We start from the raw sequence: 117,607 nt of genomic DNA, 5'->3' as shown, positions 1-117,607 counted from the left end.
CAACATATGGCACTCAGCACTGCCAAACACATTCTGATTCGACTTCAGCACTTATCCTGTGTACTTTGAGCGGCGCTTGCGCCCTTTCTTGCAGTGCTCGCTCGATCTCTTCTTGTGTTTCCACGTTCTTTTTCGGTGAGCCCTTTCCAACGACGATATCTGAGCCGGCATCTCAGCCATCGTTGTCACTTCTGACACTGTTAACGGGTGATAACGCTCAACCAATCCGGTCACCCGCTTGTTCATGTCACGACATTTGGCCTGGCTGGCCGACTCCGTCACCTTTACACTGTCGGTCAGTTGAGGTCGTGCCGACGTACGTCCGGCTGCCCAGCACGTGAATTCATTCAACTCGATCATCTTCGCATTCGCTGTCTCTTGCGCGGCGGCTTCACCTTGAGCTCTAGTGAGATCCGTCACGGGCGGCTCCTCCCCTGTATCTCGCGGTCGCTGGGTTGGCGAGGACTCTATCTTAGGGACTTCTCCCAAACATTCCGGATCATTCGGTCCGCGCGCCCCGTCGATGTTTCCGATGACAAGGTCGTACAGGGGGGTCATCATGCATAAAGCAGTAACCTTCCCGCTGAAGTACGGGGTTTCCACCTCAATCTCTGCTTCGGGAAGCATCCGAACTGTACGGTCAATTAAGCAAACCGGTTTCGTTTTGCCAGTCAACTCACTTTTCCGTACCAAATTTCTCCGCACGATAACCATGGAGCTGCCGGTATCTCTTAACACTGTAACCTTTTTGTCCGCAACTTTTCCAGGCAGCGTTGGCATTCCCTTCGAAACACCGGTTGGCTGTTTTGCCATTACCGCACCCACAATAGGAATTTTCTCCCCACTTTTCAACTCTACGAATCCATCTGTGACGGCCTTATCATCGGATTTCGGTGCTGCTAGCACACAGGACACCTGGTGAGTTTGACTCGCTCCGTTTCGACATGCGTCTGCTTTGTGCCCAGTCTGACCACACTTGAAACATTTTACAACCGTAAGGCTCGTAAAGATCGTTCGACAGTTTTTCGCGCGATGACCCAGTCGGTTACACAGAAAACATCGCGGTATGCTCTCTGGTACACGCTTCTTTTCTTCGGGAGCCAATTTCTTCGACTCCTCGGGACAATCCTTCTTGACCTTGGCCAAATTAGTGCCACCTTGCGCTTCCAAGAATTGATCAGCCAATTCAAGCATTCCTTCAAGTGACTCAGCCTTCCTCTCTTTCAACTACAGCGACAGGCTTGGGTGGCAACTAGTAAGAAATTGTTCTCTAATTAGGAGCTCTCTAAGTTCATCGTACTCCTGCGCTGTCCCTGAAAGTTCAATCCATCTGTCGAAATAATGGCAAAGTCGGGCGGCATACTGCGTAGCCGTCTCACCATCAGCTGGCTTTCCTGTCCGAAATCTGTCCCGGAATCCTTCTACAGTAAACCTAAATCGCTTCAGCAAAGCAGCTTTCACCTTTGCATAGTTGGCTGCATCGGTCGGCGTCAGCCTACCGTACACACTGAGCGCTTCACCACTCAAGCAAGTACTCAAAGCAGTTGCCCATTGATGTTCCGGCCAATTCTGGCTCCTCGCAATCGTCTCAAATCGGTGAAGGTACGCGTCAAGGTCGTCCTTCCTTTCATCAAACGCGACGAGCAGCTTGCTTGGGTTCAAGCGGAAGCCATGATCTTCCCGTTCGCTGCTTTCAACTCTAGGTTGGACGGGAGTTTCACTTCGCTGTTGCAAACGGAGCCGTTCGAGTTCCATCTCGTGCTGCCGTTCCCTTTCCTCTCTTTCTTCTTTCAGCTGTCGCTCCCTCGCATCTCTTTCTTCTCTCGCCCTTTCGGCTGCCAACTTTTCTCTCTCCAGCTCCAATTTCAATTGCTGCTCTCTTTCTTCTCTCAGCTGTCGCTCTTTTGCCTCTCTTTCTTCTTTGAGCTGTCGCTCCTTTGCTTCTCTTTCTTCTCTCGCCCTTTCAGCTGCCAACCTCTCTCGTTCCAACTCAGCTGCTTTTTCTTCCTTGGCTCTCTCAGCTGCCAACCTCTCTCTCTCCAACTCAGCTTCTTTTTCCGCTTTGGCTCTTTCAACAGCCAGCCTTTCTTTTTCCAACTCAGCTGCCTTTTCTTCTTTGGCCCTCTCTTTTTCTTCTTTTTCCTTCTGGGTGACCCACTTCCGTAGTTCGGCGCCAGAAAGACCCATCTTCACACCAAGAGTGACTAACTTTTCGAGATCCATTTTGTCTCGCAAGTCGCAAATAAAACCTTGCCGCGTGCAAAAAGTATCTGCCTAAATCAGTCTATCGGAACACTCCCCTGCACTCGTTACCGAGAACACTGAACAACACACCAAATCGTTCCGATAGCACTATCAACACTCGAGGCTCTTTCTCACTACTTTGGACACACTGTGCACCAAAAGGTCCTGTGTCGCGGACGCCAGATTAATTGTCACACATGTCCCGTTTATTAGGGAGGCAATCGCCGGGCTAATTCCAAGGGTCGAAGTATCGGCCCCCCGAACCGCACCACGAAAGCGTGGACAATTTAGAAGTGGTCCTTCTTGGCGCGCCAGCGGACGCCAGCTGTGGTCCAAAGAACAAGTCAGAGCCGAGAGTTGATAAACAAACAAAATTATATTCTCATTAACGGCAGATCAAAAACAATACACACGTATGCACACTCCACAATAGTTACATACAATACGTCACCAATCAAACAGCGTACTACACAGTACAATCAGCCACACTCAAAACAACGGACATAGACAACGAACGATACGCTCTACAATGCAGTCGCATGCATTGAACAACCAAGACACTTAAAGACTAAAGAGATAGAAACCTATCCAGTCCAAAGTTCTTGGAACAAAAGTCTGGATGATACTCTTCCGAGAATCACTCACTCAAAGTCCAGCGTTGTTGTCGTTCCGCGCCCTCGAAGTTTCTCTTCCAGGAAACCTCGCGCCTTCAATTGGCCACTCTTCAAGCTTCAACTTCTTCGCCGGAAACACGTCGGCTTCACACACGCAGCTGTTGCCACGCGTCTTCGCTCGATAGCGGTAAACACACGCTCTTGCCTGTAGCTCGAGCCTTCACCCCTCAGGTGGAAATCCTCTTCATCTCCTGCTTCGTCCCTACCGACAAACCTTCGCCGACTACACGGCGGGATCCCTTCGCACTCTGGCGCAACTTCCGTCTTCTCCTGATCTCTCATCTCCGCTGCTCGGTTAAATACCTTCCGCGCGACATTCCAGAAGGTTCTCATCATTTCGTCGGCGCGATACGCAGCGAAGGCTGGGAAGAGGGCAAGACGGTTGGAACGCCCTCCGCGGCAGATGACTCAGCTCGGTATGACCACGCCTATTTCCATCTGGAACTTTCCAGCGCTTGCTCGACCCCCGTTGTGGGGTGAGGAGGTTCGTCGGCGAAGCCACGCTTCCGAGAGGAGAGCGCGCGCCCCGGGGAGGCTTGGATGTTTGTTTTCTTTTTTTTCTTTTGACCTCGCGGCGTCTATTTCGCGCGTTATTGCAAGAATTTCGCGGCGCGCCCATTTTTAGCGCTCGTTCTGTGACATCATCTGTGGCTCATGCATCCTCATCGTTGTCACGTAGCATCATCATCTTGGTTTGTTCATCTCAGCTGTCGGCTGCCGGTTCTTCGGGCCTAATAAAGGTCTTCCAAACCAAGACTTCATACGTGGTGGAGCGTGCTGTTGGATCCCCCGTCATCCTCTCGACCACTCTACCCCCTGGAGCTACGTTCAGGTCGCCGCTTGGGCCAGGTGTCCGGAAATATGTCGCACGAAGAAGAGGTCGGTGCTGCAGCCGTTCCCACTCCGCCACCGCGTGCCGCGCCTTTTCGCGCCATTAAAAGCCTCCAGCGTGAGCCCCATCTCTTCGCTGGTATGCGCGGGGAAGATGTGGAGGAATGGTGGACGATTTCGAACGTGTCTGCGCTGCTAACCGGTGGGATAACACCTACAAACTCGCTTACGTGTCATTCTACCTCACGGGTGTCAAGAAGACGTGGTTCCTCAACCACTTCATCGGCATCCCCGACTGGTCAGCCTTCAAAGATCAGCTTCGCCATGTCTTTGGTACACCGGCTGTCCGTTCAGCTCTCGCGACTCGGAAACAGCACATCGGGGAGTCGTATACTTCCTACATCGAGGATGTCCTTTCACTTTGCCGCCGGGTTGACACCCCAATGACAGAGTCAGACAAGGTACGCCAGCTTCTTAAGGGGATTGGACCCGTCGCATTCAATGCCCTTGCAATCCAGAATCCGGCTACCGTTGCTGACGTTGCGACAACCTGTCAGCCCCTCGAATAACTTGAGTCGATGCGCCTACAACCGGACAGTGACGCGGCCCGTATTACGGCAGATCCAAACCTACGAGACACAATAAGGGTGATAATACGCGAAGAATTAGAATCAATGGGATTCACACTACCTTCAGTGTCTCCCATTCAGTCTTCTTCAACGTCATTGCGGGATATCATCAGGGAGGAGCTCACGTCCATGACCCATATGGCCCACCTGCAGCCCACTGTCGCTCGTACTCTCCCATCGTTCTCGCATGCCGTCACCGCACCATCAGGCACCGTCAGCTCGACGTCGCCACCACGACCGTACGCGTCGGTTGCTGCCGCACCTCCCAGAAGCTTTCCCACGAGCTTTCCATCACCACCGCCTGGGCCATCATCTGTCCCTCTCACTGCTCTCTCTCCCGGTGCATCTAACACAAGCTACTACCCTCCTTATCGATCGACACGCCCCACGTGCTATTATTGCGGCTATCGTGGTCACATTTCACGCTTTTGCCGCAAGCGCCAGCAAGATGAGCGCCGAGGGTACGACATACGCGAACGAGACTATACCGCAGGAGCCTTGTACCAGGGCCGTCGTTATTCGTCACCGCCGCGTCGGTCTCCATCTCCGCCAGCATCCGGTGAACTGCGCAGTAGTCATCGATCAACCAGACGCCGTTCACCATCGCCCTACCGTCGCTCCTCTTCTCCTCTTCAGCCTGCTTCCCTCGCTTCTGATCGGCGTCCGGAAAACTAAGCGATGCAGTTTTTGGAGGACAAACTGCATTCCAACACAGTACTCCAATTCCTCCAGCGCGCCCTTACATTATGATTGCAGTCTCAGTTGAGGGAGTGGACGTTGATGCTTTGGTGGACACTGGGGCTGGGTTTTCAATTATTCGTGCTGATTTGTGTACCCGTCTTCGAAAAGTCACGACGCCTTATGATGGACCAACACTGGTTACAGCCCAGGGAACAATGATTCGCCCTTCCGCTCTCTGTACGGCCCGTGTGCTTATCGACGACATTCTTCATCACATACAATTCGCTGTGCTATCCCCGTGGTCCCACGAACTCATTTTAGGCTGGGACTTTCTTTCGTCTGCTTCCGCGGCGATTTTTTGTGCACAACGTGTCGTCCATCTTACAGACACAGACCACTTGCTTTTTGACGAAACCTACTGGCCACTTCGACTAATCGCTGCTGTAGACATCGAGTTACCCTCGAACTAACATCAGTTAGTGACAGTTTTGTCCAACGACGTCGACTCTGGTGACATTTTGGTCACTCCATCGCCCCGTTGCCTTAATAAAGGCATAGCTCTCGCATCAGGTGTGGCTCGCTTCAACAATGGATCAGCTGTCCTCGCTGCTACGAACACCACACCAGATAAAATTTTACTGCCGCGGGGCACTACTGTCGCCTGCGTTGCCAATCTGGAGCCTGTGTGCGTCGTGCCTCTTACCCCTGTGTCCTCTAAAGGCCATCCTGGAGATCATGCTGCTTCCTCGGCCTTTACAGCAGCCATCAACCAGGACTTGACAGACTCGCAGAAGCAGCAGCTGCTTGATTTGTTGCAAAAGCATGCAAACTCTTTTGACGTTCATTCATCCAGCCTGGGTCAGACAACTGCTACAGCACATCGTATTCAGACCGACGGAACATCCATTGTGCATCGTCGTCCGTACCGCGTCTCCCTAGCCGAACGAAAAATCATTGAGGAAAACGTAGACGATATGCTGCAACGGGAGATAATCCGACCCTCAACCAGTCCTTGGTCGTCTGCAGTGGTTCTGGTGCGTAAAAAAGACGGTTCCGTACGATTTTGCGTCGATTACCGAGCACTCAAAAAGATCACTAGGAAGGACGTATACCCCATGCCACGTATCGACGACGCCCTCGATTCCTTACAAGGTGCTGAATTCTTTTCGAGCCTCGACTTGCGTGCCGACTATTGGCAAATCCCCATGCACGAAGATGACAAAGAAAAAACTGCGTTTGCAACCCCGGACGGCCTATACGAATTCAATGTTATGCCGTTTGGTCTATGCAATGCGCCCGCAACTTTTGAGCGCTAGATTGACACCGTGCTGCGTGGCCTGAAATGGAAGACTTGCCTATGTTACCTCGATGACATTGTTGTCTTTTCATCAACGTTTTCTCAACATCTGCAACGCGTGGACGAGGTCTTGACTTGCCTTGTGGGTGCTGGTCTTCAAATTAACACCAAGAAGTGCCATTTCACCAGCAGATCTATCAAGGTCCTCGGTCATGTTGTGAGCAAGGACGGAATTTGTCCAAAAACTGAGAAAACTGCTGCGGTGCTTCGCTTCCCTCGCCCTGACAAGCCGAAAGATTTGCGAAGTTTCCTTGGTCTCGCCTCTTACTTTCGGCGATTCATACAAAACTTTGCCTCCATAGCCGCACCACTCCATAAGCTACTTGCTGCTGGTACGCCCTTTCAGTGGTCTCAGGAATGTGAATCGGCTTTCGACAGGTTGAAGAGTGCCCTCACGACAGATCCTGTATTTTCTCGTTTTCACGATGGTGCACCGACCTCCCTCCATACAGACGCTAGCGGCCACGGTTTAGGAGCCGTGCTCCTGCAGTGCGACAACTCTTTGCAAGAGCGAGTCGTTGCATACGCCAGCCGCGTCCTCTCCGCAGCCGAGAGGAACTACACGATCACCGAGAAGGAGTGCCTCGCCATCGTTTGGTCAGTGCAAAAATTTCGTCCCTATCTTCACGGCCGCCATTTCACCATTGTGACCGACCACCATGCTTTATGTTGGCTTTCGACACTCAAGAACTTGTCGGGACGCCTCGGCCGCTGGATTCTACGCCTACAAGAGTATGATTTTGACATCGTATACAAGTGTGGCAGAAAGCATAGCGATGCCGATGCTCTCTCTCGCTGCCCACTACCAGCGGCTCCCCTCAGCGTTTCCGCAATCACTTTGCACAACACACCCTTGGAGTCCACGTCTACGGCGGTTTCCTCTCTCGCCTCTATGGACCAGCTGCCTTCGGACGACACGCACGATTTTTCTTCTCGACAGCTGGCTGACCCATACTGTCGACGTATTATAGGCTACCTCACTGGCAGTTCCCGTCCACCTAATGCGAGGCTCCGTCGCCAACTCTCGCAGTTTAAGCTGGACAACTCGGTACTGTACCGCAAAATTTACCATCCTGACGGTCAGCGCTGGGTTCCCGTTCTACCCCGATCGCTTCGATCCGAAGTCCTCAGAGCACTTCATGACCATCCAACGGCTGGTCACCTTGATTATCACAAAACCCACGATCGCCTTCGAAGTCGGTTTTATTGGCCAGGTATTACCACTAGTGTAGCTCGGTACCTTGGGTCCTGCACTACCTGCCAATGTAGAAAACTACCCACATCTGCTCCAGCCGGTACACTACAGCCTCTTCCGTGCCCAGCCACGCCATTCGAAGTTGTAGGCATCGATCTTTATGGCCCCCTTCCAGTCAGTGCTGCTGGAAACCGATGGATAGTAACAGCCGTTGACCATTTGACGCGCTACGCCGAGACAGCATCCGTCACTACCGGTTCAGCTTCTGAAATTGCCGATTTCATCCTCCGAGCCATTATACTGCGTCATGGTGCTCCACGTGTATTGCTCAGTGACCGTGGAAGGGCCTTCCTTTCACAACTAGTGAACGAACTTCTTTGCGCCTCTGGCACAACTCACAAGACTGCCTCTAGTTATGATCCCCAAACTAACGGCCTCACTGAGCGATTCCACCACACTCTTGCTGACATTATCGCCGCCTACATTCAACCAGACCACAAGAACTGCGATGTAGTCCTACCATTCGTAACTTTCGCCTACAATACGGCTATTCGGCGGACAACCGGCTACTCCCCATTTTACCTAGTTTATGGACGCTCCCCTACTTCTCTCCTCGACGTCTCTTCCTTTACCTGCCATGTGGATTCATCGCCATCCTCTCCAGAGGAATACGTTTTACGGCTCGCTGAGAGCCGCCAACGTGCTCGTATAAACACTGAAGCCCGACAGCAAGACAGAAAGCTGGTTTATGATGAATCGCATCGTGCTGTATTCTTTCAACCTGGAGACGAAGTGCTCCTTTTGACGCCTATTCGCACACCAGGTTTGTGCGACAAATTCCAGCCACGGTTTATCGGGCCGTACACAGTTCTTGAAGAAACTTCACCAGTAAATTATCGCGTGACGCCACTTGTAGCCCCAGCAGATCGCCGTTATCGAACTACTGAGGTCGTCCATGTCTCCCGTATGAAGCCCTTCATGCGACGTTCTTTGTCCCCTTGACTTGCCGCGGCCAGGCTGGCCGCTTTTACGTGGGGGGAATTAGTGTGGGCATTTAGTATACCAATCCTCTTCATCTGTACATTATCATCATTATCATCTGTGGCTCATGCATCCTCATCGTTGTCACGTAGCATCATCTTGGTTCGTTCATCTCAGCTGTCGGCTGCCGGTTCTTCGGGCCTAATAAACGTCTTCCAAACTAAGACTTCATAATACATACATACATACATACATACATACATACATACATACATACATACATACATACATACATACATACATACATACATACATACATACATACATACATACATACATACATACATACATACATACATACATACATACATACATACATGCATGCATGCATGCATACATACATACATACATACATACATACATACATACATACATACATACATACATACATACATACATACATACATACATACATACATACATACATACATACATACATACATACATACATACATACATGCCCCATCGCGTTGGTCTAGTGGCAAAGGTACTCAGCTGCTAACCCGCAGGTCACGGGATCGAATCCCGGCTGCAGCGGCTGCATTTCCGCCTCCCGTGTGCTCAGGTTTGGATGTACGTTAAAGAACCCCACGTGGTCTAAATTTCAGGAGCCCTCTACTACAGCGTCTATCATAATCCAATGGTGGCTTTGGGACGTTAAACCCCTCATATCCATCAATCAATTACATACATACATACATACATACATACATACATACATACATACATACATACATACATACATACATACATACATACATACATACATACATACATACATACATACATACATACATACATACATACATACATACATACATACATACATACATACATACATACATACATACATACATACATAAAGTGATTTTTCTTTGTGAGAAAATGCTTCGCATTTATGGGACACTGAAGTCAAACAACAATTTACGTCAGAGGAAAAGTTCAATATATGACAACATCTAAAACGACAATACTATCAACAGCGCCCTACTTACCGAGAAATTAAGGTAAATGCACAAGAACACAAGCGCAGCAGTAGGACAATTTCAAAATGATCCCAATGACATCAGACGGACCACCTACACTAGTAATCAATCTAACTCACTAACTGAAGAACCTTCTGTGCATCGAGAGGCGCAGTAAAATGCTGCTTGTTCGTTTCTGTTTGATTCGCGGAAAAAAAAATAACCACCGGACGTGGGCATAGAGTTTCCCAATATACACTAGAGGGAACTCTGGCGCTAGTGTATATGGGAGCTGCAATGCACAGCGCTTCAGCGAGCATGGGAATTATGGGTAGTTCACACATTTGTCTTAACTTCGTACTTCTGGCCTGCTCTTGGCTCCGTGTGTGTTCGTGTGGCTTGAAGCTGTTTTCTCACGAAACAAAAATCAGCAAATGTTCAGCGATTGCGCTTCACCACCCTATTTTTTTTCGAATTACCCGTCCAAATTGGGTCACGAAGTTCAAAAAGGTTGAATCTTTCTTTCAAAACAAAATCGAGACACAGCAATAAACGAAGCCGTAAGTACGATTCGCCACCCCCAAGTACGAAGACTAGGCAAATGTGTGAGCTACCGATCATTCCCATGGTCACTGAACGATCGCAGCGCCAGAGTGCCCTCTAGTTAATTTCGAGGAACTCTATGACAATGGGGAATCGCGCGAGTGGTTCAAAAATTCAATTTTCACGTTGTTACGCGGGACATGTTGTGCCATCTAGCAGTGCCCAGTTGAAACAAAAACGTCTGCAATCTCGAAGCTTATGACGGAAAATTGATCAATGGCCGTTGTTGCTGCTGTCGCTCCCGCTGCATTCGGCTGCAGCTACTAGCGCAGTAAAGCCGGGCCACGTCGTGCACGGCAACAGTGACGTTAGTCGGTCCGGCCGGTCCGCTTCTTGAGGCGGCTAATTTTAAGTGCGCTAACCCAATGCGGACCACTAAAATGTTATCTCATTTCAAAATAGGCCCTTCCTTGGCACAAAAGTAGCACTACGAGTTTTTTGGACCACCATTTCAACAATCAAAATCGACTTAATAGTTTACTTTAGTGTCACTTTAAGTATGTGCACTGTGTATGGGTTGCCCATCGCGCAGTGAAGTGACACAGGTGTATAGCATCGAAGATACGCGAGGATGTTTGTAAGGCCGCATATGGTTGCGCCCTAAAGAGGCCGGCGCGTTCCCTTTTACGGGAAAGAGGGCACTGCTATTTCGCTCGCAGACGGTGGCTACTCGGCCAATTCTTCTGCGTCGCGCGCTTATGGAGAGAGTGATTTTGCGCCAAGGAATGAACTGCGAGGTCGCGGAATGCTGAGAAAGGTCGGATTTTGGAGCGGAGACCAGTGTCGCGCACCTCCCGGTGCATTTGTGTGCGATGCGGACAGTTGTATCGGCTGCATGTGATGGCGCCACGGGGGCAGTCGCGTGCCGCCACCCCTCCTCTGGCGTGGGGTCTGAGCCACGGCCGCGGCGGTCTTGTTTTCAAGTTCAGGGAAGACGCCACGTCCGGTCAGGAGACAGACCACCCTTGGTGGGTCCGAAGCACGGGCGGAGCTGTTGGAGGGCATCTGCCAGCGGCGGTGCACGCTGAAGAGGCAAGACCCCGTTTCGCGTTGTCTCGTCCCTTTTGCTGGCTAACGACGTCGTTGAAGAGCGGATAGTGTGAGCGATAAATCGCGCACGCGTGACATCCGCTACTGACACTGTTTGCGACCACTGGTGGCTGAGAAAGAAGGAAAGCCGTTGTTTTTCTTGGCAGTTTGGCTTTCCGTCTTGGTCCTGCCCAGTGGGCTGTATCCAACGAATATTTTCGCTTTAATTGGCCACCGCGGTGAAGGGTGGGCTAAAATACGGCCACGTCCCATTTGCTCCGCTACGCGCTAAGCGCGTCCTGCAGGACTGAAATAAAGTTTTTTCATTCCATTCCCATTTCCATTGTTCTTTGCACTAGATATTGATGTGCACGATTGTGTCTGGGCAGTCTGGGCTGAAATCAGTGGTGCTGATAGATCGGCGAGGCTCCGTACCATGTACGTAGATCTAGCCTGGGCTGCAATCAGAACGCTGGTAGACCAGTAAAGCTAGAGGCACATACAATTTAGAACAGTCTGGGCTGTAACTTTCGTTAAAGGTAGAAGAGTGAGACTCTACGTCTTTCTGTGTTTGTCTTTGTATCTTTTAAGCTCAGTTGTATATAATATTTTCCGTTCCCATAAACGAAGTCGTCCATTCAACCTCCACTACTACCTGCGTTTGAGGTCATCATCGCTGCCGATCATCGTCCAAGATCTACGTGATCGACGAATAACCAACAAGAACTTTACTAGGTTTATGTACGGACGTCGACAAATATACACAGCGAAATCGCTTGTACGGTACTGGAAGCTCGAGCACGGCTCTTCAGTGGGCGAGGTCGGACAGGCTGACCTGGATGTCGGCGACGTGGATGTTGTGGTGAGTGGTCACCGTGCCCGTGAGGCAGTAGATGGCGTGGACGAGATGAACGCCCGACGACACCATGGCGATTATCTGCAAACCAGAAATGACGCCACCAAGGAAGCTCGTAAAAGGAGTCTCGCGGACGACTCGGTCAATATCTAACACGCTTGTCCTTTTTGGTCAGTTTCGTGTCACGAGATATGTTTTTGCATGTTAAAAAGCAAGTCAATACAAAAAGAAGCATCATGGGAGTGTCTTGACTTCTTTGTGGAGGTACTTGTAAGCGCCAAACAAACAAAATACAAATGAACTTGACAGGTTTGAGAGTACGTCGAACCTCAGTTTGTAGGGAGCACTCGTCGTGTTTAGTCCTTGTGTATTTGTAGTGTTTTTTCGCTTCAGAGTACCCTCGATATAGAAGCCAAGACACACACGATGTCTTTTGTGTCGTGACTTCTCTTATGTATTCGTGTTTAGATAGCGTCTGTTGAATACCTAACAACTTAACTTTCTGCTCTATTTCCAAGATAAATTTCTATCGTTTATCTCTTATTCTATTTTTATTTTTCGATATTTTTATTTTCATTTTTCGAGGTGGAAAGTGCACTGTTGAAAGGCATAGAAGATGGCTATAAACTAGCCTGAATCGAGTACACTTGATATAGCAAGAAAGAGTGTCACGTTACGTACCCCTGCGATGATACCTCCGGCGCACTCGAATATGCTTAGGCGAAGGCTGATGACGCTGCAGAGGCCGGGGCCGAAGTAAAAGAACATGGCCATGAAGTGGAAGGAGACGTACTGCGCGCACGGAGAGGTACGTGTCAGCCACTGTGGCAGTCGTGGTCACCTTTCGCTCAAGAAGTTTAGATTATGTTCAGTACGTATCAAGTTCCATTACAATACACAGCGCTTAATGTACAAAAATTGCATGAGACAAGAACAAGAGCGTGAGCTGCTGCGAACCATGTTCATCGCCAGGATGGTGCAAAAAGGGCACGGGATCCCCTCAAGGTCACAAGCACTTGCTCCCTACCTTATCCACAACAACAGTCATCGCCTTCCCCTCCCTCCCCCCGTGCGATGTAAAATTGGTTTGCACCCCTCAAGATGAGATCTTGAGGACAGTCGTGATGCCAACGGTTGTTTTATTGTGCATTAACATATATAAATAGACAGTAAGAAAAAGAAGGAGGCTAACCAGAGAAAGAGGACTTACGCATTTGGGTGTGACGATGACATTAGACCTATAGATACTTCTTATTATCGTTAGAGATATCGAAATTTCTTGTCAGGTAGGGTGAGCGAAGGGGCAATGACAAACTCAGCGCCTTCGCACATCACCGTGTAGTGTACGTTTCAAAATGCGCACGTACTTGTTCTTGTGTCATGCGTTCCGTGTACACTAATCGCTGTATATTCTAATGAATCCTTACCGACGAGCTCGCCTCAACACTTTCTTTAGTGGCCAACTCCGGCGATTTTTCAACCATGTCCGGGTAATGGTGCTTCGATATATGTTCCTGAGACACTCTCGTCACGTGCCCGATAGCTGATATTCTCAGCAAACATGAAAATATTTTATTGCGATAGCAATTATATGGACACTCTCGGCTTGATTTTGCCACCAGCGTCGGCTTCGTCGTCGCCATCATTCATTTCTTCTAGTTTTCTATTTCTATTTCTTCAATTTTCATACTTCTATGTCTTTTATTTTTATTTCTGGCGTCAACAAGAAATAAAAATATTCCTGACAAGGACTCAGGCGCACGAAATCGAAAGTCCGACCTCTTGCTAGAAAGTGCGGGGCGTTAGCCACTGATGCACGAAGGAGCACCTCTTCAAAGGTTGAAACGGCAAGCTCTTTATACCTACCACTTACCGCTGGTGATGGGCATCTCGGGGGTAGAGGGAAGGGGGGGCTATCGTGTTTTAGCGTTACCAGCGGGAGGGCGCAATGAGCGCGCGTCGCCATGTCACGACGCGGCGGAGTGCGCTCTCACTTCACAAGTGTATTTTGGCCCGTGAAGAGGGGGCAGTGGATGCTCACGCGTGCGCTCGCATATCTGGCAGTTGGGTCAATCGTACGCCTTGGCTTTCACGAGAACAATTCTGTTGTAGTTACCGGGCGCACAAAGGTCACTGCACTCGTTGCACAGGTTCCGTTTGCGAAAAGGGCGCGCTTTTCAGGCACAGTGAAGTAATAACTGAGACCCTTATTCGCGTTCATCTGTACCTGTGAGTACCTTTCGTGCGTCATTTGTGCGTGAGAAACGTGGGGCACGTTTTGATCTGCTTGTTATACTTCGCATGACCTTACAATTTGTTGCTATCACGTTCATTGCTTCGCCTTTGCGGCAAAGCTGTGACTTTTTAATAAGCGAAAATGCGCAATAGCGAAACCGAGAGAAGACCGAGCACACTGTCTACGTATGAGTTACTATTTGGTATGGACCGGAAGTCGAACAATGCTTCTCCCACCGGTGCGGAGTACGAAAAACTATCAAAGTCAGGTCGAGCAGGCACTCAGACTAAATGTAAGTGCGCCCAGCGTCAGCTAACATGTCTGACGGGACATTCGGGTGGCCGTTTGTGAGTGCTCTGACCGTGTTTGAAAGTGGGAATTCAGCAGTATAGTTCTTAGTTGATATTTCATGTACATTTTCAGAGCCTCCGGAGCACTGAAAAACGACCGGTCGAATGTACCATGCAACTGACAGTGTCTCGGAGCTATCGGGCAGTGGTGATCACTCGGACGTACATGACTCACGCCAAAAATAATCGAAACACACGCGTGCTATTTTTCTCGGTAACCAGATGCCCCGCCTGGTCACACTGATCCACTTCTCACGAAGAGCACTGTCACTTGTAAAGCCCGGATAGCAAAATTTTCTGCGCCTTGTGCGAGTGGTTTGTACAGTCCACAACACAATAACAATTACCACATGAAGCAGAAAATCGCGCGCCAAACCAGCGAAGCATTGGCGTCACTGCATCACTTCCGTTGACTAGCCAAACATGACGTCACCCAGAGAGTGTTGCCAATTATTCTGGCAAGTCAGGTGAGCGTATCGAGGCCATCTTTGAAATTTATTTGCGAACAATAAACGCATCTCTCAAGCTTGTATTATGGCATAAATGACGAAAATGTGCTAAAAAACGTACCCAGTGAGTTTTATTGCAATCCACAGACCTCAAAAATTCACCAGAGTGAGCCATTAAGTCACGTATTAACCTTCCCATAAGACCCAGTCAGGAAAGAAACTTTTCATATATACATACGGTTTGCTTGCGTGTGTGTACCGAAGAATCTCTAGCGATCGCACGACGTATACTCAGCGTAGGTCTGCATGATCATTCAGCTTACCCTGAGAAGTGCACTGTCTTCACAATATTCAAAGGGAATAAAGTTTCAATAAATCTATTCCCTCGTGGTGTATATGGGCATGCTACAATAGAATGAGAGTCAACAACTTCTTACCGGGTAGACACATATAATAGATAGTTAAAAGAAGGTTTATGGCCATTCATTAAAATGGGCATAATTTTTTCCCTTTTTTGTATATCATATCGCTCAAGTATGATGCTTTCGCAATTGTTTACTTTTTCTAAAAGGCTGCAATTATTTATTTTTGTTACAATTCGATTGATTGATTGATTGATTGATTGATTGATTGATTGATTGATTGATTGATTGATTGATTGGTTGATTGATTGATTGATTGATTGATTGATTGATTGATTTGCAAGCAGCACTACAGACGGGATGGTAAGAGAACGTAAGACAGGGCGCGTTTCTGCCCCCGTCCCGTGCCTCGAGGTATTTGTTCCCGTCTTAATGATGTACCAAGTAGCCCAGTTCAGGTGCACTCTTACAGTTCATTCATTTTTAAAAGTTGTTGCTACGGGATCAAAAGAAAAATGTTCCTTGGGCGTTGGCAAGAAATTATCGAACAGCCAGTATGAAGACGTTTCTATTCAAGGTTGCTGACCCGTTGCCGCCAGACGGTTGCTAAAGTCCGTAAAGGAGGATGTATATAGTTCGCAGGTGTTGTTTTGATTGTTGGTACGTTTTAGCAACAACTGGTTTCTGACCTTCAAATGAACGTTACAATAAATATTTGTACGGGTGAAAGCAAGATGATAGGTGTAATCTTACGAGACAGTAAGAAAGCGCTGTGGGTCATATAGCTGAGATCAAAGAGCAAAAAAAAAATAATATAGGCTGGACAAATAGCACGCAGGCAGGATAACCGCTGGTCATTAAGGGTCGCTGACTGGATTTAAGCATAAGGGAAACGCGTAAATAGGAGACCGAAAATTAGGTCGGAAGATGAGATTAAGAAGTTTGCAGGCATAACATGGCAGCGGAGAGCACAAGTCTCGGTTCATTGGCGTAACATGGGAGAGGAAATTTGCCCTGCAGTAGGCGTAGTTATGCTCATGATAATGATGACAATTATGACAACGATGACGACTTACATTACACATATTGAAGCATACGAAATGTACACGCTTACAATGCACATCTGAAATACCATCAACGTGAAGTTTTTAAGATGACTCATTTTAGCATAACGTGATTCGTTTATCGTTGGTGGAGAATTATGCAGACCCTAGCAGACGTCGACAAAATCCGTGACGTCACGGTGTTTCGAAGTGTTCTCGCTAGCTGTATTTGCCTCTAAAGCGTATTCTGGCTTATCAAGACTCTTCTCGCTCAAGAGGATTGCTTGTGGTGTGAATAAATGGGTTTTGTAAAAGAGTCATTTTTTTATACCATGAAAACCATTTTTTCCTGTGATATCCTTCTAATGGCAACACGTGGACATTTGTGAGCGAGAACATTCGCAGTCTGGTGCTCTCGGTGTACCTTTACAGCAGTTGTATTGACTTCGGGGGTGTTTCTTTAGTGAATCCTACAGTATACCTAGGCATTACACAGCCGACGTTAATGGTACCTCCGCTGTGCATGTGTAAAGTGAAAGAAAATCCGCCTCGGCGGTGCAGTAGACCGCGAATGTCACGAGGTCGATCACAGCCGGTGGTCGCATTTCGATGGAGGGGAAATGCAAGATTCCCGTGCACTGTGCGATGTAAACACACGCTAAACGACCCCAGATTGCAGAAATTTCCGGAGTCTCGTGTCATGTTGTGCTTTTGGCTTGTTAATCACCACACATTATTGAATGCGAAGCATCTATTAGCAAACTTCGGCGACTTTGCACGTATCTATCTATCTATCTATCTATCTGTCTATCTATCTATCTATCTATCTATCTATCTATCTATCTAGCCCCCTACGACTTTTACCTCTCCTGGCCGTTTCGATAGTGGTATTGATACAAAACTTGGTATAGCATAACATGACTGTATGAAAAACATATTTGGCTAGCCGCAACATGAAACTCATAACATGTATGTCATGAATGTCATGATTTACATTTCATAGTCCTGCAGCTCTTGCGGTGGTTTCGTTCACATGACATGTTGCAAAACTGGTATGGTATGACAAAATTGCATGGCAAACACTAGCAACAAACCCTAACATGAAAATCGGGACGTGCGTGTCATGTAGCAACATGACTACATGCCACGCTCATGATGCGCTCTCGGCCGTTTCGCTAGCATGCCATATTCCAGATTCGGTATTACAGTACGTCAATGGATGACGTGGGTATGTGACTGATGCAAACATGATAATCATGAGATGCGTGTCATGTGAGAACATGCCACAGTCAATGCGCCAATACATTTCGACGCGACGCGGTGCGCGAGCTGACCGGCGTTCATTTCTTCGGGTCGCGCCGGCGTTGCCACGCCAGGCAGCGGTCATGCCATATGCACCAGAACACAGCAAGCTCAGTGCGTGCTGCCATATTGAAAAGCGCGTCATGCCATCTGTTTCAAGCATGGCGAAGCGACACCTATACACTGCCACGCGAGCAGACGCTCCGCAAATCAAACGCGAAACGGCACATACCAAGTCCGGCTGTAAGGATGTTTCGCGCTGTTCCTCTCCTGGAATTGTGTGCTGATTTTGTGTGAAACGTCGAGGAGACCTTCCTAAACAGTCCGGAATGTCTACGGCACGTGCATTACAGACTTCAGAAGCAACTTTATTAGGTACTTACTATTGCGATTGAAAGAAACGCGAACAGCAGAAAGCGTTGATTTCGACCCAGTCGCACTGCGGCGTGCTTTGGCTGTGGCAAGGCAGAATTTGTGCTGTAAGTCGGCGTCAACGTAGCGCTAGAGTCTCGCTCTAATTTACGCTCATCTACTGCGTGTGTTTATTATTTGCCACTCATGCCGAGCACTCAGAACACACATGCGTTGCGAAAGTACCAACCAGAACAAGATTTTAAAATGCTATGTAGACGCCAACCGAAAGCACGGATTCGCCTAGTGAGTCAAGACATGCCGCAGTTCGACACAGTCGAAAGCTATGCTTTTCGTGCCGCTCACGTCTCTTTGCATCGCTATAGTACGCCGTTACAATTGTATGCGTAAGCGGTGCTTGCATCCACGCGTGAGTCATAATATATCCGATTACTGGCATACAGCCTGCGAAAAAGTACGGCATTGATTTGGTGCCGCATACTTTTTTTTTTTTTTATTGGCGCTAGTATGCCCTACGGCATCAGTTAAATAAAAAGGAAAAGTTTTGTTTCCTGTATGAAGGCCAGGAGTTGTCGATGCAGTGGACCGTGCGTCCAGCGCGTCAAGTCAGGTGGTCGGCCGGGGTGGTGGTGAAGGCCGCGTAGGTGGCGAGTGCGAGCCTGGTGAAGGCCCGGGCAGGTTCCTGGTGCCGCATACTATACAGGCATACTGCACGCAAAACGCTGCTGTAAAGTGGGACAACTGGCGTCTTGCTTCAGTAAACGCAATAATTATACTTACTCGTACACCTCTACTGGACGTAGTTTTTCCTGCCGATTGCGATTATATCCACTGGCGGCGAAGCACTGTGTTTTTCGTTGCGGGTGGAAATCTGTGCAATCAGGACACACCACACCGGCGCGATTGCCGCATCATGTTGAGATCTTCACAAACCGTGCTTAGTAATATCTTACTCTTTCTCTGGTTGTTTTCCATCTGAATTTGGCGCAGTGGCACCCCAGATGACATCTTATAAGCTAGCGCAGCGTGAACAGGCGCTTTTGTCACATTTTAAAGCCCCAGAGCCACTGCTTGCCATGCTAGCGAGGCACACCTTGGCAGTTCACAGCAATATATGGCATCTCTGAGAGAGAGAGTATACCGCTGAAGTCGCATGAGTGTAAGATTGGCGTGTTCTCGTGTATACTCGCCGGCGCGCGCCGCGCTGCGTTGATTGACGCACGCGCGTTTCAGCGCGTCCGGCGTCCCTCCGTCACGAAAGGAGGGAGACGCAGTGTTGTCTGGGTAATGCATCGGCGCGAAATGCAGCTTGTCGCATTTCGCGCCGGCTGCCGTCGGGCCGCGCCAACGGACGCTGGTCGCGCCGGTCGCGCCTTGCGTCAGACTATAGAGTGCTCGCGTTTTGCTATCGTAGCGTCGCTGTGCCCAGCGTGCGCGCGCATCAACGCTACATTGGAGTATATTGGGCCCTTCATGATGCGCTCGCGGCCGTTTTGCTAGCTCAACATATACCAAATTTGGTGTTACGTGACGTCGATGGATAATCATGACACGGAAGTCATTTACAGCATCATTTACTTCCACCTCGTAACATTGTGTTCATTTCAAAGTGACTTATCAACATTTCTCATTTGTGCTTCACATATCATCGATTCCCACTGTACGTGGGATCTGCCAATTTTTTATTTGGGTTGAAGAATGTTCATGAAAGATGAGTCTTTTCATCCACGGGTTTGTACTTTGCACAGCACGTAGGCGTAAAGAATCAATCAATTCATTTTCTTTTGATGGGAGGAGTACAGGACTAAAAGCTCAAGAGCTTGACGAGGTCCCGGCCCCGTTACAAGTCGGCAAAGCAGCAGTAATGACAGACAATCATGTATAAAAAACCAAATGAACTTACACGTATAGCATCGCATAAAGTAACACAATGTTTATGAAACGAAGCGTTGAAAATAGGAAGATAATAGTTGAAATGTATAGTCATGAAGTTGCATCAGTGTTTTAAGTGACAGTTTTGTTTAGAATAAGAACCAAATCTTCGCGGGTTAAGAAGTTTATTCGTCGAACAGTTCTCCGGGTCGGTACAGTCCAGTGAGTCAGTGAACTCTTTTATTTATCGAAAGAGGGAGGCATGTGGAAGGCTAAGCCAACCGTCACCCCCGGAAGCTTTTCAGGCCTGCGCGTCACGTGACGTGACGTCGACGACGTCACATTACGCCGGCCGCCCTTCGCTGGGTGGCTGCGCCAGCCGCGAGCGCTTGCCGCGCGCGCCCTTCACGCCTACTGACTCAGGTGAGGTTCCTTGACACCATGTCCGCACGATTTATCAAGGTATCCATTGATTGTATGGTTTAACGCGCCGACGCAACGCAGGTGATGAAGCGCGCCGTAGGGGAGGGCTCAGGATCAAGTTTTACTACCTGGAAATCTTTATTGTGTGCCGAAATCTCGTACACACGGGCGTTTTTGCTTTTCGCCTCCATCAGAAATGCGGCCGCCGCAGCCGGGTATCGAAACCGCGCCCTAATGCTCAGCAGCGCAACGCCTTAGCCACTGAGCCACCGCAGCGGGGGAACTTATCAAGGTATCAAGAAATAATGAATATCGGGAATGGAATAATGCATATTTATTTATCACAGCCAGACGCCGTCTGTACAAATATCACAGTGCGCATTGTTCTCGGTCCAGGCAGACGACAGGCAACACAAGATGTTGCCCTTAATGCTGAAAATATGCCAAAAGTACAAAACACAACATCTTGCCACATAAAACTCAGAAAACAAAACAGATTGTAACAGCAAAAACATCCCCGAGCATTGGAACAGAAAAAGCACACTTTTATTTAAATTGTAGGTTAGAGGAAAACATACCATTCGTTTATCATAGTAGCAGTAGCAACACAAGGTATCAGGTTCAAACACTTGCCAAAAAATACAATACATAAGAACACTGGTGACTAAATTGTGGTCCACAGCATGATAAATGACAGAAAGAAAATTAATTGTACTGCCACAGGTAGGTGCATGTCCTAGCGAAAAAATCAAACAAAAATCTAAGAAAAAACAAATCACAGAGCACAACATGTCTGTACACAGAGTGCGCAAGGAAAGTGTACAAAGCTCAGGTACCAAAAAGGACTGTACAACTGCTACAGTAGGCACCGAGGCAGTTCGAGTTAAAAAAAATAAAAAAAGGGTACAGCACTTTTAAAAGCTAACAACTTGTAAAGAGATACAAAACTGGAAACAGGGCTCATTTTACATAAGGCAGAAGTATACCAAGGAAATCAAGTCATGACTATGCAATCAAATACACTCAGTGCAGTTTCACAAGAATAAATGTGAAGAGAAAGACGCGACGCTTGGAAAATTACTTTCCAAGAAAAATTCGGGCCTTTTTATTTTTCGCCTTCTGATCTTTTTCAATGCGTAAAAACCTTACAGGTTTTCACCCTGTAAGGTTTTTACCGGAAGAATGTGCGCCACCTCCTTGAATGCGCTCAGCAAACTTTGTATCATAAACACGAGCACCGATGTGGCCGCTTCGTTGGAGTTAACTGCTGCACCACATATGTTCCCACCTTTGTAATCTAAACAAGGTTTGATATGAATCTCGTCAAGCATCAGCGTCACAGTGTGTTCATGTGGCTGCAGATGTTTGAATCTCTGAGACACATACTGAAGGAAAGTGTCGTCAGAAGAATCAACTTGTGGGCACATTTGAATAGACGAGCACACATTTCTAATAGTGCTTGGGTGGGGCAAAGTTAGTGTACCTGTGCTTCTCAGGAACTTGTAGGCATGTGGTGATATTGTACGCAAGATGCATGCAAAGACCATCACCTGTGCACTATACTGAATGCGCTTTGCAGAAAGGAGTAGTAGCTGCTCCTTCATAAAGTTCACCGTCTCTTTCTTGCCTTCATCAATGCTGGCTTCCAATTTGTCCAGAAGGGAATGTATTGCTTGAGCCAGGTGGCGATAAGTGCAGCGCTCCTCAGACAGCATCGACAGGTTGTTCAAAATTTCCAACAAGGAACTTACTTTTTGAACTGAGTCTGGTACAACAGCGCTACCAAGGTTCTTGATTGGTGAACCTTGATAGCAGGCAAAGACTTCAAGGTTTGCAAACACGGTCAATGACGCATTCAAACAAGGTTCACGATAGTCGATAATGTTCAAAAACATGGAGCACTCTTCTTTATGAATCACAGTCCACTTCGGAGACACTGACACCCCTTGCAGGCGAGCCCTTAGTTCTTCGAGGGACGAAAACCGGTCTCGTTCTTGCTCCGCTTCATATGACGCCAGCGACTCTTCTATAGCACGGGCGAGTTGGGAGGCTTCTTGTCGGCTCCTGTTGGCGTCAGGGGTTTCTCTCGTGCTCTGGTCTCGTACTGATAGGTAGGACGGACAGCCGGGAAATACCGTTGGGACAGATCCAGGACGCAACCGTGGTACTGCGAGTGCAACTTCAATAACTCTCCCTGTCCTTGGATCCGTGTACGATGTCGTCTTCTCGATGCATGAAGCGTCGAAATGATCCGCGCACACCTGCACAAACGCTTCAAGAACGTCTGAGACGCCACTTCTCAAAAGAAAAAAAAATGCGCTCCCGTTTGGATGACCGTGTTTACAGTCCGTGTAGCTAAAACAAAGTCTACCTACGCTTCGCAAGCATCTAAATAAAAGCGCTGCGCTAAGCGGTACAAGCAACATGAAAGGAAACACGGGAGCGTAATGTCACCGCACTCCACGAAGCGCTTCCACCGAGAGCTTGCAAGAATGGACGACACCACGGCACTGTTAGTGAACAAAGCGCAGCTGACCATCCTTGCTGCGAACGTGCCTTTCTGGGCGATTCTCATCAACTGCTGGCGTCAGCGCTTCGCGAGGCCCGGCGGCCAGACGCTCAAGTATTTCCCATCATAGGTGATTTCTACCCGAACAAGCAACGACAAGCTAAGAACAGGAGCATCTCAAATTCTTACCTTAGTGCACGAAGTCGGCACGAAGTCCTTCCTAGGAATGGCGTGTAGCCATTGTTTGAGAGCGTCGGCGTCTTTAGGGAAGGAAAACACTTGTATCTTCTTTCCTGTTTTGTAGTTGCTGGTGCATCCGGGTACACAACACTTATTCGGCATCGTCGCGTCACTCCAGCATCGCGCACGGAAACGAAATTGCCGCAAAACAACAACGGAAAGCAATAAACGTGAAACACCGCCAACACCACGCCGCCGAACTGACCCGCGCCGCCCGCGCTGCGCTCGCTGCGGCTTCCCCGAGAGTCGGCCGGGCGGAACTGACGTCAGATTGCTGGGCGCAGGCCTGAAAAGACTTTCCGAGGGTGACGAGCCAACTAGGCTGCCAGGACGAGCCTATCGGTCACGTCTTGCACTCGTTCACGTCTTGCGGCCCACAGATGGGCAAGGCGGGAGTCCATTGCTGGAGTCGATTGCGGGATGGTCCTTTGTGGTAGTGATTGAAGCGGGGACCGCGTCGAAATCCTCTAGCAGCTGATCGGTCCATGTTGAAAGGTCCTCAATGTTGAGGGCAGCAGAGTGCAACCGGTGTTCTCGGAACGCGTCTCAATCTGTGTGGCGGGTTGTGTGTGGGCGTGGCTTGCAGAGGAACGTGTTCACTTAAATTGTGAGAACACAGTGGTCACTGCCTAGGGAATGATGCGTGTTGGACCAGCGCGCGTTTTGCACACTACGGCAGAAGCTCAGGTCCGGGGTTGTGTCGCGGCACTGTTGCCGATGCGAGTTGGCTGTGTGCGATCAGTGAGCAGGGAAAAGGTGAGGTCATGAGCGAGCTGCCACAGCCTCCTTCCGGGACCATCGGTCTTAAGGTAACCCCAGTCCGGATGCCTAACGTTGAAGTCGCCGAGAATAAGAAGGGGTAATTTGGCTGCTCTCGCTGCAGCGGCACGAATCAGGGCAATGAGCGATGCTTCGTCAGTGGCACGAGGGGTGTTGTACACATTGAGAATGAAAAGTGCGGGCTGCTCGCATCGCTCAGGTAGTACCTTGAGAAAAACGTGGTGGAGTGCAGGGAAGGTCGGATCGGCTCGATTGACAATGAGTGTCCACCGGGTGAAGATGGCCTTGACGGGGTGGGGCGTAGGATCATGAGCTACTTGGTTGTGGGCAACGTAACCGGAGAGGAAAACGTTCGCGTGAGTTTCCTGTAGTGCGATGATATCTGGAGAGGCTGAGGGGTCTATTTGTAGAAGGTGGAGAAAGAGGTGGTTACGCTTGTGACGAAAAGCACGGCAATTCTACTGCCAAATGGTGACGACGGATGGGTCAGCCATTTTTGAGAGCGGATGACATTCTCTAGGCTTATGACGGCGAGGATCGGGCTGTCAAACTATAGGTGGTGCGGACATAGAGTGTTGGCTTGGCTTGGATGTTTTCGAGCACGGTAGTTGGCAGGGTGTCAACTCTTGATTGAAGAGATTGGAAAGACATGGCGGGGGAATAGGCGGCAAAGTCTGTGCGCAGAGAATTGAGAGCTTTGCGTTGTGCAGTGAGAAGCTGGTGGACGGAGGTAAAGCGGCTTTCCAACCGTTTTTCAAGTACCACCAGGGCCGTCTTGATAGCTATCTGCATCTCTTTGGAGAGGTGGAGAGATGTAAAAGGAACGTTCGGTCTGCGGAACTTGCTAGTGCATCCTTCAGGGGTCTGCACGTCCATGTCGGAGGACGAATCGATGGCGGTGGCAAGAGAGGACGGCATCGTGATCGCTGATTCCAGCTTCTCTTCAAGTGCGTGCAGTTGCACTTGGAAGGAATCAATTAGTTATTTCTCAGCCACAATTTGGGCGTTTCGTGCAGTGACCTGCTGTTGGAGTTAGGCGTTTGCTTGCTGCAGTGCAACGACCTGTGGCTCCAAGGGTGAGCCGGGGGCGCCGCGGGCCGATGTCAAATGCGTGGAATGAGAGGTAGGTTTAGGCACCGCTTGTACGAGGAGCGAAAAAGCAGGGACCGACTTCAGGGGTGGAACTGATGAGGGTCCAAATGCCGCTTGCTGGGACGAGTGCGTGGCTGCTGGGGGTGCAGCAGATTGTTTTGCCGAGTAGTGAGTGTCAAGTACCGGGGCCTTCGGGCGCTGAGGGCACTGCAAGTAGCAGTGTTTACAATTAGAACTGTGCGTGTAGTGATTCCCGTTGCAGACGATGCAGCGAGGGATACAGGTTAGTGGCAATCCTTCGGGCGATGGGGGGTGAGCACCACCGCAGCGATGACACAGCTGGTGCCAAAATTTGGGGCATACATCGGTCCGGTGGCCGGTCGAGCGGCAATTGCAGCACGCTTCCACCTTATGGCGAGACGGAACGAGGCGAAGTTGAACACCATGCTATAAAATCCACCGGGGTTATTCCGGGTCTATAAGGGTAACCAAGATGTGAGGGGACTTGGCTATGCGGCGGCCTCACACGACAGAAAGGGTAGGATTGCTTGCTTGGAGGTCGTCAAGGATGGCTTGGTCAGTGAAGTCATCGAAGGCGTGGTAAAGTATGCCCCTGAAGGCATTGTCTGGCGGGGGGGGGGGGGGTGTAGAGGTGGACGATGAAAGTGTTACCGGACACCGTGAAGGAGGTGATGCGGAGGCTTGAGCACGAACCAAGTCTGCGACGCTGAGCGTAAAAGTGCTGTTGACCGGGTGGATCCGCACCGTGTCGCGAGATGCGAGCGGGATATATTGCAGGCATGCTGTTTGCAGCAAGGCGGCGCACAAGTCCCAAGGCTGGAGCGTAAGTTCTACAGGGCTTTTTGTGCAGCAACGACACGAATCATGTCAGCCGAGAGGCGAGGCAGCGGAGTGCGGTGACGGTGCTGTGCAGGCGAGGTATACCTGCTCGCTTCGAAGGGGGCGATGATGACGGCTGGAAAGTTGGCGTAGTGACTGGCTTAATGTGGCGGCTGCGGCAAGGCGCAGGGCTGCTCGGCGTTGCTCTTGGGCGCGGAGGCCTAACGACTGCCAGGATTTGTCCGATAATTCTTCGGCGGTAGCTTCCTGTCTTTCGATAGCGTACTCCATAGCGGTAGACAGCTATGACATAGGTGACGAGGCAGCGGTGGGCGGCCGAGCGGTCACCCGTCGTCGATGAGCTGGCGTGCGGGCGGCCGTACTTGATCTAAGGCTGACAGGCCGATCTCAGTGTGCGGCGTGGTCAAGCACTTTCGAAAGCTCTCCCTGGCCACGCCGGGCGAGTTTCGCAATAAAGCTTGTATCGAAATAATCCAGACTATGTGCTTCGGCCACCCGTGAAGAAATTATCTAGATAGGGTCGAAAAAAAAACGGCGTGAAGGCCAAAAATTGGCGGAGCCGAAGTGAGGTGCGACTGCTGCAGATGATCGGTGACGCGATCTGTCGGGTACAGTCCCAACTTCTTAGTGCCTGGTGAGACGAACACTTGGGCTTACGTTAATTTTAGCAATAATAATCGTGTTATTGGTCCCATGCTTAACGAACCCTTTATAACACATCAGCCTGCCATTGTACAAAGAGAAAACAGGAAAATTATCCTATTTTGGAAAAAGAACCTTTGTAGAGGATACACAGTATACAGAAGCAGTGTTTTGTTTGGCTCTTTTTGTAGTAAGTACAGCTGGCGCAAAATCGCCACTCCAGTAGTGCACCACACTATGCTACCGTACTGTAACAAAGATAATAGCAGGCCATTTTATATTATAATTTTTACCTTCGAAGGAAAAATATATCACATGCGTGCAAGGGCACCCATTGACCGATGACACCTGAGAGTGTTGACTATCAACATGTACATTCCACGTAAAGTGCCGTGAAAAGTATACTCCAAGGATACTAGCGCAATCAACCATATCTATCTGCTGAGAGCCCAGAAATCTTATTTGTCAAGGTTTTTTTTTATGCGTATACAAAATAACTTCTGTTTTCGAAGGATTTAGTTTTAATAAATTCGCCTAAGCCCAGAAATTTATGACAGACAGTGTTTTATTAGTCATTACTTTTATCTCTGTTTCCAAGCTCCCTGTATTAAAAACTATCATGTCGTCGGCGTGAGAGACAAATGTAGCGTTATCTGTGCAGTGTTCCAGGTCATTTATGGTAATTAAAAATAAAAGGGGCCCTTAAATACTTCCTTGTGACACAAAACAACGACCAGCATATTCTTGCAGTTATTTCATTGTTGGCGTCTATGAATTGTATCTTGTCTGAAAGATAAGATTTCAGAAGAGCATGTGCAGTCCCACGCACACCACAATTTTTTTCTAATTTGCTGGGAAGGTTGGAATGATTAATCCGGTCAAATGCCTTTGAAAAATGGACGTATATGGCTAATGCAATGTCTTAATGACTAAATGCATCTGTAATTGTTTGTTATGAGTCAAGAGGGCTTTTTCAATAGAGCGATGCTTCCCGAACTCATGTTGAAAATCGTGAAACAAGTTGTGGTGATTAAAAAAATTATAATATTGTCACGTGCGTCCCGCTAAAAAGACGAAGGCGACAGCGCATACGCGCATCTGCACGCTTTTATGCAGAACGCAAGAACGAGAAAGATGAGGAACTCTCTCTCACGCGGTTAACAAAAAGACCGACCCGCTGCTGTTTTCTCAGCTTCTTCGAGTACGACCTCTCTCTTGACGTCGCGACAATATCATATGCATTATTTTGCGATGACTTTTGGAAACACTGGGTATATTGAAATAGGCCGATAATTGTTTATTTTCCCTTCATCACCGTGCTTGTAGACTGGAACAACGCGTGAGATCTGTGTTTGTTTGTAAATACACCTGTAGATATTATCAAATTATAAATATGGGTAACAACATGGCATAAATTAAGAAGCACACATTTTACGGGGCGAATGTGGATACCAACGGCGTCCAAGGTCCAGGGAGCGGTTGTTACCAATATTACTGAAACAATAAAGAGCTTCTACTGGGGTACTTGGGACAAGAAATAGGGTGTCACTGAACGCGTTTGCAGGCAGGAACTGAGCATAGCTGTTAAGGCCATCAATAACATTTAACCGAGGTTTCAATAAAAATATCGCATTAAAAGCAATCAGTGTCACATATCCTGAAAGTTGTTGCCCATTCGGAATCAAAACATTTGAAATAACTGAAAGTGAATTAGGCTTTAAAAAGCGTTTATTTGAACCAGACTTTATCACTTCTTTGATTGGCCGAGTCACTGAACATTGCTATGAAATAAGCACCCTTTGCAGCCCTAAGCTGATTTGTCAAACTATTGCGATATTTCTTGAATTTGCTTAAGGGGGCTGGATCTCTTGATTTCACTAATTTGGCATACAGGGCACGTTTGCGCTTAGCCATATCAAGAAGCTTAGGCATTAGCCAAGGTTTTTGCGCCTTGGATACCCGTGTCAATTTTTTTTCTTTGGCAAATTTTCATGGTGAAAAGTTTTGAAAGTGCTAATAAAAGCAGTGCATGCAAAGTCACTATGTTTCACTTGGTAAACGCTATGCCATGCCTCTTTGGCAATGACGTGGTAGATTGAATAACATTTTTTTTAGTTTTACTAGCCATAGCGTGGATACAGTTTATTAGGAATATAGCACCTAGGTGGTGACTAATGTCAGTGTACACGACGTCGGCCTCTAACAAGTCGATGTTAATGTTTGAGATGAATACATCTAAAAGGAATGCGCCATCAATAGTCACGCGTGTTACAGAAGATATCGTGTTTGAAAAATCATAAGTCATTATGCGTGAATGGAATTCTCTTTGTAGTAGACACGATGAAAGCATGTTTATATTGACGCCCCCACGTAAGACCTAGTTGATTATCCCTTCTAATAAATAACTGAAAAGCTCTTCAAGGTATACAAGAAATCGGGTTGCATCTCCAGATGGTGGTCTGTACATGACGGAGAACATGTTGCTACGGCTCTGCATAGTTAATACCCAATAATCAGGAGTTATATCCGTGAATTCATCCGCAACCTCGGCCAAGATATCGTATTGGAGAGAAAGCACAATACCACCACCTCGCTTATCACGAAGATTACGGAAGAACGATTGATAGCCAGGAAGCTGAAGCATGTACGATGTGGGCGTTAATCAAGTTTCAGTCAATATTATAACTGAAGACGGTATTCCGAAAGTGTCGAGCAGCAAGCTGAAATCGTCTATTTTATTTGGCAGTGAAAGAACATTTTAATGAAAAAAAGCCAATTCTGGCTTTTTAGCTGACACTAATTGTTTTCTTCTGGAAGACACGTAATTCATTATCAAGCCAAGTCAGACTTGGTTAGACCCCATCAGCGAATTTCGGACAGGTCTCCTGTGCATCTAATGACACACAACCGGTTGTCCTCTGTTTCTCTATCAAGCCAAGTCAGACTTGGTTAGACCCCATCAGCGAATTTCGGACAGGTCTCCTGTGCTTCTAATGACACACAACCGGTTGTCCTCTGTTTCTCTCACCTTGATTCGACAACCATCAGTCCAAAGGGACTTCAATTTTGAAGGCGAAGCTCCTTGGGGTGTGGGACTGTCCTTCCTCTGATATTGTATGTAGCCACCTGTAGTTTTATAAAGTGCTCACCCTATAGTTCTTGGCAAACTGCCTGCTACTTAATCCTTGCAAATATCCCACTACACCCCATCACCGATCCACCACTTCAGCGACCATAAAGCCAATACTGTTGAGAAGTAGCCAATATGAAATGGAAGATGGTCGGGTACTTGTATCCTGGTGCTCGTTTAAAAAACCATAGATTTTCCCACTGTGTCCATCCCTTGTTTCCACGTGACCGCCTATAGTTACACCTTTAAAAACTGCCCACTAATTTGTCTTCGCATACCTTCCGCTACGCCCCATCACCGATCCATCACTTCACCGACCATAAAGCCGTTATATGAAGGGGGAACGGAAGCGACGTATAGCTACTACTTACCAATAATAACTTTTTGTATAAACGTATACAGTGTTTATCACGTCTTTGAAGATGTGGTGGGCGATTTTCGCGGATGGTTCAGAGTTTAGCGATGAAACCCTCCAATGCTTCGCCCCACTCATCGTTATTCACTCCGTGGATATGCTGTGATTTCTTATTTCTTTCTTCACAGCTAATGCTCGCGCAGAAAGGCGGTTGTTGTCGGGCGTCAAGTGTTCATTGATTGATATAGATTAGAACGGTTGGGGTCTGTGGGAGATCAAGGTCTGTCGTAGTTTACCTAGCTCTTCTTATGAAGTCAGCCATCTTCGTTCTCACGCAAAATTGGGCTAAGTTTTTGTCTTTCTTGGCGTGTACACGGTGAATGACGTCAATGTCTGTATAGAGGTCACTGGACACCCTATCTTGTCTCCGACTTTTCGCAAGATGGGTTTGCAGTACCACCGTTGCAGCCAAGGTATGTACCCTTGATCTCAATGTTGTTGATACGGGAGTATTGCTCCGAATCCGCAAGCCTTCTTGCTAGGTCCTCGTTTTCTTTTCCCAAAGCATTGTTGTCCGAGGCTAACGTTTCCTGATCTTGTTTCATTCTTTTCGTACAGGTATAGTTGAACATATCAAGGCTTTGTGCATTTCTACATACAACCTCTCTTCGAAGTGCATCAACCTCACACACGACCATTCTGCATTCGTGACCATGGTTCGCGAAAATGCACCTGATTGGCAGCAGCAGGTATGGCAAATATGAACAGTGCAAAGTTTCACTTCAATTAAAACTAACTGACGTAGTGGAATGCGTGGGTTTTAGCGACAGACACCCATTTCCAAAGCCGCTGCTGCCAAGCGATGTGAAAATACCGATTCCTCAGACAGAATTATTCCAAGCTGAATGAATTATTCGTCTTATCATTGTGTGGTCTGCAAATTAAAATCCAGAATCCGTAATATAAGGGGTGAGGCCCTTATAGGGTATCAGTTTGTCGGCATTCATGTGATCATCACGGTCCACCATAAACGAGTTTGTGCCACGAAAATTCTTTACATCTTAGTGCTCGCCGCCGGACCGTATTTTGCATACTATGAGTTAAAGGTTCTCTCTTTACTGCTTAAAACAGCATGCGCGGTTGAGCAGATTCCCGACGAAATTTATCGAGGCACTCAAGTTTCTTGTCTAAAACCAATATTGATGAGAGCTAACAGATTGAGGCCAAGAAAAGCAGAAAGGATGTTATTAAAAATAGTTGCAATGTAAATATTAAGAAATAAGGGAGAGCGATGTGGCAAAACCTAATAACATCTGGGGTTTCACGTCCCGAAACTGCGATATGATTATGAGAGACGCCGTACTGGAGGACTCCAGAAATTTCGATCATCTGGTGTTTTCCACCTTGTACTGACATCGCACACTACACGGGCATCTACCATTTCGCGTCCATCGTTAATGCGACCGCCACGGCCAACATCGAACCCTCAACCAGCCGAGAAACATAACCACAACCATAACTAGGGGGTAGTTGGTGTAGTTCTAACACCCCCCCGAAATTTTTTCATGCTTAAACTTCGCGGGTGACATTAAAATATTTACACGCTTTTACATCGACCACCAGTTGCCCAAGTTAACAGCTCTACTCGTGAACACCCCCGATAAAAATAAACTCCCGGGTACGGCTCTGACCATAACCACTGTTCCACTGCGGCGGACGCAAGGAACCCCCCTTCCCCCGGTGAGGAACCCACAGCAGGCATACGGTCATAGGGAAGCTTCGCTCACGTAGAAAGAGCTGGCTATGCTGGTGGTGACGACTGGCGAGAAGAGGCCGCACAGCAAGAAGTGGACGCCCTGCACGGCCATGGCAAACGCCACGGTAGCCATGCAGCGAAGCGTCGAGTCGCCGCCCGCCAGCACGTGCACCACGAGGAACACCGAGGTGGCCAGCACCTGCGGCCAGAAGTCAGCACAACACAGCATCAGTCCCTTTGCCTTAGCCTTACACGATATAGCACTTCACACAGACGAGTTCAATCGGGTCGAAAGTTGGATGCTTCGAACTAAACGCTCGTGAAGCCTGAGCAGGCAGAGCGCGCTATATCAACTGCAAGTTAAGGCTGGTGCACACCGGCGACTAGTCGCGGTCGCGCGACCATTTGCGACTGGTCGCAAGCAGTCGCGAACGGTCGCAAACGGTCGCAAAGCGACTGTTTTGGCCAGTCGCTTCCTGACCGATTTTTTGGTCGCGCGACTGCAGTCGCAAAACACTTTAACGAATCAGCGAAGACCAGAAGTGACGTCAGCCTTTGTTTACATCCGGCCACTTCGTATGTTATTTTTTTTCTCGTTGCGCTTGCCTACTGCCGTGAGGTACGAACGGCACGTACGTTCCTCCGTGGATTTTTCCTCGCATCAGGCGAATGCCACCACGGCCAGCTTTAAGTGCTCGGCCGAGCTCCTCATCGACGCGATTAAAATGTACCCATATCTGTATGACAAGCGGCACCCTTTTTTTAAAGATCGGACAAAGAAGGACCGGGCTTGGGCAGAGATCGGAAGCATGTTCGGCATGTCGAGTAAGTACCGAGATTTTTTGTTTCAGTAGCTATATAAGCAAGAACAGGTGTGTACTGCATGGCTGGCGTTGCCAATGAATGAACAATGAAAATATTGGTATTTGTACTGCAAGGTTTTAGTTTGCATGAGATGTATTGACTGTGATGTATGCGAGCGCAGTTGTGTGCACGTTTGTTCTCGCGACTTTCCGAGTTTAACATCGAAATCGACATGGCAGAACATTGTATAGCTGATAATAAAGCTCAAACGTTCGAAATACTGCTCGCAGTTGCCAACTCACCAAGCGCATGCTCCTTGCTGTGTTTGTACGTCATCGTCTGGCCAAGGGAATGTGTGCTTTTGTGAACGTGCGGCATTTGCAATGCATAATATCTAGTGCGCGGTGAGGGAGGGGGGAGGGTGTTACGCTTTAATTCTGCCTATGCATTGCAGTTGTGCTGTTTTAAAAAAGAATGCAAAGTAGCTTCTGCTTTGAGCGCATTTTGGGCACCCCATAGAGGAGCGTATAATTAAGACATACAAAACATGTTTAGCAGCACTCTCAAATGTCCGGATTTGGGAGTCAGACATGCTGTTGATGCCAAATGACATGCAATCGTAAAAAAAAAAGATATGGTAGTGTTCTAGGGGCTGGGCGAACACTGAAGGAAAGCACAGATGGGGGAATTTATTCCTCTGTAATGTGGCCCATATCTAATCCTCATTTCTTCACAACTGTTGCTTTCCTCTCCTGTGTTTTTGTCTATTGGTGCCTTTATATTTCGATTATTCCTTTATTCCCAGAGGTTATATCTCTCCGCTTCCAACTGTGCTTCGTTTTTGTTTTTCTTTGTTCCTATATTTTAAAGTCAATTTTTCATGTCTGCTTCTATGTGTGGGTATGTTTTCATGTTTTGGTCCCTTTATTTTCTTATAATTTCCTTCCTCTCGCTCTCTCTATGTTACACTTTGAGTCATATACTATGTTTGTTGCATTTCTTTCTCTCAAAAACTGTCATCTTGCTCTAGTTAGTTTCATCCTTCTTTTCAAGTTATTTAACATGTTTGCTTTTGTTTGACAACAATCGCTCCCGCTGTACACGACAGTTTCGCTTGGCCGATACCAATGGTATATACTCACCTGTAAAGTTTTGCACAATGCAGTAATGCTTAGAAAGTTTCACTCTGAAGGTGATAAAGACATCATGTGCTAGTTCATGAAATAGACTTTTTGCAAGTGAACTTCAATTGCCGACAGTATAAACAGCCTCTTTGTTACAATAGCTTGGCAGACATGCTTACCTTCAAGAAACAGTGTACATAACTCTTTGCGCAACTAATCATTGCGTCAGCCGTGATGTCGTGCACATGTAGGTGGACGGTACAGTTGGTATGTCAGTGTTCGTCAGCGCTTGTGTTGTTTGAAGTTGAAGTTGAAGTTTATTGTGACATCATGAAAATACAAGTGACATGGCTCATAAGTATTACAGAAGGAGGTCCCGAAGTAAACACTGTCAGGGGAACCTCCTTGCGATAATGTGTGGAATGGAATACAGGGCAGGCAAATGTCGAGCAAAAGAAAAGCATATTCAAAACGCGGAAAGCGAAAAAAACACAAGAAAAAACAAAGATAATTCAAAAGCATGAAATGCAGCAATAGTACAGAAACCTATACATTAGTACACTCTGAGACAAATCTACGCGAATTCTAAGTTAACGAGGCGTAAAACAATTGACAATTGCCAAAACACAGTTGCTAAAAGAATGAAAAAGACAAATGAAAATGAAACAAAGAAAAACACATATGAGTTAAGAAAACGTGAAAAATAGTACCATGAAATGTTAGCAAAGATGCTGAAGTAAATGTTTCTTTAATTGGGCTTTAAATGATGCCATATTGCGGCACATTTTAATGGACGTAGGTAGTGAATTCCAGAGGTAAGTACCAGAAAACAAAGCTGTCTGGTTACCATAGTTTGAGTGCACCACCGGCAAGAGTAAACTATGTTGTAAGAAAAATCTGGCCGAATTTGGATTTATAAGATAACGGGATGGAATACTGTTTATTTCAATATCATGCTGACGCGCGCGAAATATGACCATACATAATTTCAGAGATATTGAATGATGGGTAGGGAGAATGCCGAGATTATTGTGAATAGGCGTAGCGGAGTCATTCCAGTGACTAAAAATTATAATCCTCAAAGTTTTACACTGTAAAGGAGTAATATTGGACAGATGAGTCCTATAGGCGTTTCCCCAGGAAGAACAACAGTATGTCAGGTGACTATGAATGAAGGCGAAGTATAGTGAGCGAAGAATGTCCAAAGGGAAGTAAGTGCGGGTTTTAATCACAACTTGAATTCCAAAAGAAATTTTGGACGAAATAGCGGCAATGTGCTTATCAAACTTCAGGTGAGAATCAATTGTGTTCCTTAGCTTTCATCTCGTTTTCGCGCTGCTTTCAACACAGCACTGAAATCGGTAATTCGACAATATTTAGGCTGCTCAAGAGGTTACCTAATGATGCAGCTGCACTAAACGTGAAAGTTGTCGTAAGTGCGAAGTAGTGGTGCGCCTGCCCTTCGGCGACTGTGGCGTTCATACAGCGCAGCATGTCGGGCGTCCGAAGCAGCCGAGTGAACACCCATTTGCGATGCGCAGGCGTGCTCTCCCCTCCTTTTCCTCGTCATCACACTTGCTTTGCTTTCCCACCTCTTTACATATAGCTGTGCAGGTCTTTACTCTCGCCATACGTTTTTGCCTCCTCCTCACCAGATGTCCTCACCATCACTCCCACCCTTCCTGGTACACACCCTTGACGACACCCTGTTTCTTCCATCGATGTGCCTTAATAGCATCGGTAGGCAAGAAGAGCTTTAGAAAATGGCCTGCTGATTTTCTACTCTTTCCTTTTCTTATTTGGCGAAATATATTCAAATAAGTGTTATTTTGAGCTACATAAAAATAACAGATTTTTTTAGCTTTACACACGTTCCTTTTATCTGAAAAACTGAAGAGACTTTCTTTACCTTTGAAAAAAATTTGAGAACGTGCTTTCAGTTTCGAAGTTAGGATCTGGTAAATAAGGTGACCGAAAGTTGTTTTTTTTTTTGGGGGGGGGGGGGGGCTACAACGCTTGTGACCTTGAAACCGTCTATAGTGACAAACCCTGCACTCACTTAGGGCTAGCAGACAAGAAAGTCAAGTAAGGTATAGTGAGCGTTATTTATTATGTAAATGCGAAGAAAGAAAAACGGACAAAAAGGTAAGTTGCCGCCACAAGGACCGAACTTTCGACCATTGCACAACGCGTATAGTGCTTGATGATCTTTAAGAGAGCTAACGCGTATTATTAAGTAAAGTTATAGATGCGATAAGTGAGAAATGACTGAAGATGCCATCATTCCTGTGCAAATTTTTTTATGTCCAATTGACTCTATTAGCGGGCTCAGGTTGATTTGTCTAAATCCTTTCCGAGAAAGTCTTCACTAAATGTTTGCTGTCTTTTCACTTTTACCGGCTCCACGCGTTTCATTGCTTGATCATTCAAAGCGTGCAGTCTCTGTGCGTGTCTGTTTCTGGGCCGACGTCATACTTCAAAGGCGGGAGTGCGCCGCTCCTGTTCTAGGTGTTTCTACGAGGCACTTCTTTGATTAACCGTCACGGCATAAGGGCTTTTGAAGTAAATGCTGAACGTGCGACATAGCAGTTCCTCCAGACGTCCAGCAGTGTAGTTGAAAATCCGGCATACCCTGAAGTTGGTACGAAGATCAACATGCCTTCCACGGGCTCTAGAGCGCAAGTTCTCTGTGCTTTTCGATTCTGAGTTGGCCTTGCTTACGGATTTGTTTACGAATTCAAGAAGTGCCCAGAGGTGGAGTCGGTATCGTCTAAGCTTGGACGTCTTCCCTTTTCTCTTCGAACACCAGTATCTGCCGAGTTTCACAAGCTCCTGAACCTCAACATCATAGAAAGGGTTGACGCTTCAGATTGGGTTTCTCCTATTGTCAGATTATGTGTCGACCTTCGTGAGTCAAATATGGTCATTTTCCGTATCCTTCCGAATAAAGGGGTTTCTATTTCATGCTTCAAACACTGCTTGTCGCTCTTCACACACTGTTCGCTTTTCAGACACTGCGTTGTAAAATTAGCGCAATGGTGGCCAAACTTCAAGTTAGCGAAATCTGGTTGACAACGAACAGTCTTTCTTGTCAATCTCTCTCCCTCTTTCCCCCCTCTCTCGTTCTCTCTCTCTCTCTCTATCTTGCGAAGCTCATACGCGAACACGTGTTCCGTTTCAGCATTATAAAATGGTGTTCAGCGTCATCATAGACGGCGGGTGGTGTCAGCAGCGTGTTAGCCATGCGTTTACTGTTATGCCTGCGAGTCCACACCGAACGTCCATGCCTCGGGAAAAAGGCAATCTGTGTCAAGGCCAGCACGCGAGCTCGCCTGACGCGAACAACTCAACGGCTTCATCACCCGGTGGCGCCTGTCTGTCCCGCAACGCACAGCGAGCCCGCTCAGCCCAAGAGCCCGTTGAAGCAACCGGCGTCTTCCTGTCTGACGAGTCTTACGCAATGCGTGGCGACGTCACTCGTCCTTGGCTGCAACCACGCGCAGCGGCTCCGAATTCGATGAGAATGACGCGGCCCAGCGGCGACCCCATTGGAGGATTCTGACCTCACCGCCAGCGGCGCTTCTGGTTGGACATTTGGTTTCTCAAAGAATCCACCCGGTGCATATAAAAAAAGCCCTGCGGCGCGTCGCCAGCAGTAGTAGACCTATGTGTCAGAGAAGAGAGCTCGGCTCTTCGGGTCTCTAAGCTGTCGGCCCCAGTGCCGAGTTTGTAATGCCTCTGTATACATGCTGTACATAAATTTTGTTTAACCCTTTCGGCCCTGGCGGTGTCAATTGACACCACCGCACAAATTTTCCCCTAGTATCTCGGAAACGTAACTAATACAGCTCATTCTCGGGGGCATAGTTCTTCAATGATCCCCACTGCAAATGACACCAATATTGTGCCATGTTTGTGGAGGTAGCAGCCACAAAGAAGAAGAAGCGTGACCGAGGTCTTCCGTGAAGCCGAGGCGCGTAAGTTGAGGCGGGTAAGCGCCATTTTCCGGACGTCATACCGAAGCTGTTTCAGTGGGTATTAAGCTGAAAAGTGAGACATTGGTTTCCATTTTGTGTGCACCATTGATTGGCAGAAAAAAATAAGCCACTTTTTTCATTTCCCAATCACAGGGCCCTAATTACCTAATTTGATGCCACGTTAATTAATCCGAAAATGCTTGTACCAGTGGCTCAATTTTTTGTTTATGATCTTCTGGGGTCCTAACTACGAGAAAAACACGCACAAAAAGTGTATCAGACCAAAATAAAAAATTCAGGGCTGAAAGGGTTAACTCACCGTCGTCTCATCCGCTCGTCTATCACCTCTGCGCAGAAGCAGTCGCGGGCTGAGAAACCTACGCTACCAAACGGCTGGTGACCTTCCCGGCGGAGTTCGAAGCAGTGGCGCCTTCGGGACCGTGCTGGCGTCGCCGTCTTTCGTAACAGTCGTGGCAGCGGCAGATTCGTGGCGCCCTTCGTAACGTCGTCGGAGGCGCGCTTCGTAACAGTGGTTGGCAGCTGCGTGATCGGCCGGCGTCAGCGACATCGATGCGGTGAGTGCCTGCCCTATCGGAAAAATTGCCATGGTTGATACTGGAAAACATGGTGGGAGTAGTGGAAATAATGGTGGGCATGGTGGAAATAATAGTGGGCATGGTGGAAATTATGATGGCTATGGTGGGACGTAGTGGAAAATATGGTGGTTACGCTGGGACATACTGGGTGGTATGGTGTACAGATGATGGGTAAAGTGGAAATGATGGTGGAAAGCAGAGGCTAGATAGTGGGCAATAATGGGACACTCTGCCCACCATTGTGATAATGCTGGGAAGCCCTAAGCATATGGTGGGTGGTGCTTATTATGGTGGGCTACATGGTGTACCAAGTTGAGAAACTCTTCCCACCATTGCGATAATGCTGGGAAGCACTAAGCAGATGATGGGTGCTGCTTGTTATGGTGGGCCACATGGTGTACTAAGCTGAGAAGCTCTGCCCACCATCGCGATAATGCTGGGAAGCAGTAAGCAGATGATGGGTGGGCTTATAATGGCGTGCAATTTAAATAGTGTACAAAGCTGGGATCTGTACACTACATGTTCTACCACCATGATTTCCCCCAAAGGTTAGGCCTACTGACCGAGCCCGTACAATTGTGTTATCCGTGCTTCCGGGTTTTAGAATACATGATTACGACGATTAAGTATGACAATATAGCGCAGCCATATGGCATCAATTAACCTAAATGAAGCATTTTTCATTGTGTATGGTGTCAACTCAAGAATCAACAAACATCGTTGCGACGCGATTAAAGCACTCCCAGAGAACGTAATTAAGTGTCTTCTCACCGACAGCCGCCGGTCACACTCGCCGGCACTTCTCTAGCTTTTGTACGAGAACTCAGACGTGGCAATTCGTGTGCTTGGTGAACCAATATGATAGCGTAATGTTTCCGGCACACTGTATTCGTTTTGGCCAAGCCGTTATGTAGTTGTTGCTTTAGCGAAAGAGCTACAGCATTGCGCTGGCGCGACCACCCTCTACATTGCGCGAAAAGCATCCCAATACTCAATCAAATAAATTAGGCGGGCGTATCTATGGAATGAGCCTAGAAGCGTCATAAAGCGTGAACAGATGTCGCCCTTTAGAACGAGCGCGAAACGGATATTAAACTTGGCAGACCCCGCCGGTAAACTATCGCTGCTCCCCAGTCCACTTGGTTTTTTTTTTTTCTTGAAGTTGTGAATTGCAAAAAATAGCACTAGTGTCATTAACATAGTGGCAATCGTTACAGGCCGCAGTTGCTTGTGTTTAATAAATGTGCAATATTTAGTAGCAGGTGTACATCTTGTCTATGTTGTGTACACGACAAACATAACCAAGTTGAACCTTACGTTTGTATGGCAACTAAGTATTTAACACGCAAGCAACGTCATGCTGGTGTGGCGCAGTCATTCTGCTTCTGGTCACCGACGCGTGCGGACGCAGGATGGCAGGCTCCTCAAGAGCTGTTACAGCGGCCGACGCTGGCCGCGGTTTCTCGTGCACATCGCTTCCCAAGGACTACCGTTTAATTCTGCCACCACTGCCCACAGGAGAAGGACTCAGACGCACGTTGGTTGTGCACTGCGACATCGCAGCGCGTCCGTACGGGATTAATGACTTCCGAAAGCCGCTCAAGGAACTAGGCATCATTCAAGAGGTAAGCGGCATAGGAGCGTATCAGATGTCGCACGTCTGGCTTCTTAACATGAAGACAGATGAAGCCAAGAAGATAGTTCTGGACGCTGGCCTACTCTCCGTGAAAGACCGGCCCTGCGTCGTCGTCGACCCAGAAAGGCAAGAGGTGCGTCTCAAGTTGCATTGGGTAGCCTTTGACGTCAGCGCAGAGACTGTACGGCGTGCTTTCCGGGAGTACGGTGAAGTGAAAGAAGTTATCAGCGACAAGTGGAGAGACGAATACTTCGAAGGAGTTGAGTCAACCACAAGATTCGTTCGGCTACTACTTAAAGAAGGCGTTACTACGGATCGCATACCCCACCAGATGCGTCTCGGAAGCGGCATGGCACTGGTGGTCGTGCCAGGAAGAGCGCCGCTGTGCCTGCGTTGCCGGAACACGGGACACATTCGTCGCGACTGCAGGGTGCCCAGGTGCGCTGGTTGTCGCGCTTTTGGGCATGAGCAGGCGGACTGTACTCGTTCCTATGCCAGTGCAGCAAGTCGGGCAACAAATGCCGACCACAGTGAATTGCTCATGGATGAAGAGGAAGCAGAGAGGGCCGCGGCGTCGAAGGCAGGAGAGGAGGCGTCTCATGCAGTGGCGACCAGCGAGGAAAAGACGGAGACACCTAAGCAAGACACAGGCACAGATGAAAATACGGTTGTGGGCACTCCAACGCAACGGCGTTCGACTCAAATGGAAACCCAGCACAAGGCTGAACCAGTCATCGGGTCCGACGCTACTTCGGACATGGATACAGTTGAAGCTACGCCAGTAAAGCGCCGCCTGAATGAGGGAGACGCGGCGTCCCAGCAGCGTCTGACCCAGGAAGATCAAGGGCAGTGGCGAGTGGCTGGCTCCAAAAAGTCTCGGGGTGCTGGCCGCCTGCGTTCGTTGTCGCTTTCACGCGGCGGCGACGGGACGACGCCTTGAGCGTCGGCCGGACAGTTGTTTAGGTGTTGGTAAGGTAAGCGTCTTTCGCTCGGCTTTCTCTCATCACGATGGCGACGATTAGATTGGCGACGCTAAATGTACGTGGGCTTTCTGCCAAACGGCGGCAAAACCAGCTTTACCGCCTGATTATAGAACAAGATCTGGACATCGTCGCTGTACAGGAAACTAAAGTAGAGAGTGAAGAGCACGCTGAGCGAATGGTGCAGCCTTTCACGAGAGTGTTTGATGTGTGCGTTTGTCACGCGGTAGGTGCGTCTGCAGGTTGCCTCTTGTTAATTCGGCAGAGCCTTAATGCGAAAGTGGAGTCTGTAACTACCTGCGAGGCGGGTCGTTTTATTATATGTGATTTATCCCTACCAAGAGAAAAATGGAGAGTAATCTGTGTGTACGCACCCACTGTGATTCAAGATCGAAAGGAGTTTTTTGAAAAACGTGATGTGTATTTAAAATGTGAACGTAAACTAATTTTGGCTGGGGATTTCAACTGCGTTTGTTCGAGTATATATAAATCAAGTTCCAGGCCATGCAGAGATTTAAGCACTGCCGTTCTAATGGATATGGTGGCGAAAGCTCAGCTAGAGGACGTGGGTGAATGTCTTTGCAGTGGAAAAGGGGTTATGTTTACCCACTTTCAGCGTTCAAGCCATGCTAGACTTGACAGAGTATATGTGTCTTCCGAAATCATTCCTTCGTGCCATGATTACAGTTACACCTGTTACGTTTAGTGATCATTGTTTGGTTTCATTCTCAATGGGTAAACATAAAAGGAATAACAAACATTTCTCTTGGGACCTCTGGAAATTTAATGTGAAGCTACTAAAGGATGAAGAGTTTAATCGGATTTTTCTAGAGGGCATAGAAGACTTAGCAAATAGAACACTTGAATCCTGGGGACATAAGTGGGAAATACTTAAACAGACCATTAAACTGAAAGCACTTGAGAGAGCCAGTATCCTGAGACATGCTGAAAAAGAACTTGAAGTGCGTTTGCGTGAAAACTTGCAACAGTTAGTAGCGGATGAATGTACTCAGGCCGGAACATTTTCAGAGGAGATAAACATAACTAAACAGAAGCTAGAGTTGATAGACCAAGAACGTTATCGTGGAGCATTGATTCGAGCTCGAGCAGAAAACTTGGTAGCGGGAGAAATGCCAACAAAACGAGCTCTTGGAGCTGAGAAGAGACATGCCTGTAAGAATGAAATAAGAGAAATAGAATATAAAGGAACAAGGTGCCATACGAAAGAAGCAATAGCCGGTGCTTTTTCCGAATATTACAAAGAGTTATTCACACCAACCAGTGTACACGCAGAACGTTTTAATAGCGATTTCATTTCATTAATGCCAAGACTTGATGACGAAAGAAAGAAAATTTTAGAATTGCCTATAACAGAGCGAGAAGTTGAAAAAGCAATTGATAAGTTAAACAATGGTAAGTCTCCAGGACCAGATGGCCTTAGTGCTGCAGTGTACAAGGAATTCAAACACGTAGTTTCACCTATTTTGAGGGAGGTATTTAACGAGGCTTTTAAGTGTAAACAACTTCCACCATCGTTTTTGTCAGCCCACACGGTCTTAATACCTAAAACAGAAGATCCCACGAAGTTAAGAAGTGTTACTGCATATAGACCAATTAGCCTAACTAATGTTGACTATAAAATATTGATGAAAATATTGGCCAGAAGACTCTAGACAGTTATGACAAAACTGATTGGGCCCCACCAAACTTGTGGCATAAAGGGAAGGAAAATAATGACCAACATAAACATAGCACGATCAATCCTAGAAAGTTGTGACGTTATGCATCTCAATGTTGCCATGCTTCAAATTGACCTCGAAAAGGCATTTGATCGCGTGCCGCACGACGTGCTCCTTTCATTACTTGATCACATTAACGTAGGGAGTTTGATTAGCGAAGGAGTGCGCATGGCTTACACTGGATGCACGACGAGATTGGTATTAAATAAAACTGCTGGTGAGCGTATACCTGTGCTGCGGTCAGTGAGACAGAGGTGTCCACTATCGCCCCTGCTTTTTGCTATTTTCATTGAACCTTTCTGCTTAAGTGTAATTAATAACCCTGCAATAAGCGGCTTTAAACTGCATGAAGCTGAGGTTAGCCTCCTCGCATACGCAGACGACATTGCAGTTTTCTGTACAAATTATGAGAGTATAATGCATGCTGTAAATGCCGTGAAAACTTTTTGCCAGGCGAGTGGTAGTGCCGTGAACTGGGATAAGTGCCTTGGCTTTTGGCATGGGGAATGGGACGTCACGCCAAGAGTATTTCTAAACATTAAATGGCAGGAAACACCAGTGAAGTATTTAGGAGTGCCGCTGGAGTTCTATCATGACAGTGAACCGTATTGGAAAAAAGAAACACAGGCATTGCGCAATGATGTAGAAAAATGGAAAGGTTGGGGTATTTCGATATTCGCACGGGCCACAACATGCAACTTGTTTCTGGTGAGCAAGCTGTGGTACGTAATGCAGGTTTTGCACTGCAGTAGAATAAGTGTACAGAAAATACACAGAGTATTTGCAATTTTCATATGGAGCTCTGTATGGGAAAGATCAAGCCGCACAAACCTTTTCAGAAAAGTTAGAGATGGTGGACTCGGATTAGTTCATTTGTACATAAGACAACTTGTCAATCGTTTCCTTTTTCTGCGTGATGTGGATGACCCCTTTTTGAGAACTGTTATACAACTACTGTTGTCTAGAGTGCTGCCGGGATTTCTCGTATCATCATCAAATATGCAAGGACCAATACAAGGGTATTTAAAAGAAGTTGTTTCGTCTTTCCGCTTTTTGTCAGTAAGATTTTCGTTAGAGTATCTGGCTGAAGTACCACGTAAATAATTGTATAGAGACCTTGTCGATGTTTTACTGCCTGTTCCATTGTACCGTCAGCTATATTGTGCAGGCCCAGGACAGGATGTTCTGAAACGTGTTAAAAGAATGCTTGTAGCGCCAGGGGTCAAAACTTTTTTCTTTAAATTACATACTGGTACCTTACCAGTTAAAACGTGGTTGCAGGATAAGGGAATATTCGTGCCATGGAGCACAAATTGCCACTTGTGTAATAAACCGGAAACAATTGAACACGTGTTTATAGATTGCTGGAGCGGGGTCTTTTTCTGGGATATACTGCAAAGAACCTTGAAAAAAGAATTACCGTTAAGTCCACATGGCATCCGTTTTCTTTCGGTTAAAAACGAGGCAGGTGTACCTTATGATCTTATCATGCTTCTGGGCCTGCACAGTATATGGAAAACCCGATGTGCCTTTGAAAACGCGGATGTAGAAGTGCTAGCTGTGCGCCAATATTTTTGCAAATCTGTGTGCCATTTTCTTGAAATGCTGAAAAGCCAAGAGGATGTGCCAGACTGGATTGGGTGCATTGAGCGATTGTTATGAATGCCCAAGTATTGATTAATAGTCAGCCAAGAGCTGACGGTACCTCAATGAATTCTCTGGGTGTATTTTGTGACGCACTTGAATATGGACCAATATGTAAATATGTAAAATGTGAACAGTCATGATTTGCAAGGCAATAAAGAAAAAAAAAGCTGGTGTGGCGCAGTGGTTAGCGTCTTTGAATGGGAATCCGCAGGTTGCACGTTCGATCCTCCGTGGCGCCTTTTTTTTTGTTTACGGGACGGGTGTTTTTTTATACCGTTTTTATAGAATTCTTTTTTATTTTTTGTGGCAGCTCGTCACGGTGATTCCGACGTCACTTCACGCTCAAGTGTTGCCGGCACTGCAGCACCCACCATACCCACCATGCGCCATGGTGGGCGTTTCCCACCATTCACCCACTACATTAATCCACTATAATGGTGGGTGGTGGTTTCCACCATGCCCACCATTCGTTTTTTTCCGATAGGGTGATGTTTTCCCCTCAGTTCACCAGACTACTCAAGCACAGGTTATAGGAGTTTAGAGAAGAGCTGTGTGAAGCATTAGAGTGAGCTTTGATCGTTTCAAGCAAAGTCGAAGTAATTTGAAACCAAAGTTAATGTGGACGGGGTAAACACGGGAGTCTTAAAAATTGCTTGCGCGTCTTGCTTGTAGACCTATAGTGGATCTGGCAAGTAAATTCTTAACTGGGGCAAACAGCAAGAGGCTGTAAACGATAGAGAACCTTGAAGTGAAGGAACTCATCGAAGTTTGTGAGGAACTTGGCATTACTTTGGGCCGTGCGAAACGAAAGCAGGTGATCCTTGAGATCATGAAGGATGAAGGAGTGTCGGCTGAGGAAGTCGATGAGGCCTGGGTGGATATCAAAGCACGCCGCGAGGAGGCTGAAAGGCGAGAAGCTCGCGAACGTGAAGAAGCTGAAAGGCGAGAATGCCGTGAGGAGGCCTAAAGACAGGAGCGCCTTGAGTTGAAACGAATAGAATCGGCAATCCTACAGTGTTCGCAGGTGCCTAGCGTAGCTTCTGCGACAGCTCAGGTCAGCGGTCAGAGAATTCGCGACCAACTGCCACCGTTCGTAGTAGGCGAGGACATGGCGAAGTATCTCGTCAAGTTTGAACACGTCTGTGAGCGAAATGCTTTGGAGCGGTCTCTTTGGGCGCAGAACTTGTTAGCTCTTCTTCCCGACGAAGTGTCCGACGCGATAACTTGCTTGTCGAGGGAAGCGTTTGAGAGCTATGACGAGGTTAAGTAAGTGCTCTTGGGACGTTATAAGTTGTCACCCGAGGCTTTCAGGCAAAGGTTCCGGTATGCTTAAAAGGGGAATGAGTCACCCATTGACTTCGCGTTTCGTCTTAAAGCCGATTTAATTTAATGGCTCAAGGACGAAGGTGTTTATGACGATCGCGATGAAGTGGTAGAATGCATTGCATTGGAGCAATTCTGCCAATGCATCGAGGAGAATATCAAGCTTTGGCTGCACGACAAACTTGGTTAAGTACAGCTAAACAAGGCAGCAGAGTTAGCTGAGGAGTATTATACTCGCCGAAAGTTGCATAGCAGGGCAGTGCGCGTTGAAAAGGATGAAAGGAAAGAGGGCTTTTCAAAGAAACCTGGTCAACGGAAACCCGCTCCGCACCGTAATTTCAAGAAGAACCCGTCTTTTACGAAGGACACTGTAGGGGAAGGGCAAACGGAAGCGGACAAATCGAGCGAGGTTTCTAAACAACGCACTGATACCACACGGGCGTTTAAATCACGGAAGCCGCTAATCTGCTACAACTGCAAAAAGGAAGGGCACATCGCGATAAACTGTAAGCAAAGGTTCTTTTGCAACAATACGAGAATCGGAAAAGACCTTGCGGTTGTTAGAGCCGTATCTCCAAGAAATTAGTGTGAATGGGAAAACGTGTCGAGCACTTCGAGACTCAGCAGCAACCATGGACGTTGTCCATCCTTCATTGGTGTCTCCGGATGACTTTACAGGAGAATGCACGTGGATCAGGCAAGTCGCCGAGAAGCAGAGTGCTTGCTTACCAATCGCTACGGTTGTCATTGAAGGCCCGTTCAGTAAGCTTCGCACCGAAGCGGCTGTGTCTGCCGCGCTTCCCGATCGTTTTCCTTATCTTTACTCAAACAACTCAGAGCAGCTTCTCAAAGAGCAGGGTAAATTGTTCTTCCACAACTTAGCGTACATGGCCCTCACGCGATCGCAAGCGCGGAAGCTTTCGCAGGAGCTTGATCTTGTTCAATGTGGTGAACCATCAAGTGACCTTGGCGGCGAGTCGACGGAACCTCAGAGAGGAAATTCTCCGTGTGAGTCATGTGAGCAATCACTCGAGCGGCCCGTCAACGAAGCGACTGGCGCGGTTTCCGTAGCAGGGGGAGACGACATGGCGCCATTGAGTCAGAGCGAGAGGGGTGCAACGCTCTCGCCTGTAGCGGAAAGTTGGAGTAAGCTGTCGAGGGTTGATCGAGAAACGCTCATTCGAGAACAGCGTGAGGACCTCTCGATTAAAACGCTAATGGACAGCGTAAACTTGAGAAAAAAGAAAAAGAATGTTTCTTTTTTTTTTTTTTGAGAAAGCAGGACTTCTGTATCGGAGCTACACAAATGCGCAAGGTCGCAAGTATGAGCAGCTCTTGGTGCCACAAAAGTATCGTCGCCAACTATTGGAACTGGCGCATTAAAACGCATGGGCAGGGCATCTCGGCACAAAAAAGACCAAGGCTAGAGTTTCCCTCGAGTTTTATTGGCCGAAATGCTGGAAGTATATCGAAGACTTTGTACGCTCATGCGACACTTGTCAGAGAGCGGGGAAATCCACGGACAAGTGGAAGGCACCCATGAAGCTTGTGTCAATTATCACAGAACCTTTTCGGCACCTAGTAATTGATATCGTCGGGTCACTGCCAGAGTCAAGGCAAGGTTGTCGGTACATCCTGATGGCTCTCTGTGTAGCCACAAAATTTCCGGAAGCGATATCACTTAAGGAGCTCAATTCCCCTCATGTCGTGAATGCACTGCTATCTATATTTGCACGCGTCGGATTTCCTTCTGAAATCCAATGCGACAATGGTAGTGTCTTCACCAGCTGCCTTACCTCTACCTTTATAGATAAATGTGGAATAAAAGTAGTGCACAGCTCGATCCATCACCCGAAATCTAATCCGGTAGAGTGTATGCATTCCGTTCTGAAACGGATACTGAGAGCTCTCTGCTACGAGCACAAATGCGACTGGGAAGCGTGTATTCCTCCCGCTATGTTCGCTTTGAGATCAGCTCCTCATGAGAGCACTGGTTTTAGCCCTGCAGAGCTTGTGTATGGCAGGAGTTTGAGAACACCATTGCGAATGCTACGTGAGTCCTGGGAGCGATTCGATGAGGACCCTAATGTAGTTGCGTATGCTCTAGACCTCTTTCAGAGGCTTGTAAAAACGAAAGATCTTGTGGAAGGCCACATGAAGGCTGCACAAGCGTTGTCGAAGGAGTACTACGACGAATCGGCGAAGAAGCACGCTTTTGTAGTAGGAAGTCAGGTAATGCTGCTGCGGCCGTCCAAAAATAACAAGCTTGAGGTTCATTGGGAAGGGCCCGCCAAAGTAATATTGAAGCTTTCTGATACCAATTATGAAGTGAAATTAGGAAGGCGGCCGAACAAAATTTACCACAGTAACTTGATGAAACCATACGTTCAACGTCAAGCGGTCGTAAATCTGCTTTTGAATGCTTCAGGGGAAGAGGGAGCAGAAATTTTGACCACTAGTGATGTAATCGAAAGGGGATCGGAGGTAATCTTGAAGCAGTTGAACCTAGAGCCTAGGTAAAGTGAAGTCCAGAAGGAGGACCTGAGAAGGAATGTTTCTTTTTATGGGAAATCTGGACTCCCATGTTGTAGTTACACAGATGTGCAACGTCGCAAGTACGAGCAGCCCTTAGTACCGCATAGGTATCGTCGCCTTAAAGTGGCCGGTTACTGGGGTGGAGCTTGATACTCCGACAGCACAACTTTGACGTTCGCTACAAAAAAGGAAAACTAAACGCTAATGCAGACGAATTGAGCCGTGCGTTTAGTTAGTACCTTCTCCACCTTTCCGTTTCTCGCTGGCGATTCGGCGCAAATTTTTGTCCTCATCATGGCCTTAGCTGAGCGCTCTCGTCCAGAGTGAGCTCAAGGAGCCAACTTTATGTTTTATTCTATTTCGTTACGTTGTTGTACGTGTAAAAATTTGAGTTCTCATTTTAAGAGTCTTGTGTCCCACATGTGCCTCTTGATGTAGAGGGAACGAAATTCCGATATACACGTAGCTAGGTATATGTCATACTATACTTTGTCTGGTGTTCTGTCGGGTGACCGAGGGCACTTGCTTGTGTCGTGTGTTGTCTGTTGTCGATCCGTTCTTGACAAGTTGAAGAACCATCGACAAATGCTGAGACCAAAGATCGTCAGAAGAGACGAGCGAAGCTGGCCGGCAAGTTGTGGCGACAAGCCAGTGGAGCTGGGATCCGTCCTTAATAATGGAATGTGTTCCCGGAATGGGGTCTGGAGCTGCATTCTCCCCATGGCCCTGGAGGCGAACCTGGAGGGACCTGGCGAACGAGTGCGCCTGACATTCCGAGCCACGTGGAAGCAGCTCGTCTTTCCGGCTCATTGTCTGGTGGTGGGGGTGCCGTTATGCCTGCCGAGTCCACACCGAACGTCCATGCTTCGGGAAAAAGGCAATCTGTGTCAAGGCCAGCACGCGAGCCCGCCTGACGCGAACAACTCAACGGCGTCATCACGCGGCGGCGCCTTTCTGTCGCGCATGCACAGCGAGCAACCTCAGCCCACGAGCCTGTTGCAGCAATAGGCGTCTTCCTGTCTGGCGAGTCTTACGCAATGCGTGGCGACGTCACTCGTCCTTGGCTGCAACCACGCGCAGCGGCTCCGGATTTGATGAGAATGACGCGGACCAGCGACGAGCCCATTGGAGGATTCTGACCTGCGGCGCTTCTGGTTGTACATTTGGTTACTCAAAGTATCCACCCGGTGCATATAAAAAAGCCCTGCGGCGCGTCGCGAGCAGTAGACCTATGTGTCAGAGAAGAGAGCTCGGCTCTTCGGGTCTCTAAGCTGTCGGCCCCAATGCCGAGTTTGTAATGCCTCTGTATACATGCTGTACATAAATTTTGTTTAACTCACCGTCGTCTCATCCGCTCGTCTATCAGCTCTGCGCAGAAGCAGTCGCGAGCTGAGAAACCTACGCTACCATACGGCTGGTGACCTTCCCGGTGGAGTTCGAACCAGTGGCACCTTCGGGACCGTGTTGGCGTCGCCGTCTTTCGTAACAGTGGTGGCAGCGGCAAGATTCGTGGCGCCCTTCGTAACGTCGTCGGAGGCGCGCTTCGTAACATTACCTACGTGCGCGCAACTTGGTCGCTCGGTGCTTCCGCGGTCGCTCCACGCAATGGGACTTCAATGCATTGCTCTAACTCAGTGGCGGGTCGAAGGCAGATGCGTGTATCGGCCAACACGATATAATACCGTAGCTCGTAAATAATGGTTAATCTATAGGATTACTAATTCATTTGCAAACAATAAAAAATGGCTACGAAAAGCACCAGAATAGATCAAAAGTAATGATTGATTGATATGTGGGGTTTAACGTCCCAAAATCGCCATATCACTATGAGAGACGCCGTAGTGGAGGGCTCCGGAAATTTCAACCACCTGGGGTTCTTTAACGTGCACCCAAATATAGATCAAAAGTGCAAGAAAATAGATCATAGAGCGAATCAGCAATTTTTGTCATCATGCGGGGCCATCATAGAGCCTGTCTGGCGCTACGAAGTCACCCATGGCAACCCTGACGTCGATCTACCTCGTAACACTTGGCTTATGGGAAAAAAATAATAATGTGGCAGAAACTCCGCTGACTGCTTCACATGAAGTCAATTCTCACAATGCCAGGCACCTGCTGAATTACTTTTTACAAACCCAACTTCTATTCAGGAGCTTAATTAAGGTTCCCACATTGATAACACAACAAAAATTTCATAAAGGATGAAGGCCGAATGTGATACGAAATATTAAAATTACTGAAAAGTGGCCGAGTTGGTAGGAATTCTTCATGGTATAACTTAGCCGCACACAGAAAAGACGAAAGAAGGGAAGCTCGTCTTCATGTCTTTGTTCTGTGCTCGCTATAATCATCACATAGGCATAACATAATGCTGAACAGGGAATGTCTAGCCATAGTTTCAACAGGATTTGTCTTCGTCAGCCAGAAAAAATGCGTAGTAGCTTCCCCTACAAAGAAAAGTCCTATTTTCGAAACACTGCCATGGCTTTCGTTGACACGCCCTGTTCAGCGGTTTAACAGCAAACACTGACGCACACAGCCACTCGTAAAGCTGCGCGTTTCAGTGCCGTACCACTTCGACGACGTTGAATAGGCCGTTCCAGGTGATGACGTAGTCACTGTTGACCTCTATCTCTGACAGCGACCTGTTCCCGTGCAGAAAGTCGCTCAACACTTCGTTGATTGTCTGGTTTGGGCTCAGCGGGATGTCGGGAAGCTGGGCCATTTCGGTACGAAGCACAGGAACGCGACTTCCGGGAAAACGGCGCGTTTCGATGGAGATGTCGGGTCAAACTGCCCACTAGACCTTCTTGATGGCGACGGTACTGATGATGATAGATGGCGCTGAGGTGATCATCATCTTCAGCGCTCGGATGTAGTAGAGGTAGAAGTAGATAAACTTTGATATATACTCGAAAAATAGTAATGAAATTGATATTGCGAAAAAATGTAAGAATAAATGCAAGAATTTATTCGGGTCAGGTAAACTCAGGTGTCTCGTTAGCTCAAAATTTCACACCTTCGTTAGTTCCTTATATTAATATTTTTTCTCGCTTTCTTGTTCTTTATTATTTTTTTTTCTTTTGTTTGTACATTTGTAGTAATAGATTGGTAAACAACCATAATTATATGGTGGTTTTGGGACGTTATACCCCACATATCTATCTTCATGTAGTTATCAATCATATAGGTTCCAACAAGCCTTCTTGGCCAATCCCCCAGACTCGGTATGTGCCAGAGTCGACAGGCCACCCACATTCTTGTGGCATACACCCACTGTCAGTCATTAGCAGTGAAGAAAAGACACAAAGTGATGGTAATAGTAGGACATTGTCATTTGTGAGTGGCGTCTCGTAGAAGCTTCCTCATTCGACTGCTGCCACGGTAAGGTTTCCAATGAGTGTGGTTGCCTGCCTTTCTCAAAGATAATTTATCCTTTTTCTGAAGGCAAATATTTTAGATGCCACATCGAATACGAAAAGCAAGTGGCGGCGGTGACATAAAGAAAATATTCAAATAATAATCATGTAATGATACCACCATGACGTCACAAATTTCTTGGGGGTCAAGTCGTCCGCACGACTGTGATGACGACTTGTTTTGTTTGTTGTTTTTCTTTATTTCTTCCTTCCTTTCTTTCTTTATTTGAAAATATGGCGCCCGCTCTCTGGGGTATTCACCAAGAAAGCGTGGAGAACTTTTTTTGTGAGCATCACACTATGCTTTTTAATGAACTTTTATTAAGCTACAACTAAAGCAAGCAGTATGTGCACGCGTTTTCTTTTTCTTTTCTTTTTCAGCGCTGCACGGAAAGAAGACATGACTATGCCATTTTTTACAAGTGTCGAATGTAAGAAGAATGATTGAGATTTTGCGATATGAGAGCCGGAGACTGGTTGAAGATTTTAATGATTGTCCAGTTCGCCTGGATCCCAATGTCTTCTCAATGTCAAGTGCTTTCGTGAGTGGTGCAGACAGGCGAATTTGGTGACTGAGGCTTTGTGGAACGACATATGTCGAAACCTGCCGAAGAAAACAGAGGTGCCCGAAGGAAGCCTTCTAATTCTAGCAGATTCAACGGTGGATAAGCGACATCAAGAAGTTCTCAAGTTGGGACCAAAGTTATGCGTTTGAGAAAAACAGAAGAAACTGGGTGTGGTGAAGTGTGTGGACGCAGTGGCCAAGGCTGAAGTGAGCGGTACATTTAAGACTAATGTAGACAAGGCTGCCAATTAAGTATTTGGTCGATGAAAAACTTCGTGTTGTGCAAGCAGACAAAGAAGGCTTTCTTCTGGTTTTACGAAATTGTTATTTAGATGAAGCGTTCCAGACAGTGAGGAAGTGATTGAAGAAACGTGATGCAGATGTTGAAAACGTAAAAAAACAAGGTGGTAGATCTACTAAAAGAGAGCAACCAAGATAAGCTCGTATTAGAAGAAAAAAAACTCATACGGATCAAAATTCAACATATTTTTTCACTGCTAAAACCCACAAGGAAGGCATTCCTTTTAAGCCAATTGTGTCGTGGAGAGGGTCTTCCAGGTTCTTGTATTGGGATTCCTGCAGAAAATGTTGAGTTCCTTGGTAGTAAAAGATCCGTTCGTTTTGGACAACTATGACTGCCTTGTTAACTTTTGGGCATTCGACAGTGGCGGATTCAGAGAGGGTGTACCGTAGGGGCGACCGCCCCTCCCAAGCGTGTGTCAGCTCCCCCCCCCCCCACCTCTCTTTAGTGCTTGTCATCCACTTCCTATCACCAATTAGAACATTGAGTATACATTATAGAGCATACTTTAACAGTATTAAATGCGAAGCATTTCTTAGCGAACTTTCGCGACTTTGAGCGTATCTATCTATCTATCTATCTATCTATCTATCTATCTATCTATCTATCTATCTATCTATCTATTTAGCCGCTAACGTTTGGGCGCTCTCGTGGTCACCCCCTTAATGTTACGTGAACCAAAATTAGCGTGTGAGGGTAAGATGGTTTGACGAATATGATGCGCTGGTCAAGACATGAATAATATCCCAATCCCGTCGCGTACGTCGTCAAGCACTTCCCGCCAGACAGTGGCACAAACCCAGGGGTGGGTATGTACCGCTGGTATGCCGGTATGTGCCACGGGTAATTGACACTGAGTATGTACCCAGGAACGACGAGAACACACATGGACAATTTTAACGCGCGAGCGTCAAGAAATACCCGATATTAGTAGCGTCGAGCCGACGAATGCCAAGAATAAATGTCAGGGTTTCAGCTAGAATCGAACCCAAGCACTCTGCGTGGCAATGAAGCATTTTACCATAGAGCTACGCCAGGTCTCGGAACTACTTTTCAAATAGACGTCAGTCTTCGTAAAACATCAATAGTGGTTGCAGTGCTGTCTATACTGAATTTTATGAAAATTACATATGTGCTCCTTTGATAGAGCCGTCACGTCGAGTTAACGTCAATTGTGGTTAGTTGCCATATGCGCTGAAGTTGATTTATGTAGAAGTGTTCAGGGCTACCACCCTCGCGAGCATCAGTGCTTCATATTCGCTTCTGGTGTTTCTAATACGCATGTTTCAGGTGGCATCGCGCAAGTACAAACAACTGGTTATGTAACCATCGACAACTCTTCAATTTATGTCTGTGCGTGCTTCATTTGTACCTATATTAAGCGTCATTTCGTGACGTGTAGCTCAATAAAAAAATTGCAACGTGGCCACCTTACCTCCAAATGCTTCGCATAGCATTTATTCCCAGGTGCGTGGGATCTGCCGAATTTTTTTATGCCATGACGGTGTTCTCGTACTAAAAAAAAAAAACAAAATGGTCAGGGCACCCCTCCTTTCGGCGTTGTCTGAAGCGACAGCCCCCTCGCCCCCCTTCCCCCCCTGAAACGAGTCGCTGGACCAGCCCCTGGCACCAGATAGTATCAGTGGTTGCCACTGTTGGTTCAGTATAAACATTAAGGCCCTTTTACTCCTTGCCGCAACGACCCTCTATTCGCTGTGTTAATGATTACATTGCAAAGGCGAACGAATAAGCTGCCTTCCGCATCACGTGTGAGATAACAGTGAAATCTCTCCTAAACTTTTGAATTTTTTTTTTTACAGAACAGACATGTAGGATCACGTGATGACACGTACGTAAAGGCAAAGGGTGCGTGCACTGGATCTAGAATTATTTGCTGGAAAGCGTCGAGAGAGAGCTGTAAAATTTAGGAGGGGCTGCTTTTTAATTTCTAAGTACGTATAAGTGGTGTTGGTTTTTTTGCGATCGCTAAGCTAGAGCAGCTTCCTCTCCTTCCTCCGGAGTACAGGGTTGGGTTGGGAGTCGAAGAAGTGGGTGGCTGCAGGATTATAAGCTACAGCTACTGCACGGTCTGGATCTCGCGCGGAATCTACCCAGCGCACATCATCTTAAGTGCCATACTACTCGTGAAGCGTTTCTGGTCGCGCTACGCGAAGAAAGTAATGGTATTCTGGGTGAATATTCCTGGGGAGAGGTTTGGTGACAAGTGCAGAGCGCATGTCACGAGCGAGCGAGGCTAATTCTGTAGTTTGTGCGAGTACGCGGGTTCAAATGCTACCCGTAGTAGCATTTGAGGGGGGGGGGGGGGGGAGTTAAGGGCTGCTTTGGTAGTCATGCGGATTAGAGCGTTGATCTTACCTTTATCCGTACAGAATAAGGTCTAGTAAGGAGAAGCATATAGAAAATACTACAAAGCACAAATGCATGTACACGCATTTGTGCATGTAAAAGCAGAGAACCTCATGTAGCACCTTAAAGTTGTGTGCTTCGTCTAGACTTGCGCTGGAACATGAAACCCTTCTAAAATGGTGGATATACTGTTAGTGCTTTCAGAGCAATGCTTTTTTTTTTCTCCGTGTCCTGTACAGGCCGAGAATTCGGAGTGTAGGGTCTACTGTACGGGAGTGTTATGCAAACAGTGATGAGGGCAGTATAGGGACGCGGTGCGCTTGGATTGTGATAGTGATGAGGGCAGTGTAGTGATTGTGAAGAGTGCTGACTTTGTGGGGAACATTTAAGGCCGAACCGTATGAGCAGTACCATCCGAGCGTAGTCAAAACCATTATATCGTCGGCGTTAAGTGCCTCTCCCAAGTGCGGAATGCGGCTGAGAAATTTCGCCAAGGGGTTCAGGATGATATTAAATATGTGGCCGATTCCTCTGTTTGTGAGTTCGTATAACACGAAAGTGAAAGTTGTCACGGAGGCAGTTGAGTGTGCTTTCTGCATTGCTTCGCCGAAGGAATGAATGATACAACAAATTGTAATGTCACACGAAGAAACGCAAGCAGCTCGAAACTCGCGGCGCGCAGCTCAAGCAGGAGCACGCACCAAATGAGCATACACGGGGCAAGCGCGGACTAACAACTGTCGCAGTTCGACATTTACAAAGCGCTGTTCTAACAGAAAGACGCACGTAACCAACGCACAGGTACACACAGGACGAGCGCAAACAAATGTCACAGTTCTTACTTCATCGTATGTAAGCAGCGTGCTCCTTTCGTAAACGCAGCCACAGCAGCAAGCGAAGTGACATTCGTGCTCTCTGGAATCAAGAGTCTGATATGCGCGCACGCAGGAGAGACCATGCCCCGCGAGAGTTCCTGTATATGATACATTTATAAAGTAACTCTACCGAACGCGCACCCTTCGAGCCATCACGCTGCAGGTGACGAAAACATGCTGGAAGTTGCGGAGCTCTGAGTATAGCCAAATGGTGTATATAAATAGCTTGCCGTTAGCGGACTTGACATTGGACGTTTCGTGGCATAGTGGCTTTGCGCCGCGTTCTACAGAACGAGAAGTTGCAAGTACTTTATTGACGTCTTTTCGAGCCTTTTTTAACACGAAAGTATTTCATGCTGGGGTCCACCACGGCGCCGCTGACGTGCTTCCGTCACGGATATGACGTTGATAAGTATATAACAGGTTTCAAACAAAAAAAGATGGAAAAGTTCCGTCTTGGGGCATACAACCGGCCACCTCCCAATCTGCAGCGCGCGACGCTAACCAATCGGCCATGGAGCAAACGCTGTTAGTACTTTTAACAGCAAACGATTTAATACACCATGCACCATTTGGCGGTCCTCCTCGGATCTCTGTCTCTGAAGCTTGTTTTCGTCATCAGTAGCGAAATGGCGCAACTGGTTCAGGTAGGGCGCGCTCTAAAGGTCGCCGTCTCGCGTTTCGATCCACCGAGCATGGTATCTCCGGCGCGCGCGCTTATCTCGTGATTTGGGAGGGCACCAAGGTCACTTCGCTCGCTGCCACGGCCCCGTCTACGAAAGTAGCACGCTGCTCCTACACGCATAATTATGGCAATTGTTTGCGCTCGTCCTGTGTACCCTTGAGCGTTCGTTTCGTGCGTCTTTGAGCAGGGCGCTTTAAGAGTAGAGTAACAGTTGCCATTCTGCACACGTCTTTTGTGTGCTCATTACGTAGGGTGCATTCTGCTTGAGGTGCGCGCTGCAAGTTGTGAGCTGCTTGTCGTTCTTCGCGCGACTTTGCAATTTGTTGCTGTAACATTCATTCCTCCGCCTCTGTGGCGAAACAATGCACCATAAAACGCTCAACTACTTCTGTGAAGACATGTTTCACCTTCATGTTGTTCAGATTCCTTGAAAGGATCAGCCACATATTTTTTTAGATCGCGCAGATAACGTTGGGTACTTAAGCGGATGTATTTTCAAAAATAAACCAGTTCAATTGCGCTCCTCTGCAAGTACCCCTGCCTTCGTCTTTCTTTCGTGCCAAGTGGCTAAAAGATGAATTCGTTCCAACTAGGCCAGCTATTAGTTATGCTCGAATTCATCCAATGTTTTCAGGTAGCATGCTATTGACGCCCCCTGCCCCATTCTGTTCACTGCTCCAGCCCTTATTGGACCTAAGTTCGCGACTGCCCGACGCTAGTTTCGAGACCCCCGACAGAGAAAATATGATCTGAAGGTATATTTTATTGCTTTGTACTTCATATGTATACGATTACAGCGACGCAGACGACAAAAAATCCATGCATCTCTCTTAAGTGAACCATGAGGAGGGGGCTAAGCTGGGTCTTAAGTCCGTGTTGTCTACGTTGAACTGACCAACTAGCAAAAGGATGAATCAGAACTGGAAAACATAAGGAAATCATAACTGATTTACTTATGTTTATTGTTCAACCTTTTCGTGTGTTTCACATTACGGTATGTTACCTGTGCATTGTCTCGTATAATGTAATCGTGATATTCGGCCACCGGTGAAGCCTCACCCCTAAGGTGCTTTGCCCCCCAAAATGCGCCAAGTGAATATAATTGCTACTGCAAAAGAAAAAAAAGGACGCACTTATGTTTGACATTTTTTTTATTACTTTGCGGAAAGCCCACAAATTTTCCACAAACGTTAGGATCAAAATAAGGAAAGAGCTTGAGGAGGGTGCAGAGGTTGGAGTGCAAGAAGTACCTTCCTCGGCACCTGGGGAAGAGGATACGAAATGGGGAGAGAGCGAGAAGTTCTGAAAGATGAAACATGCATGCCAACACAAGTTCGATGCCAGCACTTCAGTCTGCAGACTGCTGGACTAAACAGACCACAAGCACATTGGCTGTTATTTTAGTCCAAGATAGTAGTATCACAGAGGTTCGGAGTCATTTACTCCTCATTCAAGCCTTCTGATTTAGCCTCACTATGACCACAGCTAGTAGCAAGCTGTAAAGCAGTAGGTAATCAGGACAGCATATACAAACGATTACCGATGTGATGGCATCTAGCATCGATGCATACACATCACGTGCGGCAATTTCTGCGCTGTGACAGGCACAGATAGTGTCACACAAAGCAGATATGCCTGGCATGTAGTTAGGTCACGCTAAAGACATGATTGTTATGGTTATGTGGATGCATCCAGGCTAGATAATTCTGCATTTAATCATACTTCTCATAAACATTTAAGATCAGAAGCAATGAAGCAAGGGAAAAAAACACGAAGGCACACGCTTTGGCCTCAACAAGCAGTCTTATTTAAGCACCTGCGCATTCGACCACCTCTAACTGCTTTTTCCTTTTCTGCCTTGATACAAACAATTACACACGCCAAATTAAAAGAATGCAAACTATGTACAGATGCACAATCATATGCTACATAAGTAACATTAACTAAAGACAATGTAAATAAAAAATAACTTTTACTTCTTTCTTACCAACTAGACACCTTTCTAGTTAATGTAAAGCAACAACAAAAAATATACTTTCCCAGTGAACTTCCAGACGGAAAAAATTAAAAACAAAAGAATATAAATTGAAAAAGTAACAAGTAAAACAATCAACAATAAACCTTCCTTGCAATAGGCCAGTTCCCACTTAGTAAGAAAACGGCCCAGCCAATTGTGAGGTTCGAAAATAGAAATAAATATACCAACAACCTATAATAACAGTCACCGGCAGTATTGTCACAAGTGCTTAAATAAAGCTGCTCGTCTGGCACTTTTTTAAACTGTGCACATTTTTGGACTTGGGAAATAACTGGAAAAATTTAAAAAACAAAGCCGTGAAACAGCCCTTATAAAAACATAGAAATACAACAACCTATACACGTCCCCTTGCCATAAAAAAATTAATTAGCAAAACCAGAAACAGGCTATTAGTAACCATTAACAAAGAAAACATAAAAGCCTGCTGCTTTGTTAGCCACAAAAGCACGGTGCTTCTTCGATGCCATGGATAAGGAACATGTACTGCTGCACAGCAGAGCAATGTAGTAAGGCCATGCTTTGTAAAGCTACCGCCAGAAGAATGCACATACAATTCTTGTACTTGTAACTACATGCCTGTTGCATGCAATATGGTTGCTGCTTATGTAAGCATAGAGTACATGCCTATGCTGGTGCCTTCTGTGGTGGTTCAGCAGTTCTGGTGCCCGAGTAGTGATTTGACGGTTGCAGGGTCAAATCCTGGATTAGAGGACCGCACTTCGATAGAGGCTCCTGTGCTTAGGTTTAGATTCACGTCAAAGAATCCCAGGAAACCTAAAGTTTCTGGAGTTCTCCATTGTGGCGTCTTAAAATAATGGCATGATTTCGGGATGTAAAACCCCAGCAATTGTTATTGTGCCAGTTCTCATGTGGCTAATCCCCAGCCAGTGCAGGTTCCTGCAATAACGTTATGAAGATCTTGCTGGCATATCTGAGAGCACTGCAGAGAGCAGTTTGTGACAAGGTGTGTACCAAGGAAACTGAAATCGAACGGCAGCATGATAAGAAGCATACTACAGCATGAACTCTGCCTACTTCCAAGGAATGCTGCTTCGCATTTGGACAGAGAAGAAGCGACTCGAAGCTAACTTGCTTGAACAAGGCATCTGAAAATGAAGCGTGTCTCCTGAACGCTTACCATAAAAACCATAACCAAAAACGTTAAAGAACTGAAAAACATTAGACATTGGAGATGTGTACGGCAAACATGATGACTGTGATGTGTAGTATGAAAAAATTTCAGTCTTCGATACCAATCGATCAAAATATAAATGGTTTTTTACCTCCATTCATACAGGTGCTCTCGATCAGATTCGCTCGATGCAGACATGATCCGGCTGTCGGGAGACATGGCTGCGCATTTTGCCGGAAAAAAACGGCGTGCGAGTGAAATATAGCAGATAGCACTTAATGTCAGCCCCTTGGCCCTATTCAGTCACACTGCTGTTCCGTTATTACTAAATTACACTACCACACACAGGTTTTATATCTCTCAGCAGAAAGATTTTAAAATCTTCACCAAAATCTTTTGGTATCCACACCCCTTCAAATGCAAACAGGATGAACCAGAAAACCAGAGATGCAAATGCAACATGGGTTAACAAATGTGACTGCCTTAGCAGAATTCATGCACAAGATTGTACTAGAATAACACCATGGCATCGAAGCAGCGTGGCAACGTAGCATATTCAAAGCGACAAGCTTTAGTGATTTTGCACAAAAGAATGGAGTAACACACAGCAAACATAAGAAGCGTTTGAGATGCAGAGCTGATTAAGCGATGTCACTGTGGTCGTGAAGCTGAAAATTACTTCCAAACTTGTCACAATGGTAGATTGGGTTAGTTGATCATGATGGTTGGAAATATGAGCGTGATACGTAAGCAGGGACAGCTAAGACACGGACAAAAGCTTACGTTTTAAACGGCACTTAGTTTTAAGCAGTACAAACATCAGACAACGAAAAATCATACATATCCCCACGGTAATTAGTCTGAAAACCTCAAACCCAGCAAATTCGAAGCCATAAAAATACACACAAATCAAAAACGGGGAGTGACATAAAAACATTAATAACATACACTTTATATAACCTTAACCAGCAGACCTCTTGACTGTCTCCCCAAGACAGCCAGCCACAATAAAAAAGTGCAACATCCACAACCACTTATAACGAGAACGTGCAGACAGCAGAAAAGCAATAAGATAAACGAAGATTCCCGATTAACACAAGCTATTATATGCCACACAAAACGACAACACAACTTTACACAAACTCACGACACAACTTTGGTGCTCGTCACATTCTTCCGACGTTAGCTAGGACATGGACACTGAAATTACAAAAAGGTAAAACAAAACAAGCAGATTTATTTATAACAGTAGTGAAGTCCACTACCAAACTCACGTTTCAAAGAAAAACTTGTTTGATACAAGATGTATTGATGAAATAAATTACTATAGCCAGAGCTGTTATATTTACAATTCAGAATCTCAGGCATTGGCAATTGTGCAAATTACAGCAGCAAAGTAGCTGTTGCGGTGCAGAAAAACAATCACTCGTGTGGATAAATTATGAATCCACCACAATGCAGCTGGTGCTACACAACTGAAACTTACACAGGTGTCTCAAGCGCCCGTTCCTCGACCAAGACGCAATAGGTCACGCTGGCACACATCTCGTGCACACAAATCCGTTCCTTAAACTGCCAAACTGAGCCGCGGAGGATGCGTTCGACATTTTTCTCTTCTCTGTAATAAACTACTGCGGCAAAGTTGCGAAAAAGCGAGACAACACGAGTAGCGTTCTTCACGCTGAACCGGACATCATCTCCACAATTTGGAGTTCTGAGGCATTTGAAGAATCCAGTCATTGCGAACAAAGAGCTCATGATCAAACACACTGTATAAAAATCACCACTTCCTGTATCGGTGGGGCACTTTGCACAGTGTACAATAAACACGTAGATCTAACTACATACATATACATCTGAGTCGTGTGAGAGTGTCTGAACTATAGGATGCAAGATGCTACACACATTTCTACTCGAGTTGTGAAACAAGAGTGCACTCGTTTTCACAACTCTAGTCACCAGTGTACAGCACATACAGGTCACTATGCCCGCCATGAAGCGATGTACAGTTTCAACGAGGGGCAAGCTTTCTTTCACTGGACGTAAACCCCACGGCATTACTAGGTTCCGAGTTCGCTCCACCCAAACTTAGCAGACCAATGAGATTTTAAACACTTGAAAACTGCTGTGCTGAACTAAGTCAAAGGTTTTTGAGCACCACTGCGTAACTCGCAGCAACCTCTGCATAACTCATAGCAAGTAGTAATTAATGATGCACAATGACAAAGCGTGCGAACATCTACAAGCTGAATATGAAACACCGTAAGAAAAAAACAAGGCCCCAATAATCAATGCTAAGAAGTTTTATGAGATCGATTTGCCGAGACATTTCAGAAAAGATAAGACACTTCACACACTTTTTCTTCCCGGCATTTTCTTCACCCCGAACACTACATTTCTCAGTCGCAGCAAATATGAGACACTATGCAGCAATCACCACAAAAATAGCCTTACTTTGATACAGCATACTTAATGCTTACTACTATAGCCGAGATTTAGAGCAGTATACAATGTATTCTTAACAGCATCACATCAGCAAAAACGCAGAGCTTTGTATAGAGCATCTGTGACGTCCTACTCACATGCAGTGTGCAAAACACGGCATTATTATGTGTACAAAGTATTTTTTTGTAGCTTTATTCACCTTATTCTGCGTTGATTTGTGCTTTTTCTAATCAGTGTGTATAACAAGCTCCACCGACCAATTTATTCGGTAAAAAATACAAAGTAACACAGCACTGAAACTTACTCACTGCCCTCGGCTCTTTTCGATATTTTTATTTTTAATGACGTGACGAAATGAACCCTCAACAGACAGGGAAGCTTAGGAATCTAACATAACATTGTATATGATGGTTCTTCAAGTGAAAATGCAATAACTTCAGGGATAAACTGTGACGATTAATCAACACACGAGAAAAATTCCCAACTCAACAGTAAGCACAGTGGCAATTTCGCTGCAAAGATAAAGACACACATTGATGAAAGGGTTGCAAGTCAAAAGATTGGGCGTGGAAATACAGACATAAATGAGAACTTAGGACAATACAAATACTGCATGTTGACCCGACATCGAGTGTCCATGTTTGCATGTCCCACCTTTCAAACACGATGCCCAAAGCATACACCATATAAGGTTTGGTAGATCGTATTGCGGGAGATTGAAGAGCCTGTATGTATCCCTTAGAATATGTGATGTTGATGGCCTCGCACTCTTACCACTGCAAACTTGGAACAAAATTTCTTAAGCCTAACATGAACGCACAAACACTTTCTAGAAAAAATCTATATGCGACTTATTCACCTCGGACATTATTATATAAGACTGACTTTTCAAATACAGCCAGCAGGTTAAACCACAAAAAATTACTAAACGCAATGTGCCGAAAAAAAAAAGAAAAGCTGGCAACATTTTCTAAGGCCTCCTTCTTGAATACAAAAAGAAATACGTTCTTCAATTCATAAAGAATTAGTGTGTGTTATTGCACAAATGACGTATTTAACACTATACGGGCAATGAAAAAATGTACAAGCACAACAGAAGGCACTTTAAAGATGACCCTAACACAAAGCACTTCACTAGCAAGTGCCGTGATATTAAATATGAATTTAACTAGAGTCACCTGATAAAGAAAATAAGCTCATACCCTTAAGCAGCAGTTTTGAGTTTCGAAACAGCCTTTTCCCGAAAAATCACATCTTGTAGAAAAAAAGGGGGGCGGGACACTCACACCTCCATGCAGTCAAAGATCATGTTTCACATGCAACTATTGAAAAATATTTGACTGAAACATTGGAAAAAGTCGGTCTTGCTATTGAAAACAATTTCATTTTTACTGTAAACAAAAAAGTTTTCAAATCTATGGAAAAATTTCTGAATTTTCTTGACAGAAAATTCATTCAAAGAAATTATTTTGTCTCTGTTCCCAAACAAAGAGTGGGAGATGTGTCACTGCTTCTATCACTGAAAAGCAATTTAAGTTTGGAGTTAGACTTCCATTCACCAAAACAACTGGCTGTTCCAGTACCACGTATGTAGAAGCAAACAGCTTGCCCATTACTAGTATTTAAAGACATTTACAGGAGTTGCGGACCTCACCATGAGACGAGGGTCATACGTACAGAAGAAAGTTCGAAGCTACACGCTGAAATGTGCTTGAATCATAAGCTCTGGCTCTTGAGGTACTATGAGACAGTCATGCACAACAAAAGTTCTAGCTTACAGAAAGGAAGCCATTTGAATCGAAAAGTGTAGTTGTGTGCACGAGGCTCTGGTGCGATATTTACACAGAGAAAAGCATACTTTTCCCTGCGACAATAGTGCCTGGTTTGAGGTCTTCAGTTACGTTCCGTGAAACCAGGAGGCGACTTAACGAAAACGATGTTTGACAGCAGCAATTTGCGAACTTATAGGTGGAACGAAGTGTTGCAGAAGCCCTTCCCTCGAAAGGGTTGTGACCCCAAAGTTACGGCTGTAAATAGCAATTTAGCTAGTCTCACGGGACGAAAAAGAACTGGCTCATCCTACAAACACAGATGCTACCTTCATCCATCACAAAATACAATTTTGCTAAGGTTACACATTAACTGCTGATAACTGTGGTTATGCACAAATGAAACCAATGCAAAAGAGCACACAGTCGAACACTTCTCATGAGCTATAACTTAATGTCATTTGTAATGGTATTTAGTACGAGCAAGTCAAAAGGCTAATGCCATGAAAGATGGTGGAAATGATGCGATGTGTGTGATTTGCAGGCCTCAACCTGCAACAAAACAACAGAAGTTACTAGTCCTACGTAGCACAGACATCGGATATTAGCCACTGCTACGCTTGTTGGCCAAGCACACAATACTCCCAATGTCACTGACAAGATATATGACAGTTTAATCCTGTCACGCCGTGAGTTTGTAAGCATCACACAAGCATTCAAGAGCAAATAATAAGTTGTAAAAAAGATGGCTAAGGAATTTATTTATTTACAGGTATATATTAACTATGGATATATGGATATGTATTAAACAATCTGTTTACTTCCCAATACACTCACATCAGACACAAGAATGGAAGCTGGTGCTGTCATCAGTGCAGTTGAACCACAGAGCCATGGGTGTTGCTTTCTTGTGATTTTTTTTTCCATAATTCCTTTGAGATAAACTGTTGTAAACATTTCACTTCTACTGATGTAATGCCCACACAGTCTGTCAATGAAGAAACAGTCACAGCGTAATGAACTCTAACTTCAGTGGCTACTGGACAGGTTATGGAAGAGAGTCAAACCCTTGAAATGGCAATGTGCCAATCAAAATAAAAAATAAAACAGTCTTGTTTTGGACAACTCCTTAGGCAAAATTTTAACAAAGCAGTCAAGGATAGCATGCTGTAAAGCATGTGACAGACTCTTCATAGAAATACAGGTCATTTCTTTGGCATCTTGGTCAAAACACAAGGTGGACTTGGGAATAGTCAACACGAAACATGGGCAACTACTAAGAAATCATAAAGGATTCCTCAGTGCTATCAGCATGACAAAGCGCTATTCTAATCATCTGCTTTTACAGCAATGCAAAGCTTCACCAAGCCACTAATGAATGCTATTTTAAGCAAGGTCGCACAAATGCCACTAGCAGGTTTTGCCACGTAAGCCTTTGCCTGGATGTGTGCTGTAGCACGAAAACAAGACCTTGCGAACAATTTGCATTAAGTGCGACACTTGACCAAGAGCTCACAGGAGAGGAACTAATATTTAATCAAGGGCATAAGCAATGGAATGAATAGAAACATGAGTAGTAGACATGGCTGATGTACTATGTTGCACAGAGTCGAGCACCATGTCATAACCCAGGCTAATCCAGAATTGTGGACAGAAAAAAAAAATAATGAAGAAAGAGGTTTCTTAGGCCTAAGATTTTCGACATGTCACACGTCCACTAAAGACCTTACCAGTACGAGAATATTTGCAGTAAGTTCTTTGAGTATGCCATTCATTCCATGCTGATGGGATTCAACTGCACTAGTTCATAGTGGCACCAGCTTCAAGATATCAATAACGACACAAAAAGACGTGGTTCTTGACAAACACCACCATCAAAATTAAAGTGCAAAATAGTGTGCTCGCTTAACAAACAAGCAAAAGTGTATTACGCACACACAAATAAAAAATTCAGCTTCGCAGAAGCACCTCTCCGTGTGACAGTCTGTGGATTGTTAAGAAACAGTAAGAATTCACGACAGAGTTCCGCGCTGTGGCTAAATTTCTACAAAGAGTGCACCTGGCCAAGGCGTCGAAGTTGCGCACAGCTCGCTAAATTCTGCGGCACACTGCGCAAAACTGGAAGACTTCACAAGAAGCATCATGAAAATATAATAAGCGCACCACAGCCTTACACAAAAGGAAGGCAACAGGAAAAAACTTTCCCACACAAGCGAAATACTTCAACATTACATGCTGTGCATACTGACAAGATAGCCCATCTGACGGAGAACTACAACAACTAACCCGAGCAATGACACAGGCCTACCAAAAAAGAGGCGATTCGGTTTCACGACCTGACAAGGAATTGGCTTTTTTTTTTTCATAGTTTATCTTGATAACCACACTCCTTGTGATTTGCTGTTGCTTACCAGAATCACTGCCTCAACACATGTACGTCAAGCCATCTTCTGTATTTATATGCTTCCTCTTTGAATAACACTTCCGTTTAATGTCACTTGCTTTGTTTTTTTTTTGTCTTCTTCTCATCTAAGTGAGCGGTGCACTTAATTAATTTGCCATGACACACATGAATCAACTGTATATTTCTTTGCTTCTCCACAAAAAGGCGAACGGGTGCACGAGCACCCGACCAAAGGCCGTCACTTGGATCAGGCGTCGAAGTTGCGCACGACACGCTGGATCCGGCGCCGGCACACGGGGCACGGCTGCTTAAGCCTCTGCAGCTGCAACGCACACTTGTAACAACTGAGGCGGTGACTAGTCCGGCCATGCACCAGAATGCCACACTTGGGGCGGGCATTGCAGATGGTGCACAGCTCGGCTGCAATGTGGAATGCTACCGTGTCACCGTCCCGCTTGTCCGAGCTACAACCGGGCTGCGACCAGTTATTTGGCTGTTCCTGGCTTTCACAGGTTGTCGCCATGCCAAAGCTGCTTCCATCTTCACAGTCATCAGTGGGCTGTTTGCGTTAAGAAAACGTCGAATGATCAGAATACTCTATAGTTTCACACTGAGCTCAAACCTCATTACAACAAAGTTTTTACAAGTTCATTATACAAGTTCATTTAAAACAACTTCATTATACAGTTAAGCCTGCTTATAACAAACCTCCATAAAACAAATTCTTTGATCTATTGAAGTGCTGGTCGCAGCCTATCGAGGGCCTCGAAACGACGTTTACGCATTTGCTTTTTGTGCGCTTGTATTCAAAGGGAGGAGCCAGATAAGGTGGAGAATTCGAACACGAAATTCTCTTTCCCACGAGCCCAAGATCGCCTTGCTTGGTTGCGCCGTCACAGAGCAATAATTTTTTTAAAAACGCATTCCTTTTTTAGATTACCTTTAACTTTTTAGATTAACTTCAACTTTTGCCACCTCTGCTGGCACAATGACTGGTTTTCAGTGAAAATATTACGAAATTGAATAGAAACAATGCTACAGAAACTGAAAATTAGATATCCAAAAAATTCATTTTCTTGCCTTTATTTTTTGCGATTTGATCCCTGCATCCCTTCTTAATTTCATCTGCCCACATAACTTTCTGTTTTCCTTTCACACGTTTGCCTTCTGCCGGAATGCAGTCAGTTACCCTCAATTACCAGCGGCTATCATGCCTAAGCACTACGTGCCTGGCCAATGCCCAGTTCTTCATTTCGACTATGAAATAAGGACATTGTAGTGCCACTGTTGAGTGCTGTTCATCTTTTTCTAACAGTACACGTACAGTGACAGCGTGAAGCCAAAAGAGGACACAATGCATGAATGCAAGCACCGATCGTGTCACCCCACCAAGCAGTTCCAACGCGCACTAGCCCCACTCAGAAAATTTTCCGCAGCAATGTGCGGAGCCCCGAACCATCAGGCGGCATCGGAAGAAATGGAAATGCCATGCTGCATGGCTGCATTCAGAACTCCGACAGTTCCACATGCACCTTTCATCTTCCACTGTACTCGTTCACTCAGGGCGACACATATCAACACCCAAGGTACAAACAGGCACCTAATAGGTGCGCTCTAAACTGTAGCAGTCACCCAGACACCCCAACCTTAGCACCCTTCCATTTTAACAAAATACTAGGCTTGAGCGAATATTCAAATGCTTGAAATATTCGAACAAATATTAAAGTATTCAAGTTCGCTAGAATTTGAAAATAAATCATTGAAAATTTCAAAGTATTCACAACGAACTAATAAGTGTATATTAGCTTCCATATAGCCCCTGTAAAGGTGGTTTTATTGCAGTGGATGGGTGCGAAGCCGTAAAAGTACCTGTTCAAGTGTATTAAGATGGGACTCAGCTTAATTCGTATGTAACTTCCAGTGAAAGTGGTTTCACAGCGGAAAAGGAATGCTAAGCCATGAAAACATCTACCCTGAAAAAATCTGACTGTTACGAAGCCTCACTTCAATGTTAAATGAACATACTCCCCTCTATGATTCATCTTTTTCTAAGTTTAAAGGCTGTTATGCAAGTTTATATGCTCGAATTACCGTAAAAGCCCACATAGATCGGACCCACATATATTCCGGTGTGTAATTTGGGGATAACAAACGCGAGAAAAAAAGTTTTCACTCGAATATAGCGTCAGTAAAATGATAAAATGCATTTATTAACACACTTCATTCATCGTCGTCAGATGCAGTCTCTTCCAAAGCTCCCATGTCGGAAATCCCCCACAACACATCATCCTCAGTGTCATCAAGCACGTTCGAGATGGAGCACATTTTGAACAAGCAGCAAACGAGCGCCTCACGAATGCAGGTCCAGGCCAAGACTATCCACGAGTACAGCATCGCTGGCGAGGCCCGTTTCAGCCGTCCGGGAGGTGTCTCTTCTGATCCTCCGGACCTCATCCACTCCGCGTAGAGGCGCTTGACATGGTCCTTAAAACTTATCAAGGCACACATCAAGTGGCTGCAGCTAGGATGTGATCCCTGTGATATCATTCCGGGAGAGATGACAACAAGCTCGGCGCGGGAGTCGCGCGGCAGTCGCTTTACGGAGTCGATCAGATCCAGCACCAGTATCAAAGGGAGCCCCAGCAGTGCTCCGGGCCGTCAACACCACACGGACTTTATCCAGTCAAGCACTAGCGATTTGTCCATACACCCCTTGTCCTCGCAGCGGACGACATTTTTTTTTTTTTAATTCTCCCTCTTTCGCAGCGTCTTTTGTTTGAACACCATGCAGGGTGGTAGCTTACGACTGTCTGCAGTGCAGGACAACATTACAGTCATTCGCGTTTTTTCCTTCCCAGTCGATCGCACGATATCTTGCCAGGAGGCTTTCTCATGCACCGCATATATATCCAAGTACACCGGTTTGATCCCCGTTGCCGATCTGGCCCAGCTGCAAGGGGACAGTCTTTCACAACACAATTACATACTTTTGAAACTTCACAAGCTCCTCTCCATAGCTCTTGGGTAGCTTCTGCGAGATCCACATATGCCGAGGTAGAGAGAACCCAGCGCGGAGCATGAAGGGGGACATCCAGTGCTTGCTTGCTTTGAAATCCTCCAGCTGAACGCCTTTGTCTCGGGCGATCTCTCGGGCAAGATGTGCAGCTCGCTGCTCTCGCACAAAGTCTGCGTGTTCTCGTTCCACATCAGGAAACGCTCCATTTTTTGTTCTGCTTAAACTTTTTCACTAGCCGCTGCAAGCAAAGAGGGCGTCCTGCTTTTGGCAACCATAAGTACTCTGTTCGTTGACTCCGAACTGCCGCTCCGCAGCACTGTTGCCAATCGTTTCGCCAGCAGCAATAACTTTTCTTTTAAAAACAGCCGACTACTGCCTGCACGGCGCCGACATGGCGTCAAATCACAGGAGCAAAATCGTTGTCTTTATGGGCGCCAAGTTGAAGCAAGGGCCACTGACCACTGTTGCACGCATGGGTCTGTAAGACTAATGCCTGCTATCGCCGCTAACACTACCTAGCACCTAGCGCTGAAGCGCTCAAACACCTGATGATGATGATAGCACCGCGCTATGTTGAAACCAAAACTGAATTTCGGCCGAAAATTTCTGGGACCGGATATAGTACGGGGCCGAAATTTCATACCCTAAAATCTACATAAAAAAACCCTGGGCTATATACGGGCTTTTACGGTATGTAGGTTATCACTTGCATTCTACCAAATGTCAAATCCTGCTACTATTCAATGTTGTTCACACTTTTTTTAGAAAAAAAAAAGACACTTGCACAGGCCTTGTTTCAATTTTTAAATGTATTGTGCATATTAGTTTGGTAATGACAAATATGCCCACTTTTCATTATAATTTCAAATTCAATTCGAAATTATTCGACCAAACTCACTATTAGCTTCAAACTCAAAATTCACAATTCACAGAAGTCTACAAAATACCCAGAGCCGGCAGCCTCATTGTACGGACACAAACAGGGCACCCATGTTCCCGTGCAGGTAAAATGAGGACGCACTCACCGACAACCTCATCGGCCCGCTCCCACCACTGAGGCTCTCTTGAGAACCATCGATGTTCTGAAATGAGGCAAAACACATTTATCAGCATCTGCAATATAGAATAAAAGTGCAAACAATGGATCTAGAATGCTACAGTTTCTTTGGGAACCCCCCTTAGCGAAGCATGTTGCAAGGGTATTCACATGGTATAGTTTCTTTCCGAAATCTGAACATGATATGTACAGTCGAATCTCGATAATTTGAACTTGAAGGGGCCAGAAAATTTGTTCGAACTAAAAGTAATGAAAGCTAAATGAACGGAGGGCTCATGGTACAGTGGCACATGTGCATTGAGCTAACACACGAGGGAGATGTTGCAGAAGACTTACATTTATTCACAAATCACAGGACATCCGTCATTAATTAAATTAATCGTCTGCACACATTTCCCTTGCAGCGAGTCAATCAATTTCGCACCAGTTTGCAACGCGCTTCTACTTCGGCTTCAGCATTCTCCTGGCAAGAGCAGCTGCGCGCGGCAATGTCTAGCGCCAAAACTCTCTAAGAACGACAGCATCTTCGCTGCTACCCTCTGCGCCGCAGCTGGAGCGTGGCCAGCACATGACGAGAAAGGAGGAGCGTCTCCATGTGGAGAGAAGCGGATAAGCATTTGAGAGAGAACCAACACTCTACAGCAGCTGCTTCTTTTTTCCGTTTTTTTTTTCTTGATTTCTTCGCGTGCGGCATTGAAAGTACAAGGGTCTCTACGTGGCAGGGACAAGAAAGGAGGAAGCGTGGCACCCCCGCGTCGCAGATCGGCGAGAGAACTAACACTCCATGTCAGCTTTATATTTTTTCCCTCTCTTTCTCTTCACACACCACACTGAAAGGAGGAAGGTCTCTACGTGGCAGGGACAGAAGAGGGAGAAGCGTGGCACAGGCGCATCGCAGATTGGCATTCAAGAGAGAGCAAACATTCCGCAACAGCCTTTTCTTTCCTTTTGTCCTTTTTCCTCCTTTGCGTGCAGTGTTGAGGTGTCGGAGGTGCCGCCCTGGGATTGGGCACGGTGCTGAGAGTATTCTCAGAGCGCGGTATTTTTTAATTAACCGTCGAAGGTGCTTGCGCGTTCGAATTACAGGGCAGTTTCACCCACTGAAATACACATAGCTTTGACAGGACCACAGTGTGAGTCCAAATTAACCCAAAGTTCGAATTAAGCGTGTTCGAATCAATGAGATTCGACTGTATATTGTTGGCTTCTGTATTAGCTGTCAGTGCAAAGAACTGTGTGGATCGAGAGCACCCCCCTACCTGGCACCTCGTTCCCCAGCTTCCACGCGCGCGCTGACCGTGAAGCATGGGCGCGCATAATTATCGGCATTCGCCAAGATGGCTGCCAGGGCGCCTCTAGGTCTGGGCGAGTCAAGCATCGGCTCTGTCCCGCACTGGCATGTCCGGGCACGCTACGCTGGCGAGCTGCGCGGGCCTACGTCACAATGCAGCGCAATTTTCCTTTGGGTGCATGAGACATCCTCCTCTCCTGCGAGCTATGTTGCACCCGACCATTCGCTCATCGCGGCAGATGCACTCAGGCCTTCACGAGGGGTCACGCGCTGCTCAGCAGGCGGCTTCTCGTTCGTGTGTTCGACTTCGGCCCTTGTGCATTTGTCATCGCGTCGTAGGCAAGCGTACTTGCTCGGTCTTGCGGAGTTCCCTATACGGCCTGCAAGCCCGTGAGTGTCGCACTGTGCTGCATCTTGGGTTAATAAACCCGTTGTTGTTATCCTGCTTCATGGGTGGTTTCTGTGCCGTGTCGGAGAAAACGACGAACCCGGCCGCAGCTGCAGTGGAGGACATCGCATCCTTACAAGGTTGCACTTAGTAGGTAAGCCTAGTGCAAACTTATCTCCACATAACTGGGGCCCAACGTGGTTTCGGCATGGCTTCAGAGCAGACCCCTTCTAGGCGCTAGTTCCTGTTCGATCCTGTGGCAACAAACTTGATCTGGTTCAAGGCGGACGGCTGCGACAGCACAGGGTACAGGCCTCTTGCCAACCCTCTGCTTTCGTTCACCAAGAGAGATCCCTTTTTCGGGGCCCCCCCACAGTGATGCAAGCCCCCTTGAACGAGGACCACAGTCCTATAGCCAAGCCAGTAACAGGCTGTATCAGCTGTTCGAGACGCGCGCTTACGGGCCCGTCCCCGGCGCACTCTCCGCTCGCTGGCCTTTCCCCGTCAGCAGCACGGTTGACAGCTCAAATCGCCGCACCCGATCCTTTTTACCGGGGGCGCTCAGGTGTGGGTGGGAACGAGCATACTGACTCGCCGTGGCTGCGAGCGCAAAGGGTTGACGATGTCATTCGCGAGCCTGCTCGCTTAGCCGACACCGTCGCCGCGTTCACCGACGCTCGCTGGCCTGAGACTCGCGTAGGCGACGTTTTCGACGGACGTTGGCCACCGCTGCCGACCCACTTGCCAGTCGCGTGAGGCCGCAAGCACCAGTCGGAGCGCAAACCCTACCGCCCTCCATACCGTGTACTAGCACTTTACGGTCGGACGGGCATGTTGGGGAACAGGCGCGCGCATCTGTTACGACCACGCCCGCCCCGGAGCAATCACCGCTGCACGCAACTGCAGCGCAGCTCCTAAACGTTCTGTTGGAAGCGGTACGCTCGCTGCCTTGTGCATTAAAGGGAGACCCCGAGTCCCCTCAGCCAAGCGTACCGAGTAGCTTAAGGGTACCTCTGCTTGAGTACAGCGGTTATTCGAACGGCATCAGTGCCACAGAGTACCTCGAGGCGTTGCACCGCTATCAGCAGGCTAGGCGGCTGAGCGACAGCGTTATGCTAGGCTCTGTTTTGCCCGTGTTGCTGACAGCCCAAGCGGCGAGGTGGTACCGGCTCGTCGGCCACCAAGCCCGCTCGATGGAGAAGTTTAGGCCCCTCTTCCGAAGCGAATTCCTTCCTCCTGAATACGAGCGCCACATGCATCGCGAGCTAGAGCTTCGCACACAGCATCCTGACGAATCTCTTCTCGAGTACGTTCGGGCTTTGCAGGAGCTCTACCTCATTGCCGGATCCTACGATATGAGATGCCGAGAAGGTGGAGCGAGCCATACGTCAGGCTCATCCAACTTTTGCCGCTTACCTTCGGAGCGCCCTTTATCGTGACCTAAACAAGCTGGCATCCAATGCGAAGCATATTCAGGGCGACATTCTGGCGGCGCGAGCCTATCGCCCGCCGGCACCGCCGTCCGCGTCTCTCGAGCCTCGTTGCGCGTGGGCTGGTCGTGAATTGTAACACCGGGGCTCCCCGAACCATTGGCGTCCTATGCCACAAGAGACCGAGACGTGCTCGACGTGTCAGACTGCGCTGTCAACTCAAACTCGTACGCCCGGGCGGCCACCGTTGCCCAGCAGTGTGAACAAGAAAGGAAACCCCGTGCTCCCGTGCACGAGGGAATGTCCGATCTCGGAGCCCCCGCTACAGCTAGCGAACGGACACCTCGTAGCTCTAAAGGATTGCCGAAATCCCCCCCTGTTGGAGGAAAAGGCGTCTGCTTTCGTTGCTGTGAGCGCGGTCACATTGCGCATGAGTGCAATGCGCCCCAACCGACACAAGGGCCTGCTCGCCCATTGGGAAACGGGGTGAGCAGTCGGTGAGCAGTCGGTGAGCAGTTGCCGGCGGCTGCAGCAGTAAGAGAGCACGGGAGTGTAACACAACCTCTGGAACCGATGGTGTGTCACGCTGGACATGACATTCCAGCCACGCCGGCGTCGTTCATCGCCCTTACGATCGCTGGTCGAGAGTTTGCGGCGTTGCTGGATAGCGGGGCTTCGAGCTCGCTGTTTGCCGAAAAGGTTAGGGCTCATTTGCGCGACCGCTCTGTCCGCATTCGAGCTTGCGGCACTGCCTTCCACCTCGCCAACGGCACCGCCACCTCGCCAATGGCACCGCCACCTCATGCGGCACTGCGCAGTTGGTGGTGCGTTGGGAGAATCTCGCACGCCGACAGCGCTTTGTGCATCTCCGTGGTCTTTCCGTGCCTGTGATTCTCGGTCGCGCGCGCTTTTCGGGATACAGCGAACAGATGCCGCGCCAGGCTCAGGTTCGTTATAAGCGGACTCGACTGTACGTCAATTCAACATCCTATAGGGCGCGACATTTTACGTCACATCACGGCTGCAGGAATTTAAAACTCGCGCCTTGCGCTCCCTAGGAGCCGCCTGCCAACACGTGTGTGGGAGTGAGTCTCCCTGCCTCCCCTTTCCTCAGAAAGTAACGGACTAGTCTGCACATCAACTTGCACAAGCGTGCGCGTCATCCGGCCTCCCCTCTCCTGTAGAACTCGTTGACTGGCCCGCACACCTGACTTTCTTCTCCCCTTCAGCTCCGCACGGCGGCGGAGATCGATGATGCTGACCTAAAAGCGTGTTTGTTGCTTTCTACCTTGCCATTCACTCACCACCTCCATCAGTTTCTGCCACTAGACACGAGATGGACAACGGCAACGCCACATGTAAGTGCAAAATTTTAACAATCGAGCAGAAGTCGGCACTGTTGAAAGCCTAGCGTCAAGAAGAAAAAGTGGCCGAAGATTTCAGCGATGTCGCCAGTGGGCATTGCGGTGGACCAGGCCCAGACGTCGTGGGACACTCTCCTTGACACCAGCGTTGTGCCTAACTGCGACAATTTCTGCATGTATGTCGGTGCCAATGCAGACGGTGACAACCAAAGAGTTGTCAGATGCGAAAATTGTGCCCTCGGTGACTGCCGTGCGTGACAACGGCGACGAACGTGTCAACACCACGGAGCCTAATGTTGGCGAAACCGATGTACCGAAGCCCGCACAAGCGCTGGATGCGAGAGACCTGCTGTGTCGCTTCTTTGGTGCTTACGATGACGGCGAGCACAGACTCGAAATACTTGCTGCAGCTTAAAAAGCAGTTGTCCACATGAATAACAGTCGGTAAAAGCCTATTATGGTCTATTTTCTTCAAAGCGATCTTCCAGCTGTTTGCCGAATTTGATGAAATTGCCGAATTGTGCCGAATTTGGTGGAAAGGTACATTGTTCTTTATTATTTTGTTAGTTTTTTGCCTTCCGACGGCCGTTCTCTGCGCGACAGGCTACTGTGATATTCGTTAGTGAGTACATTCTCTCTTGCTGGCTAATTGTCAGTAGAAATGAATATTGGCTATAACGAATTAATCTAATAGTTATACAAAGTATTAAGACCCCTCTCAATTTCGTTATAACGAGGTTTGACTGTATATTGTTTGAAAATCACTGTTCTTTAGCGTTTTTGATAGACAATAATTTTTGCCACCTAGGAGGGTTTAACAGACTTTTCAATACATTTCTGCACAATTTTCAGCATAGATATTCTAAATATATATAGAAAAAGGTGTTCCAGAAACTGAAAATTAAATTTTCAAGAATTTTTTTTTCATATTTTTCCCAATCTCAAAGCCACATCCCCCTCAGGTCCTGCGCTACGACTTAAGAGGCCATGGCATGGATAGCCCAATATAACACGAAAATAACATAACACGACCTCACTTCATGAGAGATTCTCTTGCAATGAACTTTGAAGGATGGATTGGAGTTCACTCGCAGTATGCTAAAGGGAAATGCTTTTCTATACAGTAGACTCTCTTTCATTGAACAGAATATGAAGGGACTGGGAAAATACGTTTCATTTAACAGGAGTTTCTTTTACTGAGAGGTTAACATGGGTGCAAAATACAAGCCCGAAACCAAGCATTGCAGAGGCGACAGTTCCGTTTAACCAGTAGTTCCGTATAACGTATTTTCGTTTGCCGAGAGTTTACTGTATTTGCATTTCTGGCTGCCTGAAACATCATCATTCGCAGCTCATAAAGCATAGCCGCCAACGCTACTCACCAAACTACACACTTCCGAGGGCGAGTTTGCACTGTCACCACACGACCCAGCTGGGCTTTCTTCGCCGGCACTGTTCAGCTGGAGCCGGTCCGAGGAGTTAACGCCGTTGATGCCCGTTGCATTTGATGCCCGACGATTCCTCGTTCCGTGGCTGTTGCGACGCTGCACCCTGCGACGTTTCTTCTGCGGCGGGTGTCGCTCCTCCCGGTCTGGCAACCATCCGAACCGCTCTTTCCAGCAGGTGGTGCAGTACCGTTGAACATGCGACATGCCGTGGGGCTCGCACTCCATACCACACAATCGGCACTGCCACAGGTCCTACACCACCAAGTGTCACGGAGTTGTAATGGCACTCTATGAACTGGCTTAGGCACGTTCAAAGCGTCATGGCTCACCAGTGGGTCCCCTATGGTGACCCATGCCTATGATCCCGATATGTGGCTGTGAATTTAGGTGCATTTATCTGCTAGCAGCTGCGACAAATTTTTAACACTTGAACACGGAGATGGCAGTGTAATCTCCTTGGTTCATATTCTTACTAAATTTCAACTTTCGCGTTTCCTTGTGGCAAACACTTCGTATTTTAAACATATATTTAAGCAAAGGAGGCGGTAAACAGCTTTCAAATAAACTCGTCAGATGCCCGCTGCAAAGGCCTCAGCACCATCTCATTGGGAGCATAACATAGAGGCATAGCCACTAGTCCCACTGGTCGGTGCACCTAACACCATATTAACAAAAAGCGTGCCACAGTAACACATTAATAATATGCAGTGGTTTACAGAACTATAGTGGGAGCTAAACGGATTGAGAGATCTAGGCAATGGCTGGGATGGATGGTAAATCTGTTTCTAGCAGGTTAAACAGCACCTCCTGTAGTTCATGATGTGGCCGCTAGACACGACAGTTTATGAAAAATCGATGAAGATCACTTCATTTTCGCCGCTTCCTGCCTGAAGACAAGGTTGCATGAAAACACAAACTTTGATTTGATCTCAGCAGCAAATGTTTTGCTCAGAATGCCCCTAAAAAGGTCTCACAAGCAAATATAGCAGCCTCTGACTCACTGCATCTCCGATCTCAGAGTCGGAAGAGTAGCTGTCCGACGAGTCAGCCCAGAACTGCGCGTCGTCATCGTTGACGCAAATGAGGATCTCAGCCTGGCCCACCTCCTGTACAAAGAGAAATGACATTTTACACAAGTATATACAAGAAGCTTTGGTTTATAAACATTTATATTTTAAAAAAGAAGCTTTGGGTTAAGCCAATGAGGTGTTTACTCGACTCCATCCAGAATCATGCTTCCAGATTCAGCATCTCGCATCACTCGGAAGTGTGATTACTGTAAAATATCAGCTTAACCTTCTTCATCTTGCCTCTCGTCATAATATTTCATGTCTCTGCCCATTTATTATAAGTTCTTCGATTCCTTGCCCACCAGGCCATTCATAACACTACACCAGACATCACACTGTCCTCATCCCAACCCGTCTATGCTGCAACGCATCCCAACTAGCTCCTTCCAGAAATCCTCTTTCATCCGGACAGCACTAAATTGCAATGACCGTCCTGCCCATTTCACCCCGTCAACTAACTTTTCTTACTTAAAAACTGCCATAAAGAGCCATTACTCATCATTAAGGTTTAGCACGCAACACCAACAAGCACACGCATGAATTGAGTAGTGTGTGTGTGTGTTTATATTTACAAGAAGAGAGCAGAGTAGATCAGGGAACGAACCGTGGTTGAAGATATCATAGTTGAAATCAAGAAGAAATGGACATGGGCCAGGCATGTAGTGCCTAGGCAAGATAACCACTGGAAGGCAGGATAACTGACTAGATTTCCAGAGAAGGCAAGTGGGTTAGGGGGAGACAGAAAGTTCGGTAAGCGGATGAGATTAGGAAGATTGCGGGTATAAAGTGGCTGCAGCAAGCACAGGACCGAGTTGACTGGCAGATCATGGGAGAGGCCTTTGTCCTGCAGTGGACGCAGTCAGGCTGATGATAATAATATATATATTAGGAACGTGAAATAAAGGCTATCGTTGGTTTGGCCCTGTATATTTTCACCAACGTTTTGTCTGGTAGACCAGACTTTGTCACTTTGACAGCCTGGTCCACTAAACAGAACATTAGTAAAAATATACAGTGCCACACCAACGAAACTCTTTGTTCTCTATTTCTTATCAGAGTCCACGTAAATTTTTTCCCACTATATATCATCAATCAAATCAAAATGCTAGAAAAGTATGCAAACACCAGGCCAACAAAGGTGCCCCCCCCCCCCCCCCCCGGGGAATCTTCTATCAGTTCGCTCAGCGTTCAAATTAACAGTTGGGGACTCTAAATCACAAAAAAGAAAAAAAGAGGACTGTCACATCTCATAAGAAGGACAGTATAAGAAAAGCTGTTCACCTCAATGTCACTGTCAGAAGAGATGCTGCCGGCCTTTGTGTCCCCGTCGCGATCCGACTCCTCCTCAATCTCGTACTCAACCTCAAACGGGCAGTCGTCGCTGTCGCGTCCTTCCTCCTCCCGCTGCAGTAGCTCGGCTGCGAGGGCGGCCACCCGCAAGAGCCGGCGCTGCGTAGCCTCGCTGTCGGACGACATGCAGTCTGACGAGGACTCCTCGAGGAACCAGAGATCGTCGCTCGTGTCCTTGACAAACTCCGTCTCGTGGCCCTGAACAGTGCATCACAAAAGAGAAGTGGGCAATACCTGTCAGAAGACTCGACACTTGAAAAAACATGGTCACAGCACATGTAGAGACAAGTTCTGCACACGTGAGTGACGAAGTTTAAAGGGGCGCCACTACACTTCTTGATGTCGGTCGCAAAAATGCTGCCCATTTGTAGTGAAGACTTCAGTAAAAATGTGGGCCATACGCAGTAAACAGAGGCGATAAGTTCCAAGTTCGTATGATTTCTGGATCTCAACATTAGTGATATACCATCGCCGACCAAATTTCTGGACCTGGTGGGGACGCCGAAAGAGTCCGACAAATCGAACAGTCTGAAAAAAAGAAATGATCATGAAAGACATGAAAATGAAGTCTATTTGGATTAGAGTAGCCTAAAAAAAATCTCCAATAATGCACTGCTTCATGGTGTGTTTGGGAACGGGCAGATTTGGTTGTACTTGAGCTATGGTAATACCGTCAGCACATTGGCTATCACTGTCACCGACCGACGCAGGCGGCACAGTTGGTCGCTCGGCACTATGGCACCAAGCAAACAAAAGTTGATGCCGGCTGCAAAAGGATGCATGCAACGTATCGTTTGCTTAGTGGGATTTAATGAAACGGTCTTTTTCAACCTGCACTGACATCGCACAAGCTGCGAGGTTCCTGCGTTTCGCCTACCCATCAGTTCCATCATAGAAGGATTTTACTGTACTTAAGGGGAGACGCGGCACTTAGAAGTCGAAAACGGCCCACAAATTGCATTTTCTCTCTCATCACTTTCGCATTTCCGATGCCCTTCCGCACCTATCAGCAAAGTCTGGCTTCGAAATTCCACTAATTTCTCAAGTCATAACCCATAAGAGAGCAACTTCGCGCACGTGGACCTTTGAATTGAAGTGTAAACTAGCCATACTTCAACTGCCGACGGCACACGAAGTACACACTCCACCAGCGCCAGTTTGATCTTGTTGGAAAGGTCGCGTTTCTAGCTTTTTTTTCTTTGCCAGTAGACAACTGTGTGCCCCTTGCTAAAGCAAAAGAAGAGAAGTCGAAATCACACGCAGCACATAATTCCATTGGTTGCTTGACACACGTGATCGAAATGGCGCTTGCCCGATTGGCCAGGAAAACTCGCAGGCAGTGTCCACCGCCATTTCGAAAGGGTATCGCCCTTGCGAAGGTGTCAAATCTCTAACGTGCTTGTGCATCTTGCTATGGCTGGTGGTGCGAAAAAGTTCCGATTGCAGCATCATTTTGGCCGTTCACGGAAGAAAGGCAGAGGCACAAAGCCCTACGGTGCTGCTAGTGTTTCGCGGGAGCAAGCGCCAACGTTGTTTGATAATTCCATCATAACCGAAGACGGTTCCTCGTGCGTGCGCGGCATGGATGCTAGCCGCACGTGTACTGAAGATGTTATCAATGGAGGAGTGTGCGAGATGACTTCCCTGGATAGCGGATGCTTAGTGGATTATGACCGTGCCGATGCTATCGGCCACAGTGAAGTGTGCGTAAGCACGAGCCTCCCTGACAGCGCGCACAATGTTTACTCCAGCAGTGTGCGGGTAGACGCTGATCCGATCGATGCCAGTGAACTTCATGATACGCGCGCCCACAAGACAACCACGACACTTGAGGGTCTTTCGTCGGTGTCGGCAACAGCGCTTTTCGGAGCTGTTGAGCGCTTTTCGGAGTCAAGTGGTGCTGCAGCGAGGCAAGATGCCAGCAAGACAGGACTCAGAATTCACAGGAAAGCCTCCAATCCGTGATTTAGAGTTTGATATCAAAGGAGCAGCATGCTTCTCTTTTTGCTGTGCAAGCTACTGCTGCAGAAGCTGCGCTACACTTCACCACAGGCAATGTCGATGCATTTGCTGCGATTCTAGAGCAGCTGGACATCCAGGATATTCAGCAGCACATCCCCGAGGGCTAGAGAGAAGGAATGTTGTCGGAGGGCAACCTCGAACAAATAGAAGCTTCCCTGAGTCTGAGAAAGCTGGTCAAGAAGAAGCATAAGGATGGGATGCATCCAGATTATGCCCCTGGTGCATTTTCATAAGACTTTATTAGTATTTTTCCAATAAAGATGTTTTGAAACATTGTTCCTCGATATCTCAAAATAGCAATTTTGGCACATTTGCTAAGTTGGAGGAAAAATAACTTCTATTTCATTTGAGCTATCTGCATAATTCTTTTTTTTTTGCCAGGAAGATATATGAGTGTGCAATATGCCTATTTTGAAGGCAATATACACACAAAAAATTTTGTTTAATTGGGTCACATGCATGACAGGTGGAAGTGGCTTTTTTTTCTGTGAACATTGATGTTCTCTAACTCTTGTTAAAATTGACCCTGTAAACTGATTTACAGCGTATTGCACTACTTAAGCATCTTTGTTTCTACACTGTTGCCACTGCTATGGTGCTTCCTGCTTAGATGCTAATTAGGCTCCAAAGGACCCAGGTTATACTTTGATTGTGGAGTATCTTGGAAACTGCCTATCAAAAAAGTAGTTACATTTTTAGAATCTACACATCTAAATAAACAAATTGTGAAAATTTTTTTCAGATCTATACATAAAAAAAAAAGTTGCCCTTCATGTGTAGCCTCCCTCTTTAATGAATTAAAATACAGTCGAACCCCTTTATAAAACACACTGCTATAAGAGACACCAGTGGACCTACAGTAAAATACGGGCTTATAAGAAAATGCATACGAGCTACCTTGCTTGCAAGAGACATCTCATGTAAAAGACGAGAATTGCTGCCCGGAGCATGTCTCCTATAAAGGGGTTTAACTGCAAAAGGCCACAGCGCTGCCGCAAGGGCAAAGCAATCAATGCGATAATGATGTCATAAATAGAACGCCAGCAGCTGTCGCAACAAAATAGGCGTAACTGAGCAATGTGCTGGCACAAGGAAGCACAGTCGCAGAAGCGCGTAGCTTAACCCTTGTGCTGTCTATTGCTTCAACACCAACTGGGCAGTGAGACTCCAGCATGTACAGTGGTATGAGCAGCGCGATTACAGCATGTACAGAGGTATGAGCAGTCTACCAATTCCTGTAAAAATAAGCTTGTGCCCAGCTACTCTAAGTATGCAGTTCCTGCTGGAGACATGCACTACGTTACACCATACAGTTGAAAGCTGCACTAAATTAAGTCCCCAGTGTTTCCTTGAGAATTTTACTGCCTGTCCAATTGATTAGGTTGTGTCTAAGAAAACTCAAAAGGCCCCTTACACACTGACTTAAGACAACTCGAAAACAAACACAATTATAATTTTCCTCTCAGTTGATGCATTAATCCAGCTCCATATTCCCCTTTGAAAGCTTTCTGCAGCCACTGTAATCATGCAGTGCCTCGAAGATCACAGGCGTCTATTTGGTTTTGCATTGCTTTCGTGATCAGACCACCTTTTACCAACTTACTGATGTGACTGTGATGTCATTTCATGACATCACAGTCACATCATGATTACATCATAATGACGTCACAAATGCTGGTGATGTCATATAATGTCATCGCACGGCAATTTTTTGCATAACTTACCCCCGACACAGACAATCAAAGTTCCCGTTTTTATCAAAAAAGACAAGCCTCTTGAACAATTCCCCTCTTTTGGCAGAGCTCACTCTGGTGTGTGTAATCATTCTTACTGCTCATGAGCAACACCTGGCCCAAGATCTGCCATGGCGCGCTCATGCGTTTGTTCCGGACCGCTTAAGGGGGGACGTGGCAAGTAAAACTAATTTTTTTATTAATGTACTGTTTGTGATGAAATTTTGTATGTGTATGTGGATGATTGTGAGGATTCCAAATATGAAAACCGTTTTCAAATACCTCTTGTACTTTTTGAGTTACAAGCATAATTATACTAATTAATGCTCTTCGCACTTAAAGAGATAATTATTGCTAAATGAAATTATTTTTTCATATTATTATGTTCCCAAAGCATCAACTTGTGCAAAGAAGCTATTAGTTGATTTTTCTAGTTCTTGTAACCATAAATAAAATTTCCAAAACATGGATGTTGTTTTGCGCACACATCGCAGTAATTATAAAATGTGTTCTAAAAATTTTAAATGATGAGTAAGAAGAGAGATAAAGCTTTATTGCACTGCTAAAGGCCTCCTGAGCCTAGTGCAAAAAACGGAACGACTCTATCAGTCTTTGTTAAAAAATGACAGATGTTCTAGCGAAGGCACATAGGCGAAAATCAAGAGTTGAGAAAACTGACTTTGAAAGTTCACTCTTGTTTGGAAGTTCACAACATGCCTAAAACACTCAGAATCCTCCTGGGCAGTAATCCTGAGATGCTGTGGCCTTGGCCTCTGTAGAGCGCAACCCAGTTTTGCGCTTCTTTGTCGTGGAACAATGCGTCTTTTGAGCCCTCTTCACCCTTTTGGCATCCTTTTCGGCTGCTCGCCGCAAAGAGCAGTCTCCTGGATTGAAGCCCAGTTGAGCAGTGATCTCTTGCAGCGCACTCTTGCAGCCACCATTGAAACGGCAGACTGCATCTGCAACTGCACTTTCCACACTTCGAAGGGAGGCGAACTGGCTCTTGGACTGGAGTGACCAAATGAGGCTGTTCATACTCTCCACAGCGTTCTGGGTTTTTCCCTGCGCACACCTTTCAAGGAGCTCTTTGTTCGAGAGGCGCTTGTAGATTGGCAGCAGTGCCACTCGCACGTGAGGGGGCAGTTTATGTTTGTGAGGCGGCAGCGGCTCTCCCTTGGCCAATGCCTGATTGTGCGGGCACCAGGAGTCAGTCCCACTTGGGCACAGGTCGTGGTGTGGATCCTGGTCTGTAGATGTTACATGGTAATAAGTGGCCATGATGGCCCTCTCCATGCCAGGAACATCGTTGGGGTGGCTCTTAATGGCCCAGCCATAATAATTCGTCAACTTCTTTATAAGGCCCTGCGTCAGCCGGCCTTTGCCACCCATGCTCAGTCCTCGGCCTTTGGATTTGTGCTCATCAAGAAGGTTGCGCAAGGAAGTGCCCATTCTTTTTTTCACATGGTTCACACACTCCTGTTTCTTAATCAACATGTAGCCATACACCTTGTCTTGCGTGAGGGCAAGGTACGTACGGCTGTCACCGTCGCAGAGCACATTGATGTATCGAAGCTTGTACTTGGTAAACGATCTTTCAAACATGATCCTCGCTGCTTCTACTTCCATTTGGCCTGCATTAGCATCGGTGTTCTTTTGGCACTGTGGCGTGTGTTTCTCAAGCCACTCCTCATAGTTGTCGTCACCAGGCTTGGGACCAACAGCACAGCCTTGGCAGTAGTTGGACAGGACACAGTGGTCCAAGACCAAGCCTGTGTACAGCTCGATTACACAGCCCACGCCAATATGACTTCTGTGCCCCCTCGTCATCCACGTGCCGTCGTAAATGACGTCAATGTTGCCTGGCACTCCTCCTAGGTCCTTGTAAATGTCATGCACCTTCTGTGCACTTTCTGCTTCAATGCGGGTGGCAGCTGATGTGGTGGCAGGGTGGCTGTACTTCCTTTGCAGTCTCTGGTAGGACTTGTGGTGCAGTGCTCGATGCGAAATGTCCATCGCAGAAAAAATGTCATTTATGGCAGATTGTTTTCTGCCAACTGACTGCACAGCCCTCAAAGCACGCACGTTTACCTCAAAGGGGTTCGTTTTTTGTTGCCCGGAGCACCTCGGGGACGACCACGCACTGTTCACTATGCCACAATTGTCACAAAAAAGTTCCATCCTCGCCGCGAGTCCAAGGCAGTGCGTAGTCTCGAGGCGTATCGACCCTTCGTCGCACTTGTTGCACTTTACTGACGAAAGCAGACCGTTCAGCATCTTCTTATTTACAATGAAGAATGTGGAGTCCTTACCGCCGTCATTTTCGTCGCAGCCTTCGTTCAGAAGCTCGAGCTTCCGCTTTGAAGCGGATTTCGATGCTACGGCATCCAAAACATCCCGCCTTGTCTGCGCCCGCTGCGCGATTTCTTCACTGCTCGGAATCTGGGCCGAAACTCGCGATAGAATGTTCGACGCGCGCACGCCCGGAGTTGCAACGGCTGCCGACGCGGTGCCACCGCAATCGGGTTCGCGAGAGCGTCCATCACGGTCGACGGCATCCGGCGGTCTGACATACGACGATGTGGCACCTTCCACACTCTCGGCCTCACAACAATCAGCGAAGGGTCTGAGTAGAGGCTCCGTGACGCTTGAAGAGCATGCTCCGTCCGGAACTGCGACTGGGACGGCAGCCGCAGTCGTCTGCCCTTTGTTCCAAGCTTTCCGACGCTTGCCGTACTTGTGGACGCTCCGGAACTTTTTTTGCGACAACATAGCACCGCAGTATGAGCAAGCACTCAGAAGAGACCACCGATGTAAACAAAGCTTGGTAAAAAAAGCACGCGAACTATCACAAAAACAGCCAACTGGCAAAAAACGAAGCGCACGCCGGATGATTCTCGACTCGGCGGCCGCAGATGCGCTCGCGCTTCCAAGGTTGCCAAGGTGCACGGCGCAGCTTTGACCAGTAAGAGGTCGCGCCTGCTACCACGTGACCCGCGCAGCCAATTGCCGTTCTTCGTTTTCGTTTTTTTACTTGCTCCTCGCGCTTTTATTTTCACTCGGCGAAATACGAGACCGCGACCATCGGGAAGCCGGCTTTCTCCTCTTTCCAAAGCTACCAAAATGGCGGCCCACGGTCAACAACTTGGCGCGTTTGTGCGGCGTGAACAACACCGTTTCAGGGGCTTTTTTTTCGCACTTTTCGGCGACTAGCCTCGGCAAAAACACTATTTGCGGGATTTGTAGCGCACGTTTCGCTGTAATATTTTAGAACAAGGAAGTTGAAGGTCTGAAGATTACGAAAAAAAATAAATCAGAAAATCGCATATTTTGACCAAAATCGGCACTTTACTTGCCGCGCCCCCCCTTAAGTAGCTGTGGCCGTTCCCCCTTACACTCTCTCAGGAATCACGTGATAGCGTAGGGGAATGAGATTCTGCGCAATGAACCAACGCGTTGTATCCTAGCAAGAATGTGCTGGCATGTGCTAGCATGTTCGGACCTGCGTTAGTGACTGTGTGAGAGGCTGTGGCCTCTCCCCCTTACATTCTCTCAGCAATCACGTGATGGCTTTGGGGAATGAGATTTTGCAGACGTGCGGTGGGCCCACGTGCTCCAACAAGAGTTCAGCATGGGTAACGGCAACAGAAACTACAGTGAATTCATGGCGTGCTCCACTTTCAAAACACGTTATCATCGGGCAAGGTGCCCGCAATGAACAGAACTATAAGTCAACCCATGCGCTGCTTTGCATACTACTGACGAAGCAGCTACTAATGGTTCGTTTTAGTGGAAGATGATTTTTTTTTTCTTACCTGATAACTGTACTCCGTCTCTGGGCCACTGTCGTAGCCCGGAGACGGTGGTATGTGAAGGTGCACCGGGGTCGACAACGCACCCGAAGCACTCGCGTCCCTTGTGGAATCCGCTTCCACGCGCGCACGCTTGAGAGCCTGCGTGTCGCTCGTGCCGTTGGCGCCGGACTGGAGTTCCCGCTTTAACGTTCCTAATGATTCGAAAGACCCCCCAACAGGAAAGGTGGTGGGAAAGAAGGGAAAAAATTGTGTCAGCACAGCATCGAGACATCACGTCAGCGCGGCGAGAAATGAAAGAAGGAACGTCTTTCTCTATCTCGGCATGCAAAATGAAAAGGCACAAACGTAACTAACAGTCACTCACTCATTCGCAACCATGCAATGCAGGTTCAGCAGCAGTCCAGTCAGAAACAATGGCGTGCGCTGGTCGTTGCAGACACAAACAACAAACCTACAATCACTCTTGCAGTCAGACGCGCGTAGGTGGCTGGACCACAAGGGCACCCAGGTTGACCTTGTGGTCTAGCCACTTTGGAGAATTTTTTTTTTTTCATCGAAGAGAACACAAAAAACGACCAACGCACGTCTCACCATCACGTCACACTCTCACACAGCTATAGCGTCCTGACTGGTCATGGTTAGAACACAAACGCATCTGAAGAAATGGCCCCGTACGTTAAAATCAGCTCTAGCGGTTAGTTTTTCAGAAAACAGGATTATAAGCATCAAGAGTGCAGACAATCCCGACATTTGTGCAACCATAGCGGTGTCAAATCTAATTTTCACGGGTGCGTCGTGCAGCAAAACTGGATTTGGCTTCTCACAAATTTTTCACGTCCTTACGCTTAATCTTATGAACACATTTTTTATACTCTGCTGTCATTATGGCTGTAACAGCCCACTTGTGACCAAGGTACTTTGAAAATAAATCGTGTGTGCAGTACAAAGTGGGCAGAATGACTCGCCATCATTCGGCACATGCTTGCGAATGTAACATTGATAACATACTGGGTACACCAGCGTAGTGGACTGTACCAGCATGGCACACAAAAATAGCTTTTGTACAGCCTTCATCATTACAGCCTTTATTAGCCATTTATTGGGCTCTCTCCTAAACTATCTGATCAGCCCACGCACATCTCCAAGGCTGGCAGAGTATGCAAACACTAACTTTCTATTAAGCTGAAGTAAACTTGCTTAAATAGGACCGTCAGGTACAGTGAAACTTTCATGCAACAAAATTGTAAAAATCAGCACTTCAGTGCCACTTCTTTACTGCACAATGTTATGCCCTGCTCGTACACTGAGCATGGGTTCGTGCTTGAACAATGCCCCACCCCATCATACATAAAAGGGTTTTCATCTCTGCTTGTAAATAGGCGTCAACGCGATCACGGCAGTGTGCAGTATGTCCCAGTTTTCCATTCTTTCCGCCCACAAGCAAGCTTTAGCATGATGGACGAGGCTAGAGAGCTTGCGATTCGTATTTCTTGATTCAACGCCCATGGAAACGAACAAAACTTCTGCTCTTTGTTAAGCATGTGATGACAGACACAATCAAGGATTGGCCATTTGATAAAGCAAACTTCTCTGGACAGTTTCCTGCCCCCCCACCCACAGGCCCGTGTCAACTTGTTTTGAAGGCCACAGTGCATCAAGTGTTATGTCGAACATTTGCTGCTTTACCAGCTGGTGGTAACCATTGTTGCAGTTTGTTGCCATGATGCAAATTTATTTAGCACGGCTGTGCGCTCCAAGAAAATTAAGAAATCCCTCACCAATGAAGGTTGAACAGTGCAAATGTTCTAAATGGCCCCTGTTTATCTGACATCATGCAGGCAGGTCCCATCCACAAAATTTAACCAGATGTCATGGTGCCTTATAAACTCCCATAACCACTTGACATTCATTCGTTCATTAAAGACATGCATATCAAACGATCCATCAGATTACAATATCCATCACACTGCTTTGTCTTCGGTTTCCTTGGCTGTGGGCTAAGATAATAATAACCTAAAGCCAAGACAGGCAATGCCGTAACTAAATATCACACTCGCTTCAAACAGGTATCCGTTACGTCCAAGTACTCCACGATACTGCTGCGTCACTTTATGCTACTGGCTCCTGTATCACAACACGTGTAAACTGCGAAATCACAGTCTACAAGATCTTCTCCCATAGAAAAACTTCTCACTAGGGTGAGAATGCATCCTACATTTCAGGCACATATACATTCGAATTGGTTGTGGTAACACAATAATTTTACTACAAGCACCTAAGGTATACCGTCAAAACCCGCAATAGCAAAACTCTGCGAGTACGAAATCCCCACGGCAACGAAATATTTCCGGATCCCCGGCGAACGTTCATAGAAGCCCATGTATTACGTATCTCGTGGCAACGAAATTTTTTCGGACAGCGATCCCGCATTAACGAATTTTCTACCACAGTGCGGGCCTTATTTTACCCTCCCGCCAAAGGTTAACTGTCGAAAATATGCGTGTTATGCGCACTCAAAATTTGTAAACGTCTGCTTTTGCCGCGCTAGCATGGGTACCGCCATTTTTGTTTACTTAAGGGGGGACGTGGCTTTGGGATCGCGAAAAATGGCAAAAATATCGATTTTTTGAAAATGAAGTTTTCAGTTTCTGGAACCTTTATTCTATCTGATTCCAAAATATCTACACGCAAAACCGCGCAGAAGATCGAAAATTCATTTCACCCACTTAGGTAGCGAAACTTTTTCAGGAAATCGCAAGGAAACAGCGATTTTCAAAAAATTATGGCTTCGCGATGGCGAGGCCGGGAGCCGGCTTCTTGGGCTCATCGGAAAGAGCATTTCTCCGCGTTTAACTTTCCCGCCTCAGCTGGCTCCTCCCTTTAAAAACAAGCGCACAAAAAGCAAATGTTTGAAGGTCGTTTCGAGGCTCTTGATTGGCTGTGGCCGCCATGTTGATTCAGCTCGCCTCGCCATTGGCCCAATGCTCGCTCCAGGAGATCGTCGTCTGCTGCTTGTGCGTTGCGAGGACATGGCTCTCGAAAATTGCTACTTTGTGACGTGTTCACAGCTCGATGATCACTTAAAATATAATTACGCTTTAGTTAGGAGCAATAGGCGGATGCACGATCAGGTTACTACGAGTTCGGCGCGTCATTGGAGTCGTCTTAAGCCCTCACTCCGCTGACAGTGAGACTGCGAGCAAGAACGACGCATTAGCGCACCCAAAACAACCCACAGGTTGTTTTCGATGCGTTGGACACTCTTCGCTGCTTCCTTGGCGCATATGACAACGACGTGGCAATGGACCACTTTTTCCAGTGCGAAGGCATAGCTTTGAAGTTGTTGCATGACAAGGGCCGGCAAAGTAAGTTGACCGACTTCTGGCAAAAAATTTTCGTTCTGCTGGCCGTATCACTGTTTTTATGTCTCGTACTTACGGCAACGAAATTCTCGCGAAAATGAAATTTTTCCGTTTCCCCAGCGATTTCGTTATTGCGGGTTTCGACTGTATCTCCGCTTACCTTCGCTACTCTTTGCAGTATTCTTTAAACTTTCCGACTTCAAAATAGTAGTTGCAATGTTTTATTATGGCCAAACACACACATCCAAATCAAAGCAGTGGTGTAGTCTCTTTTCCGTCCTTGTTTGTTATCGCTGAATATGTTAAATATTTGTTAATCAACACGCTTGACAAATGGCAATGCCCTATACTTTCCTAGGTTTCACCCGACACGGTGGTTCAGTGGTTGCAGTGCTCCATTGTCAACCCACAGGTGACATAAGAACTCCCACTTGTCCTGGGCACATTTTTGATGAAGTCGTAAATGCTTGAATGTGTGTTTAGATTTAGGTGCACATTAAGGAACCCCAGGTGGTTGAAATTTTCAGAGCCCCTCCACTATGGTGCCTCTCATAATCCTACGGCTATTTTGGGACAATAAACCCCACCAATTATTATTTCTTTGGCTGCATTATGTTGTGCCTAAAAAACGAGGCCTTGATCCACTCCTCATCTTTTGTTCAAAAGTTGTGCATGGTCTCTGAGCTGAGCCACTGGCTGCTTGTTTATGCTCAAGTAATGCTCAAAAGTCGACATTCCAAGGTATGCACTAAATTACCATGTTCAGAGCACACCTCCTTCGTGCTATATTCTGTTCAGAGCTATATTTAGTTCAGAGCTCTAGCCAGCAAAGAAAAAAAAAGGAGGAGGAGAGGGGAGGGTTTGCGAGTGGCTCTATCGCATGTCAACATCGCGGCATGCGGTGACACCCGGTGTCACAGTTCTGGCATGACGCCCATCATGTTTCGTCACAGCGACGGCAGACTGTGCCACCCTTTCCAAGCACGTAATGGTGCCATCTGTAACAGTCATGACTAAACATGACACACAATTTTTCCTCTTAGCAATGATTGACGAACTGCCCTCAGCAATGGGATTCCTGTTCTCCGCTGCCGCAAGGCAAATATCAACGTAAACTTCCTATCTTGCACAAGCAGGGCGTTTGATACCTTCAAACGTCCTGAGCTGCATACACTACTTTATACAACTCTGGTGCAAAATGTGAGAACAGCGTTTCAGCCGCGAGAGTCAACTGTACCTGACGCTGATATTTAAGCAACAGCGGAGAAGTTATCTCGCAAGGTTTGCTGCAAACAACGAACTTTTCCTTTAATGCAGGTCGAATTTCATCAACCAGTGAACTAGGTTGTGATAGAGAAAAACCTTACTTTTCCTGAAAGCCATATCTATTTCCAGTTCTGCTGCCTTCGGCACCCAAATGCCTAACAAATCTACAAGTGCACAGCTTGAGAGGCAACACCCCCTTCCAACGCACAACTTTAGATTAATAAAGAGGCTACGCCAAAAAATAGTGAAATTCACTGCCCAAGCCAGTCTAAGGAACATGTCGCGATATTTTTGAAGTAGACTAAAGGAAAAGGGGTGTTACCTTGACGGGGCGCAGACAGATGCAATTAAACAAGAACAGAGAAAGCAAGCACAAAAAAAATACAGCCGTTAGAGGCACAGCCCAGGCAGATTCAACGACTTGGTCTGAAAATCGGCAAAAGAACAAATACCCTTGAGGCTTGTCTATTTGTCGATGGCCGCACAAATTCACTATTAAATGGCCACACCAGGCTTTTCTGTAAGCCTCGTCAACGCGCCCACAATTATACTGCACTCGGTCTAACATGGCCCCAACAGAGAGGTGCAACAGTTTTAAAAACATGTCCTAGATTCAAAGACAATGCTAGCCATGTGGACGGCACCTAGCTTCACCAGTAATTTTTTGAGTGGGTGAAGCAAATTTGATTTCGTAGTTTTTTTTTTTTTTGGGGGGGGGGTAATGGTGCCAGGGAACTGCCAAGTGAAAATTGCCCACTGGCAGATGCATCAGACTCTCGGCCAACCTCTGAGCCTCGGGAAGTTTTCTACCGTTGCGACCAAGTCGTTGACAGACATACAATTCGGCCCGAAGTCGTTACCAGACATACAACTCGGCCGTTGCTCGGCTTGTGCGTGGCCCGCAGGACTTACAAAGAGCACTGAGGCACAAATCAAATGATGTGCAAAGCTCGGGTTACACTAATCAAATTCCTAAGTAACCCTGTCCGTCACGAAACGAGGCAATGCGCCATACTTGGAAAAATTGAAAAAACAAGCGATAGTGAAGGAAAACAGAATAGATTTGGGGCTAGCAGAGTCCGCAAGAATGTTTTATACTGAATATCTCACCATTTTGACGAATCAGGATGCTGACAGAACAGAGGCCAACAGCCCTCACATTTTAGTGGAGTATGATAGGACAAAGCACACCAGTCCTATTCTTCACTGAAAATCTAAGAGTTAGGTGTTTTAATAACCGGCTTGAACAAATGTCACACCGAACAGTTAGATCGGCTTAAATGTTGTTGAAGAAACCATTACAAACTGAACCAAGAGAAAGCTGAGCTCTGCTACCACAACTAAGTAGAACTGTAGCACAGGCACTTTTAAAAGCGCTCCGCTGTTCCTAAACGAGTACACAATTAGTGAAGGAGAATACTTTACGGCAAGCAATCGGCACGAATTTCAGAACAATTCAGAAGACCAAAGAAGCATCTCTACGTTGGCCAAAGTGCCTCGACCTCAATACCAAACATTTGAAATGACACGTTTGGAAGTTCTATGCCATGCAAAGAGACAGAAGTAGATGTTGTGGACCAGCCCCAGCAAGAAAAACGGTGCTTGCATTACCACTTGCCCAAGCAACAAATGAAGGCCTGAAGGGTACGCACTTTCAGCAAAGCGCCAGCAGACGAAAAGATCTGGAGCTGTCAGGGTCGATATCTGCACTAAGACGCCACAGCTTTTGTTTAAACGAAAAATTTTTAGCAGCAATCTCTGCTATTTGCTTCATTAGACTTACAAGTAAAAAAGACAAGAAAAGAGTCAAACATGCAAAGGTCTGATGTTCTCCTGGATACATAGACTTAGATGATGGCCTATACAACTAATGGTAGAAGTCAAGTTCTTTCATATGTACAAGCGAGTAGTGCTGCTTATTATGAAGTCCAACAAAGATGCTAAAGCTAAAGCTAGGCCGATGCAAACTTGGAACCATTACACTCATGACAGTCAGAGACCGCTTGTGAAATCGCACGCATTCTGTTCAATATGACTGGCAGAAGCATGCTGTGAACCAAAACACTCTCTCTGGATAAAGCTGGGGTTGAACGGTTGATGTACATGACAAATAAATGGAAGGAGATTCATCTTCTGCTGCAGTAGCGATATAGAACTTGGTGAGCACTACAGTACCCCATCACCTGTCCTACTGCAACTTGGTAAACATGGTCAAGACACCCCAATCGGCCTCATTGCAAATTGATGAATGTAGCTACGCCACCCAATCATCTGCTTTACTGCAACTTCATGAACGCTAGCGTACCCTATCAACTCCCTCACTGTGACTTGGTGAACGCAGATACAGTGCCCCATCATCTGCCTCACTGTAACTTTAATGCCGCCTCACTGCAACTTGAACGTAGTTATGGTAGCCCACCATCTGCCTCACAACAACTTGGCGAATGCTTCAGTACTCCCTCATTTGCCCCGCTACAACTTAGGCAACCCTACGTTACACCATCATATCCCTCACTGCAACTTGGCTAATGCCACAGTATGTTGTCCTTCTCTTCGCCAGCCCCTGTTACGTACTGTGTCCCACTTCCTGAATTCACAAGAAACTATTACGGACTAGACCAAAGGGCTGTTTTGCTACGGTACCCCATCACCCACCTCACTGCAACTTGGCAAGCACTACAGTACTCAATCATCTGCCTTACTGGAACTAGGTGTACATTATGGTTCCCCTTCATCTGGCTTAGCACAACTCTATGAATGCTACCGTAGCCCATAAAATACCTTTTCTATACCTGCAACGAAGTGGGAAGCTTGCAAGTACGCCATGGTTTCTGTAGCACACTGGCAATATCTTCCAGAAAACAATATTGCCTGCCCTCCTTCTTCAGTAGTACAGGTCGCTACCACATGCAGTACTTGTGGAGAGCAACGAAAGAGTGCTCGTTTGTCAATGGTTCGGTGCAAATTACGGCCAACCAGACAAATGCTTGCCTTTGGGATTCCTTGAGACCACAAACCACAGCCGAGCAACGGTAAAATAAAAACAAAGAAACATTCTCGCATCCGTCTTACGCCCCACAAGCAACGTCGCAGCCGACACTCTTGGCTGCCCATCGCGTCTCAAGCAAAGCACGATGGTAGTTCAAGCTCCTAAGTCTACAGCTACACAAAAAAAAGCAGACCACCGCTTGTGTATAGTTACCTTGTGTTACTACATGCTGCGGTGGTACAGCACTCATTTGTTTGACTAGAAGACCGCTAAAGAAGAAGAAAAAAACATGGAAAGAACGTGACATCTTTCGTTTCCGTCTCCTCGCAAGTCTTCCCGAAGTTCACACACTCCCGTCGTCCCAACATCCTTCCAAAATGATGTGCGTCCCCTTTTAAATGCCGTCAGCAGGCGTTGCAGACACAGCAGACGACGGCTTCAATCCATCAATCCACAGAAGTCAAGATAGTCTTCCTTCTCCATCCCTCGCTTAATTCAAAAGCACCACAAACTTTTTTAAGAAACCAAATTCAGTAGGCAGTTTCTTCTGTCTTTTTTTAAATACAAATCAATTTGACAAAATTTAGTATCTAAGGCAGCACAGATGATGTTTGCACTGAAGAAGATGCAGACGATAGGTAGTAGAGCAGGGTCGTCTGCTGAATTATTTTTCAAAACGTCATTTTTCTCATTTTTCCCGTCGTCCCTGAGGAAAAAACACGGGGAAAAAAAGACGACGAGTGCATTGCAAAACGTTTGTTTCAAACAAAAGACAAAACAGTACAAGTTCCCTTTTTTTTTTATCCCAACTTTCAAAATGTATGGAGCAACAGGAAAGGCATCAGATTGGTGAATGTTTTTTGCTTAAGAAATGATGATGTGAATGCAGCAGGTCTGTAGCAGTTATGGATTTCAAGAGGCTTTTCTTAAACGGTCGTGCTGTACAAATGTATCGGCACCTCCTTTACATAATGGTCACTCAAATCGCTCGGCCGAAGCGTCACCAATAAACACCAGAACAACGAGCAGTGTCTACGGACGGTAGCAGCTTCTAACACAGACGCTGCTCCGAAACTGGTAATACTTCTTCAAGTTCCCTCGCCAGTCTGGTGCCTGTCTCGTTGCAAACCCCCACCACAATGAGCCATCGTCACATCAGCTTCTTCGAAAGGCCCTGACAGCAAGTCCATCAAGCCGTCACTGAAAGGCACATGTCTCAAACGGTAGGTGAAACCAATGTGGAAATCCGCGTTAACATTGAAATTAAGGCAGTTTTTATCCCTGCCAATAATTCATGGCCTTCCATGTCGAGTCATCGCAGAAGCTAAGATGACTTGGGCTATGTATGCAACACAAATGGCAAAAAAAATATTACAAAGCACTGAGAGCGATACAAACCTGCTGCAGTACTGAAAAATAAAACGCTCAGGCAGTGCACACCAAGGTTCAACTCGTTTGCCACATCATAACTCATCAAAATTTAATGTCACCATCAGGACATTCAACCAGTGAAGTAATAATTTAATGAAGCACAAATGAGTTTGCTTATGATTCCTCGTACAGGAAGCATTAGCATCGTAAATTCAAGCCAAATGTTACGGAAGCAGTGCGATCTCCCGACAGCCGGCTATAGCGCAAGGCGGCATTTGTGTACAACGGCTGAATTAGCACTAATATAATGAACAGTTTGCTACACACACATTAGAATGCCCACTGCTACTACAAGGGTCAATATGTTTGTCCGTATAAAAAGCTAGACACTTTTGATTTCTTTTATAGCGTGAGTGAGTCGACAAAAGTGCTGACCAAGTATAAGACACTATTGCCACAAGCAAACAAATCGCAATAGCTTTCCTTACTTTTGTTAATGAAAACTAGTAACTAACCTCAGCTGTAGACCTCTCCTGCAGCTCTGATGTCACTTATGAACATGTAAAAATAAAAAACCATCTCATTATCCCATGCTTAAGAGTCTAGGATTCAGGTTATCAATAACAAATTGCATATGCAAAACTGAAATGCTCTTTTTTTTTAAAGGTCAGCACGCGAGTCCAGGACAAAACAAACAGGCATGTCATGCTGCCTAGCACTCCCGAAGTTGACACCCAAGCCTTTGCTTTCAACTTCACTGTTTTGGAAGCTTGACAGCTTTTGGTGTGTGCATGACAAGTGAAGATGTGGCAAACAAATATGAACAAAAACGGGCAATAATTAACTGATGCAAACCAGAGTGACCCGTATTTAGTCGTTGCATACCGTGTGTACCAGACCTGCACATTCTCAGATCAAAATATTCTACCAGAGAAATACAAGTCCCACGCGAGTCACGTTTTCTAGTCAATTTAGGCGGTCACTTAGCTCTCATTGTAACCGTAGTGTGATGCAGCGTCTGTGCTACGGAAAAACTATCCTTGCTTGTCAAAAACACCACCTCCTGCCGTACAATACTCAAACATAATGGCTGCTCAACACTACAAGATTTTGTTGCCATACCATTTAACGTGACTTTGATTCTTGAACATCTAACTTGTTTCCCACAGTACCTGTGGGAAATTATGGCAAATGTGCACAGGATACCGACAGAGAACAAATCCAGCTAATTCCGAATCCTTCATAATGAGGAGTAAGCGCAGCATCATCACAGGATTGCAGGACTACAATTTATACAGTTACTACGTGAACGCAGTGTATTGCAATGCAATTACAAGACTGAAATTTTTTTTGTGCCACATTGTGGAGAAATTTACAAGGACGACGACGACACTTAGCCTAATGATATCATAGCTAGAATTCCAATGCTACTATGGTAGAGAACCAAAACTTGGGCTAAAAAGGCACATGTAATCACGAATAGTTTGGAAGACCTGCTGCAAGAAGGTTTTCACAGTGAAACTTCGATTATGCATCTGACGGTTTCACGACGACCCACATTTTACTACGAATCGGATCAGTCCCAGCGAAATCCCCACAGAAGTAATGTATTAAAAACCTTCGTTACACAACCCAGTTTTACGCCCACCGCTCTCATCTTACGACGACTTTCAGATTCCGCCCGCAAGAAAAAAAGACCTTTATTTGAATCAAATGTCAACCAAATATTCACGAGTGAAAAATACGAACTTGCGTTCCCCTAGGTTGGCAATTAGAAAAGTAGAGAGTGAGACAGGGTGTCTTGTTAAGTCCATGCGCTTCTACATACGCCTCGACTGCATGAGCACGTATTTGGGGTCGTTACCTATTCAAGCTCTAATTCCACAGAGTAGCTTCAGCCAACCGCAAAGCTGACATTTTCGCGGTTTCGGTCTGTGGAAACTTTTCCTGGCCGGCATACAGCTGATCTCCTGCCTTTTTCGCACTCGTAGTCAGAGGCTTGCGCACGCATCAGGGCTCGACGCAGCTGCTTTCACTGTGTAAAATTACTTTCACTTGACGTCGACGTTCACGACAACAGCGGGACATCACTAGTTGCACTTCCCAAGCCAACAAATTACAATGTGCACAACTCAGCTCAGTCACGCACGATGCCTAGCGTTTGCATTTTACTCAAACTCGTCCGTCGCCACTATGTGATAGCAACGATGCTGTGCCTGACTCTTCTAACAGGACGCTGTAGGCAACACGGTTTCTGTTTTGTTTTCATGCGCAGGCAGTTTTTCGACTTTTATTATCAGTAGAAAAATACACGTTGGATCCTTTTTTTTTTTTTTTTTTTTTTAAGTTGAGAGTGAAGGTGCGCTTGTACCTTCTTCAATTGAGTAACGCTGCCATTAGCTGCCACTGGCAAGAATAACTTTATCTACATTCCTTGCAGAGGCACAAGGTCGTGCTGTGAGCTTATTCAGGCTATCTGTACCTATATTTTGGCCAATGCTCAGTGTCACTGCCTATTATTTCAAGTTGTTTGGTTTGCAACACCCAAGACGTAATTTTACATGGTACCCTGAAAGTCGTATAAGCGGGGTTTTACTGTTTTTGTTTATTTATTTGTTTAGTTATTGACAAGAGAGCTTCTTAAACATACCTACAAATTTATTTATGGCTGGTCAGGGGCACACAGCAGCAACCATAAAAAAAAAAACTTTTGCAAGCGGTCATTCCAAACCACGTTGTAAATCTAGCCCAACAGCACCACCGGCAATGATTGGTCCCAGCTACAAAAGCACAAGGGTGTCTTCAATGGACATACCGTAAGTGCTGAAACATGGCTACCTGGTGCGACATAAAACAAGTAAACTAATCAACAATACCGGGGTTAGACACCAAAAAATCCTGCTTAATAAATTAAAATTGCTGTTTTCTTTTTTCCTTATTTATTTTAACATGAATAAAATGAAGTTCTGAAACTGCTGCTGCTTGATTTTGATCTTCCTGAAGACCACAAAGCAAGAGACAAAATTCTAACATATAGAACAATAGATTTAATTTGCAGTAGGCAGACCTTCCAACGTCTTAACAATACTAAAAGCTCATTATGCAACTACTAGTATGGCCCACAATAAGAAACACGCAGCAACAATGAAATTTGATGAATGCCGTTTAACTCAGAGTAGGCATAGGTAACATTTATTTTCTGAGCAAGACTGAGGCAAAAGTATACTTAACGAAATGCTTATAAAACAATTGCATGCATACATGCCATAATTTGCCAAAATGTACTGCTAATTAAAGACATTTATATATGTAGGTCAAATACGTTATTTTTGCAAAGTATAAAATAAAATTTTATATGCAAGATGTCAAGGACATGAACCCACTGACCGCCAAAAAACATGAAATGACGAGTTTTCTTTCTGCAGCCAATAGCCATTATTGGTGATCGTGACTAAAATGTTGTACTTCACATTCCAAAAACCCAAATTTGGACCAGCAATTCGTGGTTCAATGCGACCCTATGTTCTGCCATCCATGAAACAAAGAGCAGTCATGAACTGCCCAATTCATTTTGTTTTAAGAGTGCATATGTTAGGACGGCTACTTTTCGTAAGAGAGTAAGAACATGCGATCTGCCATCCATACTTTGTGCCATTTGACAAATACAAAACCTGGCCCTATTGCCCATCAAAACCAAACATTAGGGCAGTGCTGTTGGGCTCAGATGTGGCATAAACAACAGGCACAAGAACAACAAAAGAGCTACGACACGCGCCCAGTCGCAGGAGGAGACCACTTACATGGCTTCGCTGACTAGAAAACGTTCCACACCAAGCACCTTGCCTAGTGGATCCTGGCCACAGACGATCGCGGGGGGCAACTTGGCGTCAATGAGCTGCCGCTCCATGATATACTGTTTCATGTGGTCCATTACCTGCATTGGCGAGAGAAGGCATCGCCTACAATCACAATGGGCAATAGAGTAAAAGCGCATCGATTCAGAAAATTAAACTATTTTGACGTGTTCCTTTGTCCTAGCCAGCATATAGACTGTTCAATTGCATCAAACTCTTTAATTCAGTCATATTTGGCCCCTGCAATGCTGTCATATTGTAGGACGCTCCGAATGCGTCAAGCACGAAGTGCCACATATATGAGACGCCAAGCAGCGAAAACAACGTTCGTGGACCCCGAAACAGTCGAGGCCTTTCAGAAGACATGGTCCCCAACCACAATCATGTTGCTAGTACTAAATAAGACATGGCTTCAGAGCCTGTTTCAACTCATGACACAGGCTCCAAAGGGCAACTAAAGTCGACTGCCTCCACCACCATCGCAATCACCTACGTCACTTTCCGTCACCAGCCTTGGGCCGTAGGCAGCCTCCATTTGGGTCTTTGTTCTTGTGTAGGGAATATATTTCGGTTCTAAATTGCTTTTTCTCTAGTTTTCAACTGGCGGCTGACGAAAGTTCACTGTTGCGTGACTGAGTTTTAGAAGGCACGATGATGCACACTGAGTCTGAAGTCTGTGAGTACGCAAGCGCTGCCAGTCCCAAGCAACAACTGAAATTTTGTCTTTGCATGGCCAATCTTGCTGCTCCATCTCCCCAGATACCGTTTCTTTGTTGCTTCGCACAATTCCAGCAGTTCTGGTTTACACCGGCATGTAAAGCTACGATCGGCAGGCATCACAGAGGTATTCACTACTGGCCTGTTCTGCAGGTGGCCTGTTCTGCAGGATGACATCATGACATCAGAAAATTGTTTCTGAGCCAGAACACAGCGCATCTAAAGCTGGAAAGAAAGCTTGCAGAGTTTATCCAGGAGCTGCACTCATGTCATGATTGCTATTGCTTGCTTCAGATTGCATCCAAATTAAACAACAAGATTGCACCATTTTACAAACATGATGCTCGAGCTCAGCTTTTAGCTCTCTGCCACATTAAATGTGCGAGCAAACACACATGTACATAAATGGTGTTTTCATTGAGCCCCGTTTGAAAATGCACTTGTTTTAGAGTAAAAATGCTTTTTTCAACTCGTCTGTACCATGTACTCCCCCCCCCCCTCCCCAGATTTTTTGTAGTGTAAAGTCGGGGGTTGACCTACACCAGTTCCCATAATACATATCCAGCACTTAGCCAAACAGTTTACTACCATTCAGGAAGCCACACAAAGGTGCGTGTAGGCCTTCCAAAGCGAACACATACCTGCATGCCATCTAGACTTCACTGCCCTTACACTTACACGAATACCTGCCTTTTCACCAGTAAACTAATTTACGGTTGTAATCTCGAGTGCTCTGTCATGTTGCCTTCCCTTTATAATCGTATTGCACAGTAAAAAGATAGTCTCCACATGCAAAAAATCGTTGATGAATGTTACATTTTCTGCGATCATATAAACCTTTACTATGGTCTACTAATAAACATATTAATGAAAATCTGTACGTGGACAGAGGGTACAAGCGTCCTTACAAGACTTTTATGGAAAAATAAACCTCAAGAAAGCTTGAATAAGCTATAAAAATAAGCAAGAATCGTGCCTCATTTTGTTTGTTTGCCAAGCTGAAAAACGACCATCTCAAACTATTTCACAGCAGTTCACCAGTAGTTATTAATTTGTATCACTCTAGTGTGCCCACAATATTAGCACACCAGTGGTTTTAAACTGAATGCGTTTGGAAAAAAAAAAAAAAGCAGCTTCGAGCCAAAATAACTTTTCAGTCCGATTGTAAAGGGCACACAAGTCTAAGTGCATTCAGCAACAAAAAAAAATTGACATGAGAATCGCGCAAACATGACATTTCCTGCGACTAAAATAAATCATGCCAATTCTTGGTTCATCTCTCACAAAAATTAACATTCATAGCACTATTTACAGCCTCCACACTGATGTGGTCACGATCCATTTTATAACACTGCATCATCTATGAAACTAACAGAAGGCACCACATCAAGCACGGTGTGAAGTATTTGAAAATCCACCATTACGTCATGTATGCCAGTTGTTTGGAACAAAGACCAGCCCCTACTGCCAATTATCAATAAATTCAAAGTGTACAGCTGAACCGTGGTTTTTAGGGCTTTTCAAAACTTCTCACTTCCTTTTTTTAAACCTTGGGAGACAGCATAGTTTCAAGACATAGTCTTTTCACAAAACAGAAAAAAAAACCTTAGGGAATGTCACCTGAAATATGAACTTTGTTGGAACACTAAAGATTATCAGTCATCCTAAAGTCCTCAGTAATGGCACCACAAAGGCCTTTAACTAAAGACTACTAGGCATGACTTCAACTAAGCCAAACCAGTCCAATATTCTAGGTTTGCCAGCATAAAACTTCACTAAAACAATGGGGTACACTCAAAACTCTATATAACGAATCTGGATATAACAAATTATCAGTTATAGCATAATAAATGAAAAACACTCTGGCAATAGATGCAATAGATATAGCATTAGGAATATACCTTCATAACGAATTTTCAGTTATAACAAGCTTATTTTTGTGTAAGTGTGTAAGGTGCAACTTCATTAAAATAAGGTTTGAGTGTACTTTGAAAGACGTAGAGACTACGAGAAGTTTGCAACAGTTTTGCTAACACCTGAAAGCACTGTGATTATGGCTTTACAGATCATTGGCCTGTGACAAATGAAAGTTGTGAAGCAATGGTACGAGAATTTTCTGATAGCCTTATTAGCCGTCAGCCTTTTCTTCTTTTTTTTTTCTTCAGGAGTAATGCAGCCTGACTTATTATTGCTAACATAGACTGTTGAATATTTTTCGGAGCCATGGTACATCATTATAATGTTTGGAATCACCCTCCAAATCTACCACATTGTGAACATAAGACAAAGTTAAAGGTCAATGCTTGAGAATGTCTAAACCGTTATTATAATCAACAGCAGTGCTCTGCTAATTGAGAATACACACCACCTAGCCTAAGCTTCCCTCTTCCACTTGAGAAATTACGGTAAATATAGAACACGATATGCACTACAAGTGGGACATTTCGGAATGAACCAAATGACACAGTTTCAAAAAGAATTAATAACAAGTACCTGAACTATTTATAACAGAAAAGAGCATTCCATGATGTAATGAAACATTGCTTGTGTATTCCTGTTCGATTTGTGGGAAAATACTCATTGGCGTTACCATGTCAAAAAATGCGCAGGTGGTCCGACACTTCCGTTTGCACTAGACTTGCACCGCTGGCACGGTGATGTCTCAGTGGTAGTTTCATAGTCGTGCACAGCTATGCATGCTTTGTGAGCTCGTGGAAATCACTCTAATGAAAAGTTGAGCAAAACACCATATGCCATGTCCATGTGATGATGTGGATGCCCGGAATGGGGTACACCACTTCAGCTACAGCAAAGAAACCGATGTGACTTTCCGCTAGGTGTCGCAAAATGAAGCTCCAACGCTCGAAGTGGCCAAGTACTGTGTCTCAAGATTGCGACAGGCTGCGCACAGGTTGCTGTCGCTGCTGTAGCTCTCGTTACTTTTGCCTTTCTGTTATTCTGCTGCCACTGCTGGCCAAGTCCAACTCAGTCTTGGATCAGTCGAAGGCTGCTATTGTGCTCTAACCCGCAAGAAACCAGAGTGTCTGCTGCCGGGCGGGAAAGGTGAGCAACGCTGGGCAACGCCTCCGTTATGCCAGAAAGACTCTTCACGCAGGTTATTTCAAGCGTTACAAAGCTGTGCATACCGCTAAATGTGATTTTCTTTCTAAATAAGCATTTCCTTGGCCTGAAACAAGCGCTACGAGGTTTCTGTAATGCTATTTTAACAATCAAAGTCGACTTTAATGTCTCTTGAAGGCTACGAGCTGCTCATTCAAAGTGTTCCCGATGCAATGCGGATGCAGATGATTCAGGCTGTGAATAAAAGCTGTCAATGTTGCTAAAGCCTGCGATTCTTTCCTTTACATGGTTGTAATTTTTTTGTTATTATCTGTTGTGAACTACTTACATTGATGTGGTGGTTTTGGTTCAACGTCCCAAAACCACCACATGATTATGATAGACGCCGTAGTGGGGGGCTCCGGAAATTTCGACCACCTGGGGTTTTTCAACGTCTACCCAAATCTGGGCACATGGGCCTACAGCATTTTCGCCTCTACGGAAAATGCAGCCGCCGCAGCCGGGATTCGATCCCGCGACCTGTGGGTCAGCAGCTGAGTGTCTTAGCCACTGGAAAACCGCGGCAGGGCCTGTGCTCGTGTTTACCCACAGAGTGAAAGCTCGTTAAATAAAATCTAGCAATGGGTGCAATCGATTATCACTTGTATCACAAGAAATAACTGTGATATAACCACTTGAATTGTGCTTCGTCAGCATAACAAACTAAATTGCATATCGTGTAATATTAAACTTGACAATCAAGATGAGTAGCGCGAATCGGCCACAGGAATCGTGAGTAGCGGAATCGGCCATTTGCACAGCCTTCTTGGCAGCACAGTGTCAGCCAGCAGCACCACTCCATGAGCTGCATGTGGAACGAGGCATCCGCGACAGTCCCACCGTGCAGCACCAGAACTAAGCGGCGTAGCTTTATCAAGAAGGCGCTTATTGAACAATGCAAGGAAATGCAAGGGGCTGCGAGGGACAACAATGTGGATGCCTCAAAGTTAATTTTAACTGCCTTTATGTGCCGCATTTTTCCTTATGTATTTCTGCGCGTATCCAAATGTTTGCAACAGCAGAAAACGGCAATAACTGCAGTAGCTGCTCTAAATGGGTTATGAAGAAACTGAAAGGCTTCTACCGCAATTCTTTGTGTTAGAGCACAATTACATTTTGCATGATGGCACTAGACTTGCCGCTGAACAACTTCATGCATTTATGGTTGCAGCATTACTGAAACACTGTAAAAACACCGCCGTGCCCCTGTCACTTAGTGCATTCGTACTCTCTAAACTGTACATATTACTCAAGTGGGGAAAAAGAAAACAACTCACCTGTGCTAAAGACAAGGGCCCCGGCACAGCCCCTACTGTTTTAAGGCACTCCATGAGTCCGTCCTTTGGTATGAAGAGCTATTCACACACAGCAGAATGAAGATGAACGGTCAGACGGGCACAAGCACACAAGGACACAGCACACACGAAAAGAGAAGAAAATCACTCCAAAAAACAGCTCACACAATTGAAAAGCCAGAAACGTCGCCTAAAAACAAACATAAGGAACTCGTGTATTATGTGAGGGAAATCCTACACCCTCCTTGCTATTAAAACGCACGTTGTAACAGCGCACTCGTCTTTCCTTTCCTTTAACAAGCACAGCCATATAGACCAGTCTTCACTCTGCTGCATGCATTATCAATTTCTCAGCTTCTTCATTTCAACTGAATTAACAGACTCGTTACATTGACCTAGACAAGAAACTTGCCTACAGTGCTTCCCGTATGCATGGCAATGCCAATATACAATGGCTTCAGATGGAAATATAAGACGCAGGCGTCTATCAGAGTGGTTTCACCTCTACGTTGAAGACACGCAGTGTGCCCACTCTTTTGCAACACTAGTATACAAGAACGTTGTCTTTTGTTAAAAGGTATGCCATTCATGTGCTTGGTTCGACAGTTATGTTAAATGCAGGTTTTCGATTCTTTTCCTTTGCTGTTAGTTTACAGGCCAGGTGGCAGCCCGACTCATTTATAGCAAATGGAATCCAAGGGGCATTCACTGACCAGGTTAACATATCAGCAGCAAAGGCAAGCGTCCATTAAAACTGATCCCTGTGTTTGGTGCACTGAAACACACTGTGCCATTTCTTCACACTACTGTAACTTTCAGTCCTGGAGCCATAAGACACCTGATTTAGATCTGGCATAGTGCAGAAATTACATTCCAGTGCCACCCATTTCGCTGCCATCAGTGGCCAGTGCGACACTCCGTCTCTGCCATCAATGGAATCAACAGGTCGTGAATGGTTAATGTTGAGAATAGCATAAAATGAAGTGGAAGCAATCGCTACACTATACCAACCTAGGGTGCATTATGTCGTAAAAATCAGTGTGATCTCTCCCACCTCTAATCTTAAAGCCATATTGTTATTGCCGGACTTTTCTTTCTTTCTATTCTTTTTTTTTTCATCACATCATTTCCCAGTGGGCGCACGCTACAGGTCCCTTATTGCATGGTCAATGACTGTAGGGCATATTCTTGACGAGCCAATCATACCACACCATTATAAACGAAGAAAAAAAATTTACCAGTTGAGCTGTAAAAATACCTACTTTCGCCTACCCGGTACTTGGGTACAACATCCTGAAAATACGCTAATGATCGGCCAGTCAAACATGTAAACTTGAAAAAATGAAACTGAGTTGAAGAGATGCCATGGCCACGTCCTATCAGCAGCTAAGCACTGAATCTACATATACAAAAGTTTCAAATTAAGTATACTTTAACATGCACTCATGTGAGAAAAAAAAATAAGAGGGGCATGCACACTGAATATGCCCTTAGTGAACCCTACCGCAACACCAATCTATTAAAAATACTGACTGCTAGTTAAGAAGCTCAGAAGCACAGTGCTCACGACAAAGATACAATAACTAAGCAATGCACCAGTGAGGAGCTTGTAATTAACATCCTACATTTTATGTTGCATGAGTACATTTATACAAGATTAACAAAACTGAAAGAAACCGAAAAAAGAAAGGAACAACTATACTGCTAAAGTAACAACTAAAGTGCCAGCAGTGAGGGTCCACTAACTACATACAGAATGTGTTATAAAGGCAATACAAGTCATATGCTGAACTATGAAAGGAGAAAAATAAAAGGGAGGGGGGAGTATAGTGTGTGCAAGTCATGCACAGCCTAAGCAATGAAGGTTTTACTGCATGTATTTCAGTGCTTTGGCAGATTCAAGAATGCCGTGCTGTGTTCTGACAACAACAAAAAAATGCTAGCAAGAAAATAAGGTGACTACACTCAAACCTTGATATAACAAACCCAGATATAACAAAATATTGGTTATAACAAAGTAAATAAAAAACGGTCTTGCAATAGATAAAGTGTTTGCAATATACCATAATAACGAATCTTTGAATACAACAAACTTATTTTTGTGTAAGATACAACTTTGTTATAATGAGGTTTGAGTGTATTTCAGTTGTGCTCTCTCGGCAGCCACGTACTTGCATGCAGTGCTCAAGGTGCAGAACTATGAAGCTGTGGCCCTAAACGAGGCATATGGCACTGGCACTGTGCTCATAACTCGTTTTGTGGAGATTCTAGAGTTCATTGCTGTGCAAAATAACCAGAAGGCCTACTGTGTCTTTAGATAAGTGTCACCAAAAGTGAATCATCCAGCTGTATGTCATATTGTTGGACATTTGTCAATATTAACTATCCCCCATAGCATCCCACATACTCTAAGTACTATACTACTACATCTGTTACATAAATATAACTATAGTCTATTACTACATATCATATATTACTATTACATACTACATATCAATTAAAGAAAAAAATCCTATTATACAATTGGTCTAATGCAGTGAAGAGATTTACAGCAATACAGAACAACAAAGCAATTGGGTTTACACCTTGCACAGACCAGAATGCCTTTGAATACTAAGCAAGAGTATTTCATGGCTTTGCTGTACCAGCGACTATGACAGTTTAGTAACTCTCTCTACATGTGAAAAGTCTTGATACCACGAACACTTAAAACTGTGGTCAGAGTGCATCTAATCCAAAATCTATCATTATGCAGGCTATGGGTTCAAAATCGTGAGCACGCCACTTAAAAAAAAAAAAAGTTAAATTGACTCAAAACAGTTCTTCCTCGAACTTAGTTTACTCGTGCCCATACTCATTAAACAGAAAATAAAAAGAGCAATTACGGCAATAAACGCAGGTGTTTGCAAAGCACTCTGTTGATGGTTCGCAGACACGCCCACCCGTGATGACAAACATACGCGTCAAGCCAGGGGCCTTTCTAGTCCCCTTGTTACAGGGGCAGCTTAACTGCAGTTGACCTCGACGGTGGTTTGAATTGTGCAACCTTGGTTAACGCCAATTGCGATCTGTCGCAGTAATTCATACTACCTTCTTCACTGTCATTCGCAAAAACAAGTGGGCCTAAATAATTCTAAGCACTAACTACAGGTGATCACTATTTGAGCATGGCAAGCTTGATTTGAGGTAGCCGACCCTTTAGAACTTGCACAAATGTGGGTTGGTGCATCATGCAATGCAGGCCTTTTAAACTCGATTATATTTGCCACTGTACTGCTCAGATCTACTGTTCCATTTTTAAAGGGACACTAAATAGGACAATGATTTGGTTTAGATTGAAAAGTGCACTGTGAGAACTCTCGTATGTATCACTGTCACAAGTTCATTATTAGAGAAGAAAATCAAGTTTCAGCCTTCATTTTTACTAATTTTGTGCCAAAATCTCTGCTAGTGACGTAATTTTCGATATTTTTGTGACATTCACTCAATGAAATTGCTTGAAATTTCATATGTTAGGTCTATGGCACCCACAAATTGCAAATTACTTCACTTTTTATTGATTGGAAGTTACAGTAAACCCACTAGACGTTTTCAAAATTTCTTACGTCACTGTGTTTCGTGCCGGAATCTCAGGTTTTTCTCACTTACTAAGCGTTGTATCCCCGTAAGAGTGGCGTTTTCGGGATTGTGAAATTGTACATTACTAATACGCGATAAATCATTCTGCTCCTTAGTGTCCCTTTAAACATACGAAAATTTTGTCTAATATTTCAAAATGAAATCTGTACTATAGTAATGGCACGACGCATCTTTAGCCCGCATAACTGCGGTGGATTACGCCAGGTGACGTAACGCTCCATTGGGTTCAACCACGGTTAAAAGTTACCCATGTAGCAAGAGCGTAAGAGGGGTGTAAATTACCAATATGGATGTGGTCACGACAAGGCGAAGCGTAAAAAGTGAACCCAAATGCCATCCCAAAGCAAAACCGTGATGGTAGGCAGGATCAATGAAAAAGGGAGTAAGTATGGAAAAGGGAAAGGCGCAAAGCCAATTTGGGGGCAATCGGCTTGACCTCCCCTTTTCTTACCTGGTCGAACGACACACGGCTCATGCTTTACTACCTGCAAGAGTATACAACACACGCACACATACAGACAAAGGATAATGGAACCAAGTGCATGGGGAAAAGAAGAGACTTGAACCCATGGGCGAAAATCGTGGGAACTTAATAAAGAGGTATGCTGACGTCGCGAATTTCACACTTTTTTCTGTATTTTTTTCCGCAATTTTTTTGTGATACAATCACGCAGGAGCAGCTTGCAACAGTTAAGCAGTGGCTGATAATTGTCGGCAAATAACGAGAAAATGCCATGTTTTTTAGGAAGCACCAAGTTGGCAATGCCAGAAGTGCCTCAAGACAGCAGTGTACGTTACCCTCACGCTATAGACATCAAAAGTATGCGTGAAAACGAAAAATCGCACGTGAATGACCTCAGCATAACGGTTGTAGGCAGTTCAGCATAACGATAAATGTAGTTCGTTTAATAAAGCAAACCAACATATCAATTGTTTTGGCACAGTGTTTGTTTGCAACAATAAAATGATCATTTAAAGATCCGATTGCAACATCGCCTTGCTTCATTCATTTTTTTGTTCTATATTTTCCACTTATCTTCCACAATATCTACATTACTAATACACGCTACCAAGGCGAATTTCGTTTCAAATTAATCAAATCAATATACACTATGCAACATAAAACAGGTTCTTAGTTTTCCTCAATGTCGAACTTACAGGGCCTGACTGTAATGTAATAAAGCTGTGTTTTGTAAATAGAAATTATTGATTGTATAGACCCCTTTCAAAACTATAAATATAGCTTTTCTGCTACACAGTTTAAACAACTAATGACGGCTAGTCACTTACTCCAAACAGCCTGTTAAAGTGCATATTGCTTACACAATGACGTGGAAAATGTTCTGTCGGCTCTCTCGATATAAACACTTAATAAGAAATCCTGAGCACGTTGAACTAGGGCCCCGTCTCTGCCTGAAGTACAACAGCTGCCGCCGTTACTAGGACAAACATACAGCGCAGAGAAGCGCACTTGCAAATTTTATGGGGTCAATTGGTACAAATCATAGTAATTCATCAGAATAGTTTCTCTGGGTGTTAAGAGACGGAGTTAACTGTTGCGTCTGTGCAGCAGTTATCCCGTGTCACAGTGCAGAAAATACAATATGCCTCAGGGCTCTTCCGACATTGCCAAGCACTGCTGAGCACGTAGGTCTACTGTGCAAAAGCCTTGTAGTTGCAATTAAGTACGAATTTCCATTCACGGGCTTCGTGCAAGCTGTTCCAGGTGTACAAGAATCGACAAGCAGAGCAATAATTTATACACAGCGTGCAAGTCAGAGGAATGAATCTTTGCAAAATTTTAGCAGCTATCTCTTACAATCACACTGCATAATGCTACTTACATAGGATAGTGTACAGCTTTAAATTAAAACAATTCACGTATGATATTAGCCCACTTACAAGACTTTCGTGTATCTGAGGGCATTCTACAGATTTCGAGAAAACAAAATTTACAACTTTATAAAATGAAGTTACCCAACAACAGTTTTTAAATAATGCAGCAGATTGAATCGGCTACTTTTGGATAAACTTCCACAATACCACCACTCAAAGCAAATTTTCATTCCAACTGAAAACACGCTAATTTGCTCGATTTTCACCAAAATGCTTTGCTTGCCTTCTTTTTAATATGTTCCCAAATTAACAACTCAGAAGCCTCATGTTAATTAAAATTAGCATTATTACATTTAAAATGGACACTTTTTTTTTCCAGTCTCTTAAACATTTTGAGCTGGCACAGTATTCTTGGATGATCACTTTTCCAAGAACTTCCTTCTCCCTTTCGCAAGATTTCACAATAGTCGTTCAGCATTTACAGACCCCGTACTCCCGGCAACGCACCAACCCTGTTGGGGTGATATTGCCTTAAGTGCCGTCAATCAAAGCGTCGGGGCACCCCAACGCAGCCAGTGCTCGACCTCGTGAAATCTCACAAAAGCGAAAGCCTTACAGAAAAAGCAACCGCCCAGGTATACCACACCAGCTTTGCCAAATAGCCTTTTTTTTTTTCGGCATTAGTAAACTTTTAAAAAAAAACCTGCAACAATTTTTTGTTTTTAGAATAAGCCCTTTTGATGGGTAGAAAGGGTTAAAATTTAGTGTACAATGTTGCATAAATTAATATTGATTTACAACAGTGAATGACAGAAATTTGTTGTTTTTTTTGCATCACTACTATAACTATGGCTGCCCGGTTATCTGCAGCGAATCAGTCTTGTTGGCAAAACTGGAAGGTGTTGCATTCAAAGCAAGAAAGCAAATGCACGTCATCTTGGCTTGACATAATCAGTACCTGGTTAAAATTTAGGAAACGACCCCACTTAACCTTGCATACTTACACGAGTCATTATTAAAGTGCATTTTGGCAAGCATTTTTGTTCAATACCTCATCCAGTCACAAAAAATGTTGCAGGGTTCATTTAACCTGAAGAAATGTACTTTTTTTCCTTAATTTTTTTTTCTTATTCACTCCAACAGTTTTCCCACGTTTTTTTTTTTCAGGTTCATGACCTCGTCCAGAGGGTGCAGTAGGCGCACCTCAACTGGACTGACCTCTTGATCCCCATGGCAGTGGTACCGAGCAAGGCCTCAAATGGCCATAACTCAGCCATTCATACGTCTAGTGTGTATGTGTGTACGTGCGAGCAGCAAATACCATTCACCTCAAATACCAATGAATGCACCAAATTCATTTCTTCCACGCGGTACGATCAGTTGCATTGCCTAAATTTCACACAATATGAGCAATGACCGAACAATGGAGCTAAAAACGTTGCCTTCAACAAAAATGTCACTTTGGTTACTTTCATTACAAGCAAGAAGAGTTCAACGCCGATGCGTTGGAAGGGCTACTGAAACAATGTGTGTAAAGTTTTGTTTTTTTCTGTTTAGAAGCTTTCAAACAGCGCCTAGGCAGACCATGTGCACGACTCGTACTCGCTACTATGACACTGTCACACAGATTTAGCCACACCAGCCCCAGTACTGATAACTCTGACTGTGTCATGAAATATTTTTTTTATCACATTCCTGTAACTGCAATCTGCGACAATGCACAGCATTCTGATAGTAGAAGCCGAGCAGACCTGTGCCCACACATGAGGAAACAAAAATGTTTCGTACGTTCTTTTGGGGATCTTTTTTCGATTCTTTTTGAAAAAAAATGCCATCATGGCTAGTTCATCTGACGCATCACGAGCCTAAGCAAATTGAATCATCAAAATCTGCCTGCAGTTTTTGTTTCACCTAGCCGAAACTATTTCACGCTTGGGTTTTTTCCCTTCATTGTTATACCAGTGTTGTACAGTTTTTGCTAATATGTGGTGAAAACTTTGTGTACTTTACAAACTGTTCAATGTTATTATTTGTCCTACTCACTGCCTGCTGCTGTCCCACCCAAGAGGGACTGTCGCCTCGTCAAGCTACTCACTGTAGTAGCTTTATGTGACAGCTCCTATCTTTCCTTTTTTCTTCGAAAAATGAAATAAAATTTGATTTGAAATTTGATTATATAATAGGAGCAATTGCAGAATGCCTAACACCGCCTTGCAGAGCCAGCTCATCTTAGGAAAAAAAAAATCCCATGACAAAATGTTTGCAAAATCCCTTCAAGCCGACGACACGTGCACACACACACACTGGATACACCCACACTCTCACCATGCAAGCAATCATTTCGTAAACATGGAGTTACGAGCTTGACGATGAAAAACCAGCGCGTCCAAATCGAGATAAGAGAACACATGCCCAGCACTTTGCGCGGGGTCTCGACCAGACTTTATTGCCATTTTACGTTGACGCAAGTACGGTTTACTTCTTTTGGTGGTTTTTTTTTTAGTCGGTCATGCACCAGACTTCTGTATTCATTTGCTCTTCAGGTAGCTTCAACATACTCAAAGCTAAAAAATTTGCGCCGTGAGGAAGAGCAAACAGAGTGCATTACCGGATTCTTTTAACTACATGTACACATTTAGCCAGAACAAAAATAAATAGCCGATTCCCGTACAGGAGTGACCTCTGTCCCCACTCACTAGTAATAATTCCTAGGTTTCGTAGATCCCTCAGTCTAGGCGCCACAGATCAGTGCACCCTTTATTACATAGCAAGTATGTAAATCGGGCGTTTCGTTTTTGTGCTGGCTTCTACAGAATACTAACAGAACTTATAACTCACACAGCTTTTTTTTTTCTCTCTATTGGTCTATTCACATTGCTATACATTGAAGTGGAAATTCACAGCATCGTCCACTGCCACTGTGAGGGCCAATCACATTCGTATCTCAGACCTCACTACAACTCAACTTTGACACAAAGATCGTACTTATTTTTGTTTCTTTGCCAGAAGAGGTCGGACTATATTACGTGTGACATTGCATGGGGCTCTTTTTCTTCCTACATGGTTCTAATACATTTTAAATCAGGTTGGTTTCCATACCCAGGCACTCTTTCTAAGATTGGACATTACTGTTCCATGTGCCCATTTTCATCTTCATAACTGTACGTCATAGTGCTATTGACTAGAGTTTGATGCTCGTAAACAGATCTAATTGTGTACAAAATGAAAAGGCTTTAGCATCAGCAAAGGTCATTTTGCACCCACAAAGACTATACAGTTGTGTATGGTCCTCTCCTGCCATGTTGACAGCACATTATCTTTTAAGCAACAGACACCGAAGTGCTGTTTCACTTCCAACACTAAAATGGCACAACTAGAATAGTGCCATAGTTGCGTCCTCATGCATACTGCAAGGGGTGTTTACAAAGCACAGCGATGTGCCCTGTAGCATGAACGTAGCTACTGCTATAACTTTAATATCTGAAGTTCATGAATTAGTATGAGATTAGCACAAACCAACTCAGCATGGCAATATTTGCAAGGCATTATTCTATGCAATGCGAAAACTCTTCTTAATCCTTCCACTATCTTAAGGGTTTCCGCAGCACTCATTTTCAAGACTAGAGCCATTACGAGAACGGAAACATGAGCAAGTTCAATCTATTAATTAACTAAAAGGGGGAAAAATGCAAGATTGATACATAACAGAGAAAGTCTTGTGTCAAAACTAAATATGCAACCGCCTTTAAGCTATATTAAAGATGCAAAAATACACACTACACTACAGTTAACCAAACCGCTTGAAGCTCTGTTTAATACTTAAGTTAACCCTTCCAAATTGTGAACAATTAGAATGCTAAGAATTGTCTTTAAAAAAAAAGGTAGGCAAGGCCAATGTGTGACTAAAGTTATGTTCCATTAGAACAGTATTGCCCTTAGCTTGACGAGCTCTTGCAGATATATCACCCTGACTTACTTTATAAAAAAAGCTTCTGATGAAATGAGAGTTTTCTTAACATGGATAGACGACAGCTCGGGAAACGTCACTTCCCTCGAAGGCAGCTAATCAACACGGCATTTCATACTAGTGTGATACACATCTACGAGAGTCAAGATTCTAAAAGTTTACACAAACTTGTGGCTAAGGATAGCTAACCTCTACAGAAAATGAATTCTCACTTCTCAGAAATCAATCCACATTTCGAAATACCATAGGCATTCAGATAAATTGTTCAGTTGCAACTGCTAATAGTGAGATACCTTTATAAATAAATGGAACAGTAACATGTTAACTGATGATAATGCTGGGGTTAGAGATAATGCTTATGGCAGTTAAAGCATTTCACAAATGCAATGGCAAATACTTTCTAGCAGCACAAATTTGCTTGAAAAACGTGAATTTTCTTCTTCAGACTACACAGGCCTCACTCCAGCAACGTCTCCGCACGCATTCTAGGAGTAAGGCGCCCGCATCCATGGACACACACACAGTCATGCCCAGTCATGTTCTTTTGTACTGATGACGTCACGCGGAAGCAACGATGGTGCCACGCCCCTTTTAAGAACGCCGGGTTATCAAACCTGCTGCGTCACTGCAGATGCTTAAGTCACGCAGTGATACAGTTCTCGTTGAATGCAATTGAACCCTGAAGGGTCGAACGGTAGGCGTGTGGAAAATACATATCTGGCACTGTTGCAAAATTGAATCGGTGTAATATCGTTGCTCTTCGCAAAGCCACGGACTTGTCGGAGAAAAAAATTGTTTTAAGAATCCAGCGCCACTTCACCTGGGCTGGAGCCACTAAAAGGAACGCCAGGAAAAGCAAGACTATGCGCACAGAAGCATCTTTAAGGTACACTTGGCGTAACCTGGCATTTGCAATTCGACTCGCTTTTGCAGGCTAACGGTCTGCGCTCAAACTTTAGCCACGAACTTAGCCACAACCGCCCACAAAAAAAAAATACAGAAAAAAACAACACCATTAGCGGAGGCATGCAATTTTAAGCCTACGCGATCATGAGGGGAAGAACCGCTACAAAACGCTAAAGAAATCGTACTCCCACTAAAAGCTACGTCGATGGCGTAGAGAGAACCACCGCTGCTTTTCGAACCCGTCTTCTGCACCCCCTAAATGTGTGGCGTCATAGTAACCGAGACGCTAAAACCACGTGCTACATTTCGCTCAAAAGAATAAAGTCCCCGCCGACACGCTGAACGTTAGTGCTAGACTCGCAGTAGCGCCGGGTTCGCGCTCCCGGTCACTAAGCGCAGTGGAATCGGTTCCGTAGTTCGTTCCCAAACTCTCAAACTTACTTTTGTGATGTCGAGGACTACCCGTGGTTGCCGGCGGCGCGCTCAGGACGAACTGCGACGCGATCATTTACCCGCCCGGCGGAGCAAGACGCTATTTGCGCGCCGCTCTTGCCCGAACATGTCGGAACGCGCTCGCACACAAGCCAAGGATTGACCGCTCGCGGGGCAATTCTTTCCGCCCTCGTTTCCCGCATTGTTCGCACGTAACAGGCTGCGCCCCGCACGTTCCCGACATGTCCGGGCGATTGGCAGGCATGCTTTTCAAACAGTTCCAAGGTTTTTTTAAGTTCGAATATTCAAACGCCGAAGCCGCAAACGGGCCGCCAGCGCGATCGTTTATCAGCCACGACTCCGGAGATGAGATGGGCTTCCCAGCGACGTATACCGCACAAATCGACGCTGTGTGCAAGTCGCGAACACGAAAGCAGTCGCACTGCAGATTGACGCTGTTTGTCAAAACGATTATGAGGCGAAAATGCGCCGACAGAAATATGCCGACAACCGCCAACTCGACCGGTCGGAGCTGTGCTTACAGGCTGCGAAGAAATGGGAGATAAAGGCTCGGAATGAGCTCGTTTAACGCTTCGGTACACGACTGCGTCAAAGCGAGTGGGTACATTCGATGCCGCAGGTAACGTGCAACGTAATAGTATAAAACTTTTTATCTCGCTTACCAGCAAATTTGCCGAAGGGATTCGGGGAGGTGCTTTGTTTTTGTTCCGCTAGTGTGGCGCTCCGCCACCAGAGGCAACGCCGCCGCACAAAGCAAACAACGCGCCGGAATTTTACCACCCTAATAGACGAGATATATTCTTTATTTCGTTTTCTGAGAGATTTAAATTTTTTACGCGGTGAAGCACTTAGCAGATTTTTCAGTTGACGAAGTTCGTGAAGAGTTCAGGCGGGTCGTTCAAAATTTTGATGTAGTGGAGGACCGGTGGAGTTCTCGATAGTCTCATGCCGAAGGTGAGGGTGCTGCTATCGGTAGTGTTGCGGCATACTCTCGTGATAGCATATGCTGATATTCGGCCTGTTCGATTTACATTATAACAGTAAAGTGCTCGAAGGACAGGAACACAAGAAAAACACAACACGAGTGCTATCTTTCAGCAACAGGGTTTATTTGGCAATCGAAGCACAAATTGTAGTTTGCATACACGCCATGGCCCATGCGCATGTACTTTTACTATTTTTCACGATCTTTATTTTTTTTTCTTTGCTAAACATAGCTTTTTTCTCGTGTGAAGTTGAGGGTGAAGGAATAGGCTCACTTTGCGGCGCGTGCAGTGAGAAGTAGAATACGGCTGACTGAACAACAAAGGACGTCACCTTACAGTCCTTGGGGGACTCGCTCATTGAATTCTGTGCTGAACGGTTTCGTCGCCCGCGATCTCCGACGCCTACGTAGCTCTATCCGAGCGGTGCTCCGTACTAGCCACCCTACCCGTACAGTCGCAATCTTTTTGAGAGTGAACATGGGAGAACGTGCCTTACGGAGAGTAATGCCAAACCATAGAAGTGTTTTCCCTAGATTGACTCTCAAGAAATCCCTAAATTGCAAGAAAAATTCTAGATTATAGTTTTAATGTCATTATTCAGCCTAATTGACTCCTAAACAAGTATTAAGATAGTCAGCTTTGTATCCAAGTTCTTCTGAACCTTCTTCAAAGTAAAAATCATCATTAACCATTTCATAAGGTTTTTTTTTTTTTTCTACACGTTCTCTGGAGTAGCATATGAAGTGCTTGCGAATGGCACCCGTTGCCAACAAGACGGATCTGCATGTCGAATTCACTTTGCACACGCACTGAAGACATAGATGCTAATCTTCGGTCAACCGCAAGTCCGTCACGCCTTTCTCTTTCTTGCAGCTTGACAGCTGATGATCTATTCTTAATTTTCCTCATTTGCAATCATTTTTGCAACATTTTGAGAAGATGTAAATGGGCGCTCTATTACTGGTTGATAGCTACGCCCTTTCTCTGTACTTTCGATCAGCTCCACGTGTGACCAAATCTATAGATACACGCGTTCATGTAAAGGCATGGAGAGACTAAAACACCCGGGCAGACTCCTTCATCACACCGTTTGCGGAATATTGAACCCCTACCACCTTACCAAATCTTCAGTCTTATTTCGTTCTGTTCTTCTATAAGATACCTGAATATTTTACATTGACATTGCTCGGTGAAGGCACGCAGTCAGTGTAATCTTGACACGTGTTTATGTGCTCTACAAGACAAAGTTTATTTTTGTTTCACGGAGCAGCAATCACCCAGGGAGCTCATAATATGCGCGTGTTTAGCTCTTACGATACATAGCTTAATTTTCTGCAATATTCGGGCCATAAAATCTCGCATTACAAAACTGAACACTAAGACTATCTAAAGAAAAAAAACATATAATAGCCAAAAATCATTTTTTACGGCCTTTCTAGTTAAAGAGAGTGGTCAGTGTAATGCCTTTAATCAGGACACGAAATGTCACATTACCAGAGCCTCATAAAAAATTCCTACATTCAGCAAAAAAAAAAAAAGACGCCATAAGCAGATCTCGTAGAGTTTCTCACATTCATACTAAGAGGGAAATCTGGCGCTAGTGAGTTCCAACAACTCCTTTCAAC

At 45.8% G+C, this 117,607-nt stretch overlaps 2 protein-coding genes across 2 annotated transcripts; both read right to left on the bottom strand.

Moving 5' to 3' along the window:
• Positions 1-11,973: 11,973 nt before the first annotated feature.
• Positions 11,974-53,182, bottom strand: LOC142769350 (uncharacterized). The gene is made up of 4 exons (XM_075872520.1): positions 50,813-53,182; positions 31,911-32,078; positions 12,787-12,897; positions 11,974-12,186 (listed from the first exon to the last, which is right to left on the bottom strand). The coding sequence occupies exons 1-4, from the start codon at positions 50,963-50,965 to the stop codon at positions 12,058-12,060; spliced, it is 561 nt and encodes a 186-aa protein (XP_075728635.1). The 5' UTR covers positions 50,966-53,182; the 3' UTR covers positions 11,974-12,057.
• A 4,403-nt stretch (positions 53,183-57,585) lies between these two features.
• On the bottom strand, positions 57,586-115,650 carry LOC119164580 (E3 ubiquitin-protein ligase Mdm2). The gene is made up of 11 exons (XM_075872514.1): positions 114,985-115,650; positions 108,286-108,319; positions 104,178-104,255; positions 99,010-99,143; positions 94,052-94,107; positions 86,222-86,412; positions 78,586-78,852; positions 77,236-77,340; positions 76,169-76,486; positions 70,282-70,338; positions 57,586-66,799 (listed from the first exon to the last, which is right to left on the bottom strand). The coding sequence occupies exons 2-11, from the start codon at positions 108,307-108,309 to the stop codon at positions 66,488-66,490; spliced, it is 1,542 nt and encodes a 513-aa protein (XP_075728629.1). The 5' UTR covers positions 108,310-108,319; positions 114,985-115,650; the 3' UTR covers positions 57,586-66,487.
• Between the last annotated feature and the right edge of the window lie 1,957 nt (positions 115,651-117,607).

The sequence above is a fragment of the Rhipicephalus microplus genome, chromosome 8, assembly GCF_043290135.1.
Source record: "Rhipicephalus microplus isolate Deutch F79 chromosome 8, USDA_Rmic, whole genome shotgun sequence".
NCBI classification, from domain to species: Eukaryota; Metazoa; Arthropoda; class Arachnida; order Ixodida; family Ixodidae; genus Rhipicephalus; species Rhipicephalus microplus.
Note: the sequence above shows the minus strand (reverse complement) of the source record. Positions and strands in the feature narration are given on the sequence as shown.

Bases quoted from the DNA above. Each gene is read 5' to 3' on its own strand.
- LOC142769350 (XM_075872520.1), bottom strand. From the start codon at position 50,965: ATGGCCCAGCTTCCCGACATCCCGCTGAGCCCAAACCAGACAATCAAC. The intron at 32,079-50,812 runs GTACGGCACTGA...TTCTGGCCGCAG, and splicing joins TATTCAACGTCGTCGAAGTG to GTGCTGGCCACCTCGGTGTT. The intron at 12,187-12,786 runs GTACGTAACGTG...TCTGGTTTGCAG, and splicing joins CCGGAGGTATCATCGCAGGG to ATAATCGCCATGGTGTCGTC.
- LOC119164580 (XM_075872514.1), bottom strand. From the start codon at position 108,309: ATGAGCCGTGTGTCGTTCGACCAG. The intron at 77,341-78,585 runs GTGAACAGCTTT...CTCTTTGTACAG, and splicing joins CTTCTGACAGTGACATTGAG to GAGGTGGGCCAGGCTGAGAT. The intron at 66,800-70,281 runs GTGAGTGCGTCC...TAACGCAAACAG, and splicing joins GCGGGCCGATGAGGTTGTCG to CCCACTGATGACTGTGAAGA.